Source organism: Vulpes vulpes, chromosome 1 (genome assembly GCF_048418805.1).
Source record: "Vulpes vulpes isolate BD-2025 chromosome 1, VulVul3, whole genome shotgun sequence".
NCBI classification, from domain to species: Eukaryota; Metazoa; Chordata; class Mammalia; order Carnivora; family Canidae; genus Vulpes; species Vulpes vulpes.
In genome coordinates this window covers 198,470,430-198,614,608 of record NC_132780.1, presented here as the reverse complement: position 1 = coordinate 198,614,608, position 144,179 = coordinate 198,470,430, and positions in this window count along the sequence as shown.

The window sequence follows — 144,179 nt, the reverse complement described above, 5'->3', positions numbered from 1 at the left end:
ATCACCGTGATGTCTAGTTGCCGTGTGTTACCAAACATAGTCATGAAATTTTGTGTGTGTGCTGAGGTCATTTAAGATTTAGTCTCTTAATGTATGATTAACTATTAACAAGCATGCTGGACATTGTATCCCCTGTTGTTTTTGCACGGGTTGCTTGCATATGTGCCTCAAGTAGGAGCAGGTGCCAGAAATAGTGGGTGATCTGCCTGAGTTTAACTGGCTGATATCAGAATAAAGATTAGAAACCGTATCTTCTGACTGATGCTGCTTCTGCAACAAGGCAGCTTCTTCGGATAGTCCCATCCTTGTCGCTGTCTCTCTTTTAGAGGTAATTTCATATTGAATATAAATCCCAGTGAAAGAAATATCACCTAATTCCCTGAGTCCCCGAGTCACAAGACGTTGGAAGAATAGGCTCTTGTAAGGTTAAAATCTCTCAAATTCGATTCATGTTCAAAATGAGTGATATGTTTGTCGATAGAGTTTGGGAGATTTATTGTGAAGCTCCTGTTTCTTCAAAGCGTTCACCTAAGTGAAATCTCAGCAAAACGTCTTAAATTTTAATCTCAAACTTCACCTACAAAATAAAGTTATGTCGTCCCATCCATAAAAACTGAAAAACGCTGTAAGTATAATTAAGCTTTAGTGTTTGTCTTTTATTTAGTAGAGTCACAAAGCAGAGTTGTTTGATCACTTGACAAGTTGACGGGAGTGTTAGCAGTTATCAGGACACAGTGACTCACCAAGTACGTTGATGTTAGGATAAATCTGCAAATTTCAGTAAGTCAATACGATAGCAGCATTATTTACCAAAACCCAAAGTAAGGGCCGTAAGCGGATGGGTTCTGGCTTGGTGATGCAGCCTAACGATTTCAGCAGGTGGCTAGTCAGGAGCAATGCCTGATGCATCGTGTCCTTTGATTTCGCAAAAATCTCTAGACACTTTCTTTAAAGTCAGCAGGTACGTATGCTGATCGTGTATTGCGAAGAGAACTCTGAAAGATTTGACTGCCTCTGTACCATTTTTCTCCCTTAAGCACCGTGCCTCGGGTACGATGCCAGTGATGCCTGTTAGATCAGATCAAATGTAAAAATAGAAAAAAAAAAAAAAATGAAATGTGTAGCGTAGTCAGCCCATTTAAATGTTGATCCAGTCGAAACTAGATTTAGTAGATGATAAAAACGTGGCTTGCTCTAAATACAAAAAAGGTAGGAAAGGCACAGACTGAAAGGATCAACGATGAGGGGAACTGGGTTGCACAGATGGAGGCCAACTGAAGAAGTAAAGGGCGCAAAATAAAATGAAGAAATGGTTGTCTTGACTCAGGAGGGGTCCGAATTTCTAATGCTTGTGGAGACAGTCATCAAATGCTTGAGACCGTCTGTCCGCCTTACGGAAGCAGCCTGCGAGGATGCGGATTCTGACATCCTGACTTTCCGGAGTGGTTCCCGCCTCAATAATGAGTCAGTCATGAACCCTCCGTGACACCTGTTGATGTTCAGAAGCCAGCTGACGTCTCCCACAAATAAATGATGGGACTTGGATAAGTCTTGTATTTTTTTTTTAAGATTGTATTTATTTATTTATTCATGAGACACACACACAGAGGCAGAGACACAGGCTGAGGGAGAAGCAGGGCCCTCGCAGGGAGCCCGATGTGGGACTGGATCCCGGGACCCCGGGGTCACGCCCTGGGCCAAAGGCAGACGCCCAACCGCTGAGCCACCCGGGTGCCCCAAATCTTGTATTTTAATGGAACCTTTGTGTCTAGTCATAGGAATCTCACAGAATTTTTTGGCTCCTACTATGGGTGTCTGTGGCTCTTCTCTGGTGAAACAGATCCTGAGAAGATGTGGTGCAGAAGGTGATTCAGTACATTAAATATGATTCTTGTTCATTGTTTGGTGGTCTTTCATCCAGTTCCTCTTGACAGAAAATGTATTATTTTAAAAAATGAAATGTTCCTATTTTAAACATGAAAGTTTAAAATAATCAAATGTAGACTTTAATATCTCTACTGCGTGGGCCCCTTGTCCCCATGGCTGCACACCCAGAACCCCTAAGCTCAATCCGGTAAGCTTCCACTCTTGCACGCGACAGCTATACCTGAAATGAGAGTAGTTGGGATGTGGGGCCCAGACAGGAGCTGGAAGTAGTTGTCTCAGGGTATCAGTGTACCAGCTCTTCGCTGCGGGATTGACGCTTCTTTGGCTGACCCATATCTTCTCTACTAAAGAACATTCGGGAGGGAGCTTTGCATCATGTAACTTGCCTGGTTGGCAATTTTGTCTTTTTTTCTGAGCCAAGAAGCAAGGGGCTCATCAAACCAAATTTGAACCTTGAGCTCCACTTGGAAAGTCATGGTGGTTGGTGTAAGAATCAGCAAAGTCTTTGAAGTTCTTTGTCATGCAAGGCAAATTGTAATTTGGTTTGTAAGGGAAATGCGAGTTTCTTTTTGAGTTGCTTGGCATCCTGGGCACAGTGTTCCCAGTCTTCCATAGCCAGCATCACGGGGTATTTTTGTGTCATAATTACATGTGAAGTTTCATCTTCCTCTCACATTTCATCTTTTATCTGGATAATGAAGCCAAGACAGTACCAGTCTAGTCTTGAGCCAGATAAATTCAGGTCACACAAAAATTAAGTGATTATTGAGAAAGAAATATTTTGTTACCCTCATATTGTTTTTATACCAACAGAACACCAGCGATGGAGATTCTTGTAATCAAATATGATAGAAGTTACTAAAAACCCGAGTCTTCTTTAAATATTGCCAATTGATGGAAATGGATATTCATTAGTCAATCAACATAGATTTATCGAGTGCCTCCCAATGTAAAGATTTTAAAGTCCTGCTTTTAGATTCTGTAGTGATGACAACAGCATTTCCTGGAAACTGGAAGAGGGTAGCATTCTTCCTGAAGCAGATTCAGGGGTGGTTACAGGGGATGGTTCCTTAGAGAGAGTCAGCTAACGCCTCCCACCCTGCTCTTGCTCATTGGCCTCACGTACCGAAACGCTGACTTCTGGTTACACTCATGGAAAGTGTATTCGTGAACTTTTAAGTTGAAGTACTTCTATTGAAGCTCATGCAGTGCGACCTAGCAGTGTGTGGTCAACGACTAAAATAAATAATTCGTGTTCTTAACATCAGTGAGAAGAATACTAAGAACTGTAAGTTAAGTATGAGCGTGTGCGGTAGGAACTGCCGTGTGATCTTTTAAGGCTTTTGTGCCCTTTCTAGACCCACCATAGCCCTAGGTGAAGTCGTCCTGGGGTAACTTATCCTGTGTTGAGGTGCCTTTCTTCTTCCTCCAGGACACAATCCTCTATATCAAGAGTCAGCAACGTTTTTATGGAAAGGGCCAGAAAGTTTAGGTTTTGCAGATATATTAGTTTCCTAGGCTGCCATAATAAAATGCCACGAAACAACTGAAATTTATCTCTTTTGCTGGTTCAAAACAACAGATATTTGTTCTCACAGGTTTGGAGGTTCCGAAGGAGAAACCATTCCATGCCCCTTTTTGAACTTCTGGTGGTTGCTGGCAATCCTTGGTAGTCCTGGGCTGGTCGATGGCTCATTCCAGTCCCAGCCTCTATCTCCATGTCAATTCTTTCCTTCTGCTTATCTGTGTCCTCTTTTTTTTTTTTTTCTTAATACGGACACAAGCCATTGGATTTAGGGCCTGCCCCAACCCAGTATGACTTCATCTAAACTTAATTTCATCTACAAAGATCCTATTTCCAAATAAGGTCACATTCTGAGCTTCTGGGTGAACATGAATTTTTGGGAGATACTGTTCCACCACTGCAGAGGGCCATGTGGTCACTGTGGAATTATTCAACTCCCTTGTAGCATAAAAGCAGCCATAGACAATATATAAATGAGTTGAATGGGCCGTGTTCCAATAAAATTTAATTTATGGACGTTGAAATTCGAATTATATGTGATTTTCTTTTTTTTATTTAAATATTTTATTTATTTATTCATGAGAGACACAGAGAGAGGCAGAGACACCTGCTAAAATTTAATTTATGGACACTGAATTATTTGTGGTTTTCTTTTTTTTATTTAATGATTTTGTTTACTTATTCATGAGAGACACAGAGAGAGGCAGAGACACAGGCAGAGGGAGAAGTAGGCTCCCTATGGGGGAGCCCCAGGTGGGACTCGATACTGGGACTCCAGGATCACGACCCGGGCCGAAGGCAGATGCTCAACCACTGAGCCACCCAGGCGTCCCTTATATGTGATTTTCACAGGTCATGAAATGTTGTTCTTCTTTTGATTTTTACCCAATAATTTAAAAGGCTATTCTTAGTTTGTGGGTCATGCAAAAACAGTTAAGGGATGGAGAGGCGAACAGCCAGATTTGACCCTAACATGTGATGTATAGTGTTGGTGGGCCGAAAGAGGAAAACTATAGGGCAATTTTTCTTCCTTGTGCTCATAAGCCAAAGAGCCAAATTTGCGAAAACCTGTTTGTGATTTGCATCGAGCAATTTTTGTTAGATAGCTCTATGTTTCAGCAGAGAGGAAACCAGACTGATCAGCAATGATGCGTGTTTGGCAGCATCATTCCTGGTGTGCTTGCCAAAATTTTGGTGAGGATTTTGTTGTCAAGATTAAGAGGTGATGCAGGCTTAAATGAGGAACATGACCTGGAGTCCTTATGTCGAAGCATTAGAACATTTCCCTCATGGACTCACGGTGTTCCCTGTGCCAAATGTTTGAGTATACTTTTGAGGTGATTTTAAATTAAAGGCATTTTGTGACTCAATACTACATGGCATTCTGATGAGATGTTGTCAATCCCTAGATACCCATTCAAGGCCAGATATTAGATAATACTCTGCACATCTGCATTATCTTCTAATGCTAAGAGTTGCTAAGTTATCTAGGGGCAAAATAAATCTAAACTTTCTGATTTATCATGCGTATTGTTTTTAATCAGATTTATATGCTATACTTTTTGGAAATCATTGCTGAAGATTGTGATTATATATATGCTTTTTCTAATTACAAAACCAATGTATGATGCTTATGGAAAATTTAAGTGATGCCAAAATGAGTAATATAAAGAAGGAAAGTCCTATAATCCCAATTCCCAGAGATAATTTCTGAGATACTGGTATTTATTTTTCCAAAAATTTCCACCCCATGTAATTGTGAAAGTGAATGAAAAAGTACACTGGACAGATATTTTCCTTCTTTTAAAGAGACATAGGAACAAAGCACACAAACATAAAGAGCAACATATGATTAGGTGTACGGAGAGTCCCCAAACTAACGATGGTTTGACTTCCGATTTTTTGCCTTTGTGATGGAGCAAAGGCAGTATGCATTTGGTAGAAACTGTACTTTGAATTTTGAATTTTGATCCTTTCCTAGGCTAATGATACATAGTGCAGTGCTCTTTCATTATACTGGGTAGTAGCCACAAGCCACAGCTCCCAGTCAGCTGTGCCATCATGAGGGCACACAACTGATACACTTATAATCACTGTATCAAGAGTCTTTTTTTTTTTCACTTTCAATATGGTATTCAATAGATTACATGAGATATTCAACAATTATTTTAAAGAAGGTTTGTGTTAGATGATTTTGTCCAATTCTAGGTTAATAGAAGTGCTCTGAGCATGCTTATGATCGCCCCGATGAACCCGTAACGTTTGGTAGGTTAAGTGTGTTAAATGCAGTTTCAACTGAAGATATTTTCAACTTGCGATGGGTTTATCAGGATTTAACCCCCGGTGAGTAAAGGAAGATATGTAAATACTTAATTATGCACTGAACTCATAGTATGCTGATAACAGGATATGAAAAAGTCGTATTTCCGGATCTGAAGGGAATCTTTTGTTTTGCTTTTGCTTTATTTCCAATAAGCAGAGGATGGCCCACTGTAAATAATAACTATAAATAAATAAATATAGTAAAATCTGTTATTTGGAAACTTACAATGCTTTGGGTTTGGCAGTGACTCTTTTCTCTCTTTACCAGAGACTCTAAACAGATATCCACCTTCTTCTAGGACATCGACATTTCAATGAGGTCTGACCATCAATAACACAAAACCGGTAGAGGTTTTATCCAATTGGGAATTGAGAAAATCCTGTGACCTTCAGTGTGACTTAAGGGAGAAGTTGATTGCCAGCATCTCAAGTGGATTTCAGTTATAACTGGTGTGGCATATGCACTTGGTAGCCCAGGAGACAACGGCCGATTTATCACCATTCTTTGATGACAGGGAAATCTTGTATACAAAAGTGCATAGATAATCCTCCACTTGTACGCAGAAGTGGATAATCTCAACATTCATGATATGCCTACAGGTTGGCAACGTACTCTATTACTAGTTTCTTAGGGAATAATCTGAACTTTGGAACCAGACAGAGCTGGGTATGAATCCTAACTTTACTCTCATGATCTGGGGGGCCATAAGTTACTTAACTGAGTTTGAATTTCCTTATCTGCGAAATGGGAATACGTAGTACCCACTTTGTAGGATTGTCATAAAGATTAGTGTTAATGTGAGTGTGAAGCACCGAGCCAGTGTCTCACATTTAGAAGGACTCAAGAAATGCATTTCTTTTTTATTGTTACTATTTGAGAGATCTTTAGCTGATCCAATCCAACTCTCTTATTTAACAGGAAGGAATTGGATTCAGAAGGCTCGTCGCTCTTAGGTTATTCAGGTAGTTGGTGGCAGGCCAGGAAGCATAATTTTGACACTTTGAGTCTTACCCCAGTCTTCATCATTCACTCACTCATTCGTTCATTTATTCATTCTTTATTCGTCATTCATCACGCAGCCATCAAATTCCAGATCTTGTGCTGAAACTTGAGACTATAAAGGAGAATAAAGTGCAGACTGTCTTGAGAAGCTTATAGTCTGATGGAAAACAAACGCATAAACTATAGATAAACTATTGTTCAGTTTGTTAGATGCTAGAATGGAATTATTTTATACATACTTATTAAAAATGGTTGAAATAGTGATCTGACTTAGCTTTGGGGAAGCACTAAGACTTCAAAGTCAGCACGATATTTGAATCTAGTCTGGAAGCACGTATTGAAGATTTGAAAGGCAGGTCAGTGTGTGTACGTGAGTGTGAACATGTGTTTGGGAAGTCGGCGATGGTTGGAGGTGGTGGAGAAAACAGCCTGAGCAGAAGTTATGATGGTGTTAAAGAGTGTGGCATATTCGTGGCAGCTTGGATAGTTTAATGTGGTTTGTGTAGTGGGAAGGGGTGAGACCAGAGGATGCCACACCAAAGTGCCTGTGATATGGCACCTCTTTTTCTGCTGAAATGCAGCCATGCATCTTGGCGGTAGCCAGAGTACTAATAAAAGTTAAATGTGCAGAAGGGCATAAATGAGTTTTTGTGATAAAACCCATTGGGATGTTTGGGGATAAAACATGGTCCAATTTCAAATTAACAGGACTAAAATAAACATTTGGAACCCAAACTGAACAAAGACATTCTGTGTAATGGCTGACTTACAGATAGTAGGCGCTGAATAAATACTGGTTACATGTTTTTTATGCAGTGGTCCAGTTCTTGAGTTGCTTTTGATATGAAACTTTAGGACTATCTAATGATTGCCCAATTCTGTAAAGTACAATAAAACTTTATTGGCTTGTATTACAGTCATTATCATTATGTATTGTATTACGGTTATTAATTGACCATTACAATCCAATTAATGTAGTTTGGCTCATTTTTGTGGGACTTAAGCCAGGTAAGTTTGCTTTTGATGGTTGCTAATTGGGCAAGGGGAATAGTCTGGACTGTCCTAACTATGTGTCCCTATTTAATTACATCACGTTTCCATGTTTGGTTGAAGTCATGTCTCTTGTGCTCAGCATTTTACTACATTTATGTATATTTTAGGTGAATAAATATTCCCTGTTTTTTATTTTGTTGAGGTGATTTATAGAAGCTTTTTGTATGTGTGTGATTAAGACATCCACCACGTGTCTCTTTTTAGTGCAATTCAAATGATATCATCTTTGGAAAAATGCTACCTGTTTTCAGTATATTATTCTAGGCCTGATATCCTAGCATAATCATGTTTCCACATTTCCTCATATTTTGTTGATTCAGTGATCTGTTACTTTTCTTCTCAGTTTCTCATGGAGTTATCACTGTGGCATATTTATTGCACTGAATTTACTCAGCAAATCTTACAATTTTGGGATAGAATTCTGAATATGATCTGATTATAGAAACTTCAGGCTTTGTCTTATTGAATAGGATTTCTTAGTTACACTCTCTAATGAGTAACAGTCAGGACCATCCACAATTCAGAAATAAGAAAATCTTGAGGGATCCCTGGGTGGCTCAGTGGTTTAGCGCCTGCCTTCTGCCCAGGGCGTGATCCTGGAGACCCGGGATCGAGTTCCATGTCGGGCTCCCTGTGTGGAGCCTGATTCTCTCTCTCTCTCTCTCTCTCTCTCTCTCTCTCTCTTTCTCTCTCTCTCATGAAGAAATAAATTTAAAAAAGTTAAAAAAGAAAAAGAAGGGATCCCTGGGTGGCGCAGTGGTTTAGCGCCTGCCTTTGGCCCAGGGCACGATCCTGGAGACCCGGAATCGAATCCCGCGTCCGGCTCCCGGTGCATGGGGCCTGCTTCTCCCTCTGCCTGTGTCTCTGCCTCTCTCTCTCTGTGACTATCATAAATAAATAAAAATAAATCTTTAAAAAAAAAAAAAGAAAAAGAAAATCTCGATAGGCTGGAGAGAGCTGCTCAGAACTTCACTAAGAGAGGGGTAGGGGTAGGTGAGTAGTGGGTGAGGACGGTGGAGTAAACAATGAACTTGAGGGTGTAGTTGAAGAGAAATGGTAGTTAAGGGGGCCTCTGACAAAATTTCTGCAACTGACATTTTAAAAACTTAACCAAACTGCTGCTTATTTCCTGGGTCATCTTCAAGGACCTTAAGTCTTACAGGGTTTGCTTGGTCTCTTGGTTCCATCAGTTGAGTAACTTTTTCAGATAAAATGATAACTGCATGCAGATATAGTGTTTTAAAATATTTTTTTAATTTTTATTTATTTATGATAGTCACAGAGAGATAGAGAGAGGCAGAGACACAGGCAGAGGGAGAAGCAGGCTCCATGCACCGGGAGCCCGATGTGGGATTCGATCCCGGGTCTCCAGGATCGCGCCCTGGGCCAAAGGCAGGCGCCAAACCGCTGCGCCACCCAGGGATCCCGATATAGTGTTTTAAAGTCTTCAAGGTCTTTAGTAGCTATTTCTTAAACAAGTCACTGAAGTGATGTTTCTGGAAATTTCTGTAGCTATAGCAACTACTTTAGGCCAAAGTATCAGTTAGGTTTTGCTGCATTAACAAAACACCCCAAAATTTAATGGCTTGAGAAAATACCATTTATTATTTCTCACATTTTGGTGGGCTGAGGTTGGACGGCCAAGGATGGTCACACCCACTCCCGTGTCTCGGGTGCCATCTGGGTGGCTTGGATGATTGAGACAGCTGGGGCCTTTCTCCATGTGGCGTCACCTAGCAGCTAGTGGGGACTTATTCAAAAGGCCCCAGCAGCAAAAGAGGACAAGTCCCAATGTGCTTTTTTCATGTCTGCTTGTGTCACATCTTCTAATATCTTGTTGGTCAAGGCAGATCATATTCATATAGCAAAGCCCAGATTCAAGGGTGAAAACCTAGTCTCCACCTCTTGATGGGAAGAACAGCAAAAGGGCTTGCATATAGTGCTTAGAGAAATTGTGATCATTTTGGAATTGATCCTAGTCAGTCATTGTAGAACTTAGGCTACATCCTCAATAAGAGGTTATAGCAGTGAGCATAACTGTGTCACCGCACTTACCTCCAGTGTCTTCCACAGGCTGAGTCTATAAAATTTAGGGGGGAAAAAAGCTTACCTACTTAGAAGGCTGAATTTAAGAAAGGAAATAAGAAAATCTACTAACATTTCTATGTTATTTTACAGTTTACAAAGCATGTTCACATATATTGCTTTTCAAAAAAATCTTTCAAGCCTTGTTAGAGGTAGGTATTAGATCACTATCCTCATCTCAAGATACGTAAACTGACGTACATATGTGTTAGGAATCTTGCAATCACTTATCCATTAAGAGAAGTGAGGTTTTTTTTTTTTTTTTTAGGATGTTATTTATTCATGACAGACAGAGAGAGAGAGAGAGAGAGAGAGGCAGAGACACAGGCAGAGGGAGAAGCAGGCTCCATGCAGGGAGTCCAAGTGGGACTTGATCCTGGGACCCTGGGGTCATGCCCTGGGCTGAAGGCAGGTGCTAAACCGCTGAGCCACCCGGGCTGCCCGAGAAGTGGGTTTTGAACTTAGTTTGTTTTGGTGGGAAAGCTGGTAGCCAAGCTTCCACGCCGTGCCCAGGAGTCTCTGGGCTGCCCCACTGGTCATGTAATTCAGCACGGAACAAAGAAAGGCAGTTTTTAGAGATTTCTGTAATTTTTAAGCCATTTGGCTTATATGTTGTGCTGTCCTTCAACGTAAAGTCTGAAGGTCTCGATTTCTTTTCTTTTTTTTTTTTTTGGAAAAATTCCCATATAAATAATATGCTCATTAAGAACTTGGTGTATTCTTTCTATCTTTCATTTCTGGAGTTTGTTAATACCTATATTCAGTTATTTCCACGTTACACTTATATGTTTACTGAATTTTACAAGAATTGTTGGATTTCACACTTTTTTTTTTCTGATTCTTAAATATTTATAATGCCTGCGTCCATTTTACTGTAAGAAAGTGATTTATCCTATATGTACACATACACGTGCACACGTACATACTAAAAGTCTATACGTGTCTGTGTGTGAACATAGGTGTATGTGTATTTATATACGTAAAACGTCTTATCTTTTATTTTACGCCACACAGTCATGGCTCTGCAGCAGAATCTGTAGACTTTTCGTGCTTCTGATATGTAGCACCAGAGAGAAGTAGGTTCCCAAGGACTTCTTTAGGGAGAGATCGGCCTTCTTTAGGTCTGCACTTACACACAGAAATTGGAGAATCCTTATCCTTTCTCATCTGCCTTTCATTGAGTTTATCTCATGCATAGACCCGTGACCCCAGCCGTGTTGTAGCGTGTAGCCAGCATCCAGCACCTTCCTGGGCACAGTAGGTCACCTTGTTGGAATGACCCAGAGAAGCTCTAACTGATGAGTCCCCCTGAGTCTTCTGGACCATTAGCTGACCTTGAGCTAGCTGCGTAAATTTTCTCAGCCTCTTACCCTACATACTTGGTGGGACTTCAAATGAAGTAGGAGAAAATCATTTGTAAACCTTTATAAGAAATAGAAACATGAATATTAATATAAACATGCAAAAAAAATAAAAAATAATAAACACGCGTCAACAAAGTACCTGTGGGAGAGGCCAGCGTAATTATTTTAAATTCTTGATTACTAAGTTCATAAAAATTCAAGGACTTCTGGAACCGCTCTCTGTACCGTTCCTATATCTTCAAGGAGAAACATCCCAAGTCTGGGAGGAATCACAACTGCCCTTGAACGAAGCCAGGAACTTAGTCTAGGTGAAACGAGTACCTTCTCATCCCCATCCCTGGGCCTTACCCGGAAAGAGGATGAAGAGGGCCTGCAGAATGTCCTCAGGGTCTATTCAAGAGGCAATTAACATTCCTCCCCAACCAGTCTCTGGTTGCTCCCTTTGCACCCCGGAGCACTTAGACCCCTCCTCACCCCTGGCCCGGATCCTCTTAGGGAGTCCTAATCATATTCAAGGCCTCGGCTTTTAGGCTGAGCTAACCTTTATGACCAATTTATGGGCTATTTTCAAAGAAATTTCCTAGTGTTTTACAGGGACTTTATTGACTTTCATAAGACCTCCTCAGTGTATTCATTATAAGGAACCACATTGGTCTGCTTTTCTCCTCCTCCCTGCGCGCCGCCTCCTCTGTAGGAAGTTGCTTCGCAGGCAGAGGCTTCCCGCAGGGGAAGGATGTCTCCTTGTTCAGAGCCAGCGATGTCTGTCTTCTGCGGCACCTCGGCCGTCATAACATTCTCAGGCGTGAACTTCAGTCTCTTGATTAATATTTATAGGCTGCTCTCCGGGTGCCTGGAAGGTTGGTGCCGTGGGGGTGGGCGGGAGGCTTGGTACCGGCTGTCAGCACAGGAAGACACCAGGGTGGCCGAAGGTCCCACTGTCAGAGGAAGCCCCGGGCCGCATCCTGGCTCCCTGGGGCGGCAGCACCCACTGCACAAGGCCCAGGAGACCCAAGTGGTATCTACTTGCCACTGGTTTGCTCTGCGACTTTGAGGCGCTCCCTGCCGTTTGAGACCTTTATTTCCCCAACAGTAACGGGACTGAATGACTGTGGCCATGGGACTCGAGATGAAGGGGACAGGGGGCACGCCCAGGAAGCTGCCTTCCAGACATTCTTCTGTTCTCAGAAAGGTTAAAACTAGAGTATTTTCCTCGCCCTGGGAAGAAGAGACTCCCAGGAGTGGCCTGGAGGTACAGGCCCTGGAAAGGAGGCGTGTACCCTTCACTCTGGTGGCTCTCAGGTCGCGCCCGTCGCTGGAACAGTAGGACGATACTGCAGATCTCCAGTGGATCCTGACACAAGATCGGGGCGGGCTTGGAGATCAAAGGAGAAAATAATGCTTGACTGTCCACTGGGATAGAGAACTGCTCATGAGCCATTTATTTAAGTTTCTTTTTTAAGATTTTATTTATTTATTCACGATAGACATAGAGAGAGGCAGAGACACAGTAGGAGGGAGAAGCAGGCCCCATGCAGGGAGCCTGACGCGGGACTCGATCCCAGGACCCCAGGATCATGCCCTGGGCCAACAGCAGGTGCCAAACCCCTGAGCCACCCAGGGATTCCCCCATTTATATAAGTTTCTAATCTTGGTCACTAAGTAGCAAGTGATCTTTCAAAAATTATCTTGTGTTTTGTATCAATTTTCATGAGTTATTAATTCATCATTATTTGCTCAGTCAACACATATGCTTGGAGAATCCAGTATGCCTAAGATATCACAGAATGCTGTCCAAATTCTAGGGTTCAGGTCAAATGCTGCCTTTTGCATGATGTTTTTTAAAAAATTGTATTTATTTATTCATGAGAGACACAGAAAAAAAAGGCAGAGACACAGGCGGAGGGAGAAGCAGGCTCCCTCTGGGGAGCCCGATGCGGGACTCGATCCCAGGACCCTGGGATCACGGCCTGACCCAAAGGCAGACGCTCAACCACTGAGCCGCCCAGGCGCCCTGCATGAATTCTTTATGGATTCCCTCAGTTGTAGGTAATTTTTCTTTGCTTTGGCTTCGTACTTTCTAACTTTCTCATCCTACTTACCATGTGACGATAAGTATTAATGTTATTTGTGTACATGTCGACTTCCTACACTGTAATTCTTATTTATCATCAAATCCCTAAAGTGCACATCCCCTGGTAATTTACAGATAACTCCGTGAATCTATAGCAGAAGGCTCGGGAAAACAGCAGCAGTGTAAGAGGTCCAGGGTGTCGTATGGGCCGATGAGTGGTACAGACAATCAGTGTTCAGGGATTTAAGAGAAAGTGGATTGATGAGGGGGGACAGCCGCTGGGGAAGTAGTCAGGGTGGTAGTGGGTGGAGGGGAGTGAAGGCATTTCAGGGAAGAGGAGAAGCATCAGCACGTGGCACAAGTGGAAAAGAATACATCTTTGGGGAGCCGGGGAGGTGAGGCGGCAAGTGACCCCTAGAGAGGACGGGACGTCGCAAATGTCAAGCTAAGGCAGAGTCTTCTGAAAGCAAAGGCTGGTTACTCAAAAGTGCCGGAGCAAGTGAGTGACAGGATCAAAGAGATATTTTGGGAAGATTTCTGCGGAGTGGTATGCAGGGCGGGGAGAGCCTGGAGGCAGGGAGAATGGGAAGAGGTAGTGCTGGGCAGGAGCGCTGCGCCCTTGGCACAGGTGCGAAGGCTGGGGGGACTCGGGGACCCGGGGACTCGGGGACTCGGGGACTGCTTCCAGAGGGCAAGGCCCGGCAGGAGCAGCCAAAGGGTGGAATGCAGATGGGCCCCATCTTTGTGTCTGGACGACGGGGAAACAGCCGTGTCGGTCAGGGTGATGGGCAAAGCCAGGTGGGGCAGCTAGTGCCTTGGCTTTACAGGGCCAGGCTGCGAAATGCCCGGGGTGGGGTGCGGGCGCAGCAGGTGTTCGGGGTCGGGGCGGCGGGGGCAGAGGCTGGAGCGCCGGGCAACCACCTGTCACTGCCGCCAGCTCCTTGAGGCGGGACCAAGCGCGGCCTGTCCTGCCCGGCTGCTTGGGCCTGGGGGGCGCTGGGCGGCGGGCACCTGGGGCACCCTGCTCCCGGCCGCCCGGCCCCACCGACCGAGCCGCACGCACGGTGGGACTCGCGGCCCTAAACCACGCAGCTACAGTCCCGGTCCTCTCGCCCTCCCGGGAAACGCTTTATTAGAACAAGTTGCCAAAGTAAGTTTTATGACTTATTTTAAATTCATAAAATGACTTGAAAGCCCTCAAGCCTGTTAGAGGCAGGGCGCCCAGCTAATTGGCGTCTGCTGTTGCTGAGTTCTCAAGGCCCTCACCATCCTAAGACATGGAAGTTTCTTGAAGCCAAGTTAAGAAGGATAATAGTGGGGGTGCCTGGGGGGCTCAGCGGCTGGGCGTCTGCCCTGGGCCCAGGCCGTGACCCTGGGGTCCCAGGATCGAGTCCCGCATCCGGCTCCCTGCAGGGAGCCTGCTTCTCCTTCTTCCTGGGTCTCTGCCTCTCTCTGTGATTCTCATGAATATAAATAAATAAAATATTTTGGGATCCCTGGGTGGCGCAGCGGTTTGGCGCCTGCCTTTGGCCCAGGGCGCGATCCTGGAGACCCGGGATCGAATCCCACGTCGGGCTCCCGGTGCATGGAGCCTGCTTCTCCCTCTGCCTGTGTCTCTGCCTCTCTCTCTCTCTCTCTCTGTGACTATCATAAATAAATAAAAATTTAAAAAAATAAATAAATAAAATATTTTTAAAAATAAAAGTAATAAAAGAAAAAGAAAACCAGAAGTTAGCTAGAGCTCTGGGTTGCTGCAGGGCTGAGGGTGTGCGTTGCCCCCGCACGTCTGGCCCGAGCCCAGGCTGCTTGGGAGAGGAGGGGCACCAAGCGGGAGGCCAGGCCTTGTGCAGGGGGCACGTCACTCCCTCCCATGGGCCAGGGGCAGAGGGGGGTGGTTGGAGGCAGGGGGCAGGCGGCCTCGGAGGTGCTGGACCCCCCGCCCGGATGCTCCCGGAGGCTAGTGCAGTGGCCATTGCAGCCGCACCCCTGGGTGCACACCACCCACCACGTCCTGCCTGGGGCCTGACTTCTCCGCCCGCAGACACGGCGGCTCCAGGACGGTGCAGGTGCCCGGCCCTGGCCTCGGGGTCACACCGCTGCAGGGACACCAGGTACCCCAGGCCCTGCCCCGCCGGGACCACGGGAAAGGGCCTGCTCCACCTCGGCAGCAGCTGCAGGGGGTGCAGAGGCCCAGGGGGCAGCGGGGGTGCAGGGGGTTGGGGGGAGGGACCCGGTGAGTAGTAGGTCACGGGGGTCACTCTCTGGAACCACTGAGCACTCCATCCCTTTTCTGTGCATGTGGTGACCCTACACATCGAGGGCTGCGAGCCAGAGCAGAAGCTTGCCCACCTGCCCACCTGCCCACCTGCAAGAATTCCTTCCCTGGTGACTTTTCCTGTTGGGTAAGGCTTAAAATAAAATAAAAAATAAAATAAAATAAAATAAAATAAAATAAAATAAAATAAACTGATTTGTAAGAAGGAACTGCTTTTCTGATGCCAGACTCTGAGGCGCCCACTGCCACAGGGTTCTCCTGGACGGGGCCCAAGTGCGGGCTCCCTGCAACCCAGGCCGCGCGGGGGTTGCTCTCCCAGGTCCCCTCCCGGCCGCCAGGCTCACACCTGCCACGACTCGTGCAGCGAGCGTCACCTGCCAGCCGAGAGGCCCTGGCTCAGTGCTGGGCATCGTGCATATGGGATCCTGCAGAGCAGAGCCGAGCTCAGATCCTAATGTTCAATCCCTGTGACCTGCGGCCAGGCCTGAGGAGAGGAGCGGATGCGCCCGGGAAGGGAAGCAGCAACGCTGAGTCAGTGGCCTCCGGGCTCCGGCTTCAGAAACCTCCCAGAAAGTTAAATACTGTCCTGCTTTCGTGTTGTGATTACTAGAACTGCAATCGCGGCTGTTTTCTTTAAAAAAAAAAAAAAAAAAAAAGTCAGTGTACCTAAGAATTCAATTTTTTTCTCATTGGAACATGGGCAGTTTCTGTAGTCTGAGATCACGGAAACTTCTGAAGGGTCGTATTTCAGGCGTTACGGAGGGTGTGTGAAAAATATGAAATAGTGATTTTTTTAAAAAACTCTTTAAAATCTTCCTTTTGATCTGGGTTGTTTTGTGATTGATTTTTCTTTACCCCCTCCTGTTTCCATTCCGGGAGACTCCCCACTGCTTGTCCCCCCCGGATCCATGCCTCCTCCTGTTGCTTCTCCATCACCTGGTGGCTTCATCCGGGCCTGGTGACCACCGCCCTGGTTCCCCGTCCGGCCCACTCGAGGCGTTGCCAGGCCCACGGCCCTTCCCACCCGGAGCTCTCTCCCCGCAGCTCGGCCCGGCAGGCCCAGAGGCCCGGCCCGCTTCCAGGCCCAGCGGTCCCCTGCCTGGAGGTAGCTGGGCCCCCACGCGTGGCTCCTCAAGTTGGATCACTCCGAAGTATTTCAGAACCAACATCTCTTCACCTCCTGGTGTCTTTGCGGCCCACCTGGCTTCAAACTCTTTCATCCGATTTTCCTCCTCTTTAGCCTCAGCTTTCATGGGTCTATTCGGAATTGGGGGGGCCAAGCTCCCAGACTCCCGTCACTCAAGTTTCTTCTTCGGGTGCTACATGGTGTACGTCCTCTGTAAAGCCTTGCCCACGGTCGGTCACATCCCTCCCACAGGCCTCCTGCCAAACGTGCTTGACGCCTCTCCCTCCTTTCTGGAATGCGCTCGCTCCTGTTTCTTGGCCAAATCTTCGTGTTTGCGGAGCCTGGTTTAGAGCTTGGGTGCTGGGGGCCGGGTAGCCTGGGTTCACATGCCCGCGTCACCATTTCCTAGCTGAGCGCTGCGGTGCAGGACACTTACACTGTCCCAGCCCCAGTATCTTCACCTTTCACATGGGGGTGAAACAGTAGACCTTCCTGGGAGAGGCCGTTGTGAGCCCTGAATGAGTCCCTACCCATGAAGCGCTTGGAATAGGTCCGCTCAGGAGGACCTCAGAGGACGACGACTTATTCACACGCACCCCCCGTTTCACTGGTCTTCACTGTCCCAGCCTCTGACTCTCCCCGTTTTTCTCTTCTTTTCATCTCCTGAGGATTGAACGCAGGGCTCTGCACATGAAAGTCGCTCAACAAATATCTGTTGAAAATCTATAGAGTGTGGGGAGCCGGCCGGCTTATGTGGATTTGGGACTTGCCTCTTAGTCGCCTGAGAACAGGACAGTGTGTATCTTGTACTGTGTCCTTGGTCCCCGGCCTAAGAGGGCCCGGCATACATATATGCGCAAAATCAGCTATAAATGTTTGGATAAATGAATGAGTGAAATGAATTGTCAAACTTTTCAAAGCTCAACTTAGGAACCACTTGAGTCATGATGAAATAATCTATTTTTTAAATAAAAAATAATTTCTATTGTCACTAATAACAGTATATATCAAGTATAGGGTACGTACGTATCCACCTCTGAAATATGCACACACACACTGTACGTAGTGTATCTGTTGAGTGTATGTTGTAAAACTATATGTATCTTATATATATATGCATGCATATTTTTTGAAAATTAAAAAAAAAAGATAAAACATACGCAAGCCTGTAACTAAAAATATCTATTTGGTATATACCCATCTTCTGGGGGGTACTTTCTTCAGATGCATGTGTAGATTTTTTAAAAGATGTGTAGATTTAAAAATAATGAAATTGGACCTCCCAGTACCTAATAATTTATAAATCCCACTATTTTGTTTACATATAACCGTAGAGTGAACTGGGTGTCCACTCTATAACAGACACCAAACGTGGGCTACAAAGGCCATCAAAGTTTTGTTCTTTTCCTTCTTTCTGCGCATCTATTCTCTCAGTCCTCTTTCTTAGGGACCTTGTTTACTTGGAAATGTTACAATTTAAAAAACACAGTTTCCAAAAGGGAGAGGCCTAACCTACCCTAGAACATGTCAGCGTTCCAGAAAATACGCTTCATAACTTTGCCTCATTCTACTACTTCGATTTTCCTTTTAGCTAAATTTTTTTTATAACAATCTTTCTTTTTTTAAAATATGTATTTATTTATTTATTCATGAGAGACACAGAAAGAGAGAGAGAGGCAGAGACGCAGGCAGAGGGAGACGCAGGCTCCATGCAGGGAGCCCGACATGGGACTGGATCCTGGGACTCCAGGATCATGCCCTGGGCTGAAGGCAGACGCTCCACCGCTGAGCCACCCGGGCATTCCATTTTTAGCAAGATTTTATAAATTTTATTTTACACGATGTACAGCTGAAATTCCCCATCGATTTTTAGAACAAACCCTGTAGTCAAGGATTCAGTCATGGAGCGTACAGGGGGCATACACTTTGGTAGATGTTTTCAGGGAGATCAAAGCATTTTCGTTTGCTATTTAGCAACTGCACCCGCGTGGGGCGGGGTGGGGGGCATCTCACAAGTAGCTCTCTCTCCCTCTGGGAGGTGTAAGAGTCAGTGAGGCACCGCTGCTCCTTCCACAGTCCATTTTTGTATACAAAGGACTCTCCATTTAAAGGTCACGATAATGTCAAAATAGAGGGACAAAAGGGCACGACAATGGACAGAAAAATGACAGCGATCTAACCAAGAAGCCATCCAACTGCATTGTAAATGGGGTAAAAATAACAGAGACTGTGTTGAATCAAATGAACAGGTTGGGCCGCGCCGATGATGACATCGTCGGGTGACAAGAGCATTCGTCTTTACGGAGCGTCGTGTGTGTCCAGGAGGAGGCTGGTGGCCTGGAACCAGCAGACCTCAGGCTGTCCGGAAGCCACCTTGGCTTTCACAAATATCTTGTTCCTCAGCTCCTCAGTATCATAGAAATGGGGAAAAAAAAAAAAACGGGAAAATTATTTAAGAAGCAACATGAATTTCAATTTCAGGTTTATGAGGTAGTATAGATAGGGAATCATATTTAAGGGACCTTTTTTTTGTTTTGTTTTGTTTTATTTATTTATTTTTTATTTATTTTTTAATAAATTTATTTTTTATTGGTGTTCAATTTGCCAACATATAGAATAACACCCAGTGCTCATCCTATCAAGTGCCCCCCTCAGTGCCCGTCACCCAGTCACCCCCACCCCCCTTTGTTTTGTTTTAAAACAGCAAAATTTTGTTCCCCTTGGTTCGCTGAAAGAGCGTGACGAGTCAGTGTTTGACAGGAGCTCAAGGTATTGGGGGATGGATTTCAGGTGGAACCTGCGAGTGGAGTTACGCATATGCCCGATTCACAGGGTTAGCTGAGCTTTGAGTCTGGGGACAAAGGGGTAAGAATGAGGAGAAAAGGCAATGTTGATAATACTGACATATCTCATAAAGGGTAAAAGGGGTAATTTCATTATGCTGGAGGATAAATAATGATATTTAATGAAAGGACAAAGCTAGTTCACGCTGCAGAAATGGACAATTTCCAGAAGGTCCCTACGCTAAGTCATGCCTATAACCAAAAGAAAATCACCACGTACATACCCAAGGGTCCTTGCAGGCGTTTTGAAGAAGTGTGGCAGGTGTTCTTGGTTTCTAAGGGTTAATAATCCTGGCCAAGTCAGAGACAGTTCATTATTCCAAAGGTCCTGTGAAAGGAGTTTTTTTTGTAAGTGTCTTGATAGCTACTAGTAGAAAAGTACGTTTTTGTGGCCCTAGATTTTAATTTGCTCGGAATTTGTCTTCCGAACGTGTCGTGTGTAAAGAGAGTGACAATCTGAAACCTCGGTGCAGCTCGAGCTGCCCAGGCCCATTCTCCCTGCCTTTCCCTCTGTGGTAGGTTTATGCAGCCCCAACGGGGTGGAATGATTCCTGACCTATTTGCTTTGTCAAGATACTAATTGTCCAACGGACTGTTCATGTATCAGAAGGTCCTTGGGAATCAAACCTTATCTGCCCCTCTCTTTCTCCCTGCCCTCCAGCCCCCTGCTTGGTACAACTTTTGTAAAGTAAATTGTTTCAATGACCTTGAACATTTTGTTCACATGCTTTGGGGAAAAAAAAAAAAAAGCAGGGGTGCAAAATGGTATCTTTCCTGGCATTGTGTTACCAAAGATAAAGGGTCCCTATTAGTTCAAGTTCTACATAATATTTCTCAGGCTTCCAACTTATGAATGCGCCGATAACTAGAATATTAAAGCTAGGTGGGAAGACCTTTAATGATAACATCAAACCCCCTTTGATTTACTGGAATCAGAAGATATTTAAGAGGTGGCTGGCCGGCTCAGCCAGTAGAGTGTGTGACCCTTGATCTCAGGGTTGGGGGTGAGCCCCAAGTTGGGTGTAGAGATTACTTAAAAAAAAAAAAAAGATATTTAAGAGATTGCTTAGTTCTGCTCTGACCCTAAAGAACACATGATCAATTTTTTTCTTAATATGAGTACTATATAGATGGTGAATGTGTGAATTTGTAAAAGTGACAAATACGTCTGTGTGCTCTGCCCAACTTAAATATAAAACATGATCAAAATCAGCGCACAGTTTAGTCTATGTTTTCTACTTGATCGTAAATGAGAATCCGAAGTGCTACCAATGGAATTTGAGTTCTGATTGTTCCACAGCCCTTGCCAACGTTTGATATCCATGAGCGTTTATTATTATTTTAACTAACGACCTTAGTTTCAGGCGTGCAACTTAGTGATTTGACAAGTTCATACGTTCTGCTGTGTTCGCCACAAGCATAGTTACTCTCCGTCCTTTCTCTCACCGATATGATGTCATTGGCTGTATTCCGCACGCGCTGCCTTTTATTCCCTGTGATTACTTATTCCCATAACTGGAAGCCTGTGTCTTTTTCCCTCCCTTTCACCTTTTTTTCCCCTTCCCCCACTCCCTGATATCAATAAATGTAAAAATGTTGCTTCTCTAGGGTTTGGAAATGGTATCTTGTGATTCTAATTTGCATTTCCAATGATAACTAACAAGATTGAACGTCTTTTAATATTTTTTCATACATTTTGGTTTTCTTTTCAATTGTGCCAATTTTTCTCTTGGGTTGTTATATCCTCCTCCTCCTCCTCCTTCTTCTTCTTCTTTTCTTTTTTAGAGAGAGATCAAGAGAGAGAGCGCGTGAGCAGGCGTGCGTGAGCCAGGGAGAAGGGCGAAGAAGATAGAGGGAGAGAGAAAATCTTAAGCAAGCTCCATGCTCAGCTGGAACTGATGCAGGGGTCGAGCCCACCACCCGGAGATCATCACCTGAACCGAAATCAAGAGTCAGATGCTTGACCATCTGAGCCACCCAGGTGCCCCTGCTTATATTCTTCTTAAAATATATAGGAAATTTTCAAACATTTGGATGCTAATCCTTTGTCAGTTATGTTTTGTAAATATATTTTCTCAGCTAAACTTACAATGAGAAAATATATTTTAAGAAGAATGTAACTATATTCTCAGTTTAAGACTTGCCCTTTGCTTCTCCTCATAGTGTCTTTTTTTTTTTTTTTAAGATTTTATTTATTCATGAGACACACAGAGAAAGGCAGAGACACAGGCAGAGGGAGAAGCAGGCTCCTTGCAGGGAGCCTGACGTGGGACTCGATCCCGGAACCCAGGGCATTCAACCGCTGAGCCACCCGGGCGTCCTTGTAGTGTCTTTTGATAAAATGTTCTTAATTTTAATGATATCCAACATATAATTTTTTATAATAATGTTTAACATTACATTAAAGATTCATGTTTATGAAATCTTGGTCTACGCCAAGGTTATATGTTCTCATTTAGAAGTTTGTTTCAGCCTTCATGTTTTGGCCTATGACACATTTTGGAATTTTTTGGTACTATGGTGTGAGGAAGTCGGGTTTCCTAATTTTTTCTATCTTGATACCTGAATGAGCCAGCACAATTGATTGAGAATATTTTCCACTGAATTGCAATGACAACTTTGTCATAAGTCAGGTTATTGTATGTGTGCGCCTCCTGGGCTGTTCTGTTCTATGAACATGTTCGCGTCCTCTCTACATACCTTTTGCGAGGTGGTGTTTCTAAAGCCTGGATCTATCAATCCTTTTCTTTACAGTTTGCACATTTTTACGTCTTCCCTAACTCAAAGCAATAAAGATGTATTTACTTACATATTGTCTCCTGAAAACTTTACAGTTCCATCTTTCAAAAGTTTTAAGAGCTTTTAGAATTTAAGTATTTAATCAATTTGCAACTGATTTTTGAAACTGGTTTGGAGTAGAAACCCAGTTCTGTTTTATTCCATATATATTCCAGTTTGTCCCTGCATCATTTTATGGAATAGCCCCGTGTTTCTTCCTTGAGCTACTATTACAGCTCTATCACAGATCACATTTCCATATACTCATAGGTTTGTTTCCAGGCTTTATGTTTTGTTCTATCAGTCTATTTGCCTATTCTTGTGTTAGGACCCCACCACCCTAATTACCATAATTCTAAGACTTCCAACATTTTATTTCTTTCAGGAGTATCCTGACAATTTTTGGCCATTTATAGTTTCATATGAATTCAGAATAAATTTGTCAATCCCACAAAAATCCGTGTTAGGATTTCATTTGGGTTATTTTGGATCTATAAGCTAATTTAGTGAGAACTGTCATGCCTATAATATTAAATTTTCCTCCAGGTGTATGCAGTGTATCTCTGAGTATTCTTTAAAGGATTTTCTTTAATGTCTTACATAATTTTATCCACGGGGGTATTATAATATATTTGTTAGATTACAGATAGATGACTTATATTTTTGTTATTTTTACAGATATATTATTTACTATCTTAATCACGAAGTCCAAATTATATAGATATGTACTTCTATAAAAGACACATGTAGGTACAGTTTAGCAAATCACTTTACAATGAATATCAGTCCTCAGGTCAAACCATATGATATTTCCAGCCCCATAGCAAATATTCCTAGTTGCAACCTCTCAGCCTGCCCCCAGAAGTCACCACGATGCTGACTCTTTAAGTAATTAGAAATGTACTTTGCTTTCAGTTTTAACACCTACATTTACCATCTTAAAGAATGTAGTTTAGTCCTGCTGTTTCTGAACCTCATATGAATGGGATCTTTATGCATTCTCTGTCGTGTTTCTTTTATTCAATATGTGTGTGTGTGATTCATCCGTGTCGTAATGGTATCTCTTTGAAAACCTAGATTTTTAGCATTTTGTCTCTCTGGAGCTAAGGAATTCAATTGATTTTGTAGAGATTTTGTATTTAGGACAATGATCGCTTCTCGGCCTTTTGGCTAAGATCAAGTGTTGTATATAGGACAATGATTTTCAGACTTCAGACAACAGGCGGTGCAGAAGTGCGACCCCAGAGAGAAGGAAACACCAGTGCAGAGGACCCTACAAAGGCCTGTTTGCTACAGAGAGAGTTTCAGGCCGAAGGCCGGTGGGGGAGAACTGAACAGCCTGGCGGGCTCCTCAAATTCAAGATACTGAGCCCAGAATCCAAAGGCGCCAAGGCTGCTGGAATGCTCGAGGCAGAGGGGCACAGGTGAAAGAGCTGAAGGCAAATCTGCGGCTGGGTAAGGAGCCGCCTCCTGTGCGGGCTCACTCTCTGGGGTCAGGGAAGGACCTTCAGGAAACTGTCGAGCACACAATCCCCACACTTCACGCAAGGTGAGAACAGCTTGTGTTCCTGCCACCCTGGGTGGAAAGATCTCCCAACACACAGGGTACCACGTAGAACCCTCAAGGGGTCCTGGGTGGCACCATTAGTCTCCACCAACAGGACGTTCATTCAGTCCTGCCCCTGAAAACAAGGCCCAAGGGGCTCTGGGGGACCTCACCTTGGCCCACGACGAAATCAAGAATATTCATGAGAATACGAAAACATCCAGGACCCAACGAAGTAAAATTCATAATATCTGACATCCAGTAAAAAATTAACAGGCATTTGGCACAGCCGGGTGGCTCAGTGGTGGAGCGTCTGCCTTCGGCTCAGGTCATGACCCCAGGGTCCTGGGATCGAGTCCCCGGGGAGCCTGCTTCTCCCTCTGCCTTTGTCTCTGCCTCTCTCTCTCTCTGTGTCTCTCATGAATAAGTAAATAAAATCTAAAAAAAAAAAAAAATTTAACAGGCATTCAAATAAGAAAATACAGCTCAAAATGAGGGGGAAAAATCAATTAATTGAAATGAATCCAGAAATGACACAGTTGAAAAGTTATTCCACAATGACAAATGTTTTCCAATCCTTAAGTCATTTCTAGTAATATTTGTTTTTATATTTTTAATACTATTCTTGTACTTCTCTTTTTATTTTCCCATTTATTTCCTATTAATTTTATGCTTCAAAAGATGAGGTTTTAGCTCCCTTGTCATCTTCACACATACTTCCTTTTTTTTTTTATCCCCACACATACTTCTTGATCCTCATTTACTCCTATTTGTTGTATTATGATTTTTTTTTGTTGATCTTGACATGGTTAAGAATTTTGTTCCAAACTAAGATAAAAGGGTATATGATTACATACCCTCTCTTGTATGACCTTATTTTTTCTCTTTTGCTGAAGGTTTGGTTTTTTTTTGCTTTTTTTTTGTTTTGTTTTTTTGTTTTGTTTTGTTTTGCTTTTTTGGTGTGTGTAACCGTCACAATAATTGAACTCTAAACATACCAACAGGACTACAAAATTTATGTCAATATGGACAATGAAAGTAATATGTATATTTCACTTTTTTGAAATCCTAGAGATGTCCTTCTTGTCCTTGCTATTGAGGTGGTGGTCATTTGTCATCAGCTTTAAGGAGACTACCCTTTGGGCCCAGTTCTTAAATGACTATAGTAAGCAAAGATGGTCTGCTAACCAAGCTAATCTCCAGTGGAAATGTAGAGTGAGAGAGAAATTAACCTCTGATGTTTTAATTCACTGAGTTTTTGGGAGTGGTTTATTATTGCAGCACAACTTAGCCTGTTCTGACTGATGTAGTTTCCCCTCATCTAAAAATAACTGCCGAACATTAGTCATCTTCACTTTTCCTCTGTCATCAATCTAGAAGTCCTTTGACTCCTTCCTTTCCTTTCTTTCTTTCTTTCTTTCTTTCTTTCTTTCTTTCTTTCTTTCTTTCTTTCTTTCTTTCTTTCTTTTCTTCTTCTTCTTCTTCTTCTTCTTCTTTCTTTCTTTCTTTCTTTCTTCTTTTTCTTTTTTCTTTCTTTCTTTCTTTCTTTCTTTCTTTCTTTCTTTCTTTCTTTCTTCTTTCTTTCTTTCTTTCTTTCTTCTTTCTTTCTTTCTCTTTCTTCTTTCTTTCTTTCTTTCTTTCTTTCTTTCTTTCTTTCTTTCTTTCTTCCTTTTCTTCTTCCTTTCTTAGAGTTTATTTATTTAATTGAGAGGGAGAGTAAGAGTGCAAGAGCAGGGGGAGGCAGAAGCAGGCTCCTCGCTGAGTAGGGAACCCCATGCAGGGCTCCATCCAAGGACCCGGGGATCATGACCTGAGCTGAAGGCAGATGCTTACTTAACCAACTGAGCCACCCTGGCACCCCTCTTCCTTTTCTTATATCCCTGTTTTTCAGTATCTCAAAGCTTCCTCTTATTTTACTCTCTTGTTTTGGTAGCAAATATTCTTCAGTAGCTTCTTTTTCTTTTTTTTTTTTAAATTCTCTCTATACCCAATGTGGGGCTTGAACTCACAATCCCAAGATCAAGAGTCACATGCTCCACTAAGTTAGCCAGGCACCCCTTTTTGGTAGCTTCTTATATTATTTCTTTAATAATATCCTCCCTGCCATTTTATCTGAGCTTTCTTTTCAGAATTTCTATTATTCAGGTATTGATCTCCTGGGTTGATTCTCTAAGTAACTTATCTTTTCTCCACTATTTTCAACCTCTTTCTCTTTTTGTTCTACTTTCTTGGAGATTTTTCTCAATATTATCTTCCAAACTTTCTCTTGTTTTTGCTTCGTTTTATTTTTCCATATACATTTTTTAATTCCCAGGGCTCTTTTTAAATGTATTTTTCTTTCTTTCCTCCTTTCTCTCTCTTTCTCTCCATCCTTCCATCCTTCTCTCCCTCCCTTCCTTCCTGTCTATAGTTTAGTTTCTTTTTTTTTTTTTTAAATCTTATTTGTGCTTCTGCTTACTGCATTTTCCCCCGTGTGCTGTTTTCCCTTCCCATACCTTGCTAAGGGTTTTAACCAAATATCTGAGGATCCTTGTCTATTTATTCATATTATGAGTGATGCACTGCGAAGCTAATTAGAATCTGGGGACATGAGTCTCACCATGATGACTTCTGCACTAGAATTCTAGTAGGTGCTCTACAACAAATTTACTTTGGAAAATTTCTTTCCATTACTAGCTTGCTAAAATGAAATTAAAGAAGAAAGACTGGGATAGATTTTGTATTTCAACAATGTTTTCTTGGCACCATTTGAAAGCATCATATACTCTTTAACCTTTAATCTGTCAGTGTAGTTTCCTAAGGGTTGGGTTTCTAGCAGCTATATTTCAGAGGGCTTTGCTGCCCTTCTCCAAGGAAAGGCTAAAATTTTCTACTTCTAAAGAAAAGGGTGGGAAGGTTCATAGTGCTGCTCATGCCGCCTGTGTTTAGGGCTGGCACTGCCCTCTCTTTGGTCTATGCCATGCAGAAGTTACGATTTTCCTTTCCAAAACAAGGATTTGGCCAAGAAAAACTGTGGCATACTTTACGGAGTCAACTTAGTTTGTTGTTATTCTTACGTGTTTTGCGTTTAATATAATTTCTGCTTCATAAAACAGCCCATATGGAGTGAAATCTCCTCATGATAGGTAAGGCATTCATGTGACACATTTTAAGGGTAAGAAAAGGTATTTACAAAATTTTTTTCCATGAGCCCCTCGTCTGTGGTTTAGCTACTTTCCTTTCCACAGCATAGCTGTCCTCCTCCTCTTCATCGTCACGTGGCAATCAAAAGACCAAGACTTTTTTTTCTTTCTGCAGTTCTATGCTCTTCCACATACTTCCCCAAAGAAGAAGGAAGAGTCAGAGGCCCGTTCTAATTGTTAATATTAGCTGTGAAAGTGTGTCTGAGTTGCGTGAAATGCCAAAGGACATTTAGCTAAGATTTTCCCTTAAGTGCTAAGCTAAGAAATTTTACACAGAAGTCTAAGACGTTATTGGTAGAGTGAAAACAATGAGAGACAGCCTTAAGATGTCACAGAAGAGGCTCACACCTGAGGCCTTTCCTGCCAGGAGGTTCTAAGCTCACTTCTATCAGTCACTGGCAAGCCCCTGGCCCCTCTGAGCCTCAGTTTCTGCATATATAAATTAAAGAGGGTTGACTTCACTCGATCACCCCCGAGGTCTTTTGAGGTCTGACATTCTTTTGTGCTCAAAACAGCATCAACTCTGGAAAATATTCAGTAAGACATCCGCACTTCCTTGTCTACCTGTGAACTTCTTTAATATTACTGTATTCCGTAATTGCGTATTTTTCCTCTTCGCTACAAACTCTTTTGTTTTTGAATATATGAAACAGAGGGCTTGCTGGGGGACCCTAAAATATCCCCCATTCTAGGCACAAAATGGCTTCTTTTGAGGAGCCCATTCTAGTCTAGTCTCCAAAACCTATTAATGCTTTATGTCACATAGCAAAGGGACTTTGCAGATGTAAGTTAGGGATCCCCAGATGGAGAGGTGATCCTGGGTTATCCAGGGGGGCTCAATCTAATCACTAGGGTCCTTATATGTGAAAGAGAGGAGCAGAAGAGGTCAGAGGGATGTGATGTGAGAAATGAACCTACTATTTATTGCTGGCTTTGAAAATGATGGAGGGAGCCATCAGCCAAGGAATGTGGGCAGCCCCCATCAGCTGGAAAGTCAAGGAAACTATTCCCCGACAGGACCTCCAGAAAAAAAATGCAGCCCTACTGAAACCTTGATTTTATTTATTTATTTATTTATTTATTTATTTATTTATTTATTTAAAGATTTTATTTATTCATTCATGAGAGACACAGAGAGAGGCACAGGCAGAGGGAGGAGAAGCAGGCTCAAGGCAGGGAGCCCGATGCAGGAATCAATCCCGGGACTCCAGGATCACGCCCTGGGCCAAAGGCAGGCACCAAACGGCTGAGCCACCCAGGGATCCCTGAAACCTTGATTTTAGCCCCGTGAAACACACTGTAGTTTTCTAACCTCCAGAGCTATGAGATAATAAATCTGTTTTGTTTTAAGCCACTATGTTAGTGATAATTTATTGCAGCAACAATAGGAAACCAACACCATTTGTCACCTCTACCCTTTTTTATATTCTATCTATCATCTATCTATCATCTATCTATCTATCTATCCATCTATTATTTATTTTTGAGGGAGAGAGAGCGTGTGTGAGTGGAGGGTGAGGGGGCAGAGGGAGAGGGAGAAGCAGGCTCCCAGCTGAGCAGGGAGCCCCATGCAGGGCTCCATCCCAGGATTCTGGGATCATGACCTGAGCAGAAGACAGACACACAAGCGACTGAGCCACCCAGGCACCCCTGTATCGAGCAAATGTACTCTAGGCTTTAGGTACTTCTGTGCATGCTGTGCACGCATGTAGCAGCAAACACGTCATTCTGCCTTAGTAATCAAGAACTATGCCGTATTACTTGTTTATATTATAGCTAAAGGAATAATTAGAAAATTGATTAATTATGCTTCTGTGTACCATTATATTCCCAAATTTAATTCGTCCTGGGACTATGTTTTATTCTTAGAATTCATAGACTATTGGATCTGGAGAGAACCATAAATATGATCTAATGAAATGTAATACTCTCTTTTTACAGGAAAGGATATTTTTACCTGTTGAGGTTAAACCCATGAGTTTCCCATAATCATTCAGCTAGTTGCCTAAAACAATAAGATTACAACTGAGGACTCCTGGCCTCCAGTCCAGGGTTTGTCCCACTATACCATATTCTTTCCAACTAAAAGTATTAGGACATGAAAATATTTAATAAATCTGGTCTCTTAATGTGAAATACGAAGGAGTGTGGAATTCAAATGTGCCTTGTGTAGCTGAATTCATTTGCACCAAGAAGCAAATGAATATATAACTCAGTGGTTCTGATCTGGGCCCCAAAGGGTATATATAGGACCCTGTGAGCAAATCCCATCTCCAGTACTTCTCAGCAATGAGACCCCAGACGAGCTGTTTAACCTCTCCACACCTCCGTTTCTTCATCTGTAAAATGGAGATGGTAATTGTACGGAACTCATAGGGTTGTGGCAGATTTAGTATATTAAAAACTGTCACACTCATGGAAAAAAGGCCTGGACCACATTTACTACCAAATAATTATGAGCAATTACATCATCAACAGTGGGCTATATAATAAAGACTATTTTAGTTGAACAAAAAACACTTCTTATTAACATTAATGCTATTAATATTTGTTCTTGCTGCGCTTATTAGCCACCTCTTGTGGTGAACCCTGAACCCTAAAACAAGGCCCATTGTTCAGGTAAGCTGCCTGTAGACGGGGATCTTGTACTCTTCTGTACCATCAGACGTTTTGTGGGCAATTAGCACATGACTATCATGAGTGCTCTTGCTAATTGCAGTCGCATTAATACCACAGAACTGTACAATGGCTGGTTTTATACCGTCATTTCTGCAAGCTGCATTGTTTCAAGGACAAAGCGGCTGATGTACTGTTTCGTTTCTTTCATAATGCTGAGCATGGGTATCCGAGAGACTTGCTTAGGCTGGCAAACTTTTGAGCAGAAGTGCTAGATTTGTATGCATCTTCGAGATGGGGGCAGTTCGGAGCTAAAGTGAGCTAGGAAAGAAATAGGAAGTGAAAAAGTAGAACGGAAAGACATAGGTAGATAGAGGAAGAAAAAAGAGGAAGGAGGAAAGAGGGAGCCATGAAGGGACATGAAAGATAAATGAAACTTAAATGGAGAAGAGTTGAAGAGGCAAACAGGAGACACTCCGGGCAGAAGGGTTTTCTATGAAGCGTTTCTGGTGCCAGATCGGGGCTGCTCAGGCTGTGATGTGCATCGGAATCAACTGGAAGGCTGGGCAAGACCATCTCCTGAGTCCCATCTACGGAGATCATGGCCAGTAGGTCTGAAGGCAGTGGAGCCCAGTGCCAATTCTAACGAGCTGGAGGGGGCACAGACACTGACCACTGGTCTGAGGACACTTTGAGAACTTCTGAGTTAAACTATATTCACACAAAATAAATGGAATCGTTCTTGGCTTTTTTTTTTTTTTTTTTTTTACTGAGCTATATCTTACATATAGTGAATTGTACAGCTCTTAATGGTCTTGGTCTTCTAGCATAAACAATTCCCTGTTCAGTCATATAGAGATTTCTCTGTTCCCGTATATGTCTCTGTCAAGGACAGCAAGAGACTTTATGGGATACAGCCCTAGTGTCCTACAATGATGAAATGAACTTCAGTAAGTAAGTTTTTTGGCTTTTTGAAGAAGAACATATACTCTATACCTTGGAACGGAATGCCAGAGACCTAGAAAGCACCTACATTACGTTGATTGCTCCAGGAATATTCCTGGGCTCCTCCAAGCCATAGCCCCTTGTCTATCTCTTATTTCTTATTCCATTTGACAGGAGGAAATTTGGGTGCGTTATATCGAATTTTCTCCCATTTTCCGAATTAGCAACTCACTGGATTTATGGCGTACGTAATTTGAGATGCTGGGCAAGGAAGCTATTGAGATTGAAATCTGTCAGCGGTGTCTCCCAGACTCCAATGTCCATCTGAACCTGTTAAAAAAAAAAAAAGTGCAGATTCTGATTGGGTGGGTCAGGTGTGGGGTTCAAAATTCTGAATTTGTACCAAGATCCCAAATGGTATTGATGTTGCCAGTCCACGGATCATTCTCAGTAGTAAGGCCCTGTCTGGTGTTGAGTGGGTGGTTCTCTGACTTTAGCAAGTGTCTGATAGCTGGCGGGCTGGTTAGAACATGGACTTTGTGGCCTCTACCCACCCCCCCAACTATCTGATTGATAGGAGTGGTGCCTGAGAATTTGCATTTCTAAATTCTCGGATGATGCTAAGGAAAGTGCAGGAAACACACTCTGACAGCTGCTGATCTATTGACCCCCCCGCCCCCCACTTTGCTGATGCTGACGGACTTTGCCAGCAATTGACACTGGTAGTTGATGACAAAGGAACATCTCTGACAAAGTCCCTAATGGTCTCTTCAGTGACAAACACAACGGACTCCTCTCAGTCTTCGCATTCCTGGGCTTCTCAGTGGCCTTCTCAGTTGGTCCTCTCCTCTTGAAGCTCTTTATCTTTCGGGGTTACAATAATAGAATTTTCTTTGTTTGCTTCCTACTTTTCTGACTGAGACTCTGTTCTTAGACTCTTGTGTAAATTTCTATTTTTATCTCTCCCTGTGCTTCAGCCTCAGAATTGTGCCTGAGTTCGCCTCTTATCATCTGCCACCTAGACCAAGTCAGCACTTGTCTAATAAATCCCTCCGCCTTGGTCGAGTCTCCAAGCCGCCCTTCCCACCTCTGCCAGAACGATCCTTATAAGATACAGGAGTGATGGTGTTCTCACCCTGCTTAGGACACTTGGTGGCTCCCTGTTTGCCATGCGATGCATTCCAAGCCCTTCAGCTTGGCTAGTGTGGCTCTCGATAATCTGGTTCTTATCTACCCCTTCTCTCACCACACCTACTTTGGAATTTTACTTAAAAACAACCAACTCCCATAGAGGCTACATGATTTCATATCTCTATACCTCTGTTTGTGCTGGTTTCCCTTGCAAGATTTCTTTCCTTCCCGATCTCCCCAACCTGCTCAACCAGCAAACACCTTAAATTTCGTGTGTCTCTCCTCTTGAACCCTATTATGACCAACCCAGGAAGCACTGACCTCTTTCTTCTTGTGCCAACACATTATAATGACATCAATCATAACAGATTTTAAGACTCTCGAGAACAACCAAAAAATTTACTTTTTTTCCTGAAGAAATGAACGAATAAGTGATTGATGGAGAAGCAACTGATAAAGACCTTTGGTGACAATGTTAGTTTCCTGAGTCTGCTTAACAAACAGACCCCAAACAACAGAAATGTATTCTTTCTGAGTCTTGGAGACCAGAAGCCTCAAGTCAAGGTGTTGGCAGGACCACACTCTCCCTAGAAGCTCTAAGGAGAGATGTGTTCCCTTCCTTTTCCAGATGCTGCAGTTTCCAGATGTTCCTTGGCTTGTGGCTGTATCACTCCAATATCTCCCTTTTCTCCTCTTCTATTTCTCTCTCTATCTCTCTTTTTAACTTTACGTAGGCTCCATATCCAAGGTGGGGCTTGAACTCATCACCCTGAGATCGCGACTTGCATGCTCTACTGAATGAGGCAGCCAGGTACCTCCTCTTCTGTCTCTTATAAGGACACTCATCATTGTTTTTAGGGCCCATCTGGATAGTCCAGGATAGTCTCGTCTGGAGATCCTTAACTTAATTTCATCTGCAAAGACCCTTTTCCCAAACAAGGTCTCATCACAGGTCCTGGTGGCTAGGACGGAGACGTATCTTGTCGAAGGCCACCATGCAACCCACTGCAGTGACTATAAGACAAGCAAGGATAGTATCCATAAGTAGAAATTGGAAAGAGACAGATAATCCTCATCTTCCCTCTGGATCCCATGTAATAACAATGGATAGAAGGTGGTAGACATATACTCTGATACTCTAGTTGTCTTCAAATCTGTTATCAACCAAAGAAAAACCCTTTCTTCTTCTTCAAAAAAAAATCAGTGTGTGTGTGTGTGTGTGTGTGTGTGTGTGTGTGTTGGGTTCCAGGGCTCAAGCACCAAGAGCATTCTCCTTTTGGCCTAAATCATACCAAATCCCTTTCCTTATGCTTACAAAATAAAACACAAAGGTCTCGTCTACTGGTCTTTGAAAAAGTAAGACTTTCTGAACTGATTTTGGTTTTCTTGTAACTTCACATTTGTCCTGGAGGGGAGGACACCGTTTCTCTTCCTGGTACGGTACCTTGCCTTTGTCACCGCTGGGCACTTAACAACCACTTCTGATGGAGCCGTTAATTGGTATTGGATGAGAACAGAGACGTGGGGTTGGGAGAGGCAGTTCTGGAAACTGTGAGGCCCGGAGACTGGGCAAAGGTGGGGGGAGGCCGATCCAGGTCCCAGCCCCGCCTCTTACCCTCCGGTCACACATGATACCCCAGCACCAAAGCCAGGGTTTCCGGAGTGGACAGACTTCATTTCCATCAGTGACTGGCTTACCGCCGCCAAGATCAGCCTTTCCTCTGACTTCCCCAGTTGAAGCCCGGAGGCTTTCTCGTCTAGTCCACGACTCTGGGCCAGTTCGGGAGGATGGGGGAAATGAAAGAATAGGTGACGGAGAATCCATAGGGTTACAGTTCCCCTTATTTTCCCACGAGACAAGAGCACAGCACAGGATCCTGGAATTTGTCAAACCCCCAAACCAAACAAAACAGGTCTGTTGTTAATACAGACAAGTGGTCACAGCTGCAGAAAAGTTTCCACATGAAATCTTTCAGTCCTAACTGGTCATTTTGCAGTTTTGTGATCGCTTTTGCAGGATCCTTTTTCCCACCCTGTTTATTCATCGTAATGATTTGTTCCATGCTGCAAGGTCTGTCCTGGGCGGCAGGTGCCCGGCGGGGCTGCTTTGGCGCGGGCGTCTGATGTTGCCCTGGGCCTCGCCCGCCCGGACATGGGGTTCGCCTGGCACCAGGGCTTCGGCCGGAAGAGTAAATGGTTTGGTTGTCTAGTCTGTTAGAAGAGCTGCTGTTAGACACCCCCCTGGACCCCCATTCTCAACCTGTGGGTTGAGATACAAGCCACCCCCAAAGGGTGCAGCTAACGGTTGTGCCACGAATGCACGCAGGGAAGCCTGCAAGCCGGGCTGTGAGTCCGCTCAGACGTAGGCCAGGTGCCGCGAGAGTTTTCCAAATGTTTTGCCTCTATTTTGGTTAAGCTGAGTTTTCTGAGCTGGCTGCAAAAGTGAGAAAGCCACACGGAGGGAACTGGTGTTTGATCATGTAAGGCTGAAATTTAAACCTCAAGCGAAACTCGGGGAATCCAAAGCCAATTCAAAACAGAAAGAGGAAAGTTTTATGTGACATTTCTGTGATCGAAACTGATGAGTTATAAATTTTCACTGTTGACACTTAGCCTGCCTTCCTCTTTTGCCGGTGTATATTTATCTCTTCGGGCATAATACCATGTTACAGTAAAACTGCTTTCATTTTGACTGCATTGGTGATACTCAGACACACAGAGGCTGATGTTTACTTTTGAACTTACAAGAGTTTCCAGAGGACAGTGTACCAGACTGTGATACAAATGTTGAAGCCACACAAGGAAAAAGGGATCTCCAAGCCTTTGAAAAACACTGTGCCAGCACAGAGATAATTAGAATAGAAATAATTCCAAAACTGAAATGACAAAGTATTCATATCTAAAAGTGGCATCCGGAGGTTTCTACTTGGCAAATTTTATGGACTTTCAGAATTATTTGATATAAATCAAGGTCATAAAACTCTAGCTTAAATGTAAAATGATTTTTACAATACTTATCACAATGTGTCCACTTATTCGGATGGACTATTTAAATTAAGAAGCCATAACACACACACTTCATAAGTTACATTTATTTATGTGCATTTTTGGCTATAATTTTTACAGATTTTATGTTACAGCTCTAGGGAAAGAGAAAAAATAAACATGAAAAATTAAATGTTTTATACATTTTTCATTATAAAGTATTACAGGTTCATTGTTAAAAATCAAGGAAATACAGAAAAATCTAAGGAAGACAAGAAAACCACTAACAGTTTTACCACTTACTAATAATCATCACTAACTTTTTCAGTATCACTTTTAGCCTTTTGTGTCTGTAAGTCATCTTTTTAAAAAATAAATCAACTAATGTGCCGAGTCAATCCAGAGGATTCAGCAATGCTGGAACAACTGAATATCCGTTTGGAAGAAAACAAATGGACTTTGACCCATATCTCACTCCATACATAAAAAATTAATTTGAGCTAGGTCATAGCTCTAAACCTAAGACCAGAAACATACAGCCACAAAAAGAATACAAGGAGAATATCTTATGATCCTGGAGTAGGCAAAGAATTCATGTAAAGAACACATAAAGCATTAACCACAAGAGGGGAAAAAAAGGCTATATTGGATGGTGCAATTTTTCCTGCTCATCAGAAGATGCCTTTCAGAAATGACTAGACACTTTATAAACTGGGGGCAAAAGCATTCTGAGCACATATACATGACAAAAGACTTGTCTTTTTTTTTTTTTTTTTTTTGGCAAACACATATTGCTTTATTTAGTGTTTCTCTGGATTGCAGAAGTGTCAGCAGTGGGCTGAGACCCCCAGGAGGGCAGAGGCAGTTGGGCAAGTTGCACAGCCCTCAGACCCTCTGGGGTGGTGGGGGGAAGCAGCAGAAAGAGGTGATGCCTCTGCAGCTCTTCCCAAGGCCAGCCTCCTACCTGGGCTCCCAGAACAGGGAGGGGGCCAGGGGCCAGGAAAGGCCCTGTATCTTTGAATTGGGGCCAAAGTATAGACAAGGTGTTTGTCATCCTAAGGCATAGACTCAGACAGGAATGCTTCTCCCACCTGTTGGCCCCCAGAGGTGATTACTGGTTAGGGAGCCATATGCACCCTTAAGACATGAGTCTGTCCCTGGGAGAGGCAGTGAGGTATGCTGAAGACAGGACTGTAGTCCTGGTTTTGCCCCAACCTGCTAAATGAAGTCCTTCCTCCTCTTGGGCCTCTGTCTCCTGTTCTGTCACACCAGGAAGCTGGACAGGATGATCTCTGTGTCTTCCAAATTTTGGGGTCTGAAACTCCTTCCCCTACTCTAGGATGCCCTTGGGCTGGGATGATGACTTTGAAAGAGTATATAAACAACTCCTAAAAATCATTAATAAAAGGACAACTCCATTTAAAAATGAGTATATTGGGATGCCTGGGGGGGCTCAGCGGTGGAGCGTCTGCCTCCGGCTCAGGGTGTGACCCCAGGTCCTGGGATCAAGTCCCACATCAGGCTCCCTGCATAGAGCCTGCTTCTTCCTCTGCCTGGGTCTCTGCCTCTCTCTGTGTCTCTCATGAATAAATAAATAAAATCTTAAAAAAATGAAAATGAGTATATTATTTATCGCTGCATACTGAATTACTCTCAAGCTGAGTGTAAAACAGCAAATATTTATGATCACGTACTTCCCAAGGATCAGGAATTTGGGGACAGGTTAGCTAGGTGGCTCTGGTTTGGTGTCACTCGTGAGGCTGCAGTAAAGGTAGCGGCTGGGGCTGCCATCAGCTGAAGGCCTGACAGGAGCTGCAGGATTCACTTCCAAGACGACTCATATGCCTTTGCTCCATGAGCTTCTTTATAGACGGCTGGAATGCCCCATGGGATGGCAGCTGTCTTGCCCTGGAGCCAAGGAGGAGGTCGTGATACCTTCAGGTTCTCCTTTAGACATCCACATGGCCACTTCCACCGTAGATTATTTATGAAAAGCAACTCACCGAGTACTAAGCCCACATTTAAGGGGAGGGAGATTCGACTCCACTTTGGAATAGAGGGATATCAAATAGTCTTTGCACATATTTTAAAACCACCACGAAAGATCACATATATAAATGGGCAATATGTATAGAAAGGAGAGTGGCCGTTCCATTAGTCAGCAAATTAATGCCAATGGTATCCACCACGAGGTACTATTTCAACCCATGAGGGTGGCTAAGATGAAAAAGATTGACAGCACCAAATGTTGGAGAGGATGTGGAGCAACTGGACCTCTCATCACTGTGAGAATGTAAAGTAGTGCGAGCATTTTGGTGGGTTGTTCATCAGTGTCTTATAAAAAGTTAACTTTACACTTATTCCACTTCTGGTATTTTCCCAAGAGAAAGAAAAACCTATGTTCACAAAACCTTAGACGTGGCAATATTTATATTTGGCTTTATTTATAAACACTTAAAACTAGAAACAGTCTGATGTTTATTGACAGGAAGAAGGGAAAACAAACTTACACAATGGAATCCTTACAAAATGATGCGGTTATACAATCCAATGTTACTGAGCGATACCAACGCATGAACTCCCAAAACAGTCAACAATAAGAACGAACCTCAAAACAAAATGATCCAATGATTAAGCAAAAGAAGCCAGGCCCAAAAGCGTAAATATTGTATAATTCCATTTATATGAAGTCCAAGAACCAGCAAAATTAATCTATAGAGATAGAAATAAGAAAACGGTTGCCTAGTGAGAATGGAGGAAGAGAATCAATTGGCAAGAGACATGAGGGGACTTTCTGGGGCTGATGAAAATGTTGTATTTCTTGTTTTGGGTGGTAGTTACGCTAGTTTACACAGTTTCCCAAACCCCTGAAACTGAACACCAAGTTCTGTGCATTTTATTGTATGCTATATGAGGAAATAAAAATGAAGACCACATAGAGTTTTATTTACCACTTCTTTGACTCAATATTACCTTGTATTTTCTGGAGCTCTTCAGTACCTTTTGAAAAAGCATCTTGACAGTTCCATATTGTTTCATGATATAAGTCTATTAAAATTGAATTTGTAAATATTAAGATGAATCCCAAATTTTATAAAAAGCACTGATGAATTTTCTTTTATCTCTAAGTATCTTGTCTTGCATGCATTTGTGGTTAGGGAACGTTATATTTAAGCCGTTGAATCAAGGAGATCTGGTGTAAGGAATGAAGATTGAAGGCCTTTCGTCCGTTGGATGTTTCCTGCTGGACCTCCTTTTCCTCTCCTTCCCCCTCTCCCTCCCTCCTTTTCTTCCATTTTTCTTTCCTCTCCTCTGCCCTTTCCCTCTTCCTTTCTTTTTTTTTTCTTTCTCCCTCCTCCCCACCTCCTGCCTACTGCATTATACCCAACTTTTTATTTTGAAAAAATTCAATTCTACAGAAAAATAAGATGAGAACACAGCATAATGAGTACTGTGTATATCCTTCGCCTCGATTCACTAGTTCTTGACATTTTGCCACATTTGTGGTCTCTCTCTGTATGTGTGTAGACATTTTCTTGAGTTGTGCATGTTACTTCAGTTTGCAGAAACAAGGGTAATAACTGACAAAATCACAATGAAAATGATTACTCTCAACAAACTTAACATTGCTACGAAAATATTGTAAAATATAGAGCACATATTCAAACATGCCAAATTGTCCCCAAACTGTCCTTTATACATTTTTTTTGATCTGGGATCCAAACAAAGATAATTCATTGCATTTGACTATTTCCTGAATCTCTAACATAGTCTAGAATAATCCCTCTAACTTTTTTCTGTCTGACATGCATTGATATTTTGAGGGATCCAAACAACTGTCCTGTAGAATGTTCCACAACCTGGATTTGTCCGATTATCTCCTCATGATTAAGTTCAGGCTAAATATTTTGGGCAGGGATGTTGCATGAACGATATGTATCATGTGTCACATTATAGAATGTCACTGTGTTATTTTACTGGTGAAGTTAAGTTTGATCCCTTGGTTGGGATATTTTTACCAGATCACTGTCTTTCTCTTCAGGAACTAAAAAAAAAAAAAAAAAAAAAATCATCCGTGGGGTGATCATATGACTATCCTGTCTTCCAGTACTCTTCACCCAATAATTTTAACATTTACGAATGATCCTTACCTGACTTGGTTATTACAGTGATGGTTACAAAACGATTTTCGAATTCAGTCCTGTTTTTCACATTTACTAGCTGGCATTCTTCTGTACAACAGTGTTTTTCCTTTTTCCCCTTCTCTATTTTAGTATCATGGATTCTTTTTTTTTTTTTTTTAATTTCTTTTCTAAAACAAAACCAGGTGCATCCTCTCACAAATGACTCGAGTTATTTACAATTATAAAGAATGAAACTTTATATATGGGCCTATGGAAATTCAGTCCTAAATGTAAGAATTTAAAGAACTTTATTTACTAGGTCTGTCAGCATAGATGGTGACATATATGCCCACATATACCAAGATATATGTGTCTGTACATAAATATACATATATGTGCATGGAGATGTGTGTTTGTGTGTGTTTAAAAATAGCATATGTCCATTGCAAAGATTTTAGAAAAGACAGAAAAGTACAAAGAGGAAAAGCACATACTTTATCCCGACCTCCAGAGACAACTAATATTAAAATCTTGCTCCGGATTTGTGGCTAGCTTCCAAGTTGGTATCCAATGATCCTCATGCCCTTGAGTAACCTCCTTCCATATGGAATCAAGTTGATGTATGTGAGCATTAAAATAATTTGGAAGTGACTACATGTGACTTCCAAAGCTAAGGCATTAAAGGACTTGCAGCTTCTGTTTGGTCTTTTGGGTTGTTCCCTGTGAGGGAATCCAGCTCCCCTCTTTGAAGATAGTCGGGTATCTCTGGAGAGGCCTAGGGGGAGAGGAACTGAACCTCCTCGCAACAGCCAGGATCAACCTCCCATCCATGTGAGTGAGCCACCTTGGAACTGGGTCCTCTAGCCCCCGTAGGACCGTCAGATGACCATAGCACCAGTTAACATCTGTTTGCAACCTCATGAGGGAACCTAGGCAGGAACTGCCAAGCTAAGCTACTCCCAAATTTCCAACCTATTAAAGCCAGGAGAGATAATAAATGATTATTGTTGTTTTTGACCACAAAGTGTTGGGGCGACACAACAATAGATAAGTAATAGTATAAGTAATAGTATATTCTTTCAGGGATCCCTGGGTGGCGCAACGGTTTGGCGCCTGCCTTTGGCCCAGGGCGCGATCCTGGAGACCCGGGATCGAATCCCACATCAGGCTCCCGGTGCATGGAGCCTGCTTCTTCCTCAGCCTGTGTCTCTGCCTCTCTCTCTCTCTCTCTCTGTGACTATCATAAATAAATAAAAAAAAAAGTATATTCTTTCAGTTTTTCTGACTATATTTATCTTTTCATTCAACAAATGTTCGTTGAACATTTGCTACATCGGTCAGGGTTGAGCCAGAGAAACAGAATCAGAAGGAATGTATATGTGGTGTGTGTAGGTGTGTGTATATTTGTGACAAGAAATTGACCTACATATGCCACCGTGGGGGTCACTTACCAAACCTGAAGTCCACGAGGCAGGCAGTTAGGAAGGAAAGAGCAGGTTGGAGCTCCAGGAGCTTGGGCTTGTCTATAGGTAGCAGTCATTCAGGAAGAAAGACCCAGAGAGAAGGAAGAACAGTAGCACATCCAGCTGCTGTTTTCGAAGTCTCGTGGCTCAGAAAAGTGCTCGGCTTCCTTTGAAAGGCCTTCCAACTGACCGAGCCAGGCCCACTAAGGGTAGTGTCTCCGGATTAATAGAAGGGGAATTCTGAAGTCTGTAGTTTAGCCAAGCCAGGTTGACATTTTACAAAGCCAACACACTTGGTCTGCACCAGGCTTAGGTCTAGGTCCTTGGATCCACTAATAAGTAAAACAGACAAGATGACTGCCCTAATGGAACTTCTATCTTAGTGGGAAAAGACACAAATAGTCAACGCATAAAAAAATAACCCCTCTCAATGAACCTTTCAGCAAATAATAAATACAGTATCTCCAAATGAGAAGTGTTAAGAAATGAAGATGAGATAGTGGGATGTGAGGTGCCTAGAGAGTGGGAGGGGAGTGGAGGGTGAGCTCAAAGAGGTAACAGAGAGCAGGGTCAGGACTTTTATTCTGAGTGCTGTGGGAAGCCACTGAGGGTTTGGAACAGAGGGATGACATGATCTGACCTACAGTTTCAAAGGGAGCAAGAGCTGAACAAGGAGACCAGTTGGCAGGTCATTGCTGGAACCTGGGTAAGAGATGATGGTGACTTGGACCGAGACTTCTGAAGCTCAGAAGTTTCGAACGGGTTCTGTAGTCAGATGGGTTTGAAATAGCGGGAGGTTAGAAAGCCAGACCCTTTCGGTCCCGACAGTTTCTTTCTTCTAATGCTAGTGAGGGTTCTTCAGACGAGGTTCTTCACAGGAGCCTCCACACTGTTTGTCATAGCAATTGATCCAGTTTACATCCTCACCAGTAGTGCGCAAGTTCCCTTTCTCCACGTTCTTGCCAACACTTACCTGTTCTCTTCTTGATGGTAGCCAACTAACAGGTGTGACGATATCCATATATCTACAGAGAGAGAGAGAGAGAGAGAGATCTACATATAGACCCATATATAGATTTCCATATATATGTATGTATTTCTATATGTGGAGGAGGCAGGATTTATAATGAGGAATTGGCTCACAGGATTATGAAGGCTGAGAAATCCCATGATCTGCTGTCTGCGAGCTGGAGACCTGGGAAAGTCAGTGGTGTAATTCAGCCTCAGTCTGAAGGCCTGAGAACCAGGGGAGCTGATGGTATAAATCCCAGGGATTGGAAAAGGCCCACCCACAAAGGGAAAGTAATTTACTGTATCCACTGGTGAAATGCTTTTCTCATCCAGAAACTACCCACACAGACGTACCCAGAAATAATGTTTAATCTGGGCACCCTGTGGCCAAACTGATCCATAAAATTAATCATCACAGCTGGTTTCTCCACATTATCACCTCTTATTGGGTAACATGCTATTTTTGACTAATTTTGCTTATTCAGATTCAGTTAGCCTAAGCCGTGCGTGCAATATTATACATCAATTCTGCGTCTTTCTTCCACACCATATATGATTTTTGGAAGGGCTTTTAGAAACATTCATGCCATTTTTCTATATCGATTAATATATTTAAGACATCAATACAGAGCTAGGATAATTGACTCAAGAAATCATCCATAAAAGTTAAACACTGTTCACAGAAAGCAGTTTTATTGTGTATTATCTATCATTTAGTGGCTGTGTCGTGCATTTGGACCAGGGTGTTCTCATTTTCAAACACTTTCATGTCATGCCTCTCACATGATCTCTGCGACATCCCCGAAGGTGAGCAAGGCACGATGCCACGTAACAAAACGGACCCAGGTTGAAGGAGGCTTTGTGGTTCATGGTGAAGGTACTAAGTATAAGACAGAGCAGAAGATTCAAGGATGAAAAAGATTGTTTTGATGTTGTCAGTCTTATGGGGGAAGAACAATAGGTAAACAGGTGGTCGTGAGAGAAGATTAGTTGTGATAAGTAACGTGACGAATAGCAGACAGGGAGGCGTTTGGGGGACATGAAGGCAGGAGAATCAGATTGAGCAGAGGGAGAGAATGTGCCTAAACTACCTCAGCAGACAGCCTATTACAGTGTTTCTGGAACATATTTGCAATGAAAATTGGGGCCAGTGGAAAGTCATGAATGTAAGTAACAAAAGTAATGGCTGAGGCGGCCTCAAATAATATTTCTCTGAAACTAAGCATAGAGGATATTATTTTACTCATGGAAAAAAAAAAGCTTTTTGGAAACCGTTAACCCTTCCAAGGTGTTGACTAAACTATGAATTTTCTGTGGCTGAAAATTTTCCTCAGGATTAGAAATGACATTGGATAAACTGGATTTTGGAGAGGATTGAAATCTTCTGATACTTGAAACACATTTTATTATTGACACGGAGAATCTGCGAGGCTGCGTGCAATGGAGCCTCCAAGGAGATAAAACAGTGACAGGAGTGTGGAAACCCTCCGACTCAGTGACCGAGCACAGGACAAGACCTGAGAACACATTTCTGGCCCTGACGTCGCATGGCATGTGGGCGTGGGACTGGGGGAGCCGCAGGGCCTGCCCTCCTCGGGGTCATCTTGGGTCATCTTGGGTCTTGCAGTCGCCGGACTGGTGTGTGCATTTCTCCAGGCAGGGTCCCCGCAGGGCCCAGGGCGGTGTTTCCTGCCATCAGAGGGAGAGAGAAGGGCTCACTCTGTCCTTCCTGTAGGGGGGCCAAGGAAACCAGTGGTCATTTACTTTACACAATAGAATTAAACCAGATGAGTCGAGAAAGAAATCTTTCTGTTTCCCGTGTGTATGATCTTGGTTCAGATTTAGAAGCCTTTACGTTTTCGGCAAAAGTGAATTACTTTCTTTGGATTTCTTTATAAGAAGATGACTCCCAGGAATTAGCAGGATGCAGGGTGGTCTGTTTGAGGAGAGAGTGGAACTGCACCATCCTTCGGCTAAGTGTCTACGACAGACTGTGACATACGCACAGAAAAGCAACTAAATTCAAAGGCTACAAAGCAGCAGACTAATCGTGGGCTACGCATATCTTGGGGTCAACTTAGACTCACACCAGTGGATCATGCTTTCCCAGTCAAGTCTGCACCACCATGTCTTTGTAATTGTCATCAGACAAGAACGCTAAGGCACTGCAATGTTTTAATCATAAAAAAAATATTAAAGCAATTTGTATATACCCTGTTTACTAAAGTAGAAGATCTGTTCCAAAGCTTTAGGAAAATTACCAACCACTAAGTTTGAAATAAAAAAGAGATTCCATTTGAATCCATCAGAAGTTTTCATTATTTAGGAGGGCTTGCTCCTCTAACTCCAGGCAATAATTAACCTAACCTTGCATCTTGTTTGGAGCTAGGTACTGGTACTTCCAAAATGAATTCCCATAGCTAAAACCATAAACTATTTAGGAATTACCAGAACCATTTCCTAAAATTCTGAGTACATATACAATTTTTAAATGAACATATCATGGAATTTAAACTCACCACCTTTCTTCTCCTAAATTAATTATACGTGTAGTCATGACCAACTCATCTTATGCTCTGAACAGTGTATATATATGTAGTTGTTATTGTAGTTGTTGCTTTTGACTATTATTAGTGCTAATTTACTCAACAAGGAAGGTCAAAATATTATTAGTCTGGTTTTGTAATATCCATCACCAAGGAAATTTAGCAGAGCATCCCATTCCAGATTTAGTTGGATGACAGTTCTGAAGGGAAGAAGAATATAATTTACACATTGGCAAACCGAATATCGAAGTAAGAAAAATTTTTAAATATTTATTTAAAATAGGCCTCTAGCTTTATAGAGAAAGATGATGCAAGTATTGTACTAAAAATACTTTAAGTTGATTTATATGGTCTGTTTTAAGATGTCAATATTGTATGTGCTATATGTCTGTTAGTAGTCTATTTTCATGGGTGAGCGAGCTCATTATATAAATATGCACTTATTGGAAGTAAGCTCTATCTTCCTCTTACTCCACACCTTATTTCTTCAAATGCGTTCTGGATTTTAGGTATATATACAATGTTTTTGGTTTCGTTTTTGTTTTTCTCCCCCCTAAATTCATTAGTTTTTTAAAGACTCTGTAAGGGTTCCTCTTTCTCTTCTTTTTTTTTTTTTAAAGATTCATTTGTTCATTTTAGAGAGAGAGAGAGCACCCAGGGAGGGGCAGAGGGAAAAAGAAAATCTCAGGCAAACTCCTTGCTGAGCTCAGAGCCCGACGCCAGGCTTAATCTCACAACTCTGAGATCACGCAACCTGAGTCAAAACCAAGAGTTGGATGCTCAACTGGCTGAGCCACCCAGGAGCCCCAGGGTTCCTTCTTACAAGCTAGATCAAAATTGCAAATATTAAGAAGGCATGTGTGGAGCCTAGAGGTCTTTTACCTAAGGAAGACCATTTTCTTCCATGATTAACTCAACATCACCAAGCAGTAGCCCTTTGGGTCTAGTTTCCTTATCCGTGAAAATGAAGGTTTGCAATGGTCAATTGCTAAAGGTCCTCTTTTTTACTTTATGATTCTATAAAAACAATTATCTTTGAAATTTCCTTTTAAAATAAGATACATAGGAAGTTTGGGATCTCTTAGCATAAGAAATTAAGAAAGTAGGTGTCAGGAAGATATAAATAAGTCAACCAGATAGATACTTTCATGGTAAAAATTCTCATTCAGGATTAGGTAAAATGAAAATCCCAGCGTTGGTAAGTGCATGTGCGGAATATTTTTTTTTGGTTTTAATACACTTTAATATGCTTTAATATGTGCCAGCCCTAACAAAATGAGTTTTCAAGCAATAGTGTTTTCCCTAAGGGAAAAATTAATCATCAGTTTTGGTCTGTGTAGGCAGTGTGTAGGCGAGGCTCTCAACTTCCAGGAAAATTTCTGTCTTTATAGAAGAGATTTTCCAGCTACTTTTTGAATTATTTCCTTAAAAACACGACTTGCCTGATGACAGAAGTGGCCTGCTGCTGCGTCTACCTTTCCCAGAGATGTGAGCAGAAGCTGATACGAAAGAGAAAGGAGGTGCGGAAGGTGGGACTGGGAGGCAGTGCACCCAAAGCTGTTGTAGAAAATGGTCCAACTGGCCAGATCTCCCTGAGGGCTAGGGATCACTGACACCTGGAATGGGTTGGACTGAGTCCATCTCAAACTCGTATGTTGAGGTCCTATCTCCTAGTACCTCAGGATACATCTTTATGTGGAGAAGTGATCTCGTTAAAATTAGTCCATTACATAAGTAGTGTTTTTTTAAAAAGGAGAAATATGGCAACAGATACGCTACAGGAAGAACGCCGTGTGAACATGAAGATGGCCATCTGTAGGCCGGAGAGGCCCACAACCGACCCTTTCTCAGGAGGAACCAATCCTGTCGACACCCTGAATTTGGATTTCCAGCCCCCTGAACTGTGAGACAATAAGTTTCTTGTGTTTAAGCAACCCATTTTGTGATACTTTGTTCAGCAACCCTAGCAAACTGATACAACGCAGAGCCCGAATACATTTAAGGAATAAGTAAGCAGCAAAAATGCTGATTGTATCTGAATCATCCCACAGAATAAAGTGAAATTTATCTCATTTGTTTGAAATGAAATTGGGTATCTTCTTTTTTTGTGGTCTTATGTGTAATCAGAAGATAATTTTTAACTAAAAAAAGTTATACACACACACCTACACACATACATATGTATTCCTATGCTCATGCGTATGTTGTTAAAAATTTTAAACTATACAGGAATATGGGATGTAAAATGAAAGCCATTTTTTTACTCCTCTCTCCCCAGCTTTATTTTTTTTTTTTTTATTTTTAAAAGATTTTATTTATTCATGAAAAACACAGAGAGAGAGAGGGGTGCAGAGACACAGGCAGAGGGAGAAGCAGGCTCCATGCAGGGAGCCCGACGTGGGACTCAATCCTGGGCCTACAGGATCAGGCCCTGGGCTGAAGGCAGAGGCTTAACTGCTGAGCCACCCAGGGATCCCCTCTTTCCCCAGTTTTAATTGTCTCCCGAGTGGTTGACTGTATGAATCTAGCATTGTGTTTTTGTAGTTCTGGATCCCTAATATTACACTGTACAAACTTGAATATGATTCCAAGCTGATCCTGGAGTTCCACTAAAGCAGTACATTCAGAGTCCATACTGTGGAGCCGCATGGTAAGTGGCCTCTTATACTTCTATTATCTCAACACTATCGGTAAGCTGTAAAACAGGCCTAGTATTTTATTTTATTTTATTTTATTTTATTTTATTTTATTTTATTTTATTTTATTTTATTTTTCTTTATTTATTTATGATAGTCACACAGAGAGAGAGAGAGAGAAGCAGAGACACAGGCAGAGGGAGAAGCAGGCTCCATGCACCAGGAGCCCGATGTGGGATTTGATCCCCGGTCTCCAGGATCGCGCCCTGGGCCAAAGGCAGGCGCCAAACCACTGCGCCACCCAGGGATCCCCCAGGCCTAGTATTTTAAATTACGTCCAATAATAGGTCACATGTTTAGAATTTAGTATAGCATCCACCAAGGAAGAATTTTTTAAAAATCAACTATCAGCTGTGTTTTTCTCCTGGTTTTGTTTTGTTTACTACTTAAAATATTTTTGTAGTTACGAAAAAAACTGACTCGATCTTATTAAACTTTTTTCTAGGAACCAATAACGAATTACCTGCGTTCTCTGACGTTTGAGTCAGTTGTAGCATCGCAATACAATCTTTTTTAAGAGAAGTCAAGAAACCGATAGCTCACCTACCTGGAATGATATTCAGGACTTCAGCTCTCAAGATCTCTGAATAGACTAAAGGAACATTGCCAAATCCCACAAGAAAGCTCATTCCTTTACCGACAGACATGTCCCTCTGGTCCTTAACCGGTGTCTGTGTACTCACGTTCATATATAGCTCCAACAACTTCTCTCTTGAGTCCAAAGTACAGTAAAAGTCATAAGAAGGAGGCAACATTATACTCTTTGTATTCACAATGACAAGATTAAGAAGGGAAGCTTATTTTTTAATTTTTATTATTTTTTTAAAGATTGTATTTCTTTATTCATGAGAGACACAGGCAGAGGCAGAGACACAGGCAGAGGGAGAAGCAGGCTCCATGCAGGGAACCTTATGTGGGACTCGATTCCAGGACCCCGGGATCACACCCTGAGCTGAAGGCAGACACTCAACCTCTGAGCCACCCAGGTGCCCCGAGAAGGGAAGTTTAAACTCTCAGTGGCTTGGAAGGAGCCCAAAACTATAAAATGCTACATCAGTTGAAAATAATTTCTTGGAGTCATTTAGTAACAGAGAAAATGGTGCTTTAGATCTTGAGATCATTCTTATATCCAATCACTAAACAATAGTTGATGCTCTCAAGTGCCCCGTGTCATTCTGAAAAAAAAATTCTTGCAATCAATATGTCCTTTTGAAGGTAGTAGAAAATTGTGTAATGACTTAATTTAAGAATACTCTCTGCCTAAAATTGTTCAGTCATTAAAAGGATTTGGTGCATAGGGAATAAAGATTTGGTTATCTGAAAAATTTTGCTGTGTCGATATTTGAGGTTTTATTAGTATCCCAATTCAAGGGTGGCATTTGCTAAGGTGTCTGCCTTGATGATTGTACCTTAATTTACTGGACCTCCCTAGGATAGAACATTTATTCTAGTGGTTGAAAGTAAAGACTTAAAGGTTTGTAGAACTCTTCCTTATTTAGGCAAGTTGAAAGCTAAGCAGCAGAGTGAAGGACGCCCCACCACCTCAGCACACTGGGGCAGTTCCTAAAGGTGAATGGGCCTGAAATGAAGAGACCTCATTAAAATGCATGCTTCTCATTCCTGGAGCTCTGCAAATACAGGCAAAGCAAGAGATGATCAACAAGATGGCATATTTTCAGCAACTTTACAGGTATCTTCTTTTCCTCATCTTCATATCAACTGGCACCTTGTTTTCCAAATTATATTCAAATAGTCCAATAATGCCAGTTTAGGGTTGAAAAACAAACGCTGGGAACCCATCAGGTGAAGTTTTCGGCATTATAAGTAAAGGAAGGCAATATTTGTAGTATTTCATTAAGGAACAGCGTAATAAAATTTACAGCAAGTTCTGAGCAACGACAGCAGGCGTGGGTGCTCTTTGGTGCTTCCTCCCTAAGGTGCCCGACTGCCAGCCCGGGTGCCCTCCGCCGACCTAGGAGAGCAGCGTATTTATAAGAGCGCGTAAGCAGAGGTCTTTCAAAGTGCAAAGATACCATCTTTCCTTCCCAAGGAGCAATTGCTCTGCACATATGTGCTACAAATACCAAGCACAGGGAACTGGGTTTTTAATTACAAAGTAAAATATCATTCCAAAATTGCATAATTGGTGGTTGCCTTTTGCAATGCAATGAACATAAGGGAACCTGACATTAAATATTTGATGCGGTGCCATGACATTTTCTGGGATTTTATTTTATGCTGCCTTTTCAGCTGCAAACTATGTTAAATTTGAATTCCTTGGGGGGTAATAGAGTGATACAGAATTAAAGAACCTAACTCTGATGTTGGAATGGCTGTGCTCACAGCTTGTACAGTTCAGATTTGAGGGGGGGAAAAAGTAATTATAGAAATAGAGACATACGGGGCTCTTTATTCTCTCCTTACAGTAGTTACATGTTTCTGTTTTGGTTTGGTTTTTTGTGGGTTGTTTTTTTGTGTGTGTGTGTGTGTGTGTTTGATATAGAGACCATTTAGTCAGGGAGGGATGTCTCTAGTTTTCCCTTTGAGTAAAGGGAAAGCCAGAGGAGAGGAGGAAGACGCGGAGGCAGTCGGTGCCCAAGGCCTCTGACTGTGCAGGCCACTGGGACTGCGAGACCCGTGTCACAGACCTGTGTGCTCCTGCGTGTCACGGTGTCGCTGGCAGGAACAGCAGTAGAACGGATGCTGCCCCGGTTCTCTCTGTTCCAGAAAGGGCCTTTTGGAGTTTATGCTCTTTGCTTAGCAGACTTCAGTGCTACTGCGCCTGATGGCACCACCCTGATAACCTGCAGGAAAATGATCACTAATTGACCCCTTCCCCACACCTGCATTTTCCACCCAGCACCTCCTTACGTGCCTTCCTCCGCAAAGATCTCTGACATTTGGAAGAATGCAGGGCCCAAACCTTCACGCTGAGAGCGACTTCAAGAGGTCATCTGTTCTGTCTCTGAAAGAGCAAAGGGCAAACCAAATAGGTGTTGAATTTTCTTCCTCATGATCATGCGACGGAGGAGAATGAATTCCTAGTGGTAAAAAAAAAAAAAAAAAATCTTGGGTTAACCCATTTATTTCTTCTCAGTGAGAAATACAGAAAAAAGCCTTCGTGGGTAGATAAAATACAGCTGGAATACTTCATTAATTCTGAATGCCTAATGTTCATATCCAGATAAATATTGTCAGGAATGCTGAGAACGAATCAGAGCCTAAGGAGGTGGTTCAGAGCCCTGTCGAGCCAGTTCTTCCCATTTTCCTAAACATTCGTGCTTTGCACTCAGTCACATTTTGGGGTTATTTCCTCTACCTCAAGCAGACTTTTTTTTTGGTTCCAGTGTTATTATTTTGATGATCCATATAACAGAGGCAGGACCTCTTAAACACACAGACAACCTGACTATTCCAGCGTTTTCCTTGATCTTAGAAATATTGCAAGTAGAGCATGGCTGAGACTCTCTCAGCCTGCTGAGAAATGTTCAAGACCAACACTTAAATTCTCCACTTTTTTCTTTAAAATGATGATTTAGTATTTACTCAAAATGTAAAGTTGTTGTTGTTACTTGACATTACCAACAATATGTATCGCATTTTTAAAGCAATAGATCTATAAGGTATTTATGAAGAAGTATTTCTATTTGTTTTTCATAAGAAGTTAAAACACTTTCTCTAGGACTAGAATACCAGAGCTACTTTCTATCCCAAGGTTCTTTTTGCCAATAGCCTTGGGTACCATGAAAAAAAAAATTAATCTGCCTCTTAACAAAAATTTCCCTTTTACATCTTTTCTTTAAATGTCATGCTTTGGAAACAAAAGGACAAAACCGAATTAAGTCTATGATGTCATCCATATAGGTTGGGTTAATTTGAAAGCTTTTAATTCAACCAAGTAGTTCTACTTTTAAAAATTATAAGTTCGGGGTGCCTGGTGACTCAGTCGGTTAAGCAACTGCCCTCTGCTCAGGTCATGATTCCAGGGTCCTGGGGTCAAGCCCTGCATCAGGCTCCCTGCTCAGCTGGAAGTCTGCTTCTCCCTCTCCCTCTGCCCGTGCTTGTGTTCTCACAAGCTCTGTTCTCTCTCTTTCAAAAAAAAATGTTGTTTTTTTTTTTAAATTTTGAGTACTCTTTTAATTGGATTAAACATCGAAATAATTGATTTGATTATTTTTATAAATGACTTGAAGCAATTCTGCAGATTGACAATTTAAAATCATGTAAAATTCTTTGGCCTACCTGAGTTTTCCAAGACTGGTTGCGGATTCAGTAAAACATCTATGAAAGATAAAACAGAGAGTCAGAACATCAGATTAGTTAGGGGTAAAGAATCTGAGGCTGAAAAGAGACTTTTAGGAGACATTACAATCCCAGTTATGTTTCTTTCTGGTGTCAAATGCAGAAATGAGATGTTTTACCAACGGAGAAAATACAATTATCAATAGAGAATAAATATATATATTCGTAATCAGGATCGAAAACATTTCTTTCAATAAAGGATCGGCTGCTTTAATTTGCATTAAAAAGCTAAATTTAGCCATTAGATAAGTGTGGCGAGTCCATTTTACTCAATGCACACTCACAAAGCTTTTTCAATAGTGATAATTTATAGTGCCTCAGCCCAAATGAAACATGTAAGCAGAGAAATCTCATTTTCTGAAATTCAACCACAACCACCATAACAAAATCTATCTAAAAAGACAAACCAATTTAGAAAAGACCACATTAGTTCAGATGGAGTGAAAACAGCAGACGTAATAGATTTTGGCATTCACAGTGTACGGCTGCGGGAATTGTGAATCCATTTTATTCCCTTCCGTGTACAGTAGGATAATGCTATAGAAAGTCTCATAATCTTAGTTTTTAGTTCCTTATTCACAGTTCTTGGCCCAGATTCCAAAATATCTGTTGAATTTCTAGTAAGGGAACGCATGCCACTGAGTTGGATAACAATTCAAACTAGTGTTTGTTGGCAGGATTTAGGGCCTGAGTTTCTCTCTACCACTCACATTATTAGGAAATGTATCAGCAATAAACTCTCGCAGTTATAATGTGGGCTTATATACATAAAATATATAAAAAGCTGAGTCATCCTGCCTGAAATGGTTTTCAAAGGTTCAGTGTGAGCCAAATGTCTTTGACCTCTGAAACACCCAATACAGCGAAATATGGTACAATGTAGTGAGTGAGCAGTAACCGGTTGTCCACTATGCTGAGCAGGGTTGACACAGGGATTTCAAGAACCTCTTGCCTTGTTTTTAAGTTTCACACCAAGAGCCCACGCACACACTCCAATTCCCACAGACAGCGAGATAGTTGGGAATAAATCTTTCCTTCTTTGCCCCGGTTCCTAGAACGTTCTTGCCCTCCCGTCCGCCGTCCACACCTCCAGAGCCAATCCAGAATGTCACCGTCCAAGAGCCTGTCTCTATGAGACCTTTACAATTTAACCTCGATATTACAATCTTCGTTGAACTTTGAAATTCTTGAACCTTTCCTCTTCCTTGTTCTGCGTTTGGCCTTATTTCCTGTGTGATTGGTTAGGGCTGCTATCGTGACAAGCTTCTTGTCAACTTACTTATTTTCTGATATTCCACTGTGCTGAGCACGGTGTTTTGCGTACAGCAATCACTTAATAAATATTTGTCAACCTGAGTCAATGGCTGCCTTCCTGTCAACCCTAAGGTACAATTTAGAGTTGTCTTAGGATCAGGAGCGAAGTCATCGGCCTATTAACCAACCTCCTACTCCACGGTACTAATACGTATTCTAAAATAGAAAGATTGAGCGTTCTTGCTTTGGTGCTTTGTGAAGAACTTTAAAATTATATGTAATAGGTAATATTTATTTAGATTTTACTATGTATCAAGCACAATAAGCTCACTGTGCCGGGACTTTTATAATCATGATCTCATTTATGTCTCCTTACAATTTTTTTGAAATAGGTGATAGTATTTCCCTCACGGAGACCTAAATTCATGAAATAATTTGCTTAATGCTATTCAGCTCATTAATGGCAAGACAGTGACTTTAACCAATGCACTTAACTACTACTCATTCTATTGTCCATATTGATGGGCCCAAGTAAGTCAAGAACTAGGAACTGCTAAGTTCTAAGAGTTCTTGGTGCATGGGTGAGCAAGCAGATGATTGTGATGACTTGATACCCTTTTTCTAACCAAATATTATAAATGCAGTAATACATATGTAATAGTAGTTACGTAGGAGGCTTGTGGCAGTATGGAGCCGGCTTCTAAATATGCCATTAATGGAAACCTGATACTTCCAATTCAAATTTTAGCCCAAGAATTATGTTTCATTTATACCAAGTGCTGTCATTTACAAATTACTATCATATATATTTTCACAGTGGATTCCTACAACCCACTGAGTTCGTAGGCTCTATAATATACGGCTTTACTGTCGAGGATTTGGATTTGAGAAAGGTTAGGTGACTTCCCTCAAGTCATGCAACAAGTGTATAAGAATTAGTTCTTTTTATTATACTATTCTGATTCTAGAATATTTCAACGTGTTAGTATCTCCACGTGTATGTCCATTCATAATCAGAATTCCACTAACCTACCAGAAGTACATGTGTATGATTTATTATTATTGTTAGTAATAACAATAGCAGCTTTACTACTTTCACATGACCTGGCACATGAATTATCAGCCAAAGCAGGACCCCTTAAGAGTGACAAATGCCAAACCAGTTGGAAAGCTGAGACAACAAGCATAAATTGGGACCCTCCCAGGCAACTGGGACGTGCAGTCCCCCAATTTAAAAGGCACCTATCCTGTGCTAGGTCCTGCTCTAAACGTTTTGCCCGAATTTACTCAATTCTCAAACTTTATGAGGTCGGAATTACACTCATTTTCCAGATGAGCATTTTATGAGTGTGCCCAAGGTCATACAGCATTTGTGGATTCCTTTCAGGGCACTGTGCTCTAGCGAATTTCTTTGCTTGCCTAATACAGGGGGAGGGAGGGAGGGAGAGCAAAGGCGAAGAAGATATAAATAAGAACCTGAGAACAGGCAGGCAATGGGGATTAGAATTTAGTGGCTGAAAAGAGAGAAGTAGTTATATTCTAACGCCAATGTCAGAGTTGAGGGGATAGAAATTTGCGGGAAGCAATGGCAATGAATTAGGGAAGTAGAGATAATATCCCCAAGAATCTTGCTGATTACTCTTTTTTTATTGCTCACATTAGGTCAGTCCGGTGGTTTTGATGTACTCCAGATACTTGGAAAATTGAAGATCTGTGAACAGTCAGCTGGCTGGAGCCTTTAGCAGCTGATTTTTATACGTGCTTAGGTGAAATGAGCCAACCCGTCAGGATTAATTTGTTAGCATTAGTTGGATCCAACCTGGGATAAATCCCAATTTCACATTGTGAAAAAAATCTCAGCCTCTGCTAAAACTAGTTTGTTTTTGTTTTTGGTTTTTTTCCTAAGCATGTGTCATCTGTGTGAAGTCCTGGACCATTTCTTTAAGTACGTTTCTTTTCTTCTCTGCTCTATCCCCTCTTAAATTTGTTTAGAGAAGGTCCTCGGCATTCCGCTTCGTTTGTCAGGCTGCATATAAAAGCAAAGATTGGAGATCTACAAGTGAAAAGAAGTATTTCAACAAACAATGCCTGGTACTTTCAATCTGATCACTTTACAAACAAGTGAATGCTTTCTCTATTGTACGACTGACCTCATCAAGGAAAGTAGATTAAGCTCTGGATCCCTCTACTCAGAGCTATCGTCCAGCACTCCTCCCAGTCACATGCCTATTCTTCTGGCCTTCTCTTCCCTTAGAAAAAACAAGGGGGACTGTAAATACCTTTCATTCCATTATTTATTTCTTTTAAAAAAGGTAAATATTTGTATCTTAAATAGTTAAATGTAAATAATGTTTTGTTGAGTGTGATAGATTGCATTCACACTGACTTTAAAGCATCCTCTAGTCTGGGCAGTCATTACACTAGAACCTCTCCTATAACTTATCCCATTCTCACAATATTCCAGGCAGTACTTTCCCATTTTATACATAAGATATTCGAGGGTCAGGGAGGTTGTATAACTTGCTCAAGGTCAACAGTAATCTCTTCAAGAGATAAATGTTACCTTGACTTCTACCAAAATATTTTTGAAAATTCAAAAAGAATGCACAAGAATAATTTGCACTTTTCTTGGTAATGTATCATATGATATCACTTTTACGGATTTACTGAATACTAATTATTTATGCTTAGTACTTTCCATACATGTTTGTATTTTAGTTTTATCATAACCTTGGGGAAAATTCACTATTCTCTTCATTTTACAGATGATAAAATGGTAGCTCAATGATGTATGCAGGGTGGTAATTAATGTAGCAGAGCTGGAATTCAAACCCAGGTTTGCATAACATCAGAGTGATCTTAGTTATACTTAATTGTTTTCCATAGTGCCAGGGGAGTCCTTTCATAAAGCAGGGGTTTTGCACTGCATTGACAGGCTTTTGCAATCTTAAGTTACAAACATTTTTTTCCCCCTCTTCCAACAAGATTAAATACAGGTCAATGACCTGACATTTTCTTTGTGGGATTCTTAAATATTTCTGCCATATGATAATTTTTCCATATTATGTAAATTCAAAAAGATTTTAAGTATCTGAAGTAGTAATTTTTTAAGAAGATTTTATTTATTTATTTAAGAGAGAGAGAGACCAGGAGTGAGCAAGTGTCAGGGCAGGGGCAGGGCCAGGGGCAGAGACTCTCAAGCGGGCTCCATGCCCCGCACGGAGCCCCCCACGGGACTCACAACCTGAGCCCAAACCAAGAGTCTGAGGCTTCATGGGCTGAGCCACCCGGGTGCTCCTGAAATAGTGATTTTAGAAATCAACTCGCTCAATCGGATGAAGAAGCCGACACGCAGAAGAGTGAGTCATGCAGGTTCTGAGTGGTTTCCATACTTAGCTGCTCCATGGGTCCAGCCGTAATAATACTGGTAATGACAATAGTATTATCAGAACCACTGGCACTTAGGGAGAGCTTAACTGGTCTTACGTGGTTCTTTACACGTTTCTTCATTTAGTACCTCATTTAAATCTCTTAGTGACATCATAAAGTTGGTAAGCAGAGGCCAGTCGAGGTCAGGAAGGAGCTCATACCCCCCACACCATGGAGTTTCTACGGGCCCCCCTCAGCTCATGGTTTCAGCTCTTCCCTCCTCCAGCAGGGCCGGTCTACCAGCAGGCTGACGCCTGGCTCAGCCACTAGGGCCACTTCTGGTCTGTGGCCGAATTGGTCAGAAGCCCCCTCTGCTGCTAGAATGGCTTTCACGGCATCTGCTTATGTCTGAGACCCTTTTCCCCATTTGCACCCCTTCTTAGTCCTGGGTTGCTTCGGTCCTCCTCTCCTAGTAGATGCAGGCCTCTGGGGATGGACTGTGAGCTCCTGCGTGCTTCTAGTAGAATCTGAGCACTGACTGGTTAACTTCTGTTGGAGCCGCTTTCACCCTTCACTGCTGGGCCAAGAGCCTGTCGTATAATGAACAACAAAAGTGCATTTACACATATGCATATACTGCATACGCATAGATTTATACATACACGTATGTGTGCATATTTACATGTACACATATATATGTAAGATCCAGGAGGCTAATTCGCAAACGACCAGTTCTAAATGAAGGGCTGATCCTCAGAGTAAATTTATATAAATTTAATGCTTTCATTGATATATTTTGTTTATGAACATTCACTATGTGTAATATATAAAATAGAAATCATTTTTATTTTCTTCTTTTTGGGGAAAAATGGCCTCTTGCCTCCAATGAGTCAGAATATGTTATAGGAGGGTATTGAATTAAAAGATGAATTCCTCTTCAGAATCGATCTTTTGAGGAAAAAAAAAAAAGAATTGATCTTTTGTAGGTGCGTAACTTCTGCAGAATGGATCTTCTGTTAACTAGAGCCACATCATTGATCTCCGCTGCCAAACTTGATTTAATGGGAACCCTACTGAGGAAGAAGCTTGGCCTTAAAATATATTAGCCATTTTTATTTATCTTTTTTAAAGATTTTATTTATTTATTCATGAAAGACAGAGAGAGGCAGAGCACAGGCAGAGGGAGAAGCAGGCTCCTGGTGGGGAGCCTGATGTGGACCCCAGGGATCACACCCTGAGCCAAAGGCAGACGCTCAACCACTGAGCCACCCAGGTGCCCTGTATTAGCCATCATTTTTAAAAATCAGTAAGGCTGACTATGATTTCCTAAAGTTATGTTTCCAGATGAAACCTTACCATGGGTAGAAACCCAAGAAAACAAATGTTCAACTATCCCAGGGAATTCAAGCCAAGCTTATCTATTAAAAAACATTTTAAAGGTAATTGCTGTTTTAAAATTGTTTAGTAAAGAAAGATCAGTGTTTGTCATTTTCTAAATCCCTCCAAAAATCAGTTAAGTGGAAAGTAACTGAAGGCACTGACTGCTGCATCAGAATCTCGTTTCGGAAATTCAAAGTGATCTCAAGCTGCCTGGGGCAAAGGTGAAGAGGGAAGAGATAGATAATAAAAATCTAGCATGCAATTTCTACAAGATTTTTGGTCAATAAATCTCAACTCTTGCATCTCAGCCCTGACCTGGAAGAAACATCCAATGAAGTGTGCCAACGTTGTGTATTGTTGAGAAGTGTCACCAGGTCACAGGCGGTTCAAGAGGAAATTGATGGAAACCCACTCGGTTCCTTTTAGTGAGGATTTCAGAGACATTTAATTAAAATGAATTCTCTTCTGTCTGGTCAACACTGATAACTTGTGAAAAGGAAAAGCCATCCATCCTGCTATTATTAAAAGTTGAGAATCTGGAGAGTGCACATAGCGATGAGGGCACAGATGTTTTTGGGGGACATAATGCAGTTGTACTTATCTAGAGAATTACACATGAAATGGCATTTTTAGTTGAGTATTTCATATTAACAGTGGACTTAAGGTTTTTTAAATTTAATTTTACTTATTCACGAGAGACACACAGAGAGAGGCAGAAACATGGGCAGAGGGAGAAGCAGGCTCCCCGCAGGGAGCCCAATGGGGGACTGGATCCCCAGACTCCGGGGTCACACCTTGGGCCTAAGGCAGATGCTCAACCACTGGCCACCCAGGTGCTTGAGTTAAATACTTAGTTAAATACAGGACTGCGGTAAGATAGTCCCCAAATATGAGAACCAGTCAAGACAAGTTTATATTCTCCATGGCTTAATATAGTAAAAATCAACACAGAATGACTGAGAACATTCATGTGAAGAGAAACGCATCTTGCGGTTAGTGTTTCCCAAATCTTCATTTAGAGAGCGGGCGTGTCCTCCAAGGATTTATGATTGGAATGTGATGATGTAGAGACACCGTGAAGTCACGTCACTGGTGTAACCTGTCCGAGATAGGGATGAATTAAGGGCAGGCGTTGTTTGGAGTCCAGACCCACCTCCCAGTTTCTCTTGCCGGTGACCAGGAGTAATTGCTCCAGAATGAAGTGTCCATTCTCTTGGACTAAGTTTATCCCGGAGTAATTGCCATGTTACCACCAGTGTAGTGGAAGTTTCCTCGGGAAACTTTCCAACTTCGTTTTCTCCAATTTGTTCCTCAGCAATAATTTATCTAAACCCCAAACTCCAACCCCGGAGGCAATCCCCGGATATATTACAAGCTCCTTTCGTTTGCATCAGTTCTAGTTCTCTTAAATAAATTAATCATATAAATCATCGGATTCATTAGTTTCTTAAGAGTTTGGTGAAGATGAGTCCAGGTAGAAACGAGAAATTCCAAAGGATTGCCAATGTTTCAAGACACCTGATAGAAATCATAGGTTTCTCATCAGTAAGATTACACAAGCCAATTATTCTAGCTAAAGGTTCTTTGTGAGAACTACGTCACGTCGCAGGGCAGCTACATTGGTTATCGTTCAGCGGTTCTAGCAATTGCATTTTTGATTAACAGACGGTTAATTGCAGTTTTTTAGACAAAGCATTTTAAAATATAAAGTGTATGGCTGGGTGTAAAAAGAAAACAATGACAGGAATCCTTCTTGTAAACAGGATGGGAATCGCTGCTATCTGAACAGATACACTGCGGCTGAATTAGTAAAACCAAGTCCCTTGACCTAAAAAGCTGAAAATTTGAAGGGCTTCCCATTTACTGTCCCCTCTCTTTAAACACATGAAAGAGTAAATAATTTAGAATTTGGAGGGAGGTGAGGAAAAGTCGAAGTATCATAGAATGATAAATCCCATTTTTGAGTTCAATGGAAAGTGAGGGTCAAAGATCAGGCCATCGTGCGGGACCCAAGAAGAAAAAGAGGGTGAAGTAACTAAGCATTTAGAAGGTGAGGCACGAATCGAGAACAGTCTAGTAGTGTAGCCTCCGCTTTTCTGCCAGAGAAGAATATGCCCCGTGGGGCAGGATTTCCCAGCCTTGGTGCTGGTGGTCCTCGGGGCTGGGCTGAGCGTGTTGGGGTGCCCTGTGCTACCCCCCCGGTCTACCTGATGTCAGGATCCTTCACCCAGAAAGCCCCGTCCCGTGTCCCCAATGCTGCCAGGTGTCATGAGGGAACAAGGTATGAAATTTCTCTGGTTGAAAACCAAGGACCTAAGGCTCTGGGAGGATGAGGGCCCACTTATCTAACAAGATAGTTTTTCTTGGTGTGTATTATTTTCTTTTGATGTATTATACCTGCAAGTGTTGGGGAAGCCGACTAATTAAATACACGATTCCTAAATATTGAGAGTCCGTTGACAGCCATAGGTTGACGGAGGCAAATGACACGGGTTCTTGTATCACAAAGGACCCGAAGACAGCAAATGACGCACAATAGTGTTTCATGATCAGTCATGAACTCTACCCTCTTCCTGATTATCTGGCAAAAGATGCCATTTAAAGGATTGGGGGCACATTCCTTTGCATTTTGTTCTTATTAATCACCTAACAAAATGAAAGAGAAAATGTATCTTATCTTACGACTTATTTTAAAGCCATATCTCATACTAGTGTTTTTTTAACTCAGGATATTGTTTTGATTGTTATGATTTTTTGCATAATTCTTACCTTAGGCAGTCTGTTAGAAAAAATCAACATATAAAATAGATAAAACCAGGATCTTTCTAATATGGTTGTTTAGAAGGTGAAATTTATAGTATTTGCTTATTATAAAGTCAAGCATGTTGACAGGCTGTCACTATGAATGGTGGTATTCAAAATCCAGAGCTAGAAAAGATATCGCTGAATCACTGCGTTGTACACCTAAAACTAATGTAACACTGTATATTAACTCTACTGGAATTAAAAAAAAAAAAAACTGGAAAAAAAGAATTTTTAAAAAAAAAAGTTAGGAAAGAGTTACAGGATTATAACAGTTTCACCATCCCATTAATTTCTGTATTTTTTATTTGAAAAATAAAATGTATTAAAGACAAGTTATAGTTCATAGCAATAGGGATTATCTGAATTTATAAATTTAGCTAGGCAGATAGAAACTATCCTGAATAAAAGGGGAAAAAAATCAGAGCTCTATCTAATCAATAAAGAATATATCTGCAGTAAATTCAAATGTCTATATAGAGATGGTAAACGAGTATACTGGTGGCTTCTTATTGGGTATAAAACATACTTCAGCATACCGTAGATTTTCTTTTTAAAATTTTTAATATATTGTTGTATGTATTTTTATTCTTTTATATGTCTTTGTTTACTTGAAAGCATATTTTTATGACAAAATTTGGACTAAATATTTATGGAACACCCGAGTCACCTCCTAGAAATTCTGGGAAAGACAGTTTAAAAATCATGAACTTCCTTTCTTCTTTCTTCTTTCTTTCTTTCTTTCTTTCTTTCTTTCTTTCTTTCTTTCTTTCTTTCTTTTTCTTTTTTCTTTCTTTCTTTCTTTTTTTCTTTCTTTTTTCTTTCTTTCTTTCTTTCTTTCTTTCTTTCTTTCTTTCTTTCTTTCTTTCTTTCTTCTTTCTTTCTTTCTTTCTTTCTTTCTTTCTTTCTTTCTTTCTCTTTCTTTCTTACTTTTTCTTTCTTCTTTCTTTCTTTCTTTCTTTCTTTCTTTCTTTCTTTCTTTCTTCTTTCTTTCTCTCTTCTTTCTTTCTCTTTCCCTTATTTAAGTGCCAATGATATCTGTGAGTCCAAACAACAAAGTATTTTATCATCTGTACCTGATGGTTTTCCTAGAGTCTGATACATATAAAATGGTCTCTAACTTAAGATTTTATTTTATTTTATTTTATTTTATTTTTTTTTAAGATTTTATTTTTAAGTAATCTCTACACTCAACACAGGGCTCGAACTTACAAAACTGGTCAGGCACAGCCAACTTTTTCTTTTTAATAATGAATTAAAATTGCATTTTAGCTCCTATTATGAGGAAAGCCTAGCATCTGTACTTTTTTTTTTTCCATATGTGTTACAAATTTCTTTTCTTTTTCTTTTTTTTTTTTTTACTTTTATTTAACTTAAAAAAAAAAATACTGAAGGGGTTCCTGAGTAGCTCTGTTGGTTAAATGATTTTGGCTCAGGTCATGATCTCAGGGTCATGGGATTGAGCCTCTTGTCAGCTCTGCACTCAGTGGGGAGCCTGCAGTCTCTCTGCCTCTCCTCCTGCTTGTATTCTCTCTTTATCTCTCAAATAAATAAATAAATAAATAAATAAATAAATAAATAAATAAAATCTTTAAAAAAATTACTTCGAACTTACAGAAAATTTGAAAGAATAGTTTAAAGTGCTTTCATATCTCATATACTTATGTAAATACAAGCCTGAAACTCCAGTGTACGGTTCCCCCAAAACGAAGACACTCTCCTCTTGATCTCAAATAATCTTCCAAATCAGGAAATTGATAGAATGTTACTTTGTAATCCACAACCCCCATTCAAATTTTGACAGTTACTCCAAAAGTGTCTTTTTTCCTTTCTGGTCCAGAATGATATATTGAACTTATTTTTTATTTATACATTTATATATATATTTATTTTATTTTTATACCACTTTTTAGTCTTCTTTAATCTGGGGTATTTCAGTAGTCTTTCCCTGTGATCCACGACCTTGACAGATTAAAGAATATAGATGTTTCATTTGATAGGATGCCACTCAACCTGGACCTTTATGAGGTTATCTTATGACCAGACCCAGATCATCCATTCTTGGCAGGAAGACCCTAGAAATGATGCTGTGCTCTTCCCAAATTGATTATATGATGGAAGCACAAGGCAGCCGCATATTCCCACAGCTGGGGATGCCAGTTTTGATGACCTGGTCGGTGGCCAGCTTTCCCTACCTTCAAATTACCATCTTCTTCTTTTGTGGTTGGTAAAGACTTCATGCTGAGATACTTCACAGTTACACCAATAGCCTCAAACTCATTAAGCCTGCATTCTTCCCTGACTCCTGCCTAAATTAACGACCACTTATATGCTGTCAAATGGTGATTTTCTATTTCTATCTCTTATTAGTTGGCTTTCTGTTATTGGATAGATCTTCTCTTCCTTAATTTATAGATTCATTCATTCATTCATTCATATCAGTATAGACTGATGGGCTCCTATTTTATTCAATGGATTGTCATCTATTACTCTCATTATTTCTGATTCTCAGAGTTTTCCATATTTGGTCAGTAGGAATCCTTGTAAACTCGCTCTCATGTCTCTTTGACATTGTTTACAGCATTCTTTGAGCACTTCCTTACTTTCTGGTACAACAAGATCATCCGAACTCATTTTGTATCTTCCCTACCCAAGTACTGAAATCAGTTGTTTATCTAAGGAGTTCCTTCTGGTAGAGAATGTTATTTGGAAACCAAAATGTGTTCTCAAAGTGTTCACTGCCACTGGAATGTCACTGCTTCTAGAGCTTCTTGGAAAACAGAGTTGAGATTCTATATGTATATACCTACATATAAGTAAAAAGTGATAGATACAGGTTTATATGTATTATAAATATATACATACATATATGTATTATCTCTCTATTTACCTAGTATCTATCTAAAATTATGAGTTCACACCAATACTTCCAGCTCCAGTTCATAATCTCAGGGCTATTTCTAGTTTTCCTCTTTCTTTCACTTTAATAGTGAGGACCCTGACTCTCTTGACTGACAACAGAGTTATATTTTCTCAAAATGACTGTTTATCACTAACTTTCCTGTCATGCTTTGTTCCTCTTTCACCGTCTCAAAGGAAAGGGAAGGGAAGGAAAGAGAAGGGAAGGGAAGGGCAAAAGAGAAGACAGAAAGGAGATAAAGGGAGGGAAGAGAAGGGGATGAGAGGTACACCTGCACTTTTCAATTTACTGGGCAAATGCGGCCGCAAGCATTCACCTCGCTGTATTCCCTGATCATTTCCTCTGTCTTCCGATTCCTCTCCGGCTCCAGGTTTGCTGGAGTGCTCAGTGGCGTTGAACACATGTTGTCTGTGTGGCTGCTGTTTCCTGCTGTTAGCCCCCTTCCTGCTCTTCTGCTCTGCCACTGCCATTGACTTAGTTCTCACTTGAATGGCTTTAATGGGCTCCTAAATGTTCTCCATCTTGTTCCCCTCAAGATCTTCCACATAAACGCTGGAGTGATCCCTTTAAAACACAAAGCTGAGGACAACATTCTGTGGCTTTAAAATGTTTCAATGGCTTCCTATTGCTCCGAACACCTTACTGTGATTTATGAGGACTTCTGTTACTTGATGGATTCTTGTTCTCTTTCCAGATCCATCCCTAATCACTTCACTGAACTTTCTATGTCAGTTACCAGAGGTGCTTGTATGTATACAAAAGAAGTCATGTTGCTTGGGAAGCAACAATTAAAGAGACTTGTTGAATCACTGTATTGTAAAACCAAAAAAGAAAGAAGAAAGAAAGAAAGAAAGAAAGAAAGAAGGAAAAGAAAAGGAAAAAGAAAAGAAAATAGAAAAGAAAGAAAAGAAAAAAAGAAAAGAAAATAAAAAAAGAAAAGAAAAGAAAAGAAAAGAAAAGAAGAGTGTGTTTATGTGTGTTTAATTCCAGACTTTCTGGATTTGAATTTTTTTGAATCCTCTTTCATTGCCTGCATAAGTATGTGTTCTTATGATCCAGTTCCTATTGCTAGACCAAAACTTAGTGATACAAAATAATCACCGTTTTAAGGCGACAAATTCTTTGGGTCTGGATTCAAGAAAGGGCCAGTGTGGACAGTTTTGCCATGCTGAGTTGGGAGGATGCACTCTTTTTTTTTTTTTTTTTTTTTTTAGATGTATTTATTTATTTGAGGTATGGAGCAGAGGGAGAGGGTGAGAGAGCATCTCAAGCAGACTCCGCAGTGAGCCTGATGTGGGGCTCGATCTCTGAGTTCTGAGATCACAACCTGAGCTGAAACCAAGAGTTGAACACTTAACCAACTAGGCCACCAAGGCCCCCCCGGAGGATCCATGTCGTCTAAGATGACTTCTTACATAGCTACGTGACGTCTGGACTGGGATGGTTGAAGGATATGCTCAGCTGGTCCTGTCTCAGGATGACTCCATGTGGCCACTTGCCCGGTCGGAGTGGGATATTTTATTATCAGCTCAGGGATCCAACACATGTGTAATAAACCAGGGGACAGTTGCTCGGCCTCTGAACACCTTGCCCAGAAGTCACATTCCACTGTAGTGTGTTGGTCAAAACAAGATTCATGGGAGGCGGGACATAGATCTTTTCAGTGTTTTAAAACTGTCACACCGTGAAAATTACTTACTATTTCTGTGCTCATTTTTTCTTATCTGTAAAATGGGAATACTAGAAATATGAGTTAAATGAGGTATTATACACAAAGTGGCTGATACACAGTAAATGGCTGATAAATAAAAAATACTTTTGGTTTTCAGTGACATTTCAGCCTGGAATTTGGTTAGTGTTACTCATTGTCTGTTGGAGGTGTAGGCAGGTCAACACCTCTCTCAGGAAGTCTTCTCTCACTCTTCAAGCTGACTTAGCTACTCCCCAGGTTCTCTGATGTCTACAGTGCTTTATCAGTGCCTACTTACGTGTTTGTCTTCCCTACTAGCCTGAGACCTGTAGGGCAAAGACAGTTAATAGATTATTTCTAGGTATAGGTATCATAGTGTCTGGTACATAGTATTTGCTTAATAAATGCATGACACGGGATCCCTGGGTGGCGCAGCGGTTTGGCGCCTGCCTTTGGCCCAGGGCGCGATCCTGGAGACCCGGGATCGAATCCCACGTCGGGCTCCCGGTGCATGGAGCCTGCTTCTCCCTCTGCCTGTGTCTCTGCCTGTGTCTCTGCCTCTCTCTCTCTCTCTCTGTGACTATCATTAAAAAAAAAAAAAATGCATGACACATGAATATCTTTACTCTTCGAAGCCAAGGCCCCAAAACCTTGAGACAGGATGATCATATATCCTGCATTGCCTGGAACATTCCTTGTTTATGTCTGCTTCTGCAGCACAATTATTAATATCACGTATTCTCAAAAGATTTCCAGTTTGGAGAATAAGTTATCCGAAAGAGCATTGTAGAGTTTCAATAATGTTGATAAAGAGAAGACTGCCCCAGACCTCTGATAGTCTCTTCTATCATAGCTCGGGTGCTTCTGGGTAACATGACAGCCTGGGAAACTCACCTCCACCATGGAGGTGGGGAAGCTGTTGAGGGAAATATCCTTTATGATGTCCCGGTGAGCCAGCCTGTATTCTGAATCACTGGCAACATTTCCCAAAAGTGAGTTAAGAAACTATTTCCCATTGACTCAAGGGGTGTGGGGCTGTCACTGGTCCATCCTGACTAGGAAGGAATCACCTGGTTAGCTTTGACTTAGGTTGGAAATATAGCTTAGGTCCACTCTGAAACCCCATTCCTGGTTGTTCCCCAAGGGTCTCGTGGTGTTACCCTATAGATATTTTTCAGTATTGGAAATTATTCGTATTGGCTGGCTGATGAGTGCTCTTGATTTGTGCTATGGAGGCGTTTGAAATCGGACCAAATTGGATTAGGACTGGATTGTAAATGAACCAGTACTCTGATGGTTGATGTTTGCACTTACCTGGCAAAACAGGTTTAAAAGATACGGGAAATCAGGCCATGGAATCAGTCAAGAAAAAAGTTTGAAATAATGTGTCATGAACTTGGACAGTCCTGCCAATTGCCATTTCGGGAAGTGAACAGGGACTTTTTTTTTTTTTTTTGCCTTTTGGCCAGTCTTCCTCATTTTTCAAGACCCAATGTAAGTCCCGCCTTGTCCAAGAAACTTTCCTGGGTTGCCACAGACTGCCTCCCCTTGACCCCTGCTTCTCCCCAACTTCTAAGCTCGCCTTTATTTTAAAAATTTACTTATCTGGCAACTCTTCTGTAATGATAATGACCTTTGCCAGGATACTTCTGTGTGTCAAGCACTAGGCCGAGTGCTTTGCAATCATCATTTTTCTATTTGTTACCACCAGGTAAGCACGGTAACCCGGGTTTCATAGGTAAGGAAAGACAGATGACACTGGATTGTTATCTATGTTATTAGCATTACATCACCCCTAACCGCCTAACTTGTAAGTGTCTCAAGAAACACAAACAGGTTTCTTACCCCTTGTATCTTAGTTTGCCCACAGAGAGTAGGACCTGGAAGGAGCCAAGTGTTGATGTCAAGGACCCATACGACTTTCTCCCTGCCCCATGAAGACAGGACTCGAAACAGAGATGCACGGAAATGCTCTACAGGCCAATCTTTAGAGTCCGGGAAACCTCCCATAAGGCCGGGCAAATTAAGTGTGAAGAGAAGGAATAATAACTACGTGGGACTTGCCATTTGGAGCGTCCGTGGACTTCGCTTTTGAAACACAGGAAGCTTTGCTCAGCATTTGTTTAAAAGAGGAAGAAAATGTTTAAAATGTTAAGCACATTGTGACTATTTGAATATTCTCTGGTTGATTTCCTGTATTACATCTTTGAAAGTGTTCTGATGTTCATATGTATTCCAGCGCCGAGCGGTATTTCCTGCCCCAGTCTAAAAAAAATGGGATTTGACTCCTAACGGGAAGCGTCCGTCTCAGGATCAGCTGCAGTGACAGAGATGTTCCAACAGGGAAACGCATTTGAATTCGATCCTAGGATAAGCCACACGCGCTGCCTAAGTAAGGATGTAAGTGTGTGTGGAAGAGCAGGAGCACCTATCACGACTTGGCGTCGGATGTTTATTGTCAAGACTGTTTCCTTTTAAAGTTCTTTAACTCTTGCCTTGAAGAGCTGGCCAGAGATCATTTTTGTGGTTTTCAGTCTGGCCTACCCAAATTGTCAGATATTATGTGTGAAGAGGCTATTCAAGGCAAAATCATGAAAAATTACAGATGGAAAATTAGGTCATTTTCTCTCTTCTTTTCCAATACAGGCTGTTTCCTTATAAAATACTCTCAAATATTTTTCTGTGCTCGTTTAGAATGACACGAGCGAGTGATGGGGCCATTACTGATTCCCCCGGGAGATCATTCTGCAGAATAATGGGGCTTGCTACAGGAATATCTTTCCCCTGATTTTCAACCGAAGATTTCTTTTGCTCAATTTCATTCATTACCCCTTGGACCACCCATACGGTTTCTCGCAGAAGGTTGCAAGGTGCTCTGATAGGAAATGCAATCCTCTGACAAAGTCCATTAAGGGAAAAAGAAAAAAAGAAAAGCCATGGAGCCTCCAAGTCAATCATAGCTGCAGAAGAACATTTTGAAGAGAATATCGTCAGGCCGTTAGTTGCTCAGCAGTAATCAGCCCTCCTGTATTTTAGATTCAGCTGAATGATTCTTTTTTCCAAAGAATTGAGAGAATTCTGGTTTCTATAAGGAGTGAGGAGTATATGTGAGTGTGTGTGTGTGTGTGTGTGTGTGTGTGTGAGAGAGAGAGAGAGAGAGAGAGAGAGAGTCGAATGGAAAAAAATATATATAGTGAAAGCTTCCTTTACCCTTTGGCCCTGTGTTCCCTCTAATTTTTAAAATTTTAGGCTTGTTCCCTGGCTCATCCTTTCTGATCACTGAGCTAGCAAGAACAGGAGGAAGCTCTTCCTCGATACCTTTCCACCTTTCAGCACAGAATACTGAAAAAAAAATTATGGAGAACTGGTTTCCTTTGCATTTGATTTGGATAAGTCTGCTTTATTTATTGCATGTTTATTGACATGGCATAAAGGGAGATTATGAGAATGGGCATGTCTCAAACATAACCACAGAACTCGATTAGAAAAGGTTCATAAGTATCTTTTTATGTAGGGGTAAAAAATATCAGGCCCCTTCCTTTGGGTACATACCAGGCGTCTCATTTATGGGAAGAAGAATAAAATAAGTGACCTGATCAACTTGGTCCTAGGGTGTCTAGAATTTGTTCTCCATTGAGTTAGGCTTGTTTCAGTATGTTCGGCTCAGCCTCACGTTCTAGCTACAAGCAGGACCTTTCCAATTCGCCACATCCCAGAGGCACTGACCTCAAGGCTTGGTCTGTGCTTTATTGGTCACTTTCTGTTCATAACTGAGCCTCATGCCTGCTGGCAGACAGCAGATGCTTTGTTGGGAAATTGAATAGTGAATCATGTACCAACTAGAAAAAAAGTAGTAAGGCCAGTCACTGGTCTAGTATTTTTGACATCCAACATTCATCACTTTTAATCCCCCCGGATAAAAAAATGTGTTTCAGAATAATGGTGATACAAAATGACTAACAGCAGTCAGGAAAGAAAGATAGATAACAAAATTTAATATATACCATCATGCAAACAAACAAATAAAAAATAAAAATAAAACAAATATTAAGCAAAAAAATGTTTTGGCTATATGTATGTAAGTTAAGATATAATGCACAAACGATTTCTTGAGAGGAGGCAAAATATTTAATTTTGTTCCATTAAATAAAAAAATAAAAAATAAAAAATAATAATTTTGTTCCATAACTTGTAGAGGCAGAATTGAAGTGACTCAGGTTTTCTTTCTCTTCATAATCACTGTTTGTTTTTTGAAAAAAAAACAAAAAACAAAAAACAAAACTTGTTTTCAACCTATGAAGCTCAAATACCCCAGCGGTTGGTGGCACTGACCGCCCTTCAGGCAAGCTCAAAGGACTCTAAACCATTTTGAACTTACTCTAAACAAAAACGTAGGCAGCTGAGTCCCTGGATGTACAAATGGGAGTGCTTTGATTTAATTTCTGCATAAAATATAATGTTTATTAAAGAAAAGCCTATTCTTCAAATATTTGAAGATTACGTATGTAGTCTTAAAACTCGAGGGTAACCACAGCAGTTGTTGAGAACCGGGACCCACACCATATTTTGAGTGGGAGGAGTATTTTATCACTGACATTGTTCAGGGTTGACCGAGCATGGGGAAAATAAAAAGCCACATGCCTTTGAGTCCATTATTTATTTTACTGCATTATTTAAAACTCTTCTTGTTATTTTTAATGTTTAAAATTCTCTAGACAATGATGAATTGCCTGTACTTGGGACAGACCGACCATGCCCACTGCCCTTTGGTTGATGCACCCCCGTGAAAGGGCTTAATTTTGCTTTGAACACAATTTTAGGGGGAAAAAAAAACCAACAAAAAGCTGTTCAAGGTCTTAAGCTATCCACTGTAGACTGACTTTGACCCCTCGCAGGTATCCAAGAAATATTTCTTGTATGCCTGAGTAAAAGAGAGGCTGGAGGATGGGTGCGATCTGGCAGAAGGGATCTGCGGCCGTCAGAGAGCAGCAGGCCAGGCGTTAGGCCCCCAGGGACAGAAGAGCGAGGACATCAGCAATTTAGAAAGGGAAGTGAGCAGTAGAACAAAGAACTGATGCTCGTACGTTCTGTTGGTGATCATCGTGGACTGGCGGTGGAAGAGCAGAAGGAAGTCAGTTTTTCTAGGCTTAACTTCCCATCTTATTCTTTTAATTTCTACCTTTGACCAGGGTTAGCCATACATGTTTTCCCCTTTCTGTTGCCCAGTTCCTGAGAAGACCCCTCCCCTTCTTCCTTCTGGGGCTTATCTGCATCTGTCAGGCGATTCCATAGCGAAAACTGTGCAAAACAGTCAGGCACGAAAGTGCATCTCAGGGTCACCAGGAGATCTGTCTGCCCAGTGTGTGGTGCAAGTGGGGAGGACTTTGCGTTCAATTCCCTCGGACTTTCTTCTCTTCTCGGGTTCTGTTTGTTCTCACTGCCTTACCAGTTGGCAGGGAAACCCCCACTGTCTCTCGTAGGTGTTTTATGCACTTCCTCTCCAGCCGGAGCAAGGGTAACCAAGAAGTACAGTTCTTTGGGGTGGCTCTTAGCCATTCTGGCTTTATGAAGAGAAGTCTCGTACAAATACATGAGAGTTCCCTGTGTCATGTTTAGCCTTAGCCCCTCTACCTCCTACCGTCTTATCAAAAATAGAATTTCAACATACCCATTGGGATGGCTACCCTAAAAAACAAAACAAAACAAAACAAAAACAAAACCAGAAAATAACAAGTGTTGGCAGGAATGTGGAGAAATTGGAGCACTTGGGCACCGTTGGTGAGAATGTAAAATGGTGCGGCCACTAAGGGAAAGCAGTATGGTGGGTCCTCAAAAGATTAAAAATAGAATAATACATGATCCAGCAGTGTCACTTCTGGGCAGATACCCAAAAGAACTGAAAGCAGGGTCATGAGGAGATATGCACACTCATGTATGCAGCTGTATTATTCTTAACAGCCAAGAGGTGGAAGCTGCCAAGTATCCATTCATGGACAAATGGATAAACAAAATATAGTATAAATGTGCAATGAAACCTTTTTAAGGTTGTCTAATATTTCATGCTATTTAATGGGTCTAACATTCCAGTTTGGGGGCAGCCCGGTGGCTCAGCGGTTTAGCGCTGCCTTCAGCCCAGGGCCTGATTCTGGGGTCCCGGTATCGAGTCCCGCATCGGGCTCCCTGCATGGAGCCTGCTTCTCCCTCTGCCTGTGTCTCTGCCTCTCTGTGTGTGTGTGTGTGTGTGTCTCTCATGAATAAATAAATAAAATCTTAAAAAAAAATTCCAGTTTGGGAAGACGAAATAGTTTTGGAGATGGATGGTGCTGATGATTGCATAACCGCATGAATGAACTTAATGCCACTGAGCTATACACATAAATAGGTTAACTTAAAATTTAGCTCTTGTACAACAATGTGATTTATACTTAGCACTCCTGGACTATACCCTTAAAAACGGTTAAGACAATAAATTTAATGTTATCTGTGTTTTGCCACAATCAAAATAAGAGAGAGAGAGAGAGAGAGAATCTGATAAAAGTCATGCTTAATCCCAGAAAACCACATGGGAAAAATAATTATGTGCATGTTATCACAATAAAAGATAATTCTCAAAGTAGAATTGCAAGTGTGATTATTATTGTCACTCTTAATATTAAATTAAAAAAAAAAAAGAACTATCTTGGAGGAGTTTGAATCTGATGGCACAGATGGCAAATTCGGATGCTTTGTAGTCGGCGTGGCTCGAGTAGGACCCGGAATTGAGCGGTGCCGTCTTAGTCTTTCCAGGTCAAAGAGACCAAAAGAAGAGCAACCCAGAGAAGAAAACGGGCACCACTGTCTCACGGGACAGTTATGCTCTGAGATTGAGGGTTTGCATCTCAAACTCATCTCCACCGTATTTAATGATCAAAACGTTGACCGAAGCTCTTGTATTTTAGTTGACGTGGCCCAAGCAAAATAATTTTTGGCGAACTGAAGTAATGACTCTAAGCAAAATGAGATGTTATGTGAATTAAGAGCCAAGTTTTAAAGGACAGAGGCCTTCGAAAGCTATAATGCGATACCCACCCTCTTGATATTTAGGTTACCAGGCCGCCAGCGGCATGGGTCATTAGTGAAGGAAAGCTATGATTACCGCGGAGACTGTTTGCCAAGAAGAAAGAGCAACAGCGATGCTTTGATTTAAGCCTTTCCTCCCCAGGGACTCACGTATGCCGTAATTCCTACTCACACTGAGGAAATAGAGAGGAATGAGTATTATTATCCCCACTTTACAGAAGATGAAACTGAGGCCCAGAGAAATCCTTTGAGTTTGAGGCAGGGACTCCTCGCCTTCCCAGGGACAAGGCCGGAGCTGCTTTAACTCCGGGTGACGCTGTTCCTCCGGGACCAGGCCCTTCTTGTGCGATTTCCTGCTAGTTTGGGTGACTCACAGCCTTCATGCCTTCCACCTGGGAGGACGCAGCCACATCCCCCTCTCAGATTCCACGGGGACTCAATATCGTTCCCACCCCCAACACTGCCCCCCTTGGAGCATCTTCCTCCAGAATTCCTCAGCCCTGGGGCTGGAGGAGCAATGGGAGGGGAATCCCCTGGGAGGGGAATCCAGCCCAGCTGGGAATGCACCCCCTGGGAGGAGCCCCAGAGGTAGGGAGCCGGGTGCTGCTGGTCAGGCTGGGCCCGGGGCTCCCAGTCCATGGGCGGCTGAGAGCCGTCCCCCCGCCCCCCCCGGGATGGAGGCCTGGGGAGACCTGCCCCTGCCCCTGCCCCACCCCTGCCCCTGCACCTGCCCCTGCCCCACCCCTGCACCTGCCCCTGCCCCAGCCCCTGCCCTCCCAGGGCCAAGTCCCACCACCGGGAATCCAAGAAGTCTCAGCGTGGAAGATGCTCCCTCAGCTGCTTCTCAGCACCGTCCTCCAGCTGGCACCTCCCGGCCCGCTGGCCTGGTGGCCCTCACCTTCGTGGGCCCTGCCCCACGGATCACTGCCTTGCAGAGGCCTGCGCGGGCCTCACCCGCCCTGAGGCTTTTGAGTTTGCTGGTTCTCTCCTTCTTTCTCCTGACTTTATCCCCTGTGCAAAGGCTTCGAATCACCTTCTCTGGATGGCTGCACACCCCAGGTGGGTGCGAGGTGTTTGAGAAATGGAGCCAAGCCAGGCCTCTGGGAACCAGCCAGGAGTCAGGCTAAGGAGGAGTTGCCATTTATTGACTCTATCCTCCTTGCCAGGCAAGGGGCAGAAGCTTTCCATATATTATCTTTTTTAAAAAAAAACATTTCAATTATTTATCCATGAGACCCAGAGAGAGAAGCAGAGACCCAGGCAGAGGGAGAAGCAGGCCTCATGCGGGGAGCCCGATGTGGGACTTGATCCCGGGACCCTGGGGTCATGGCCTGGGCTGAAGGCCCAGGCTCGACCGCTGAGCCACCCAGGTGCCCCTCCATATATTATCTAATTTAATCTACATAAGAATCCTGTGCGATCATTTCACAGATGACCAAACTAGGGACCTTAGGTAACGAGGCTGCAGATGGAGCCAAGATTCCTTCTCCAATCTTAACGCTGCCCTTAGGCACAGGAGCGCGGTGCTGCTGAGATTTTGAAAGTCAATTTTGGATCTTCCCCGATGTCGTTGTCTTTGTGCCTGTGATAGAACGAAATATTTTCTAGATTTTCCAGTCTCTTTCATTTTAAAAGAAAAGTCCCTGAAGTCAGTGAGGAACTCTGGTGAGTTGCCCTTTTCATTTGTTTCTAAGGGGAAATGCGAACTTTGTGATTGTTTCACACATACTCGCCACTTCCCTAAATTAAAGGGGGGGGGAACCCCCACAAAAGCCTGACTGTAATGCATGTTTTTATTTCAAAAGGTAAAAAACCGAGGATCCTTTAGCTTGCCACGAGGAAGTAGTAGGAAGAGCACATGGTCACAAAATGACCAGGAGCCGCAGAAATCAATCAATCATCAATCAATCAATGAATCAATGGGAGAGTTTGGAGGGGGATGGGGATAGAGAGATGGAACTGATATTTTGTTTCTGAATTCTGACCCAAATCTCATGTTTTCAGAGGTAGTAACCCCGCCAAGGACTGAGGCCTTTGGATTTGGTTGTATCAACACTCCACCCACAAAGTAAAAATAAGGACTGACTGGCCACCTGGTCCCCTTCTCCTCGGAGGTCAGGCAAGCAACAGAACCCACTGTTTCCTTCGCAAGGGGCTGCGTCAACAGCCAAGAGAAGGTGGAGAGGTAAGCCAATTCTCCAAAATTTCAAGCCGAAGAAAAAGTAATTTGGCATTAATTAGCTGGCAAAAGTGTTTGGAAACTTGAATTTTTTACACAAATTCTTCTCTTCGTTTGGTATAAGCAGAGTGCCTGTGTTCAGGCCACTACGGGTGATAATTCTTCAAGGTTTTTTAGTTGCTAGACCTCTCTGTTCGAATGTAGCGTCAAGGTTCCCAGGGAGAGAAGGGCTGAGGTCTGAAATTTGGTTTTTAGGTCACTGCCAACACTGGGGGAGGCTGTAAGCAGGGCTGCTCAGCCCCAACTGCGCAGGCCAATCACCTGAGGGGCTTCTAAAAGCATGTCGGTGGCCCTGGTCCCATCCAAAGCCAACCAACACAGGATCCCTAGGGATGGAGCTTAGGTCAGGATATTTTCTAAAAACTCCTCATGACTTCATTTTTTAAAAAAAATATATTTAATTTACATATTTGTTACAGGGAAAGAAGTAGAGCGAGAGCGCATGAGCATGGGGAGGGGCAGAGGGAGAAGCAGGCTTCCCGAGGAGCGGGGAGCCTGATGGGGGACTCGATCCCAGGACTCTGTGATCTTGACCTGAGCCAAAGGCAGATGCTTAACTGAGCCACCCAGGTGCCCCAACTCCCCACTGGCTTCAAAGTATCTGAGACTGAGAATCACTGGACTCATCCTGGCTATGACCGTGCTGATGGTGGAAAGTATCAAAAACACCGAGAATACCTTAGCTCTGTTGCCTACATGGTCCCCAGACATTTGACATTTTAAGAGTGCTGACAATTGATGAAGCCAAATGACAGCATAGGTTGACCTTCTAGCCTTCTTCCCTGGCGTTGTGGCCTCCTGTGTCAGTTGAAAATAAAATATGCTTTTCGGTTCTTAAAGGTAGTGATGGAAGCAAGTTCTAGAACATAAAATTTCCATCAGAAAAAAAATGAAAAAGAAAAATCTCCATATTCTGCATAGAGAAGAACAACACTGACCAAAAAGGTCAGTACTTTAATATTATTCAGGAATCAACATTCACAATGTCCTTTTGTTTTACACTGGGCTATTTGCACAGGCCCAATGACCTACATACCTATTCTCTGTCTTCGAGTAGTGGTTCTCGAACTTTAACGTCCAAATTACCCAGGGATCTTGGTGAAATCCAAACTGCTGGACCCCATTCTTGGGTTTCTGGGGTGAGACCCAATAGTCGCATTTCTAGCAAGTTTCTCAGTGATGCTGGTCCTGGTGTCTCCAGCTGGACTCCAAGGTCTGACCCTTTACTCTTCACCTGCTTGTACCCACTGACTTTTGTCCCACATTTTTTCCTTGAGTTCTTCTTTCCAGCTTATCTCTTAACTCCGGCAAAAGATTCTCCAGCCAAGGATGTGAGATTTTATTTTGGTCTTAGCCATGTACAGTAGATAATGAAACTAAAAAAATTATTTGGAAGCTTGAACTTTCTAGACTTATTATCTGCACGTAAACACCAAGTCAAGAGCAGTAGTTAGTGTGAGCAAATGAAAGCAGGTCAGGTGGGGACTGGGGTCTCCTGACATGGTACCCTGCCTAACAGAGGCATCCATGGCCCCGTGCTAGATAATTGATTTACTGAGAAAAAGCAGGACTTGGAATTTTATACAGAATATCATGAATTTTAAAGGTTGACAACAAGTTTAATTAAAAAAATAATAGTATGGGAGTCAAACAAAGCACCTATGGGCCAGCTTTGTCCTTGCTAATCTGTGACCTCCAGATTATTTTTACCTAGTTGATTAGCAACCTCTCCTCGCACTCAGGGCAGATGTCTACCCAAGGAGCTAATCAGAGTGGAGCCAAAATTTTGCTGACTCCTATTTGCATGTTTTTTTTCTTTAATCTACTGTTTCTCAACGTGTGGTCCTAAGTCACATCATCATCTGGAAACTTGTTAGAAATGCGCATTAGGTTTGCCCACCCCACGTGGGCATATTTCAGATGACCAACCCCAGCGTGACGGAATCACAAACTCTGGGAGTGGAGCCAGAAATCTGTTTTAACAAGCCCCTCCATGTGATTCTGATGCCCACTAAACCTTTGTGGGCCCCAATTTACTTGAAGAGAATTTAAGGCAGCCTCATTAAACCAAAACAGATCTACTGGGTTGGTAATAAGATGAATTCCTTACCAGCCTCCAGAGCCAGAACTCCCTGGTGATGTGACATTCCAAATGGTGCTGGGTATTATTATCCTGTTAACAGATACTCTGGCGTGTTTCTCGTGTAAGGATATAATTCCCAAGTAGCACAGAGAGACTCGCTTAAGAAGTTTGCTAACCAACAGCTGTCAGTTTAGGGATTGGGGTCAGTGGTCATTTACTCACTCTTGCCAGCTTCCGCACTTATGGTTGGTGTCCACTGAAGATATTCTCATTTCCTCTCCCACCCGCATTTACCTATTTTGCAGAGCAGCCCTTGAATATTTTTTGGGGGGGGGGGTTCAATAGAACACGATACAGATACCGTTTATAGAAGCTTGCAACTACTCTTCCAGTGGGAAATAGCTTCAAATATACAAATAAGGGTCAAGATGTGTTCACAGGAGGACACTTAACTCTGAATGAAAAAGACCGAATCTTAAATCAGTGTATTTACCAATATCCAGACGTGTGACAACAAATATTAACATTTCAACGTACTATGGAAATTTGAGTATTTGAATATGCTATTTTCTTCCATTTATCTGACGTCTGGTAGGTAGCACGGAGTGGGACAAGAAGCACTGCTGGGCACTTTGGAAGACTTGATTGCTTGTCCCATGCCTGTCCTCATCCATGCCCGTGCCTTGGACTGGTCATCTGTGACTCCTCTTTTCTCCGTCTGTAAAATAAAGGACTTTGTACTAAATGATCTCTGAGAGCTTTTCGGCTCTGAAAAGGCTCTGTGATGTTAAAGGCTTAGTGTCATGTGGGTTGTGAGTCTTAGCTGAAGCTCCTTTAGTTGTTTGGTTATCTGTGGATTGTGTATTCACATGCATTCCATTCAAATCACATGCTATGAGCTCATTTACTTGAACTTTTATAGTAATGCTCAAGCATTTATATATTGCTTTTCATCTTCAAAGCACTTAGCATACTTGTGAATCCTTCCAGCAACACTTGGAGGTAGCTAAGTGTTATTAAAACAGGGAGAAAAAGAGGAGGGGAGAAGGAGGGAGGAGGACACACACACAAACACACCCCGGGCGGGGGTTGGGAGAGCCAGTGGGAGGAGAGAGTGAGTTTAAGTCACTTAGTGACTTGCCTCTGGCTAAAGGAAGAGACTACATCAGGGTGGCACGATTAAAATTAAAAAAAAAAAAAAAAAAATACTAGGGCCAGAATGAAAATGGATTCCCTGTTTCATATTAGACCTTGGTATCAAAGCTTTCTTCCTCTAAACATTCTTAAGGATTTAGAATCCTCCCAGCTCGACTCTAGGACTTTCTCTGATCTTTGTAGGATGAAGGCATGTGGATGTTGTCGGCCTCCTTGGAGGGCAGAGACCACATCTTGCCTAAGTACAGTGCTCAGGTTATAGCTGAAATTTGCTTTTGGTGATAGTGTCATGGGGCCTTTCCTATTTGAAGCTGATCTAACCCAAAGGAGGAGGAAATACACCTGTTGTAAGAAAGTGAGGTTTCTCTTGCGAGAGAGCAGCAAGTCCACGGAGTCCATGCTTCGGGTTGCTAGCTTCCAGGTTTGTAGTCTTAGGTTTTCTCCGTAGATTTCCAGAGAGTAATACCTTTAAGAATAATGTCAAACACATGTTGAACTTTGGTGACCTTCGCTCTTTAATGGAAGTGTAACTCTGAGCGGGGTGTATAATGAGAGAGCAAATAATAAAAACTTTTGCTAAAACGTTTTAAGTGTAGTTCGAGGATTCATAACTCTGCAGGATCGGTGTGAATGGAGTGAGAACAGAAGGATGGCAGGGAGACAGGGTGTGGGGAGGAGGGGACAGGGGGTCTATGGAGAAGATGGGAGTTCCCACAGAAGAATTAGCCATCGCCCTGGGGTCCTCCAGACACCTTCAGAGGTAAGGAGGCAAGTCCTGGGAGATAAATGAAAAAGTGCCCACAAGGATGATGCTCTGCTTAGAAAGTAAATTACACTGGACACAGTGCTATGCATTTCACTTTAAAAATTAATTCAGACTTTTTGGGTTGCATTCTACTTTAATCCAAGGGTCAATTTCTTTGTTAATTCTTAACTCACCCTATTACAATTTAAGAAGCGTTTGCAATCATAGAAATTTGTGAAATTTCTGTTTAAGCCACACTTACATCTGAGGCTATACGATCTGATAAAAACAAAAAACAAAAACCCAACCAACCAAAAAAACAAAAAACAAAAAACAACCCTCAAACAACCTGCAGCCAGTTACCCATATCTAATGATGGGCTATAAAAATGAAGCTTTGCCGAATCGTGTTTTTAGGTTGGACAGTCTTCTGGCAAATATTTTCGACTCTCTGCCCTGGGACTTGTTATAACGGCCTTGCTCGCATTGTTGGAAAAGCACGCATTTGCTTCTGAAAATACGCTCCTCCTTTCATATTTTTTGGCTCCCCAAGTTTGGGTTTGCAGCAGCATGAAACTGGCTATTAGAGAAAGAGACGTGGTTGAGTGGGCCGCTGAGGGCGGCAGCCTGGGGTTCCCTGGCTGAGCTGAGGCCCTGCAGGCCTGGCCCAGCCTCTGAGAGGTGACCCCTCGACCCACAGCTGGGCCGCGGGGCTTCAGGGGGCTCTCCATGCAAATTCACCCGGGACAGGCTTGTTCCAAGGGAGCAACTGGTGTCACAAAATAGAGAGAGAGAGCACTGCTGAAATCGGGCTGTTACAAAGACTTCCTGAGCCCCAAGACATCCTAGGTGGCTAAGGAGAGGGCTTCCCAGGGAGCAAAGAATCCCCATGTGGGTGCAGGGGGAGCTGGTGGGAGGCTGTCGCAGCCTCCTGAGTCCTCACTAGCTCTCTCTTCCCTACACCAGGGCGAGGCAATGCTTGGAAATGTTTAGTTTTCATTTCCTGTTTTTTCTTGACATTGCCACTGCCCAGGTGGAGGTGATTCCTCTGTGCTCCATAAATCTGCTTCTTCATGACTTACTACATTCCAGTTGGTTTTTCCTTTTCTTAAGATTTTATTTATTAATCCTGAGAGACCCAGAGAGAGAGAGAGAGAGAGGCAAAGACACAGGCAGAGGGAGAAGTAGGCTCCATGCGGGCAGCCAACGTAGGACTCGATCCCAGGACCCCGGGGTCATGCCCTGGACAGAAGGCAGACGCTCAACCACTGAGCCACCCGGTGCCCCTCCAATTGGTATTTTGATAAACTGTATCTAATATCTTATTTACTGTATTAAATTTAAGCTCTTTTAAGAAGGAGTCATTCTATTTCCCCATTTCTCTTTAGGCCTGTAATTCTGCCTTGAGCATCGTAGAGAATCAAGGCATGTAGCTTATCTATTTATCCATTTAGCCAATGAACATTTATTGCCAGGCCCTCTTTTTGTTTGTTTCCCCTTTTTCACTAAATAGTTCCTCCTAGGAGGTGCCTGGGTAGTGAACTGATTAGAAAAAAAAGCCATACTCCTAGTGGTTAAAATATTTTGTGCCATGAATCTGCAATAATTTTCAAAGAAACACGGCACTACCCTCCTTCTATACAGCCAACAAGTGTGAAACCATAGAGTTGGAAACAGATTAACCAGTATGGCTTTTGCCAAAACAAAAGAATGCAGCATACCATATTTCTTCAGACGCCATAGGAAATGTATCAGAATACGAAAATATAAATTGCTGTATCACTAAATTCTTCTCACGTATTTACTCCTAAGAAGGTGCCAGGAAATAGTGCTTGGGTTGCCTATAGAGTTCACGTGTGTTAAAACACGCTTCATTGGGATTTTGCTTAGCAAACCTGTTAGATGCAGTATCAACGTAGCCCACATCATCTCTCTAGAGTTTTAAAAAGAAAAAATAGAATAAAAATACCTAACACTCTACTTATACTAATCCCAAATAGACTTTGACAACTAACTTAACTAACTTGATTTCCTATTCTGTGTAACTCCACTGACCCTTTAAATCGTCTCTTTTTCTCTACTCAAATTTTTTGACTAGGTAATATTATTTCATGGTTCTAGAACTGAAAGGCGCAAACATTATTCAGAGATAATTCTCCTATCCTTATTACTTACCTACCTGCCCCCTGCATTGCTATCTTTTTTTCACTAAACAATATTCCTTTTCGTTGTACATTATTTTCTCACTCTCTTTTCTAGCTCAGAGTATTTGGTTGTAAGGGTATACCATAATTCATATAACCAGTCTTATATTGGTATACATTTAGGTCATTTCCAATAGTATTTCGTTATTTTAAATAATGATTCAATGGCCATATTTATAGAAATGTCATTTTGCAAATAAGTAAGAATATTGGTCAAATCCTCAAAAATAGAATTATTAGAACAATTTCTGTGTACAGTTATTAATTTGTTAATATTGGCCAATTGTTACAGGAACTGTCCAAATTTACATTCTTAATGCAGAGAATGGCTGTTTCCCCATAGGTGTATTTTTAAACCTTTTAAATTTTGCCAGTCTTCTTAGATGAAAAATAATATCCAAGTGTAATTTTAATTTTTGTTGCTCTTATCATGAGTGAAGTCAGGGTCTCTTTATATGTATGACCCATAAGTAATTAATTTTCCACTTTTTGAATACTCTCATCATATTATTTTCCCACTTTTGTTTGTCATTCTATTTATTATTGATTTTTAGTATACTATGAAAATTAGCATTTTGCAGTCTAAGTTGAAAAAATTACTTTTGCTAGTTTGTTACGTCCTGCTTGTTGTATGTATGTATGTGTGTGTGCGTGTAAGTAAATGTTTCAAAGTTCTTTTAAATAGTTTTGGACTTATCAACTTTTTCTTTTATGGCCTCTAAATTTTGACTTATATTTAGAAAAGACTTCACTACTTGAAAGTTAAAAATGATTCTCTTCTTCTTCTAAATATTCTATATTTTGAGTTTTTATATTTAAATCTCTGATCCGTTTGGAATTTATGTTGGTGTACAGTGTCAGATGTAGATGAGTGAATTATCTTTCAACATAATCAGGAAAACTAAACTAAAACCTTTCTATAGTTTGGAATAAAAACTGCATCTAGGGGCACCTGGCTGCTCAGTCAGTGGAGCATGCGACTCTTCATCTTGGAGTCATGAGTCCGAGCCCCACGCTGGGTGCAGAGATTACTTAAAAGAATAAAATAAAATCTTAAAAAAAAATAAACAAGATAAAAAACTGAATCTTTTCATGAAATGAATGGCTCAGATAGGTAGTCTACAATGATTACTCAACCAAAAATACCTTTAACTTTATATTATCTGAATATCTTACAACTTTCCCAAACTCAAGATTCCAACCTTAAATTAACAAAGAGGAATAACCCCTTGAAAGGCAAACCCAATTAATCATCATTAGTATAATTCAGCATATACTGAACGCTTTTAAAGGTCCATAGCACTAGATAATAAATTTCTTGGTTTGATTTCCACATTCAAGTTTTAATAATGGTGGCAAGACCAAGAATCACCTAAACGTGAATACGGAACTGACACTGAATTGGATATAGACGATCTATGTCATATATTTTAAATGGGATGTAAGGGTCCAAAGGATAGCATAATCCATAAGGATAGCATAATCCATAGATGGAAGGTTCTCGTTTTAGCTGGAAGGGCCTATTGAAGACGTAAGTGTTGGCAGTACTTCTGGCAGGAGGTGCTTACAGGTGTAAGTGAAATAGTGACATGAAGTAGCCCCACGGTAGAAGGAGCTTCTTGAAACTCCTGGACAGAGGACACAAAACAGGTGTAAAGTGCTGACACAACTCACCATCACTTTTAAAGGCAAATAACATCAAGTGTGGAAACCAAGTGTGAAAGAGCCCATATGTTCCTAAGATAAGACTACACAACGGAGCTGTTGCTGGAATCCTCTATCTCAGTCCAGATAACAGGCCCTTGAAGATGACCAGGCCAACAAGAACAGATGGAAAAGGGCAGGTCTTACTCAATCCCCAGCTCCACGCCAGCCAGTTCACACCAGGAGGGAGGGCCCCGGGTCAGTGCGGTCAGTGATGGCCACAACGGGTGAGAGTTTCATGGATTATTAGTAGCCTGTCCGTTTTGCCCTCAGCTTATAAGAAAAAATTAACTGGACAAAGCTGTTACCAGGCCGTAAATTGCTTTTGGGGATGTTGTAAATATCGTAGCAAATGTTCTGTGTAGATATTTACATTTTTCAGTGAAGAAATATTCAGAGAATACTGGACTGAGACAATACTGCTGTGGGTTTGGACCGGATGTCAAAAGCACGGAGATGTGAATCTGGTTCTGCCATTTTGCTACCTGATTGTACAAACCTGAGCAGATCACTTATCCTTTTTGGTTTTGTGTTCTTTGTTAGAACAAAGCTGGATAGTTTGTAAAACCAAGTTCGATTTTTGTGTTCTTGACATGTGAGAAGATGGATCAGATGCATGTCTAACTCAAGTATCCTTTTTTCCACGCTGTCCCCTCCAGGAGCTGTCCCCTCCAGGACATTGTGGCAGAGGGAAAAGAAGAGGGAGTTGGGAAAACCACGTGATAACTGTTAAAGCTTCTGCTTGCCCCTGGCATGTGCGACGTCCCCTCACATGCCAATGGCCAAACAAAGCACATGGTCCAGAACAGTGTCAATAGGGTAGACATACACACCTCTTCTGTACGAAGCATGTTATATGGCGGTGGGTGGAATTCATTAATCCTTTCATAGGAAAAGGAAGTGGTTTGGGAACAGTGATTTAATCTATTCTAAAATCCTAACTTTGTCACTGCTTCGTGAGTACGCAACACAGTCACCATCTGATAGTCAGCTACCTAATGGGCAACTTTAAGTCCCCTCCTATAAGATCTCCATCATCCTTCCTGATCTGGAGTTCTATGATTCTGGAAAACAATTGTTTCAGTTTGTTGTCAGAAGAAAGGAATGCTGCTCTGGACTGCAACTGCCTAATGGCAGGACTCTGCCTTCTATCCCTGTTCCTGTGAGTGCCTAGGCTACGACGAATGACAAGGGTTATAGTTCATTAGATTATCTCGTTTGACCAGGTGGTGAGTGATGGAGTTTGGGATTAGAACCCAGACTTGCTGCGTTCTCTGAGCACAAATGTTCTCGCATGTTTGGGTCTTAGTTTCCCAAATTCATTTGGCAAATGCAATATTTAAACCTAGAATATAGTGATAGGACAGCAACTGGAGCTCGTGAGAAATAGACTTGGATGAACAGGCGTCATAAAAGGGTCTCAAGAAAAAGTTAATTGCAATTAGAAACTATCAACATTTGATTTGTGGGGCAAATATCCAATTGATAGTGAAAAACATTCAAATACAGGCTGAAATTATAAAGTGAGCTACCCCCAGAGACGAGGGATAGTAGTAGACAGAGTGTGGCACCAGCTGCTGGGGCCTGTGTGGCAATGGGGGACCTCGCATCGCACGTCTATCATCCTGCAACTGACTTCTTGACATTCTTGCCATCCCACTTTCGAAGGAAAATCAACCCACACATTCACACAAAAACAGCTATATCCGGGTTTGCGATTCCTCTCATACGTGTCCCAGGGTGCTCTGAGAGGAGATATTGCTAACGCTGAGAACATTTGATTTGTTTAGTTCTGTGGAACACCTGTTAAGATCTCACAGAGCACTAGCAGAGTTTTACTATGTTAAAATATAAGCTTGAGGCACATTTTTAGAACTTACTTGAGCACACGTGGATTTAAATTGGGCAGCTCTGGACCAGAAGTGGTCGGGAGTACTCTGAACTCACAGGAGCCAGGAGTATGAGTTTCATAGGGAAGACAGGGAAGCAAAGCAAGGAAATTTATTTGGGTAAGTTGTTGCCTTATTTGGGAAAGCCTACTTCACTGTTTGTCTTTGGTTTTCCTGAGGTTTTGATTTCTTGACCCTGAAGCAGTTACACGCTACAGTTTGGTTTGCTTACCTCGGCTGCTAAGGCATAAGCACCACCTCAGTCTAATTGCCTCCTTATTTGATTAATTTAACAACTTTAAGGGGCACCTGGGTGGCTCAGTGGTTGAGCGTCTGCCTTCGGCTCAGGGTGTGACCCCAGAGTCCTGGGATCGAGTCCTGCATGGGGCTCCCTGCAGGGAGCCTGCATCTCTCCCTGCCTGTGTCTCTGCCTGTCTCTGTGTGTCTCTCATAAATAAATAAAATCTCAAAACAATTAACAACTTTAAGTTTTTATTTGAAGAACAAACCAACAACCAACTCTGAAAATCCTTGAGTTTTAATCAACAACAGGTTGATTAAAACCTTCGACTAGTGATTTTTGAAACCTATGCGCCGGCTACTGTGCGCAGGCCTGAAGGAATGACAGAGACCGCCTGGGATCCGGTGCAGCCTTGCATTCTTGTACTTGGCACCTTCTGCTGAATATATTTATTTACATCTATATGACTCCCACTTTGGACTCTAAAATTGTCGAGGGGACTGTGATTCCTCGCACATAGCTGGTGCGTGACAGATGTTGCTGTGAACTCAACTGAATTCTATCTACCTTGAAAGGAAATGCAGTCTGGTTGGTTAAAAAAGAGTTGAACACCCAAGACATTCAGAGAGATGCTTTTAATTAAATAAGGGTACAAGGGTAGGATAACAGGCATTTTTTTTTTTTTTTTTTTAGTTACTACATGATCCTTCAGGGAACTTCAACCCGAATGGAGCCTACAGGGACTGAGAGTCACAGGAAAGGAGGAAAGTCAATCTCAGGCAGGCAAAACGGTAGTGCCAACATTTTATGAAATTTATTCTAGTTCACTTGATTCTGTATCTTTAATTCTACAGAACCGTACTTTCACGCTCAGATGAAAGACACTCATCCTTGACCAACTACTGGACTTTTCTGGCTGGTCTTGTTTGTCTACCGTACTAAGTCGGCCCCCCCAGTAAGTCTCCTCTCCTGGCGTTCTTACCCTAGCATTCTCTTCGCATCTGGAATAGAGCTGTATCAACAATGACATATAGTGTAAGCAATAGAGTGTTGAAGAAGTGATGGTTTCTGAGGCCAAGTCACAAAAGATATCATGGCTTCACCTTATTCCCTTGGATCCCCCACTCTGGGGGAAGGCAGCTCCTATATCCTATGGACACTCAAGCCATCCTACGGAGAGGTCTGCATGGTGAGTAAAAAGGGCTACCTGCCGACAGCTAGGCACGTGAATGGGCGACTTCGGAAGTGAACTCGGAGCCCACAAAGCCTTCAGATGACTGCAGGCTCATCGACATCTTAACTGCAACGGTTGAGAGATTTGGAGCCCAAAGCAGCCAGATTTCTGACCCTCACAAACTGTATAAGATAATAAATATTTACTATAGTTTAATCTACTAAGTTTGGGGCAATTTGTTATTTAGCAACAGATAATTAATACACCTACTGATATAGAACACCAGGATCCCTCAGGATCTTGTACTAAAATACACGTTTTAGAAAATAAAGCAAATCTTTCTTAGTCTTGATCTCATGCCATTTTTTTATTTTTTATTTTTTTAAAGATTTTATTTATTCATGAGAGATAGAGAGAGAGAGAGAGAGAGAGAGTCAGAGGGAGAAGCAGGCCTTGTGCAGGGAGCCTGACATGGGACTCCATCCCAGGTCTCCAGGATCTGGCCCTGGACCAAAGGCAATGCTAAACCTCTGAGCCACCCAGGCTACCCCAATCTCTTGCCATTTTTTTGCCAAGCAAGTGCTTTGCCCCTTTAAATCTTCTTCCTGGTCCCATTTATGACTATATATACCTGGACCCCCTTGTCCACAATCTTTATCTAGCACATGCTTTATTGATAAGACTTCGAGACCCAGTTTACAGAAGCCTCTTTACCACTTAGGATTGATCGTATGGGACTAAAGAACCCCAATTAGCAATGATGTAAACAGAAGCCATTGTTGTAGTTGTTGTCCTTTGTGTAAAATCCTGGAGGTAGTCCGTTCATTCTGTTATAATGAATATATTACACAGTTTCTTCTAGCTTACTGCTCTGACTGTGGGTCCCTTGTTCAGAATCTAGGGTGTCAGTCAGAGCACCGGCCTTCACAACTGATTCCGGGTAGCAAAATGGAAGTTGGAGGATACGAGGGGTGAAATATGTGCATTCACTTGCTGTAAAATAAATTTTGTTGAAGTTGCCACTCAACATTTCTCTTACATGTCACTGGCTATGAACTAGTCACACGGTCATAGCTCATCTACAAGGAAGGCTGGGAAGTGACTGGTCTATTCTGACTGGCCATAGGCTCAGCTAAAATTTGGAAATTCTGTTGTAATTGGAGAGGTGGGTGGATTCAATCTAGTACGAATATGACAGTGGAGTCAACAGCAGCAGCCTCGGTCATGTCTTCCCTGTGTCCCCTGTGGTTCTTTGCATCCTCCACCGGGTTCCCACTAGCTTTTAAATGCCTCGATGGGGAGACTTATTTGCCTTTAACAATCAAAGGAAAGTTCTCACTAAATGTACCTTGAATGATTGCACAAATAAGTAAACGCTGTGTCGGCCTAGGGTTCTGAGTCTTGCCTTCTCATTTCCTTGAACTTCTTAGCAGAAGTCTTTATTTTTTTTTAATTAATTATTTTTAAGTAATCTCTACACCCAATATGGGACTCAAACTCACAACCCTGAGAACAAGAGTCGCATACTCTTCTAACTGAGCCAGCCAAGTGTCCAACCACTAGTCTTTACTTGTGTCAAATTTCCCAAGAATAGTCTAATAAAATGTCTGGCTCTCGACTGGTCGATTATTAATCTAAGATCTTGTTTATGGTGAACTTCCCAGGACACTTGCTTTTGACTGGAGAGAACTCCTTAATCTTGCTCTAAGACAAAATATTATAGCAAAGGTCCATTAAATTCAGTCATATTTCTTTGGTCATATTTGATCACAAAAATATAATTCAGAATGGGAACTTCATCTGAGAGAAGGTGGTGCAAAACGATAAGATTTTCATAAGCTGTTAGAGGCATGTTGAGTAGGTATAACCATTTAGGATAACAACGGTAGTACACAGGAATCACTATAAATATGTTTTTTCCCTTTGATCCAGTCATTCCAATCCTAGAAATTTATTTTAAAACAAATAATTCAATAGGAAAAAAAAAAAAAGAATCCATGCACTAGGATGTGCCCTGCTGTATTATTTATAGTGCAGTAGCCATCAATTGAAAGCAAATAACCTGGGATCCCTGGGTGGCGCAGTGGTTTGGCGCCTGCCTTTGGCCCAGGGCGCGATCCTGGAGACCCGGGATCGAATCCCACGTCGAGCTCCCAGTGCATGGAGCCTGCTTCTCCCTCTGCCTGTGTCTCTGCCTCTCTCTCTCTCTCTGTGTGACTATCATAAATAAATAAAAATTAAAAAAAAAAGAAAGCAAATAACCTAAATATTCAACATTGGGGAATTGGCTTAGTGTGTTCATGATGCTTTGATACAATAAAAAAAATTGAGGTAATTGTGGAATCATGGAAAAAGAATCATGATATTTTGCTAAGCAAAAGGAAAAAAAAAGAAATAGGAAAGGACATGTTCATTGTGGTTACAACCATGCAAAATATGTGTATTGAGAAAAACCACAATAGAACAAAAAATGAAAAAAAAAAGAACAAAAAATGAGAATAATTTTGTGGTGAAATTTTAGGTGATTTTTCTTTTGAAAACATTTCCTTTGATCTTCTTCTTTTTTCTTTTTTTTAAAGATTTATTTATTTATTCCAGAGAGAGATGAGGGGGAGTGGTGGAGAGGAAGAGAGAGGGAGAGAGAATCCCAAGCAGACTCCCTGCTGAGTCTGCTCCCCTGTGGAGCCCAACCTGGGGCTCTAGCCCATAACCCTGAGATCATGATCTGAGCTGAAACCGAGTCAGATGTTCAACTGACTGAGCCACCAAAAAGCCTTTCATTTGATACTCTGTTATTGTTTTTAACATAAACATATAATAAGAAATTCTTTGCAAGTGATGGCTGACTCCTGTAACAAGCTAGTGGGTGACATACTACCCACCAAAGGGTAACATGACTAAGGGCCTGTGATGTGTTTCTGGTGGCTGGAATAGGGTCACACTGAGAAGCTATTTGAGCAGTTCCCTGGACATGATGCTTTTAAATTTTCCAGCAATCCCAGGTCTGTACTTCTAGCTGATGAGGAACAGATGGGGGGGGGGGGTGTTACAAAATGAGCATTAGTTATTAGTTACCCTCTCTTCTTTGGAGATAAAATTTTTAGGTTGACTTCAGAGCCCTACGTGTAGGTTGAATCAAAGGCTCGGCATATTTATTCTTGTTCATTAGCATTGCTTGGCTTAAAGCATATATATATGTGTATGCTTTCAATCTAGAGAGATTTTTTTGGGGGGGGGAATTAACTTGACAGGAATTATTTTCTTCCTTTTACTCAAATTATGTGGTTCATACTTGTGACCATTTCACTAAAGAGTGACTAAGATAAAAGAGATATTTTGTTTGACATTATTGTAGAAGTTGATGGGATTGTAAAATTCCCCCAGAAATTGAGCAGCTGACTGCCCGAAGGCAGGTAGATGACCTCTCAATATGTTCTCCTTTCTCCGACATGACTTAAAATTCACACAGATCGGGAACGTTATTTATACAACATATGGTTGCATGGTATGATTCTTTAAAATAATAATTTATTCAGATATAATTTAGATACATGAAGCTCACATCTTTTAAAGTATATAATTCAGTGGATCTTAGTCTATTAACAGAACTGCACAACCATCATCATTATTAATTTAAAACATATTCATCACCTGCCAGAGAAACCCCATGCCTATTAGTAGTCACTCCTCATTCTTCCTCACGTCCATCCCTGGCAACCACTTATTTGTTTTCTATTTCCCTGGAGTGGTTATGGATTGCGTGAACACTAGTATAGACCCTGATTATATATATATACAAAATATAAAATATAATAAATATTTTTATTTATTATAAAATAAATAAATATATAATAAAATATATAAAATCTAGTATACACACACACACACACACACACACACCCCTACATGCATACACACCCATTTAGGCACCTACACATGGGCACATACGTACATAGTGATACTCTTTCAGATTGCAAAAATAGAGACACACTCAAGCAAGTCTGAGCCTTCAGGTATTGGAGAGAGCTTCAGAACCCACAGGGTAAGGGCTCAGTCCTAGAAGGCTCACCCTCCTCCCACCCCCGAGCCTCAAACAACAGTTGAAAGTCCAGATTGTCACCCGGGCTTCTGACCAACTTGAATAGAATAGAACGTCTGCTTAGAGCACAATGTCAGCCCTGGTTCTGAATCAGCCGATGGTGGCAGGGCCACATGTCACAGCCTGGCTACCCTTCCTCACTCACACACACACACACATACACACATACACACACGTGGGTACACAAAGAGGAATGAACTTGGTGAAAACTCTGTGGCTTCCAAAAAGGGGGAGGCATAATTTTCAGGCATCTTGCACGGAATGTCCAATAAACCAAATAAACCGTCGTGACATGGAGGGATAGTTGGTCTATTGAGAAAAGCTGAATACAAATTTTTACAACACGAAACAGTAGTGAAAATAAGGAGAAAATACACAGTTAAAAAAAAAAAACATTTTGACTTAGGCAGGGAACCAGTGATATTTTTCCTTTCTGATCTTTAGAATAATCAAATTCTTCCATGTGCAGATACTTTATACAATATACTGTACAGTTTATGAAGTCTACATAAAAGTATTCTTTAAAATGCAGCCGTTTGTCTATCTGCAGAGGGGCAAACTATGAATCTATGGTAAGAATCACTTAGATAATTTAGGATGGAGATTTTACAATTGAGGACGAAAAAATATTTTAGATGGGATTGATTGTGTTGTTCAGTCTTCTCCTCCTCTCTGCTTCCTAACACAATTATAGGGTCTCCCCTATATTTATTTTCATGAGCATGGAGACCATGTATAGTCCTTGGTTCACCCTGTTTGTTCTGAACATGCTGACTCTTCAAATAGAGGTTTTTTTTTTTGTTTTTTTTTAAACCTATGTACTTAGAGAAATCCATGACATATGGCTCTCTGGTTTATTTTCCAGCTGTTTTCTGTTAACCTTGACTCTGAGAATTTTTTTCTCCAAATAATTTATATATCAAGACAGGATGCAGGTCAGTGAGAAGCTGTACTTTGGATGTGAGGACGTTGAGGCACAGAGCACGAAAAGAGAACAGGATTATTTCAGCAAATTATAGATGGGTGACTGTCCCCAGTTTTCAATTCTTTCTTCCTCTCCCTTACTTTTCCTTCTCTCTTTCCTCACTTGCTTTTATCAAACTTTCACATCCTCTCTGTTGTGCTCGCGTCTGAATGATTTGTGTTTCTGGAGTAATTCTAACCCTCTATGAGTGGCACCCCTATTAAAGTCGAGGCATCACGGAAGCAATTAATTAAAAACAGCAGGCTCTTACCTGATGTCTTCGGGATGATTTTTGCTTATGCTAAATGCCCTACTTTTCCTAATGAGGATGTTCCGTAAACCTGAACATGGTTTTCCCACACTGAGCTTGCAGACAAACCCTGTGTCCAGCAGGACTGCTTGCTGCCTGCCAGACCAAATCCTTTCTCTGTGACAAAGGCTGCCATTGTGTCCCCCATGCAGCCCCACTGATCTTTTCCAAAAGGCCTTTTAGAACATGTGCACATTTATTTCCATTCCCTGATGTGCTGGACGTAATAATAGCCAAAGAACCATGGTAACTTGCCTGGACTCAACGCTGTCTAGTGTTCTCTGAAAGCCATATCTGGCAGCTGGACTTTGTGTGTGTGTGTGTGTGTGTGTCTGGTTGGGGGAGGGTAATCTCTGGTCCTTTTGTTGGAGGGTGAGGGAGGAATAAAGAGCTTGAAGAAGTGACAAGGTGTCAGTGTCCTCCTGACTCAGCTGTTCGGGGGCTTAATCCCAGCCCACAACTGGATGTCCAAGGGATTGAAGGAGAACGTTCCTCCTGGCTGGTTTCCAACTGTTTCCTAATGCACTTGAGAAAGTTCCATGTGATTTTTTTTTTTTTAATGTAGCACCTGCTCTAACAATCCCAAAGCAACTTTTTTCTTCTCTATTATACTGTACATCTGTTATTTTGCTGACATGGAAGCCGGCATAACAATTAGATTCATTACTTGCCCAATAAATTGATTCCAGCTAAGCTGAAAGACCTCGGTGTACTCTTCCAGCATTTGTCCAATGAGAGGACAAATTTTAATAATCCTGTCTGTAAAGGTTTTTTTCCTGTTAGACCAGTGACATGTCATTCAAATGAGCTTGTTTCATTTCAAGGTGGTGATGAGATGAAATTAGAAAGCCTGAATGATGGGTAAGACAATGAGAGGTGGCTGGGAATCATTTTTTACTTCCTCTTAAGCAAAAGCAATTCTGGGAAAGTGCTTTAAAAAAAAAATCCTTAAATTTTCTATCTGCAGAACAATTTTAACAAATGAAGACCTTGATGGGATGACAGTTGCTCCCCCCCCCCACCACTTCTTTCCAGTAACAAAAATAAAGAAGTAGTTTCTTCTCTAGAGCCTTTTTTTTTTTTTTTTTTTGTTCTTACAATGAAAAAGTTCCACTTTGTTGTCCTGGGTAGAGTGGGGATGGATAAGGAAGGAAGATAATTCGAAAATACTCTTCCATGTTGAAGTACACATCGTGGTTCAGGCGTAGACGTTGTGTGAGTGGGGTGGTGTACAGCGAAGTCTCACTAAATATACCTTCTGAGAGAAAGAAAACAAAGAAACTGGTTAAAAGGGCCCTAAAGGTGCTAGGCCCTCAAAAGAGATGTTGATAGTAGAGATGAAGAAAGTACTTACCCCCGGTGGGAACTTTCAATTGACAGGATCAACTTAAACACCAAACACAGGCAGCTTATATGGTGTAGACTCTAACTTAGAAATGATTTCTGCTTTAAAAGTTTGCTTTGAAATATTTAAAAAAAACTGATGAGGCTTTTTTTTCCCTCTAAAATATTTTTATACTTAAATTCTATACAACAAATATAACTGAGAGCCTACTATGTTAAAAAAATTTTTCTGGTAAATGCAGGGAATAAAGATGAGTAAGAGATAGTCTTCTTGAGGTATTTATAAACTAACTGCAAAGATAGAGGGACACCTGGGTGGCTCAGGGGTTGAGCGTCTGCCTTCAGCTCAGGTCATGATCTTGGGTTCCGGGATCGAGTTCCGCATCAGGCTCCCTGCATGGAGCCTGCTTCTCCCTCGGCCTGTGTCTCTGCCTCTCTCTCTGTCTGTGTTTTTCATTAACAAATAAATTTCAAAAATCTCAAAAAAAAAAAAAAAAAAAAAGAAAAAAAGAGCTAGAAAAGAATACGCCCATGCCCTCTACCTCTATTGCAGGGCAAAGTAAGGTTAAGTCCCACAGTTAACATGTATTTTAAAAAGTATCTTGGGGGATCCCTGCATGGCTCAGTGGTTTGACGCCTGCCTTCGGCCCAGGGCCTGATCCTGGAGTCCTGGGATCGAGTTCCGAGTCGGGCTCCCGGCATGGAGCCTGCTTCTCCCTCTGCCTGTGTCTCTGCCTCTTCCTCTCTCTCTCTCTCTCTCTCTCTATTTCTCTCTCTGTGTCTATCATGAATAAATAAATAAATAAATCTTAAAAAAATAAAAATAAAAAGTATCTTGGACTTTGTAACATAGAAAATGTACCCTTTGATGGAGGGTCAGAGAGGATTTTATGGAGAATGTGGTACTTTACATGTTTCCTTGAAGAATGGATAGGATTCCAACCCATGGAACATGTACTCCAGGTCCAGTTAACACGATGAGTGAAGGCTGGAAAGTCCAAGCTGTGTTCTATTTTCTAACTAATCCAGGGTGATCTAACATATAAATATAACATTAACAGTACAATTAACATATATATATATATATATTTATCCACACACATATATGTATATATGAACTGTAACCTGAAACATCATCATAAATACTGTTCCTCGGTGAAGTAATTTATCAGCTCATCAGCGGAGGGGGAAGATGTTAAAAGGGATGAGTTGTTCTCCAGACTTCTGGGAGAACTTCTGGTGTACTTTGCTAATTGTAAGTATGAATATTTGGAAGTTTGAAGTTGGGGGATTATTTACAAAGCTTTGAAATATTCATCTTTCATGAGTTCTTTCGACAAATATCTATAGAACCCCAGAGATCTAAGCCCTGTCTAGGCAATGGAGATTCAATGATGAACAAAGCAGCACCCTCACTTGGTCCTGGAGCTAAAGTTCTATGGGTAAGACGTGATCAACAGATGGTCAGGGAGATGTACGACGTGTCAGATGCTGTTAAGATCGATGGAGAAAAATTAATTAGATAAGGGGAGAAGGGTAGTATTTTATACAGGTGGCCAAAGAAGATGGGGGGAGGCGGGGTGGGTGGAGGAAAGAAGAAGAAGGCAGGGCATTCACACAGACACTGGAAGGAAGTGAAGAAACAAGCCATGCAAAGATTTGGAGGGAGAACACACCAAGCAACAGGAACAGGAAGTGCAAAGGCCTTGAGGCAAGAGTGTGCCAGTGTGAGAACAACTTGGAGATCTGTAAGGCTTGATTCCAGTGAGCCAGGGGAGAGGGTTAGGGATTAAGGTTTGAGAATTTGGGGGGTGGGAGTAGGATAAACCTTTAAAGTCACTGTAAGAACTTTGGCTTTTACCTTCACTGCCACGGAGACGTTGGGTGGTTTAAATAAACAGACCTGAGCTCTGCCTACGCAGGTGCAGATGACTTGGGCCAAGGTGGCAGTGGCAGAGGGGGGGGTGGTGGGGAGGAAGTGGGCAGAGGTTGGAATATTTTGAAGGAAGATCCAACAGTATTTGGCAATGGATTAGAAATGGAGAGTGGGAGACAAAGAGTCAAGAACAACTTGGTGGTTTTCGGTTTGAGCTCCAGGAAGGAAGAAGGAAAGGAAGGGAACGCTAGGGAAGCCATAAATCAGGGCCGCATCCCAATCTCCAAAGCAGGTTCCCAAATTCCCCAGACACTGTGAGAGGTGGCAGTTTTTCTCAAAAGCGTCAGCAGTCAGACCCCCACCTGGCCCCCTTCACACCACTGCCGCACGGCCCACATCCACATGCCCCGGACCTGGAGTTCTCAAGGAGCCGAAGCAGAGAACACCTGCCCACCTGCCTGCAGAGCTTAGCTCATCAGAGAGGAGGGCGGACGCATTTCAACTTTTCAGTTATTTCACACACTGCGGGTTAACAGGCCATAAATTTTTATTTATATGAACTTTATTTTCCAGTGGCAGAAGAGAGAGAGAGAATAAACAAACGAGCAAGTAAATATATGATGTGTCAGGGGTTACGTGGCCGCTGGAGATCTCTGCTCAGCTCGTCCCATATACTCCAGAATAAGAAAACATTCCTTTTCCACAACTGAATTAACATCTACACCGGTGCTGTCCAATAGATATATAATGTGACCTACACGTATAAGCCACACGTGCATTAAGAAGGAAAAAGAAACAGGTGGAAGTCAATTTAATAATATATTTTATTTTACCAGACATATCCTAAATATTACCACTTGGACATGTAGTTAAAATAAAATTATGACTTTACATATTATTTTTCATGCCACGTGTTCAAAATCCACTGTGTATTTAATACTTCGAGCGCATGTGGGCGCCCGGGTGGCTCAGGGGGTTAAGCATCTGCCTTTGGCTCAGGTCATGATCCCAGGGTCCTGGGATCGAGCCCCTCAGAGGGCTCCTTGCTCAGTGGGGAGTCTGCTCCTCCCTCTGCCCTCCCCCCATGATCTCTCTCTCTCTCTGTCTCAAATGAATAAATAAATAACATCTTTAAAAAAAATGTTTAGAGTGTGTGTTTTATACTGTATGTTAACTCCGATAGAGGGTCGATCGTGGCCTATGGCAAGTGGCTGCCATCTGGGACGGCATTTAGATTTAAACAGCACATTGATTTGGGGCCAATTCTTCCACATTTAGAGACTTTAAAGAATGATTCAACCCGTCTTGGATCTGCATGCGCTCTCCTACCCAGGTCTCGTGTATGAAGGAATCTACACGAATGAAGTTTAAGGACCGTATTGCGAGTCAAAGGCAGGCTTCGACCCACCGCCCCTGAGAAAAACAACGCAATGGAAACAACACTTTCCCTTCTCCAACTTTTCTACTTCTGGGAATCTGTGTTTCAAACTAGAGAAAGGAGGAGGTCTTACTTTGGGGTGAATGTGTGCGCGTGCACACTTACACGCGTGTGCGTTGGCGTGTGCATCTCACTATGCGTCTCTGCCTTTTGTGAAAGGTACGCGGCCTTGGTGTTAGTGGAACTCACAATGCCACGGAAGAATCAGCGAATTCCTGGCCGGGGACATCACAGAGCGTAGCCCCCTGAGTGCCACCCTGGGGCGGGGGAGACCCCCATGCTCACCCGTGATACATGAAAGCTGTCTGTACGTTCCTGGGGTGCACGGGGATGTAGCCTTCCCAAGGACGTCGAGCCTTGAAGCTCTGCCCCTATAACCATTAGCTGTAAGAAAGTATTCGTGGGCAAGAATCATTTATTTTTTGGCACGTGGGATAGTTGAATACAATGGAATTGTTAGCCTTGAAAAACAAACCAAAACACAAAACCAAGCTTGTAACCCTTGGCTTGAGAGGGGAATGCTCCAGTGCAGGATCTAGGAAGCGGATGGAGGGAGAGGGGAGGAAAAACCCGAACGTGAGAAGGAATCCGGAGAGGGTGGCCCCAGGCCTCGGGCCAGCGGGTGGGCAGTGCCCGGTGAGAGGGCCGCAGACAGGGATGCCCTGGGCCTGTCCTCGCCGTGCCACCCGCCCGCGGGTCCCGGGGCCTGGCCGACCCTCTACACCGACCTCGGGAAGTGTCTGGGCCTCTGATTAGGCGGCCACACAGCTCAGGCCGGGGCGCAGATGTCAGCGGCCTGCGTCCACCTGCGGCCTGGGACGAGCCGTGTCCCCGACCTGTCGCTTCCGAACGTTTGTTTCAAAAGGTTTTAATTGCACAGATGAAAACCAGATGCATGCTCGGGGGACAAACCCAGCTGGCACCCGGGACCACCGAGAGGCACGGAGGCCGGCGAGCTGAGGCGGGTGGGCAGCTGGGCTGGGGGCTGAGCTGCAGCTCCTCAAGGTGGAGGCCTCCTGGTGACTTAGGGGGGCTGCGGCATTCCGCGGGGAGAGGGCTGTGGGGGAGAGCTGCTGTGTAAAGGGGGTGACGGGACAACGTGAGGCCCGGCGAAGGGCCTTGAGGGCCTTGGGGGAGCGGGAATGCCACCTAAGGCCTGTGGGAGCGCAGCCTCCTCCCGCCCCCTGTGTATGTCTCGGTGGCCCTCTGTCTTGTGGATTCACAAGGATAACAGAAAGGACCGACTTTCTTTCTTTCTTTCTTTCTTTCTTTCTTTCTTTCTTTCTTTCTTTCTTTCTTTTTTTCTTTCTTTCTTTCTTTCTTTTTTTAAGATTTTATTTATTTATTCATGAGAGACACAGAGACAGAGAGGCAGAGACACAAGCAGAGGGAGAAGCAGGCTCCATGCAGGGAGCTCCATGCAGGACTCGATCCCAGGACCCCGGGGTCACGACCTGAGCCCAAGGCTGACGCTCAACCGCTGAGCCCCCCAGGGGCCCCCAGAAAGGACCTTCTAAGCCTGCGAGGCGGTGAATGTCAATGATGCTAAGAACAACGTAGAGTGCTTGACTTTTGTAAGAGTGAGAACAAAAGCGGAGGCTTCGCACAGGTACCGGGCCGCGTGCACTCGACATCTCGGGGAAGGAAGGGGAGAAAGAACAAAAACCTGCGTCACCCTGACCACTTATGCTTCAGTTTGTTCACCAGACTTTGGCTGCGGGCGCCCCAGCCAGATACTGTGCAGGCATCAGCCGCCGGGGCCGGAAGGGCCTCAGGGGGCTCCCCTGGGAAGCAGGGGCCGAGCTGGGGAGGCGGGAACCCTGAAATCTAAGTCCCTGGCCACACCACTGAAGTGATGACGTGCAAACCACTCACATCAGGAAAATCCAGGGCGCTTTGAAAAAGAAACAGGGGATCCCTTTTCAAAGAAAACAATGCAGTCCAAAATACGTAAACAGAGCTGCTAAGGGAGCAAGGACGAGGGCAGTCGTTGTTTATCTTTGCTTTACTGCAAAATCTCGACACAAGAGTCTTTTGAATCTGGAAGGGTCTCGATGCTCTCATGTGTGTGTTCAGAGAGGGTGAGCCACGTGATGGAGAGCCCGGCGGAAGCGGGCCACAGTGCGGGGTCAGGATTCCCCGCTCCGGGATCCTCGGGCGGCCAGGAAGAGAAAGGGCTTCTGGAAAGACAGGTGAGCCTGGCAAGGTGCAAAAGTAAAACTTCTATCAAGTGTCAGTCATTTGTTCTTCACTGAAACGTCATTGTCAGATTGGTTACCTGTAGGCAGGAGGATACGTTTAGGTCAAGCTGGAGGAATTTTGGGGAAAAAAAAAATTATGATGCACACAATTAAAGTTTCCTGTACTTTCAAATATACAGCCTCTGTCTCGAATTATTCGTGTATTTAATAACCTCTCACGTACGGCAGCTGATATTTTTCAGCTGGAATTTGAATCAGTTTCTCCGATTTTAAGCTCCTCCTGTCTTCTGCCCTGTGTCACTCCCTCATTTGTGAAGACACACGGTCTATCAGATCTCAGGACGCTGCACCGAGCTGGGACGGTCCATGTGGTCAAGTAGGAAAAGGCTCACAATGAAAGGAGGAAACATCCTGGTCTCATCCCTGCTTTACCACTTAAAAAAAAAAAAAGTTATACTTCTTTTTTAACTAAAATAGAGCCTGGGATTTGATGATTTCTAATGATCTGAAACAGTTTCAAGATCCCGGGAGGTGACCGTTTCAGATGCTATTTTGAGGCGACCGTGAATTACTCAGTATTTATACCTGAGCGTAGGGTTCGTTCTCTCCCCATAAGGTTCCCGAGGAAAAATCCAAATCATAATGGACAAATAGTAACAGAGGTGGAGTTTTCGTTTCCTTTTTTTAAAACTTTGTCTTTCTTGGCATTCTGCGTGATTTCTCGAGTCCATTCTGATTTCTTTGAAGCTGTGTTTATTGTTCTTGCTGCCACGGAACTCTTACCATGAACCCTATTATTATTTCGCTGGGGGAAAAAAAAAAAGAAGTTTATTGCACACCTGTAGGCCTTCTACAACCTCTCTGCGGAGGCTCTAGCAAATGTTAGCACATTTTCCAAGGCTCTTGAAGGCTCCAAGCCTTGATCCGTGCTGTTCCCTTTCCTGGTTCTTCTCTACGACCTTTTTCCAGCCTTTAAAAACTGGGCTCAAATATCACTTCCTCTGCAAAGCCTGCCAGAGAACTTCCATTTTTGCATTCATCACATTGCACTGTAATTGTTTGTTTACACATCTGTTTCCTCAACTGGACTCAGGGCTCCCTGAGGTCGGAAATCTTCTCTTGTTCAACTTTGCAGCTTCCTGTCGGCGGCAGGGAAGTCCAGAGGCAGAAAGGTGGCCCACCCTAAGCAAGTATGTGACCCTTCAGCAAAAGAGTTTTCCTGCCTTCACATTTGCCCCTCTTCTCCCTCCCCTGCTGTTATTTATCTTATCTACTTGTAATTCCTGTTATCTGACAGCATTATTTACTTTGTAGCCCCAGCTGAAAAAAAAAGTTAAACGAGGTAGAGGCTTTAATGAGAAAAGAATTCATCTCTGTATTCCTAGGGCTTGACTTAGCAGTGTCCTTGGAGGATCATACTCAGATACTAAATAAATGTATACTTAAGAAGTGATGTGACACTCGCAGCATTTGACCGTTACCACGGCCTCAGCCCCTGTCCTACGCAGTTTCGATGTATTTACTCATTTCATTTTCCCAGCCCGGGAGTAGAAACTGTTATTTTTTCCCAGGATATACGTAAGAAAACTGAGGCTCAGGACGTTTAAGTCACTGGCACAGATCACACAGTTGGCGAGAAGCAAAGTCGGTATTCAAACAGGAAAAAGCTAATTTATTTCGCACTTGGGTCAGCCTCGGGACTTCGTGAATCAAAGTGATACGTGCTGATTTAACACTGAAGGAGCATGGGTCACATATACCAGTTGATGTGCGGTGTTTTCCTCCTTTACAATCTACATTTTAAGGGAGTTTGTTTGGATGAACATCAGCCAGGGGCTGCTATGCTCTGCACATCTCTGGGAATATTGATTGCCGGAGGCTCAGAACTGAGCAGCTTGTGGGTCTGTCTCCTACGATACCTGTGCCCAAAGCAGCATCTCAAAGCCCTGGAGGATGCAAAAAAAAGTATGGATTTAGCAATTTGCGTAATCCTCATTTTGACGTGGGTCGTGCCATAAAGAAGAGATTTTCTCTGTGATTCTAAACTGACCGACTGAAGCTTTTCAAGGACCCTGAGTTCCAGATCTTTGGGCAGAGTGGGCCCTGTTGTGGAGAAAAGGCAAGAAGAAGAAGGTTTCCTTCCCCTTCCTCGTCCCCCGGGTCAGCTTCCTTAAGGAGTTCTTACTGTTCACAGTCTCATAATTCTTGCCTCCACGTCTAAATCTCCACACCTATTTCAAGTCATTATCACCAGATTGGCTCGGTGCCTCCGTTTCTTCCTCCGTAAAACGAGGATAATGGTAGTAACCGCCCCCCCCCCCACCCCAAGGGAGAACCGGGGCGGGGGGGGGCACAGGCTGAAACGGGAGATGTGCAGGGGCTGGAGGGGAGCCTAAGGAAGACAGGATGAGTTGGAGACACCAGTGGAAAAGCTCAAGAGATAAATATGAGTAAACGAGGTGATGGATGGGGGAAAGCTGGGCCTTTTCGAGTAGGGTTCCTGACCTAAAGAACAAGGTTGGGCTGATTCCAAAGCCCTACACTTGCTCAAGCCAAAAACAGAGAATGTAGATCCTGTTCTGATGCAAGTGGAGGACGCCCAGGGGCCTGCTGGGGTAGGCTGGGGGAAGGAAGAGCTGGCCATAATCCCCGTTCTTGGCCAACCACCAGACTGTGTCACTGCTACTGCAGACATTCTGAATGTGCCCTAGTACAATGACATGATTGTACTACACGTTTGAATCATTCGTTGGATATTTTCCTATGATGATCATAAATTCTAACCTGTGCATTTGTGCATCGAATATTGTACCCAGGAGAGTGATGGTTGGCCACACTATCCCAGATAAAAGAGCAGAATGAGCCTGAGTCACTCTTAGGAGGGGCAGTGTTGGCTAATTTGTCACCATCCTGATGAGATTTTCCCTGCAGTAAAATTGCAGCTTACTAGGAGGGACCTCGAGAGGGTTAGATAATCCCTTTCTTGGCTTCTCAACCAACCCTAGGCAGATAAGGAGATTAAAGCTCAGGTAGTGATTTGAGGCCCTGAGTAATGGAGATGTTTCCATCTCCAGCGTCTCGTTTGCCATTAGTTGACCCGTTGACTGTAGACAAATCTCTGTTCAAATACTGGAATGCTTTTTTTGGACTGCAATGAATTTTAAAGACCTATAATCTCCTATCCCTGCTTTGTAAACAGTGAAGGGCATGAACGGATGGCTTGGTTGTTTCTTCAGTGAAAGGGATTTTCTAAGTGACCGTCTTCAGGCTAAGCTGGCTGAGTTTGAAGACAAAACCAACTGCACCATTCACCTCATTGGCATCTACTCAGAACGGAGGATCGTCACTGCACGTGACAGATAGACGGGGACAGCCTCAGGGCAGACACGGTGTATTGTGGCTGCATTTGAGATGGATGGGAAAGCCCAGTGGACCAAAATGACCTTGGGTATACACAGCCCCCAGAAATTCGTCCTTCTTATTGAGCCAAGCTTTTCAAATAGAACCGTCTCTAGGGGGATCCCTGGGTGGCGCAGCGGTTTGGCGCCTGCCTTTGGCCCAGGGCGTGATCCTGGAGACCTGGGATCGAATCCCACATCAGGCTCCCGGTGCATGGAGCCTGCTTCTCCCTCCGCCTGTGTCTCTGCCTCTCTCTCTCTCTCTCTCTCTCTGTGACTATCATAAATAAATAAAAATTAAAAAAAAAAGAAAAAAAAAAAGAACCGTCTCTAGGAGTGCTGACACGCGGTAGCTCTATCAACCCCTCACACCTTCGTGTGACTGTGTTGAAAGTAGACAACAAGAACCAACTGTTTTGAGGAAAGGACAGCCACAGTGGGGAGATGATGCAAACGCTCTGTTCTCCCCAAGGGCATCTCAAAGAAGGACCTTATTATTTCAGGGACGAGAAAGCAAGATGGAGAGGAAAAGGATACTGGAGGACAATAATGGCAAAATCGGGTTATTTAGATAGTTCCTAAAGATAAAATAGGACTGCTGAGCTGGACAGAAGAGAAACACCTTGTCAATATATATTTATGTTTAGTTTCTCTTTTTTCTTTTGTCTTATTCTTCTTCTTGGGGGATCGAAGTCAGTATTTTCTAAGGAAAATCCCAGAATCCCAAGTGACCAAAAGCTCTGCTTTGGCTGAAAACATGCATAAAGATACTTATGAGCTCTATCTACTAAGAACACAAACGTTTTTTGGGGCTCCTTTCTACAAAAAAGACGGGTAAATTTTCCTGATTTTGAATAGAGATCCTTAAAAACAGCTTTATGGAAATATAAGTCCATACACTGTACCCATTTAAAGTATATTTGGGTTTTGGTATGCCCTATTATTAATTTTTAAAAATTTTGGCCATTTGCACATGACATAATATTTGCCATTTTAACCACTTTGAAATATACACTGAGCAGAGAGTTTTAAAATTATTATTATTTTTTTACAGAAGAATTTTGTGACTTAACTCGTGCTCATAACATGAATCTGAAAATAAAATAAAGCTGTGGAATATATATGTATTAAAAAATCAGTTGAAAAGACTCACTGAAATGGACTCGTGTAAATGAGCAGCAAATCATTAACTGGTCTTTAGAGACTCCCATCAGCAGCCAGGAGCCCCAGTGAGATCCTCTGGTTGCTCCTCCCAAGTACCTGCTCTAGAAAAGTCTATAACATCAACAGGTATATCGGGAAAGGTCGGAACCAAAGTGGCCCTGCAATGTTGTTGGTCCTGCCCTCCAGGGGCTTTCGGTCCAGGGAGAAAGAGTGGTTCACTGACTGGAGCACGAGGTAGGCGCCAACAAATCCTAGGACCCAGCTACCAATAAAGTACAATTTACTTATTTACAATTTAAATTTCTTTTCTTTTCTTTTTTTCTTTTTTTTTTTTTTTACAATTTAAATTTCTTAACAACTGTCTGAACTTTTGTCCCAGACAGACTGATAATACAGTTAAAAACAGGCTAAGTAAGGTAAAAAGACAGGCAGCAGGAAAATCTTTTTTTAAAGCTTATTTTGTCACCTGTGACACTTCGCACGGTAGTAGCTGCCGAAGTAGGAGGCCTTCAGGGTTCCTCGGTAGGTTTGAGAAAACCGCGCTTGCTCCACCCCCAGAGCAAACACACGGCCCTCCAGTCACTATTGTAATGAGTCTGTTTGCTCTGGACTCTTGAGGCAGAGTCTACAGGGTTGCTAACAGGGGCCGGCTTCACTTGAGGGCTGTGCGGCTCTCTAGGAGAGATGTCAATTGTTGCTTTGCAAACCACGTCAACGTCTGGACACAATGGCAGTGGGCCGTCAGTATGGACACAGGGTGAATCGTGTAACTCAGGGGAGGGAAAGGTATTTGCAAAAGCAAACCTTCCAGGATTTGAACAAAGCTGCAAGTACAGCTTCTGTTTCCTTCGCCCTTCACATCAGCAAAGTACATGATGACCAAGGAACGTATACATCCTTTGTAGTCACCCGAACCTGTAGACAATGTTCTAAACTGTCCTTTTTTATTTTTAAAGTTTTTATTTACTATTTGACAGAGAGAAAGAGAGGGAGAGAGAACAGCAGGAGCAGTGAAGAGGGGGGCCCGCTGAGCAGGAAACCCAGCGTGGGCCCCCCACCAAGATCATGACCTGAGCTGAAGGCAGACGCTTACCCGACTGAGCCACCCGGGGGCCCCTAAATTGCCCTTTTTTAGAAAGACATTGTTTGCCTCTATCTTTAAAATACATAGAGCATAGATGCCGGAGCATAAATGCTATTCTAAACTGTGTTACTTGTACAAATACTTTCAAAATGATTTTTGTTGCCAAAAGTAAAGTAAAACAGTGATTTCTGTGTGTGGGGAGGTAGTGGGGAGGTGGGCAAGTGGGGGTGATGTTGTGCAATCATGGATTTAGAAGCCAGGGATGGAAAAGAAATAATCAACGCAGGAGGGATATTAGGTGTTAAACTTAGGCCAGCAGGACGTAAGCACCAGGGTTTTCTGCAATGTGGTCTTCAGACCACGGGCTTCAAAATCTCTTCACAAAACAAGCAGAGAAACAAACAAAGAAACAAATAAACGAATCCCACCCAAGACCACCGGAAGTCAGCCTGGTGGGAAGAGACCGCACTTACCTGCATTTTTAAAATCAGCTTTCTATCATTCAGCCCTGGATGGAAATCGTTCTGGTCTTTTCTGATTGTAAAGGATGTGTTGGAGCGACCACAGCTCTTGCAGCCAAGGTTCCCCGGGGACTGTGCAGGCCCAGCTGGCACAGTGGGGACTCCCAACCTTCTTGTGTTCCGTGCACCCCACTGGGAACCTGGTAGGTCGAAGGATTCTTTTTTTAGGACACTTATAAAGGAATAAATAAAACCCATAGGATTACTGAGAAAATAAATGACACTGCCCTGCAGTCATCAAAGAAAAAATGTCCTATCTGTCCTCTTAAATGAACACACGAAATAACACTACTTAGTGGTAGCCGCAGTAATGATCAAACTTCCAAAGCGGTGATGAGCGTAAATGAAATTTTGATGTCTTCAGCAATCAATATGCCTAAGATTCTGTCCATGATTTCTGTTTCTAGTACTGGTATTGCTACTATGACTGGTTCATTTCCACGCAAAATAGAAGGAAATGCTAAATGTCAGTTAAAAGTCAGCAAAAATAAGGGGTGACTTTTCTCCTTATCTGATTCCAGGAGCTCCCTGAATTCTAACCCTCAATTTGTATACAGCTGAATTCAAATCCCAGCTAAGAAAAGATATTTCTTTTCTAGAAAAGAGGTAGAAGTAGTCACAGGAAAACTTCTCTTGCTTCCCGGTTAAAATGTGTCACTCCTAAGAAATGTCTTTGTAATGAATTATTTTTTAGTTAATTAATTAATTAATTGATTTTTTTTTTTTTTTTTTTTATAAACCCTTGTGTTGAGGGCTGCCTTTCAATAGATCGCAGCGAGGGAGCTGCTCTGCTGCGTACGAAACCCCAACCCAGAAGCAGGTCGTCTACGAATGCTTTAGCACCAGGTTCCCCATGAACGTGCGTTGCATGACGGGCTTCCTAATGAATTAGAGGGAAAAATCTACCACCAGCACATGGTAGGGCAGCAGACACACAAAGGTGCTGTTTTTTATTTGCCTTGGAATTGTGTTGGGTGCTCAGCTTCTTACAGACCTCTCACCTGCTGCCCACTGTACAGACAGGTGTTACATGGGAAATTTGTACACCCTGGACCACTTTTCCTCTTGACGTTCATTGTCAAGATCCCTGGAACAAGCTGAAGCCTCTACAGCTTCCCACACAGAGTTGGGGAGGATGAAACAAGATTGCTCACGTTACGCTAGTAGAAGCTTTGTCCTCGGCCCTGCTGCTGAGGCGTCCGAAATAGGAGTGTGAGCATCAGCCATACATGTGTAGACTTTGAAGGCCTCCCCGCTGGCTCCATCATATCAGGATTCACACCAAAGGGGCTCAGCTGTTGGTGCCTCACCACGTGATGGCGAGCGGGGCGCTGAGAGCCCAGAGGATCCATCTTGTAGAAGAGACCTCAGTCTGCCTCACTCAACCCCCATCATGGTGCAGTGTTGCCGAGTAAATGTGGCCCCTCAGTGTGTCCTCTGCTGCCCCAGTAGAAGGGACCGTCGACGGCCTCCTGATGATGGAGTTGTTCACGTGGGGAGGTGAAGGCACACGCACGGAATTGAGCACCAGGGATGCTGAGACTCTGTGGCAGCGCTTTCTCCATCTGACTGCCCCAGTTCCTCAGCTGGAGTCAGGAGAGCCCCGTCAGGCTGTCCTTTATGTCGTGGCTGTATTAGTTTGCTAGGGCTGCCGCCACAACGGGCCACACACCGGCCCCTTAAGCCACGGAAACCTATTTCCTGGCAGTTTTGGGAGTTGGAAGTGTGCAGTCAAGGTGTCAGCAGGCAAGGGAGCATTCCAGGCCTCTCTCCGTGGCTTGCAGACGGCTGTCTCCTCCCTGTGTGTCTTCTGCCTCTGCCCTCTATGCATGACTCTGTGCTCAAGCTTTCCCTCTTTCTGAGGACCCCAGTCATGCCGGCGTAGGGCTCACCCCAGGGACCTCACTCTCACTCAATTACCTCTATAAAGACCTGATCTCCCGATAAGGCCACATTCCAAGGTACTGAGTGTTAGGACTTCAACAGATGGATATTGGGAGAGGGCTGAGGGGCCGCAGTTCAGCCCCATAGCAGCCATCTTTCAGATCTCAGCTCCCAGAGAAGCGGTCAGCTCTCCTGGACGGGTAGCGGTAGAGTCGGAGACTCTTCCAGAGGGCAGAGCCTGGGCACTGGTGACTGAGGCACCCGGAGGACAGCCGCTCTCTCTGTCCTTGGCAGCTGTCTGTGGTGGCCTCGGGGGACTCAGGCCTCACTCCCAGGAAAGAGGCTAAGGAACGGTGGCCTTCCCCTTTGGGAAATCAGAGCAGCCAGGACTACAGCAGCGAGCAATGCCAAGGGCAAACGCAGAGACGTTCTTCCCTGTGAACCACAGCTGGGTTCAGACTCTTAGTGCTGGGGGAGAGGCAGATGGCTAATGATCAGGGTCCCAGCCCAGGAGAGGACCAGAATCCCACCTGACCCACGGCCCTTCAGCCCCGCCTTGAGCCCACACAGCTAAGAGCCTCTTCAGGGGAGCGTCATCATGGGGCCCACACCGGCCTTCACATGCTAACCCCGGATTTTAGCAGTAAATTGCTGGGTGTTCTCATGGTGTGTTATTTACTCTACGACACTTTATCTGGGTTTATAAACCATGGACTTGGTTTTCCTGCCAACTTCAGTGTGGGGCAATTGAAATTAAAAAGAAAGAAGCCAAGTGCCAAGGTCGACAAGTCTCATCGATAGAACAAAAGGAGAAAAAGCAGCTGAATTTCTAAAATTAAAATAGATTCTATCTAATGTAAAACAATTTTAAAAGAGTTTTTAAGAGGATCCTGGTGAGGAAATGGCTTTCAATTACCAAAGAATTTTGTACCATTGATAGGATATAATCATGAAATTTTATGGTGATTTCGATTTCATTAACGTTTCCTTGTTTACCACATCTGAGATAAGCCACACCTATGAAATCTGGACAATTAAAAATTATCTGAAATTTTATTATGCTACCATGAGATAAAAGCAGTTCTAAATTGATTCCGGCTGTGAATTTTCAACTTCAAAACTGTTACATCGAAATCTGTCTGAAACTGAGTCAAGTTGCCATTATTTTCCTCTGCAAGTAAAGTCCTGTTACTGTTCCCATGACATGCTTCCTTAACTCACTTCTTTTTCTAAACGGAGTTCAGTGATTTTGTTCCCACTCAGCCTCTATGCAATCTGAACTTTGGCTTATTTATTTCATTTATAAGTTTCTGCCCTTGTGTTGGCTTTGGAGAGTGTTTTTCATTTATTCTCCAAGCTTTGCTTTTTTTTTCATTACTCAAGGGATGGGTAGTTATAATTTACACGTCCCGTAGACTCTTTTTCACAGCTTTCTAATATTAATCTCTCAAATCTTCTGTAACCCTGCTTTGCTTGTGAGCCACTCTAGTTCTTGTCCAACCTAGATGCGAAATCGTAAGCTCCTCAGGGTAGTGATCTTGTGTCTTGGTGTTTTGTAATGTGTTCTAGACACTTCTTACCAGACTCTGAATAACCATAATACACAAATTGGTGTAATTAGATTACAGATCTGTTAATGACGGTATATCTTGCAGATAACATTCTACAGCTAGGTTAGGGTGTGATCCAGCAGCACAGAGAGCCAGACGTGGGTAAAATGATTAAGCAAAGGAAAAGTCGGAAATAAATTTTTTACAAGTGTAAAAGAAAGCAAACCTCTTGCAGTGTGGCTATTTGTCCCCAAAAGAAGTCAAAGGTGGACTATCAGGCTCAGGAGAAGACTTGTACTTTAAAAAGTGTGCCAAATAGGCTAAATAGGAAAATACAAAAGTCTGTGACTACTCATTCTGGGCTTGCTGGAAATCTGAAAAGAAAAACTCTTCCTCAGGTACAGAAAATCAATGAATATTTGAAAAGCATGCTGGTAACGTACTGTCTCCCTTGGCAACTGATCTGATTAGTCTGTGACCCAACTGAACTTTTCTCTTTTTTCTATATTTGTTACAGCTCTAATCACCACGTCTCCTAGATGCTTGGACAGTGACACGATAGAAATGGAAAATTGGAGACACTCCCTCTCTAGCACCAGATCACTTCTGGTCACTTCCTCATGGGCATTATTAAATCAACTGAACAGCTATCTTTAAAATCCCCATTAGGTTTCTGGGGAAACAATATTTATAGATACTGAGAGCCACCTTCTCCGTTCTTTTTCAAAAACAAAATAAGATAAATCAATAGAAAATTTTCCAAAATTGGGAAGAATAATACAGAGTTAAGGATTTTCTTTTTTTTTTAATTGTGTTTATAAGACTAAGAAAGCCCTTCCCATGGAACCTTGGTTACTGCCTCGGGGCTGTTGCCACTGTCACCCTCTGGGAATGTAGCGTGGAGGGGAGGGTCTTTGTCACATCCCATTGTCCCTAGAGAGTGAGTATAAGGGGCTGTCCAGACACGGGGCTGGGATGCTATGTCAAAGACAGCGAGGGGCACCCCACTTCGCTGTGTCAGGGTCCTGAGTCTTAGTGTCTTCTGGAGCTGTCGTGCCCAGGAGGAATTAAAGGGGTGCCTCACGGGTCCGGTGAGGATGAGGCTGTTATCTGTGTTGACTCAGGCAGCAGAAGAGTTAGCGACTCCTCACGCTACACCGTGACCTCCGGCATAGGAAAGCTTGCAGTCCCTGCCAAAGTCTCAGAATCATCCCTCTGGAGGAGCCAACAGGCACAAGAGGACATAAAGGTGACAAAATGAAGAATGCTCACTTTTCAGCCTTCCTGGCAAGCTTTCTGAGGTGACAGGGTTGGATGGGGTTCACCAAGCGAGTCTGGCAAACCTACGTGCTACTGGAACCATAGCAGCTTTAGGCCACTTTTTGAAGTCATTTAAAAGAAAGTAAAATTAATGTAGGGTGTTATGAATGGAGGGTTTGTATTCCCCCAAATTGACATGTTGAAATCCTCATCTCTAACAGAATAGCGTTAGGAGGTGGGGGCCTTTCGGAGGTGGTTAGGTCACGAGAGCAGAACCCCCTGCATGGAATTAGCACCCCGTGTAAGAAGAGAGCTTGCTTCCTTCCTCTGCTAGCTGTCACGGTAGGCTACATCCGTGGACATAGCCATCTGTGAGTCGCGGCGGGCTCTCCCCAGATATCCCATCTTCTGGTGCCTTGACCTTGGACGTCCAGCCTGAAGAACTGTTAAGAAATAAACACATGTTGTTTAAACCACCAGGTCTCTGGTATTTTTTGTTACAGCAGCCGCAGTGGACTAAGACACAGGTAATACCCAGAACCCTGTGGGAAAGTATTCAGTTGTATTTTTTAGTTTGTTCAAGAAAGGATAAGAAACTAGTTCTGGTTGAAGTAATAAATGAAAAAAAAAAAAAAAAGACACACAAAAAACTAGCTCAATATCTTTGAGGACAAAATGAACATGATTTAGTATTAAAATTGGAATAAAGACTAAAATGAGGAAAATCCTTATTTAATATCTTTCCTGTTTATTGTCTGTGTATGAAACTTACTTATCATCTAAAAAGGTTTTTCATGAATTAATTGGAAAATCTATCTTCTGAAAACATTACATGGTATTGATTGTTCTGTCTTTGTTTCTGACTCTGTGTGTATGTGTGTATATGGTATAATATATATAAATATAAATATACACCACACACACATAATATATATATTATGTCAGAGCTCACAGTATGCATATATTTAACAATTTAATGTCAGGAATACCAGGCAAATGGAATTGTTCTTCCTAACTATAATCAGGCTTTGTCCACTTAACATCAAATATTACCAACTTAAAATTTTTTCTTGCCAGCTTTATGGTTGTTTGCCACGTAATTCATTTCTTACAAATCAAGCTGCAAAACTCTGTGTTACTCTTTGTTCTTAAAGTGAAATCTAAGGAAATGTAGTTTAAAATTCTCAGTCATAACTGTTAAAATTGAGATTAAAGCCACTGATCTCAGGCGACCAAATAGAAATGATTAAAATTAGAGATATTTCAAGATGTGTTACCAACAACAGTTTTAAGACAAAGCTGTCGGGCAGCCCCGGGGGGGGCTCAGCGGTTTAGCGCTGCCTTCAGCCCAGGGTGTGATCCTGGAGTTCTGGGTTCGAGTCCCACATCGGGCTCCCTGCATGGAGTCTGCTTCTCCCTCTGCCTGTGTCTCTGCCTCTCTCTCTTTCTCTGTGTCTCTCACGAATAAATAAATAAAAATCTTTAAAAAAAAAAAAAGACAAAGCTGTCACAATTTCTAGAGTTCGATTTTTGAACAAGATATTTTCAAGTATTTGAATGTTATTTTATCCTCCATAATTTAAGGAGACCTTAGTAGATAAGACTGTTATCCTTTTTTGTAAACCGATTAGAAATTTTTGTGTTTAAAAGGTAAGCCTTTTTGCATTTTGTTATAAAGCAGTCCCTTCGTAGATGTTTATAAAGGAACCAAAGCGATACTATTTGTCACGCAACTTTATTTTCTTTGTATGTGCCTAGTGTTAGGTTGGGCTGAGTTTAGGAAACTCAAAGCTTCAGAGATCCGAATAGCACAGAAGGTGAAGTATTAAAGTAATACTTATTTGCAGGATCGTCACCTGTGAACTAAGGGAAAAGGTAGTTGTTTATGTACATAAATGTAGACGTACATACACATGTAATTGTGTATATTTTCTTTTTTCTATAACCAGCATTTCTTTTTCATTCTCTACACACATGTTGTGGACTTGATCACACATTTCTTCCCTGGGATTCCATGGAGTATAAAGCATAGAAGAGTTGGGGAGGAAGAATTTGGGGCTGATATTTGGTAATGGGTTCTTGGGATAAATTCATTAGGTCTGACATACTTAGAGCTCCTTAGTTGTGTAGAACCAGCGACTCATTACTCATTACTCTTAAGATTAATAGCAAGACCTTATTGAGGGGTCAAGATGCCGAACATCTATGCTTCCCGGGAGAGTTCAGCAGGCAGCCTTCCCTGACTAGGCTCGCCCCCTGGAAATAATTCCTTCTTTTTCACCCCCTCAGCACTTATGGTTTTAAGTTGGATTTCACTTTTTTTTCCCTACATAACCATTTTCCCACCATCGCATATGGGTTTGTTCCTGTTACTTCCATCCAAACTATAATTTTCAAGGTTATAAGCCACCAACATTCTTGTCAAGGTTATAAGCCACCAACATTCTTGTCGCCAAATCCAACGAACACTGTCCATCAGTATCTTGTCTGTCCCCAAGTTGTCAATGCTGTTGATCACTCACCCAATCCCCGGACTCCCGAGTTACCCTTCAGTGTTTGTTTACTTCGTCACCTCACATTTGTCTTTCCTCGATCCTTCCATGTTGGGTTGCGTCTCAAACCTGCTCTTCATTCAGAATTTGCTGTCTTGGTGCCAGGACCCATCCACCCATGGTGGTAAGGAGGGTACAATATTGTCTGATGGGTAAGGCAATTGGACGCACCTACCTCTAAAACTTCTTTGCCACTTTGTGTGTCTTGTGAAAATCACATCTATTTTTCATCTGAGGCTGAGGTAATAATATATCTATGTCACAGTGTTACTATGAGGATTCAGTAAGGTCATGGACATGTCCAACTAGCACAATGTCTGGCATATAGAAAATATTTAATAAGTATAAGGCTTTTCTACGTTTTTTCCTAATTGCCTTAGCTAGAAGCTTGGAGTCATCTTAGACCCTTTTCTATATAATTCTATTCACGAAGTGCTATTGATTCAACCTTCTAAAATTTTCTAAAAAGCATTACCTCCATCTATGCTCATGGCTCCATCATGTACTGCCTGGATCCCAATTTCCCCGATCCACTCACAGCTAAATAGAGTTCTCAAAATGTAAAACTAATCTTGACGGAACCCAATTTAAATCCTTCAGTGGCTCCCTGCCAAGTTCACAGTCAGGTCTGCCTCCATAATGTGGTGGGGAGAGTGCTTCCTGGTCAGGCTCTCCACTATCTCTTCGCAGTTAACTCCCACTACTCCCCACTACAAATCACGCTTGGATTTTCTGGAAAGTTTCTTACTTTCTATATCTTCCCACGTATGGTTCTCACTCCTTAGTCTCTTCTCATTCTCCTCCTCTGATTCATCTGATTAACCCTTAGACTTCCTTCAAAGTCCGCTGGGGCATTACTTCCTCCAGGAAGGTGTCCTGAGGAGCCAGCCTGGATTAACTGCCTTTTTCTCCTCTGCGCTTCCCATCACCATTTGCATATCATGGCCATAGCATGGGTTACACCATTTTTTCTCATTTATTTAACTGCCCAGCTTCCCTACCAGACTGAAAGCTTCTGGGAACATGTTATATCTCCTGGATATAATATATGCCTATACATACTATGTCTTAACAGGCATATGTTGAATAAATTGAATGTTGAGTAATTCGTTAACATGTAACGAATGTTGAGTAAATGAATGAATGGATGAATAGATGGATTAATGAATGACCTGAAGTTTTCAGAATTGGGCACACTGGAATGCATTCAGTTCTTTTCACAGGTTGTTTCCATATCTATATCTACCTTTCTCTACTAACTTTTGCCTTCTTTCCTCAGGTAAGTGCCCAGACTAAGTTCCTTTAGCAACCCCATAGACGTATTTACATTAACGATTGCCAGCATGTTCCTCACAAAGGATTTAAAGATATTAATGTCAGTGTCACTTCTCATTAAAGTTCAGAGACTAGACTCATCAGTGAGCTCTAGGGTCACGGCCTTGTCTGATTTAACTGTGTGTTGAATATTGTTATTAAGCCTGTTTACGGTTGACGAAATCTGCTTAGAGAGGTGAAGCGACTTGCTCAAGCTTATGGACGTGCACAGTGGCAAAACTAAGATTTAATTTCCAAAAGCCATACTATTCTACACTCCATCTGAGAGCCGAAAATAAAGTCGAAAAAGAATCACAATGTATTCATTTCAATTTTTATTCATGTAACTGCTGAACCTAAATTAATGATATTCTAATTTTCTGGTATTTGGCTGATATATGCAATTGTCATTAGATATTTTAGGCTAACGTTATTATTTCCTTTAACAATGGCACACCAATATGAACCACTTGCTTCCTTCTTGTGTACGATCAGTGAGGAGAAAGAAAAGAAGTGGATCACAAAGATTTACTCATTTTGTTGGTTTATAGCCCATTTCATATTAATATCCACAATAATAAATGAAGTATATAATATTATTTCTGAGACAGTTGTGCTTGAGAATTGTGATTGACAACAGAAGACCTGAATATATTGAGAGAAAATTTTCACCAGAGTTGATGGCAGTTCTTCACTGACAAATCATTTCCTTTCTTTCTTTCTTCTTTCCTTTTTTCTTCTTTCCTCTTTTCTTCTTTCTTTCTTTCTTTCTTTCTTTCTTTCTTTCTTTCTTTTGTCTTTCTTTCTTTCTTTCTTTCTTTCTTTCTTTCTTTCTTTCTTTCTTCTTTTCCTTTCTTTCTTTCTTTCTTTCTTTCTTTCTTTCTTTCTTTCTTTCTTTCTTTCTTCTTTCTTTCTTTCTTCTTTTTCTTCTACTTTTTTTCCAAATCCTTTTTTCTACCATATTGAAGGGAGGCTTCTAGACAAAGGCCTTGTTTGAGTAGTTAATGGCTTCACCCGGACAAGTTCCCACCTTATCTTTCATGTCCTTTGTGTACTCTAGACAAATAAAACAGATGGAGATCGGTGCTTTGAGCCAAAGAACACAGTGCAGTTGGAAATACTTGCCTCATGTAGCCACTGCCATGTTTATTGTTGTTCTAGATAATGGATGCTAACACACTACACAGTGGAAGATTTGTAGTCCCTAAACACACAGTCCTCTTTCTCCCATCCACACCTTTGGTCCTGCTGAGATCTCTACATGCTTACCCTTCTCTCTTCCTCATGAACTCCTTTCCATTTTTAAAACCTTAGCTCCTCTAGGAAACACCCTCTGTTTGGCCCGTGCTCCTTTTCTGAGCAGCACACCTTGGGTATACTCCAGAGGTACCCACCACCTTGAATTATAGCTATGTCTTTGCACAGCTGTCTTCTTTGCTAGGTGTGAGCTTCTTGGGTATGACAAACAGTGACTCACAACAGAAAGTTCAGAGCAAAGTTCAAGGTAAGTCCCGCACACAATAGTCACTCAAATGTTTGTTCAGTAAATATTGAATAAATATGAAGATCTGTCCTTAGTCTGAGATGATGCAATATTTGTAACCATTGAATCAGATGATAATATCCTAAGCTGATCTGTTATATAATGTTAACAAAAATGATCAGGGTTCTTTGCATTTATCCAATGTATATTGAATGCAATTATTTTAAAGCCCTGATGAATATTTTTATTGAAATATATTAACTCTGCAGAGTAGGTTGGAGGTATAGGACGGCATAACGGCTAAGTTGAGCAAGATCTTCATTTCCAGAGCCTCCAGTTACCTCTTCTGATCCTGGCAGAGAATAGAAAATCACAGGAAGCTTCATTTATACTTAAGTGTGACAGTGAGTTTAGAGTTTGTATTTGTTATGGACTGCTACTCAGAGGATTGGTTCTGATTGGGTGCTGCTGATGTCAGTCTCAGACTCAATTCTTGCCTCTAATTTGGGGTAGAAGAATGACAGCTATGGAGATCTAGGGAAAACATTATCCTAGTAGATAGCCTCTCTCTCCTTAGAGAGCAGTGCCCGCGTTCCTGGTGGGACAAGTGACCCTAGTTTACCTAAACTATTTTGGAGAAAACAAACAGTTTGGTATACTCTAATTTCCTCTCTGTTCAGGAATGACCATGATATTTAAGTCATGAATATTTAATCAAAGTGTATTGACCACACATTGTTTGAAAATATAGTTGAGTACTTTGAACAAATGAACATAATTACATAGACTAGCACTATATAGATGATAATGTGAAATTCACTGCTACTGATTTTACTTAATAGTATTTAACTCCTTTCTTGGGAATAAATTTAGTTTGTTTCAATCTAACTGAGGGCTTGTCTTAGCTAACTTAGTGCTCAGCAGGGTGCATACTGAAAATGGTAAGAGAAAACTGATAGTAAACCATAAGTGTGTATTGGCCATGTACGTACCTAAAGCAGCATTAGAAAAATGTCCTACTGCTTTTTCATTAGTCATTCGTTTTTTTTAAGCTGTTATAAATATCAGTCGCTGAATATAGAAAGAGGAAACGGATATTGATAAGTAAGAAATGCTCTTGATTCTTGAGAAACAAATGTTTGCTTGTTTCTCTCATATTTCTAGAGCCACCTGCTCATTGAGGTCTTTATAGGAAGGGTCTCATGTGAGAGAACAATAAAATGAGAACATTTTATGATCGAAATTCAGCGTGGTTCTTTTAATTCACTGTTTCCCATTGAGTCCTATAGAGGACACGGTAGTGAATTAAGCGGACAGTATTTTAAAAATGTGTTCCACTCACCTTTTATTTAAGCAAACAGGTTTTGGCTACTTTTGTGCTCTGACTCGCTTCCTATCCTCTTCCAAATTTTTACCTGAGTACTGATAATCTCTCTGCTTTTTGTTGTCTTTCTAGCATAAGATAACTTTGAAAAAATCAACAATCTATTTTCATCTGAAAGGATTTGCTTAAGGCATTTGAAGACACAATTATTAGAATAAACCTCCTTAACACAGTTATGGAGAGAATTATGGAGAGATTCTGGGTCTAAAGATCATGTTTGAGTCTTGACTTGACCACTCTTTTGTGATCACTTCTGTGATCTTGGGAAAGTGACTTTCTTCTCTGGACCTCAGGTTTCTCATCCATGAAATTGGATGATAATACCTCACAGTGATTATAAGGACTAAATGAGATAATGTCACAAAATCAGAACTACTTGTAAATTTTAATTATAAAGTTTTTAGATTATTTTCTACTAAAGTGTAGGACAGTGTCTCATTTTTTTTATCCTCAGTACTTACCAATAAGCAAGTATACAGTAGGCCCACAGAAATGTTTGTTGAAGGTGTCACAGGTGCTTGGTCCATGTCAAGACTTCCTTACCCACCTGGGAACTCTCCTGGGACCAACACTGAACTTATTTGGATGTTTCTCACCAATTCTGACACTGTGTCTGGTGTACAGCAGTTAGTTGTCTCTCAAGGAAGGAAGGAAGTTGTCTCTAGAAGAAAGGAGTGGTGGCCATGCTGGTAGTGTCCTCTGCTTCTGAAGAAAGCAAAGTAATCTACTGCATCATACATATTTGGCCATTTTTTTTGTAACTACTGGAAGAGAAGGTCTTTAAACTCTAGTGACACAGGAATCTAGACAAATAATTGTAGTGAAAGAATCATGTGTAAAGCTGGGAATAATAAATAATCCCAGTGAGATCACAGATGTCCTGGCATACGTACTTCAATAAAATTATAAAATGGTTTCCAGAATAAAAGCATATCATCTAATGACAGTAATTAGAATCTATAATAAAACCAAACAAAGAACTGGGAGAGATCACTTATGGTGGCTAAACGTACTGGGTACATTTGCCCACCTATGTCTTCCACAGCTTCGTAGAAGACCTATGAGCCAGGGTCATAGCACATGAGAACACCATGCTGTTGACCCTGTGCAGCTCATCTAATCACTTTTGTTTCTATGTTGGCATAAAGTCCAGGCTGATGGCCTAGAGATGTGGATTCTAATTCTGATTCTGCCACTAATTTATAAAATGAAGAAAAGCAAGTCAATTGACTCCTGTGTGCCTAAATTTCCTAAACTCTATAACAAGTATCACAGGTATGTTTGCTCTAGGTATAGAGCCGTGAGGGGGGCTGTGAGGACTAAATGAGGGAATGTAAAAGAGTACTGGAAAATAAACATTAAAAACTCTTTATCTAGACATTTTGCAATCGCTCTGGATATAGCAGTTGGCACTTATAAGCCCATATAATGTCTTTCATCATCTTCAATGAAGACACTCCAACTGCCATGACTTCAACTTCTGTTGAAGCTATGTTTTCTCTCCTGATAACGATGTTGTTTCAGTGTTAATATACTAATGAAAATCACCTCCTTAGCTGATGGTTCACCTTTGTGAAAATTGGAGCTTTGGCTATTAAAAACTATGGTAATAATCTTTAATTTTGTTTTTAGTGACCTTTATTTAAAGCTTTTATCTCCTGGCAAAAGGGTCTGTCTTGGAGTGCCGGGTGGCTCAGTTGATTGAGCGTCAGTGGCTCAGGTCATGATTCCTGGGTCCTAGGATCTAGACCCACGTCGGGCTCCCTGCTCAGCAGACAGTCTGCCTCTCCCCCTCCTCATGCTCTCTCTCTCTCTCTCAATCTCTCAAATAAATAAATAAAATCTTAAAAAAAAAAAAAGAGTGTCTGTCTTGTTCATTATTTTATTTCCTAGCATAGGGCATGGCATATGACCTGTGTCTAGTCAATATTTATAAAATAAATGGATGAAGAAACTCTCTATTTTTGAGAGATTTTTCCAAATGAAAATTTTAAGCACCCTACCAGTTTCTTTGAAAAATTAATGGCTAACTGAAGAAGAAGAAATACTTGAATGCCTCTGATCTGTCATCAGATAAATACTCAAATCATCAGGTTAAGAACATATGGATGAACTGCTAATTTGATGGATGCTGTCTGAGTTCAGGCACATGTTGGAAAAGCCAAGAAGATCTGCAGCTGAAACTCGGTGAGGTCAAAAGGTACAATGGCTTATAGGTGGAATTGTTTGGGGGCCATATGAGCTCAGAAAAGTTACTATTTCCCTCTCTCTTTCTCTTTCTCTCTCATTTTCTTACTAGTGAATGACATCTTCACAAAGATTTAAGAAATGTAGTTGTACATTAAATGGAGATTTTTGAAGTATAGGTCTTCATTTATTGAACAAACATTCAAGAGGTCCTCTAATTTATCAGAAATTGACCTATATATTCAAAGTCCAAGATGTTGAAGAAAGACTTTGTGGATCTTATTGTAAACTGCCAATGCAGATAAATGAATAGGCAAGTGTAACATTTGTGATAAAGACCATTGGAACACATACTAGGGTTACTTTATAAAGATTTAGGCTGGAAGACAGGGTCAAAATAGGCTTTCAAAAAAAAAAAAAAAAGGCTTTCTAGAGGAAATACTGTCTAAACAGAAAATAGAAAAAAACTGCCATGTGGCATGAAAGGTGCATGAACAGTAAGGCTGGTCCGTGAAGGAGGGAGAGATGACTGGGGCAAGAAATATCCCTGGAGGTCATCTGGGATAGGCCACACGGACCTTGACTGCAATGTTAGAGTTTGGACGTCATGATAAGACCAATGGTGAGCTCTTGTGGGAATGTAAGTGGGGCGGGGGGGGGGTGGTGGTGGTGATGAGATAGAGTTAGTTCTTTAAAGGTTCTTCTGGCCCACAGTATGGATAATGGATCAGAAGGGAAGACTAAAGAGAAGCTGTTGTAGTCACCCAGGAAGAGAAGATGGTGGTTGGAATTGGGGTGCTGGGAGCTTTGAGGGAGAGAAGCCGAGGAATCTGAGAAATTTCAGGGAGTAGAATGTAAGAGTCATCACACATCCAGCCAAGGATCATAGCTGTGGATCTGCAAGTAGCACGTGAGGGCCCCTGGGACTAGGGCTTATGAGACCATGCACACTTGTGACAAGCAAGCTGTATGATGTTGGAGGAGAGAGCCAATGGAGGTCAACTTCATGGGCATGCGGCCTGTGTAGTCACATAGAGCCCTGCACTTAGGTCACTCTGCTTGGTTTAATGCTCTATTGTTGTCATTTTGAAATTCTTAAAGGTTATTGGACAAAAGGCCCTCCCCCACCCCTCCGCATTTTCATTTTGCGTTGGGTCCCACAGTTTATATAGCAGGTCTGGATACTACCACTAGTTGACGTGGGAGGTGCTCATAAACGTCAGCTGGATGAAGGAATTCTTCTATCTGTGGTAAACATCCTCAGTCAGCTTTGGAGTCACGAGGCAAGCAGGAAGCAGTGGGCTCTGCAAGGCAGGCAGCTCCAAGCAGCAGCAAGGTCTCTCATGTTCTGCTGCATGAGGGTCGAGAAGGACTGGGAAGGGTGTCCTTGCCCCTCCGGCTGAGCCAGTGCTCCCCAGGGGTTTGTAGGTGGGGCCTGCCTATCCAGTGAGCTGATTCAGCTTTTATAGGTTGTCTTTTCCGTAACCTCTAGACACCAGTCTTTATTTACTTACTTATTAATTTTTTTTCTTTTTTTTAAGTAATCCCTATATCCAACATGGGGCTTGAACTCACAACTGTGAGATCGAGAGTTGCACGTCCCATGGACTGAGCCAGCCAGGTGCCCCTACACCAGTCTTTATTTAATACTTGTGTAGATTATCTAGCAATGGTATCTTTTCCCTATTCTATTGACTTCTGGTTACTCGGACAGTCTCTGAATCGTTGATTTTTTTGTCTTCTTTTCCACTCCAAATATCATTTCGCTGCGTTCACTCGTCATGCTGGATATTTTTAGCCCGAGTGTACTTACTGCTTCAGTTACTGACAGCAAATTTTATACCGTACATCCTGTAAGTCTGCTGTCACGTTTAGGTATTAAAAGATTATTTTAAAGCAAAACTTAATAGCCCTTTCTTCATGGTAACTCTCAAAGTTGTCTCTTCTGTGTGCCTTCTTGCAAACGCCTCAGTTATAATCTTCACTAACATCGGTCCTTCAGAAGAATCTTACTCCTTCCAGGCACTTTCTACTTCAAGCTTTGCTGAAAGAGTAGTCATTGGTTGAACAGGGTGTCTTGGTCTGTTTGATGTGCTATCACAGAAATATCGTAGATTGGATGGCTTATAAGCCAGAGACATTTCTTTCTCACATTTCTGGATGCTGAGAAGCCAAGATCAAGGCTCTGGCCGATACCGTGTGTGGTGAGGACTCACTTTCCGGTTCCAATTCTCACTGTGTCCTCACATGATGGAAGGGGACGAGGAAGCTCTCTGAAGCCTCTCTTATAAGGGCAATCAAGGGGCACCTGGGTGGTTTGGTCAGTTAAGTGTCTGACTCTTGATTCAGCTCAGGTCATGATCTCAGGGGTCTTCAGATCAAGCCCTGTATAGGGATCCGAGCTCAGTGGGGTGTCTGCTTGAGATTCTCTCCCCCTCTCTCACTCTTTCTCAAAGAAATGGACAAATCTTTAAAAAATATATATGTAAGGGCACCAATCCCATTGACAAGGCTTTGCCCTCAGCACCAAATCAGCCCTCAAAAGGCCCCTCTTCTCATACCATCACAGTAGGAGTTAGGATTTCAACATATGAATTTGGAGGGGACACAGACATTCATCCATTGCACATGGCAACCTAAAAAGCCAAATAATGCCTTTGCTACGTTCTTAGGACCTGTGAGACGGGGCACAGAGTGGAACCAACAAACAGGAATTTAGGATTCCTAAGTCCTAAACCAGCAGTGGACTTAGGAATCACTGAAACTTGGTTTGAATTCTAGTTCTGCCAGAGTGAGCTGTGTGATTCTGGGCAAGTTATTTAACCTCTTTGATCCTCTGTGTCTTCATCTGCAGAAGGGGGGTAATGATAGTATCTTGAAGGGTCACTGAGAAGAGAAATTAGGTTAAGGGCCAGAAAATGCCCAATATACAGTATATAAGAATTCAATAATGGCAGCTACTCTGTAAATATATTCTGCATTTTCTTCTCAAAATTTCTAGAACTCAAGGAAGGTGTAAAATATTCTCATTGCGTAAAGCGTAAGAGAAATGTATTAACTTTTATCTGTCTACCTATTTATCCTTTGCATTCAGTTTAATTTCCAAAATTTACTTGCAGTATTTCCTCTCCTTTCATAAGGTAGAAGGACTAAACTTCACCTTTTTAATTTGAGAATTTTCAAATCTACATTAAAGTCAAGATAGTACAATAAACACTGATGCACTCTTTTCCTAGGTTCACCAGCTGTTCGTATTCATCAATTGTTAATAATTATTGACATTATCAATTGTATACATCCACTTTTTTGCTGAACCATCTGAGAATAAATTAAAGACATCATAACCCTTCACCCTTAAAGTACTCCAGCATGCACCTTTCAGGCATAGGAACATTTTCCTACACAATCATGCTACATCACATTTAAGAAATTTGATCGTAAAAAACCTTCCTGGGGGCACCTGGGTGGCTCAGTTGGTTGAGCTTCTGACTCTTGGTTTTGACTCAGGTCATGATCCCAAGGTTGTGAAACTGATCCCTGGGTGGAGCTCTGTGCTCAGCAGGGAGACAGCCTGGGATTCTCCCCCACCCCCACCCCACCCCACCCCCGGCCACCCCCCTCCCTGCCTCCTCTCCTCCTTGTGCAAGCTCTCTCTCTCTCTCTCAAATAAATAAATAAATCTTTTTTTTTTTTTTAAACATCTTTCCTCTAGGACAAATCTTCCATTGCATTTATTCATTCCCATCCCTCCAGCCAAGGCAAATCATAAGGATTTTTGTTGGTCCCGGGGTTGTTTTGAATTCAAGCCAGAGGTTCTCTGGGAGTCAGGGCAACTTGGTTTCTGGAAGCGTGACTACTTCACAGTCATTGTAACAGAACAAACTAGCAGAAGAGAAAGACAATTCTGAACATGTTCAAGCTCACCTCTCTAGCTCCTCTACAAGAAGGCCGCACTTCATTCAGACTGATTTGCTCCTTCTTCGGCATCTCTTTACGTACCTGGCATGCTCACCTGTACCCCTCTTTTCCATTTCCACTCTAAAGCCTTTCTCTCCCCACCTGTGGGAAATCTGCCACAGCCTCAGGTTTCACCGTGTCTGTGGACTTCCCTGAAGACGTCAGGTCACCGCTCCGTCAGCCTTCTCTGAATTGCTGTGTCCCCCTTGTATGAGTCTGTTTACTGAGCATTTTCTTACGTTGTCGTTCAAATTATTTTAGATGATTTGTAGGAAACAGGACTTAGACTCTGTATGGACAAGGTTTTGAGAGCTTAATAAGTGCTTGACAGATATTTATTGGTTGATGATTTTATGTATGGTTGTGTCTTTTTTATTTATTTTTTGAAGATTTTTATCTATTTATCTGAGAGAGAATGAGTGGGCAAGGGGCAGAGGGAGATGCAGGCTCTGAGAGTGCAGAGCCTGACATGCGGCTCCATCTCAGGACTCCAGGATTATGCCCTGAGCTGAAGCAGACAAATAACTGACCCAGCCACCCAGGCAGCCCTGTAGTTGTGTGTCTTTGATTAGCAACGACATTGTGCTGACTCAGTGCCTTTTACTCAATGACATCCAGCATTTGTCAACAACAAAAAAATAAGTTTTTACAACTAACGCACTTACTGTCAATTGCGTTCAGGTGCTTCTCTTTGTCAAAGGTACAGATCCAGCGTTTGAGTCCATCAGTAGCGGCATCTTCACTGGGGCACAGGTTTCAAAGCCAGCTGGATGCCAGGTGCCATGACATCATTCAGTCTGCTATGTGGCCAGAATGATTCAGATGGTTAAGTAATTGAAATAACTGGATTGTCTCATGGTCTGCTTTGTTATTTCAACTGTATTATTGTTTGATTTGAGAAACAATACACTCCTCAACGGCTTTACTTCTGGAATCTATATTGTTTAAATTATGAATTGATCTTTTAATTGGTTCAACTGGACTATATTGTGTCAACAGACACGGAAAGTTTCCTAAAATTGTGAATCTTCCACTCAGAGATGGCTGTTTAACTCGGGTACATTTCTTACAATTTCTAGTAAGGCTTGTTTCCCGTTTTAGGATCATTTTCTATTTTTTTGCATTTTTTTTTCTAAAATGCCAACTAAACTTTCAATCTCCCCAAACAGCACTATTTGTTTAGTCATAAAATGACTCCATTTTGATGACATGATTTTGGTTAGAATTACAGCCGGAGGGGTTCTCTTTAACTCATTTTCAAAGGTGCTCTTGAAGGGACTTTGCTATTATCCTCCAAGTTCGGATGTGCTTTTGATTGTTGTATTTCCGGAAATCACAAATAAATTATTCCCTGGGGTCAAGTGTGCTTTTCTTAGCAGTTTTCAGGGAATCACGTCCTGCTCTCCATATCCCTGTGCTGCGGCAGGTGGACGTTTGAGTCACCAGGGTGACCACCTTGAAGCAAGCGTCTCCGAGCTGTAGACCTTACCCTGCTCTTGCTTTCTGTAGTGAGGAAGTGGGCTATGTTTTGAACACATGGACTTGATGGTTAAACATATCAATCACATCTCGGCTTTTTCGACACACCCACCTAAATTTACATTCCACTGAATTTAATAGAAATGAAGCAAAACAAATACTATGGGTTTCAAGCCGTCAGGTTAGTTACCTTGACCTAAGTGACAGTCACAGTAAGTAGTTTGAAATGTTCATGGTCCAGCCAGTTTGAGGACCCCTCTCTATAGCACTTCATTCATTTTAAGTTCAGAAAGGTCAATTAATGTGACTCAATCTATTCTAATGCGATGCTTCCTCATCATTTGCCATTGTTTACATTTATCTCTTTTAAACTATGCTTCCATGCTATCTCCACAGTTTATTTTAATATTTGATAATGTATAGAACAGTGTTTTAGAAGTGACACAATTCTTAGGTAAATGTCAAGCTTGTTTCCTCCTGAATCCCTGTCCCGTGCGAATTCATTTTCACAGTGATGTTGATGCCAGGGAGTGATAAGGATCTACTTACAGACCTCTTTGGGGACTTTAGCTTTCAGGAAACAGGAAAGCTGTTCCCGTAACACTTACCTTAAATACATAAATTGTGGTGAGCAGTTTAAATTATGTGAGTGGGTTAGCTTTTAAAAATTCCTTGAAATGCTTTGATATTGAACTTGGAGTCAAATAGGACATATTGGGTGGAGAGAAAATGGGATACAGTGAGGTTGTAAATCATCAAGATCTGCTGAATTAATATATTTTAATACAAGTCATAATAACAGAAGAATGGTGATATTTTATATTCTTTGACGATTATTTGAAAATTATCTGTTTCTTCTTTGCCTGCCTTCCTTTACCTTTTCTGGTCTTTTCCAAGTCACTTATGTGAAAAGTCACTAATTTCTTAGAATAACCTCCCGTATAAGTTTTTAGCTAAGGATTGAAACATGGGCATTTTTATCATACCAGAATTATTTCCTTTCTTCTCTCTTTTTGCCTGCCTATGTCAAATGTCTGGGAAGACAGTTTCTTCCTTGACTAGATCCTGAAGAATGTTTGCTTGTTTGTTATTAAAACATAAACATTTCCCGTAGCACGATTCTTTGTATTTGTCTTAAATTTTTTTTTGCTATAGTTTCATCGAAAAACAAATTTAAGGGAACTAAAATCTTTCTTGACTCTTATCAAGCGGAATCATCTTAAATTCTAATTTCAGTTTTTACAACGCATTCCTGTTTTCCAAGTGACCTGTGGATTGCTCTTCTTTCCATACATTTTCACATCCATGTCAATAAGTTTAGGTTTTTCTTGCCCATTTGACCAAAGTCTATCCTTATTGTCTTCTTCATCTCTTTCTCCTCATAATCTTAACCACTTTTTATCAAGATCTCCTTCTAGACAGGGTTTTAGGACCTATCTATATGGCTTATACTAGATTTACAACAACTTACAAGCTTTCCAGATAGGAAACTGAAGCTAAGATAGAGTGGTAGACCAAATAACGACCCCCCCCCCCAAACATCCACACTAATCTCCAGAACACAAAACATGTTTTCCCTTATATGGTAAAAGGGATTTTGCAGCTGTAACTAAGGTTTGGACCTTGAGAGGGGGGAAATTTTTGAAGGGTTATCTGGGTGAGTCCAATCTAGTCACATGAAATCCTTAGATACCAAAAACCTTTCTTGGTGAGGTTAGAGAGAAATGTGATGAAGAGGAAAGTTGCTGGCTTTGGAATCAAAGAAGAGACTACAAGGAGGAAAAAAATCAGGCAATCCTAGAAGCTAGAAAATAAAAGGGAAACAGATTCTTATTTAGAGCTTCTAGAAAGAACACAGCCCTGTCAACAATTTAATTTTAGCCTGAGTCTCACCAGCGACCAGAGCTGTTAGATAATAGATTTGTACCTTTTAAGCTAGTAAGTTTGTGGTAACTTGTTACAGCGGCAATGGAAAACTGGTACAGAGAGAGAGGTTAAGTGACTGTTTATGGTCACACAACATTTTAAGAGTTGGAGCCAAGATGTCATGGCTGATTGATCTACTTTGCCTTCCTCCATGCCATGCAGCTTTCTTAGTAGCCAAGAGAGAGAACTAATATTTCTTTCAGCATGCAGAGCTAAGGACATTTTCTTTATTTATTTTTCTGTCCAGCCTCTGGGCTGTTAATTCATCATTGGTCTTGAATATCTAGCACGGCGTGCACTTCTTAATAGATCCCAGTTTAGGAAAGATAGAAGAGAAATACCCATAATCGGTGTGACTGTGCTATAGCACTCCACCAACAACGGGGTTGAGAAAGCAAGAGGTGAACATTGAAAAACATACATAGAACCAATATCCGTCAAGTGATATTTGCCAAGAATAAAAAAAATAAAGGCCTCGAGTTCAACATTGTTACAGGAAAAGGCACGTTGCATTCCAGAATGCACTGGAGGTTAAATTACAAGTTAAGTGAGTATCTAGTTTGTGTGACAAAGGCTGTTGCTGAATCTCCTACCCACACACCCAGCTCATTATTTCACTGTCTCCCTATTGTTCTATTTACTCAGGAAAAACAAAGAAGGTGATTTGTAAATATTGACTAAACAAAGGACACTTTAGAAAAGATTCCAAGAACTCCCTGTGCTTTCATTACCATGACACTGGAGTTACCTTCTAAAGAGGGGAGGGTCCTAGCTGACAGCGGTCCAGCTGCTCCCACAGCTTGAGAGACTGCCTTGCTGCAGGGACACATCAGGCCACAAAGCAGGTAACAGTGCAGCAGGAGTGGGCTGGGGCACGTGGTTAGAGGGTTGAAATCATTGCAAAACCTCTTGTTTTGCACAAATACTTATGGAATACAGTCTCCTCTTTTCCACAGTGGGAATTCCTGAGTATTAGGTCTGAAGTCTGAATAAGTAAAGGATGAGTAAATACATAAACATCTAACAGCTTTTCCTTTGTAAGAAACAAGGTTATTAACTACTATAACAGAACACTAATGGTAACCATGAATTACCTCTTCATTTAAGAGGTGTTTTTTTTTGTTTGTTTGTGTGGGTTTTTTGTTTTGTTTTGTTTTGTTTTTTAAGTAGACTCCACGCTCAATGCAGGGCTTGAATTCATGATCTGAGCTGAGATGAAGAGTCAGACATTCAACAGACTTGAGCTATCAGGGGAGGGGCCTTAGCAGTATTTTAAAAACAATGTCTGTTCTCTATTTGTGATTCTTAAACAAAGGCTGATTCTGAATTTGGGGGAGTGGCCTATTGACTCTTCAAGATTCAGTTTTTCTGAAATTATTTCATGGTCACTTTGGGTGGGCATTGCCATCTTCCTCGGCCCTGCCCATGAGAACCGAGGTGGTTTCCTCCAGACCCAAAGGCATCCTCCTACCAACACAAAGCTAAAAGCACAACAGTATTAGAAAAAGTCAACTATCTTTAAAAAAAATTTCTCATCCCAATATTCATTAGATGAAGCCTGTCCTTGGCCCTCTTTGCTAGCTGCTCACTTTTCTGATGTACTGGTGCAAGAAAGGCGACGCCACCTAAGACATTGGCTCTGCCGTTCTAATTTTACCCCCGTGTTCCAAGTGAGAGTGGAGATTACAGTGTCCTCTTGGTTGTGAAAACTTCTGTAGACTCTGTAGAAGAAGTTTCTATCTGAGACTGATCCAAGGACTCTTTAAGATGGGAAGTCTTGGGCCATTTGGAATTTGACATTTTATAACTGGAGTAGAGAGAAAATGAGGCAACAGAGAAGTAAATATCTGGTCTCATCCAAAGCTATCTTCACTGGATAGATCTGAATAAATGTATTCACCTTGAATAATTGCCTATTGCCCTTAAGTATTTTAACTTGACAACAATTATTTATTTTAAAATCAATTTCTACAGATCTTCTTACTCCATGGAAGATTGACATTTGTGTGTCTTTGCTTCTCTCTTTCAATTTATAATAAGCTTTAACAAATACAGTGCAGTGTATACCCAGAGATAGCTGTGTTCTATTTCTGGACATTTGAATGGCAGCAACTTCCTCTTTTAAAACAAAGAATTTGACTTCTTTCCAAATACCCTTTCATGCCAGGGCTACTCAGTTCACATTGCCCTGACTTTTTGCTCCCTAGGCTGGGTCAGCCCATCCCATGAAGCACCTATACGAACTGGGGCTGACCCGCATGTCCTGCTACTGCTCTCTTCTTACCACAAGGACGTAGGAGAGTGTATTTATTTGCTGCCAATATCCACTCTTCTGTCTTCTGTTAGCCATATCCATCTTACCATCACAGGGGTGACCTCACTGTGAAATAAAGTCCAGAGTTAACCACAACTGAGGATGGAGACATATTCCTAATGAAACTGTCTGAGAATGTAGATCCAAGCATGACTTTGCCCTGGAATTCTGAGTTATAGGAACCAAAGCTGTGTTTTTTTTCTCTTAGGTTTCTTTGCAATGCATTTTTTCTCACTTGCAACTGAGTCAAGTCTTATTTTATGAGTAGAAGGATAATACATCACAGAGGCTTTCTAATTGTATCCCAAGGATCCCAGAGTGAATGAAATGACTTCATTATTCATTTCAGAAAATAGGGTCTGGAGAGGTATCTGCACTATCATTTTTTCTTGTGCACACAACAGACATTACTAATCAATTGATATGGTGAGCTCTGAGTATTGCAAGAGGCCACATCATGCACCCCAAGAAGGTGGGGTGGTATATAAAATGAACCTATCCTGATTCTAGTATCCTTCTGGTCAGAAAGCAAAAAGAAAAAAAAAAAAAAAGGAAGTCTGCCTAGGGGATCAACTTGCCACTTCCTTGTACCCAGTAGTTAACACTGTCTGACCTCAGGGGCCATGGAAAACCCTATAGTATTTGCCCAAATCCTACTCTGTATTCTCTGACTCCTCAGATTTTCCATCAGAGCTTCAATATTTGTCTTTACATCTCAATGGTTGTTTATAATCTATGCATAAAGCATTTATAGGAAACTTACTATCACAGTATCCTTTGGGGCAAAGGTCTAGAAAAAAAAATGGAATGGATGGTTAGATCTTATTTTTTATTTTGTTGGTTCTGCAGATTGGACTTTCAAAATAAACTTAGGTAAAACTGAAGCATAATAAGTTGAACTTTCTAACTTTATGCATGAGTTGATTTTGTTTTTAAAAAGCAAGAAGATAATCTGTTTGCTTATTTGTCTATCTTTGTATTTAAAAGCCAAATAACTGTCACAGAATCTACAGGCATAGCCTTGTGCCCATTCATTCATTCAACGAGTATTTGAGGCTCTGCTTTATACTGGGTTTTGTACCAGGTCATAGGCACAGCTGTGACCCAGCAGACACTCTCTGCCTTCAGAAAGCTTCCATTCCAGTGTCCAGAGTTTCTCTAAGCAACTCACCCAGATTTTCTCTTATTTTTATCACAGTGCTGGGAAGATGGTTTTATTTTATAGATGAGGAGGTTACAAAGCTAGAGATGGTAATTTCTTTGCCTCATGTCTCAGAGTATTAAGTGGAGGAAGTGGAATCAGTTGAGGCAGTCTGACTCCTCGGGCTGCAGGTAACACCGGGACACCTACATGGCTCCCAATGTCTGAGAGAGAGTGTGCAAGTAATACCTATTATTGTTAAGTGTCTTTAGGGAAAATGTACTTAAAATTGTCTTTCGATCACTTGAGTTTGGCCAAAGGATGTGAGAACAAATTTTTCTGGAATAAGAAGGAAAGAGCAAGAAGCTAGAACTAAGGTGGCAGTGAGTAGAGGAAGAAGAAGAGGAGGAGAAGGGGGTGAGGGGGAAAGAGGAGGAGGTGAGGAAGAGGAGGAGGTAGGTCACCTCTATGAAGCGAATGGTGACAGAACCAACACTGGCTTGGGTGCTTGGTCCTTGGTGGTTGGCACCTAACACACTACATCATTTAATTCTCACCACAGCTGTGGGTCACTCCAGGGCTCACATTCTTGCAGCTCAACCAGACCTTGGACAGTTTCATCTGGATTCATTCATTCATTTCTGGGTGGACCAACCTAGTGGGCCCCAAAGTGAGGATATGAAGATTCAGAGGGGCGACGTCTAGAGAGGGGTGCAGCAGGACTGGCCCTCTCTGGGAAGAGCATCAATACAAAGAATATTCACTTTGGAAACTTTAGTATTATTTGGTAGTGACATTTCTGGATGTAAAGTTGTGGTGAGCCCCAGGACTGGGTTCAGTCTTTTCTCAATGACTATAACAAAGAATTTAGTCTGCTGCCACAGAAGGTAGCGTCTAACCAGGGAAACTAATGTTGAGCAGACAAGGACTTCCATGGACCAAGGCTTCCTGGATACGCCCAGCCCCTAGAAGCTGAGAGCACAGCTTTTTGTTTGTGGATTCCTGGTTTAATGGTGGGTGTGAGTGTATTTCTCTGGGCCTGAGATTATGTGAGACAGTGTGTGTGTGTGTGTGTGTGTGTGTGTGTGTGTGTGTGAGACCAGCGTGGAGTTTTAGAAAAATTATTCCCCACGGAGGTATTAGTTCCCTCCAGAGTTGAGCGCTCTGTTGCTAGCTATTTTTTAGACAGCAGCATGAGGAGCCAGACAACCTTTATTTAAACAGTTGTTGTTTCTCCTGACCCCAGGTTAGCCTTAGAAAAGTTCTTCCTCCACAATTATTTTAGAGTTACCAAGAGAAAATTCCAGGCATATCTAGGCCATCCTTAAAAAAAAAACAAAAACAAAAAAAAAAAAACCAGCCCTCCTTTGTGATATTACATTCAGATAGGAGACTAAATGTGACCTCATTTAACTATTTGGTCTGTCAAAAAGGAGTGTCATGCCCACCACTGTTATTTTGAGTGGGTTCCTGCAAAAATTAAGTTTTTATGTGTTCTAGTAGGCAATGTACAATCTTTAGTCTGAAGCACAAATTGTAGCCCTGTATTAGTTATCTAGTACTATATAACTAATTGCTCTCAAAAACTTAAGAGGCTTAAGAGAGTAAACACTTATTATCTCAAAATTTCTGTCCAGAAGTGGCTTAGCTGGGGATTCTGTTCAGCAGCTCTCACAGGCTGCAGTTCAAAGCTTGGCCAGAGCTCAGTCCTCCCAAGGCTCGGCTGGGGGAGGATCTCTGACCAAGCTTACTGCTGTGGCTGTTGGAGGCCTGAGAAGATCCACTTCCCAGCTCACTTGCGTGGGCCTCTCATCAGGACTGCCTGACAAAGGCAGTTGGCTTCTCGGAGCAAGCAATCCAAGGGAGAAGGGAAAGCCTCTAAGACAGAAGGGCAAACATCTTATGACCTGATCTCAGGAATGACACCCATTGCTTCTGCTGTACTCTGCTCATGAGACGTGAGTTATTAGGTCCTGGCAAAGTGGCTAAAATGAGCAACACAAGAAACAACAAGTGTTGGCAAGGTTGTGGAGAACTAGGAACCCTTGTGCACTGTGGTGGGAATGCAAACCGGTGCAGCCACTGAGGAAAACAGTATGGAACTTCCTCAAAGGTTAAAAATAGAACTTCTCTACCATCCAGTAATCTTGTTACTGGGTATTTACCCCCAAATTACAGAAACACTAATTCAAAGGGATCCGTGTACCCCTATATTATTGTAGCATGATTTAAAATAGCCAAATTATGGAAGCAGCTCAAGTGTCTGCTGATTGATGAATGGAAAAGGAAGGTGTGGTCTATATACACAACGGACTATTACTGAGCCATAAAAAAAAGAATGAAATCTTGCCATTTGCAACAACACGGATGGAGCTAAGTCAGTCAGAGAAAGACAAATACCATATGATCTCACTCATGAAGCAAAACAAATGAGCAAAGGAAAAAGAGACAGAGAGAGAGAGTGCATGAAAGATAAACCAAGAAACAGATTCTTAACTATAGAGAACTGATGGTTACCAAAGAGAGGGTAGATGGAGGCATGCGTTAAATAGGTGATGGGGATTAAGGAGGGCACTCGTGATCAGCACGGGAAACATATGGACTGTTGAATCCCTACGTTGTACACCTGAAACTAATACAACACTATATGTTACCTATACTGGAATTAAAAAAAAAAAAAAAAGAAAAAAATATGGGCTACTAGGTTCAGTCTACATTCAAGGAGAGGAATTGCACAAGGGCTGACTACAGGAAGGATCATTGGGAGCTGTCTTAGAGGCCATCCACCACCGGCCCAACGCAGAAACCTTCCTGTCTGTGGATATTCTTGATCACTAAATACAAATAGACATTTAGGTTCCCTCCATTCAATAGTTGGTGAGGTCAAAATAATGCTGTTGGCAATTCCAAAGCAGAGCTAAGCAGAGCTTGTCTTTTCCTAAGCAGAACAAAAGTAAACAATGGGAGGTACATGTGAGAAGAAATCTGCTTCAGAGAACACTAAAGACAACTGAGCCAGTTCCTTTATGTCAGCATTTATCAAGGCCTATGTGTAGGGGACGCTCTGCTGTCCTCTGGTCTCCACGCACACAAAAAGTGCATTGTCTATTAGGAAGGTAAGACAGAAAAAAAAAAAAAAGAAGACTAAGAAAATGGAATAATAGTATGAGTTTACATTAATATGAAGCACATAAGTTGGTATAAAGACATCACATGGGAACAGGGTCAGGAAACTTTCTATAAAAGTAAAAGCCACATTGGATATACCTTAGGCTTGCAGGTCACATGTGGTCTCTGTTTCTCCTCTTCCTTCTCCTCCTCTTCTTTCTCTTCACCTTCTTCTTTTTGTATAACCTTTTAAAAACGTGAAAAGTGTTCTTACCTTGTTGGTCAAACAAGCACAGCCCAGCTTTGGCTTATAGACTGTAGGGTGCCAATACTTTTCCATATCTCTCTTCTTTAATCACTTGTGAACGATTTTTATCTCCCAATCCATCTTCAACAGATATTTTTAAAGTAGCCAATAAAAACTAATTACTAGGAAAAACCCCCCAAAGGAATCGTGATGCTTGATTTTATATAGTTGGAGGTTATTTTTGTATATTAACGTTCAATTTGGTGAATTTTCCACAAAGCAGATTGCTCTCCATAATGTGGGTGGGCCTTGTGCCATCAGTTGAAGGCCTGGCAGGAACAAAGGTTGGTCCCTCCGAACAAGAGGGAATTCTCCAGCAGACTACCATGAACTAAGTGGCACCATCAGCTCTCCTGGGTGTGGAGCCTGCCGGCCTATGCTACAGGTTTAGACTTGCCAAACTCCATAATCGCCTGAGCCAGCTCCTTATAATAAATCTCTTTCTATATGTATGTACATGTCCTGTTGGCTCTGTTTCATTGGAGAGCTGTGACTCATACAGGCACATAAAACTCAAATCCCCATTTTTTATTATTAGATTCAAAGGCATACGTTTTCTTGGTCACTTTGTTATAAAAGTTTCTAAGTGCTTCCTCTTAATTTCTATACTTATCTCACTGTAGACCAGTTGTAGGTTATGTTGTGCTACTTTCCTGCAGACCACTCTCTAGCTGGAATTGCTCCAGGAAGTTGGATAGGCAGGAAAATCCCCATGTGTTGTTTGGCCAGAGAAGCTGAGCTTGAGCTATGCCCTGCAGCAAAGGGTGCAGGCACTCCTACAGGAGCACCCTGTCACTCCAGGTTCATCCTAGGAAGAGCATATGTGCATCTTTGTGTGTGGGGATGGGGTGGGAGAGGTTAGGGCACAACTGAGATGGGGGAATCAGGTCAAGCAGTAAGCTTCCTTTTCATTAGAAAAAGAGGGATTACAGCTTAGCCCCATAGGCAATGAGGGATCACTATAGATTTTTCAGTAAGGTCATTATTGACATGACAAAAAAAAAAAAAAAAGTGTTGTTTTAGGACTATTAATCTGGGGCAATGGAAGGAGAGAGTTACCGTGTTGTTGGGATGAGCATTCTTGGGGCAGTGGATGAGTGGGTAGTGAGAGGTGATATTGGAAATACAGAGAGAGGCCAAATTATGAAATTAAGGAGTCATGGAAAGATTTTTAAATAGGGGCAATCTTTACCAATTACGATTAATGAAGAGAATTTTGGATTAATCCAGGCATAATGAGATAACGAGGGCCTGGATTGCAATGGCAGCCAGGGCTCTATTCATGTTGCTTAGCCCAAGATTGGCTTAATACACGATTCAATGGCTCCGGATGGTGGCAAATGAATACATCCTCAGACCTGGAAAACAGAGTGTCTGGTCTCGGATCAGACTGTGTGTGAATAACAAGGTGCACTTACACGTATGAACTATACGCGTAATAGTGTCGGGGGCTGATGCTGTTTTTTTCTAGTATTGGAAAAGGCACCTTGGATAATCCTCTTCTGGGGTTTACATCTATTTTGCAAATGCCATTGATAACCAACCAGACTTCGTTTCTTTGATTAGCAGACTGTCTCCTAAATTAGTTAGAACATATAGGCTTTAAGATACGAGCAAGATGGTACTGTTTTGTTCTAATCTAGAAATTTGAATTCACGTGCAGACGTTTGAAATACAAGATGATGATTGACTTACAGTAATATAATTTAGAAAATTTGTCCCATTACTTGTGCTTGGAAAACCAGCCCCTTACTTTTCATAAAATCATTAAAAAGGGTTTTCTAAGGCTCTCTTTTCCATACGGTTGGGAGTAATCAGACCTATACTCCAGCCTGTGTGGTACGTGTCGCTCGAGAGCAGAATCGCTCAGACTAGGCCAACCCAATTCCTCCGTCTCGGTTGGACTGGTGGGAGATGTCATTCTCTACATTCTCCGAGATGTCTCCCGGAGGGGAAATAGTCTGACCTCTTTCTCCCCCTATGAGTCGAAGGATGGCTGAGTTGGTGGATTAAGGCCACCTTTATCTGTGCACACGCTAGGTGAGTTCCTGTTCTCAGCAGAACAGCCAATTTATTTGGAACAGTCGTTCTCCAAACGTGGTCTCCAGATCAGAATCATCAGCCCCACTGGGGAACTTGGTAGAAATGCAGATTCCCTCACCCCCCACCTGACCAACTCTGTCAGAAACTCTGGGGGTGCAAGGCCGCAATCTGTGTTGTAACAAGCCTTCCTGGTTATTTTCACGCATGCTCAAGTTTGTGAATCAGTGGGTTAGAAGGAAAACCTCATTCCGAGTTTAATTGTTGAACCCAGGGCTTCAGTCTCAAACCAGATCAACAGATCTCTGAGTTTGTTTTGGCAAGAAATTGAACAATCGAATCATCAGCAAGGAGTCAATCACGGTGTCGAAGAGAGACTCTGAAGGGGTGACTGGGTACGGAAATGAGGGAGTCAGCTCCCTGGGAATTCCTGCTCAAAGCTGGGGGTGTTTCTGCGCGCCATACAGGGACACTCTGCACCTTGAAAAAGGATGCAGGTTTGCTAAGTGGTAATGCATTAACTTACCAGCCGCACCACCTGTGGCTCCCCAGGCTCCCAGCCCTCGGCCTGAGCCGTCAGCTCTGCCCAGCGAAGGAAGCCAAGCCGAGCGCTGCCCGGAAGGGGAGGCACACGGGACACCCCACATCCCTCGTTTCAGCTTGCTAGGGACGCTCCTGTGCCTTCGTTCCTTTGGGAGCAAGCTATTAAAAATGAGATATTCGCTAAATTCAAGGGCAGGGCTAAAAAATACCTTTTTCTCCAGCAAATGGTATTGAGACAGATTTTCCCAGGATCTAAGCTATTCTTTGGCCGCAAATGTACCTTTGGAAGGGTTTCCCTGCACAGGAAGCAAACCAGCTGGGTGCGCTTCACACAACAGACAGATCTGACCACGTTTGAAAATCATACTTTTGTAAACCAAATAACATTTTAAATTCAGCAGGGAAATTGCCACTTAAAAGGAATTTCCTGGCAGCTCTTTTGCCAAGAATATAATCATCTCATTATTTATTTCTTATGAAAAAGAAATCTCTGTATTGCAATAAAAGCTCAGAATTTTCAAGGAGGTGGAAAACTCTTGTTATTAGTTCTTTCTTTCTTTCTTTCTTTCTTTTCTTTCTTTCTCTCTCTTTCTTCTTTCTTTCTTCTTTCTTTCTTTCTTCTTTCTTTTCTTTCTTCTTTTTCTTCTTTTTGGGTTGACAAAGCCTTAAGCAAAAGAAAAATTCCTGTTTCCAATTTTTGTTGAAAATCTTTCTAAAATGCTTAAAATTGACTTTTTAAAATTAGTGGGCAGTGGCCATAAATAAAAACATCCCTGCTGGTTAAAGACTGTGTAGCCCATTTCTATCAGCTAGACAGTGAGAGACGTGGCTTCTGTGCTGACCATGAAAGGATACACTGAGAGTTATTTATCAGAATAAAACTTCTAGGTTTATTTCTTTTTACTTAAATGTTTGGTAGAGAAGAGCATCGGTTTACTCAGACACTTTTGGGGGTTGGGCCCTGGCTGACGTTTGTACCAGGCACACCTACTGAGAGTGTGTCTATGTTTGGAAAAACTAATATTAGGAAATGATCTGAGTTAAGATCTCTCTGGGCTTGACATGCAATCACATTCTCACTGAAAAAAAAAATCGTTGTTTAAGCCTGTGGTCTCTGTTTTAACATTTTGTTGTTGTTGAGATTAAAATCAAATTAACCAATTTGAGATTAAATGAGAAACGGCTCACAAACAGGCCTGCTGAACCCGGTGACTTGGGGCAGCCCCCTCTGCAGGTGAGCAGGACAGGACGGAAAGCCACGATGAGACCTCGCTCACTAACCTACACTGGGATTAATTTAAATTCAGCCAAGTTCATGCAGTTACTATGATTATTATTAATCCCTGACTCTTGGTGCCACTGGCGATACAAAGATAAATAAGAGATGGTCCCAGCCCTCAGAGAGCTCACAGCCGAGGGTGGAAAAGCTGCTGTATCTGGGGGGACAGGGTGTGATTTGAGAGGGGTGGGTCCAGCTAAGAGAAGAATAATCTGGAATCTTTAAACCTGCTTAGGTGGTGGAGCATGTGGGTGCCCCTGGGGACCACTATGGAATGCTGATCCCTTTTACTTTATCACAGAAACTAGAATCTCAAGCACAAAGTATGACTATTTAAATCTATAGATGAGCTGAAAAACCACAACTGTGAACTCCCAAGCCCCCCAAAATAACACCAAGTTGTGGAGCTAAGCAGGATGGACCGTCCCTCCATTTTCCCGTTATTATTAATATGCTGCTCGCTAACTCATTTTGTCATCTGCTAGCACTTGTCACCAGACAAGCAGTAGCAGGTGCCACAAGTTGAAGGAAAATGAAGACTTGAGAAAATTCCTTCCATTAGCTTAGCCTAAAGCTGCTCTTTGGGAAATGATGGGCTCTCGATTTCTAGAGCAACCGGAGAGCCCGGAGCTTCTGTTGAGAGGGTATAGGAGCGGCTGAGGTAGAGGAGGGATGGGCCTCGTGTCCAGAAGGATTTATTGTCATCCCAGTCCCAGTCAGGAAGGCCCTCCGGAAAGTCCTCCGCTGCTCCTTGGGGCGGGGAAAGGACAGATGTTCCTAAATGGTAAGGACGTGCCTCGCTCAACGTTGCACCTTCCTTAGTACTAATATTGTCCCAGAAAGTCGCTGCTTAATAAGGTAACTGTTGAATGGCACCACGAGCTGGAATTTGGAACACGCGTCCCTATTAAAACAATGTTGTCCTGGTTGTCAGGTTTTAAGGAGATAGTGTTAGATCAATAATAAAAAGATGTTTTTTTTTTTTTTTTCAAGTATCACAATGTTTATTGATAGATACAAGTATATAAAATCAGGGCATGAACATGACTTGATAAATTAAGTAGACTTAATTTCAACACTATAATAAGAGGGACCGATTCAAATTCTCACCATTTGTTTCACACCCACAAAACCACGTCAAGGGCATTAACGATCTCTCAAAACTGATCAGTTTTGTGCAAGTAAACCACGTTTCTTTTAAAAAGACTTGTGCACTTGCCCAGGCTCAAAGATATTAAAATCTAGCACATAAAGCCCATTACTAGAGGTAGAAATACAGGCAATATACTATTACGGCAACAACCATCAATTACAGTTAAGAATTTTTCTGTAACAACCAAACGGATAATCAAATATTGCAACAACTCAAGTATTACTGAGCAAAGTGCATTTCTACAGTATTCAGTGTTGGGCCTCAGTTTCCCCTTGAGTTAAATGGAGATAAAACAACACTTGGGGTGCTTGGGTGGCTCAGTTGGTCAAGTGTCCGGCCCTTGATCTCAGCTCTGGTCTTGATTTCAGGGTCTTGATCTCAGGGGCGTGAGATGGAGCCCTGCGTTGGGCTCTACTCTGGGCACAGAGCCTACGTGAAACAAACCAAAACAATTCTTACTTAACCTCATAGGTCTGTTATGGAGATGAAATGAATTATAATTTGTAAAAGTGCTTTGCAGAGTGCCTGCCTTATAAAAAACGCTTAAGAAATATTAGCTAGCTCTTAGTACGAGAGGTTTGCCCCACTGAGTAGAGTATTCCTACAAAACCTTCCATAGGCTGTCATGGTGTAAAGCAAAGAAGCAATTACTATTAATTTACTATTGATTTTGAAATTAATACATTAATTTCAAATTGATTTAAGATTAATTTGTTAATTAATTCGAAAAATTTGGGGGTGTTCCCAGGCTCCAAAAATTCTTTCTCCCAGGCTTTTCTGATACCTTACGCCACATCTGGCTAATGGATGCACGAAATAAATAGAGATAAAGCCTAGATGCTCACAACAGACACGGGTCGAAGCTCTGGCAGCTGATGCGGAGATGCTGAGTGTGGCTTCTGGGGAAGAGCGTGGGGGGCCGCTCTCGCTGCCGGGGCGCCCTGCCCCTGTAACAGCCACCGCAAAACAAACCCCGGATGCTGTTTCTGCTTTTCGTCTCTTTCTCCTAAAAGGGAAAATCGTCTTTGAATTTCTCCTGGTGAGCAAACACAGGTACTCAGGTAGGCCTTTCCTAACAGCCGAGCGACGTGGCATAAAGTTTTGAGACGCAGGTGATCCCTGGATTGTACACAGACACGGTCCCTTCCCCGGGTGGAAACTGGAACACATTTCTCCGTGTGTGACGGAGCATCTTGGTAGCCGAGGGCAGGCTGTATAATTAGAGTTTCTTGGTATTCTGGTCTTGAAGGGACCAGCTGTTCTCCGCAGTCGGGGCTACACTGCCTGTGAGCAGTTGGTGTTTGTCTGTGTGGGTGGACTGCTGAGCAGACCCCTCTAGGTCTTCCCCCTGGGCTGGGGGAGAGCAGAGCAGAGAAGGGGTAAAGGCCCGCTGGCCTCTCTGGAGACTCTACCCAGTGGCCGTGCCTCCTGGGAACTTGCAGCTCTCCCCTGTGCCCGTGGACGTACGGCCAGGAAGGCCTGAGGCCCACACGTGGGACGAGCCTACTGTCGGAAGCTCTTAGCTTTGTCCATGCGAGGGACTCGCACGGCCTGCAGAAATCCCACTAAAGGCCAAGTTTGATAGTTTGAGATAAAGACTTTTTGCCCTGACCTGGAAGAGGCAGGCACAAGGGAAAGTTTCACTTCTTGGATTTTCAAAATACGTCAAAGCCTTACGGCGAGCTTCTCCAGTTATGAGGTTCCAGGATGGTTTTGGACGTCCCAAAGCAAACACGCCAGTTTCTGAAGCTTGTCAGAGATCTGGGATGGAATTTTTACATGCTTCCTGCCACTGAGCCTTGCGTTGCTCAAATTAGTCCCAAGTGGGTTGGAGGGTGAAAACACTACACTTTCATGCTGTCTTAAATCTTGGTAAAAGGCAGCGAATTGATGCCCGGTGACGCCCAGGTGTGCAGATCGGACAAGCTCAGGGGAAGCTGTGACCGGGTGGAGAGGAGCGTCGGTCACAGAGCAGGAGGAGGGCTGCTCTCCACGCGGATGTCCGTTTCCCCATTTGGATGCTCCTTTTGTCTTTCCGGATTTGCTCCTCATCGTTAACTCCTCCGGCTCCAGGGCCCTGCGGTTGATTTTGGTCGGAGTCTGTCTAGGGCACATTCTTTGCCTTCACCCACGGTACAATGACGTCCATCCGTTCATCAACGTCTGCACGTTTTCATTCTCAACTAATTGACCATGTTACCCACGAAGACTTGGCCTTAAGAGGTGGAGGTAAAACACGTATAAAACCGTTTAACCCAGGGTGTAGAGATTCAGTTTTCAACGTCGGTAGGATTTGCAGGGCTTCATTTTGTGAACTTTTCAGCTTTACAAGTTGGACAAAGATTTGCTAACAGGGAATGCGTTTGTCTTGTCCTCAAAGGTTTTGAAAAAGTACCCGTCAAAGGGAGAGCTCACGGAAGTGTCTCTGTCAGGGCTCGCTAGGGGGACTGCTGGGCATCTTGAGGGACCGCTGTTTTACGCTGTCGCCACCTTAGGTACCAAGCTTCGGTTTAACTGGTGCTGCAAACTAGACGTGGGACGTGAAGCTGGTTTTCATCAGCACAGAGAAGCCGGAGAAGCGGCGGCCCAAGACCTGGAAACGACCTGTGTCTTTTGCGTGATGGGTCTGTGTGTGTTGGGGGGGGGGGGTGCACCCAGGGCTTGGGGCAGGTGAACCTCAATAAGTTCTTTCTATTATTAGATCTTCACAAACTGACAATTGATACAGTGACCCTTCAGATTAAATATAGGACTGGTGCTTGGATTTGCAAACAGGATACACAGAAAAAGGAAGCGCATCTAACCGCTGAGCTAGCGCCTTCTGTAGTAGTTCCGGGAGAGCATCAAACCTCTCAAAAGGCTTTGGCTCCATAGTAGAACCTTGACACCTGTTATGGGCTCCAGGGCGAGGGTCTCAGGAGAAAGAGAAGTAGAAGCATGGGGTACACGCCCGGGGAGTCTCACTGCTGGGGCTGGGCCCACTGTTGGACAGGGACGGAGCAGCTGTGATGGTAAAAGTGACTTTCGGGCATGTGTGGGAAGTGTGTGGACCCTGTGACCCCCTCACCCAAGCTGATGACGGAAGGAGTACAACTACTTGTCATCAAGATTGATGACCTTTCCTGAGTAAAGAGAGCTTTACCTGCCGTGACATGGGAAGATTGAGAAAGAGGCTGCGGGTCCACCACGATGCCCCGGGTTCACTGCGCGCTTGGGGTCCGCACCGTTCTGCTTCTGGCTGCGGGACGCCCGGCTCGTCGCTTAACCTCTCTGGCCTCGTTCTTCTCACTCACTGCACCATGGGACACATACATGAGGTTACTGGGAGATAAAGGATAAGAGGACTCAGCCCAGGGCCTGGCACATGGCAAACACTTAGGAACTGTCAACAGCATCCTTTATAATTTTATCGGGGCTTCAAGAATAACACCGAGCATGAAAAAGCAACTTTGAGAACAGAAAAGAAAAAAGAGGTACATGGACTCTATTCGGAGGTGCGCCTGGGATGCCCAACCTCACACACGGAATTCACTCACGATTTTGATTAGCGCCTTTGAAGAACAATGCCTGTGTTTAGTGTTACTTTCTTAAAAGATAGCTGCATACACGAAGTCATTTTATTTTCAAGATTCTAAGGAAATGTGGAAATTAGAAAGGAAATAGCGTACGAGTGTGACTGTATTATAAAATACGTAGCAATCATGAATATGAGAAAGCATTTCCCTTTTTAACTTCTCCGAGTAGATGAAGATTTTATGAGTACTAAGTGGAGAACTCAATATCCTTACTACTTAATTCTTTTTTTTTTTTTTACTACTTAATTCTTTGGGGTAAACTAAGATATTATTATAATTAAGCTACATTTTTTTTTTTTTACTGATACTACCCTCATTTTTTTTTTTTTAATTTTAAAGCTAAATAGCTAATTGCCTTATATTTTATTTTAACTCTAGCACTTGCAAAATGCTCTAAAAGTTTTTGGACGGACTTTTACTGTCTTTTAATAATTTGATCCTCAGAACAACATTGTAAGGTGATCAGAAAAAGTGTGGGGCCATGTTTTATGTTCTTCAAACCAGAAACAGGAAAAAAGGTTGGAGGACTCAGCTAGCAAGGGCTGGGGTTGGCATTCAATAATTCTTACTTTTAGAACTTAAATTTGTCTGGATATTTATAGTTTGAAAGAGTTTGAAGATTTTATTCATTTATTTATTTCAGGGAGAGCTAGAGAGACCACATGCACCCATGGGGAGGGCAAGGAGGGGCGGAGGGACAGGGCAGGGACAATCATGCGCAGGCTCCACGCCCAGCACAGAGCCCCACGGGGGGGAGGGGGGGCTCCATCTCCCCAGCTGAGATCATGACCTGAGCTGAAATCAAGAATCGGAGGTTCAATTGACTGAGCCACCCAGGAGTCCCTGAAACAACTACTTTAAACTGATCTGCTCAACAATCCCAGACGGAAGGCACAGCATCTGTAAAATCCATTTTACTCCTTAACCTCAACAAATGGATCTTCCCACTTAATCATACAAGCTGTTATAGTTCTGGATAAATTATATTGTTTTTTGTTTCGTTTTTTGAAAAATGGTATCTTAGTCTTCAATCTGATTTTGTAGCCCCTGAGTCCTTTTTTTTTTTTTTTTTTTAATTATCTATTTATTTGACTGAGGAAAAGGCAGAGAGCAAGCAGGGGGAGCAGCAGGCAGAGGGAGGGAGGAAGCAGACTCCCCGCTGAGCAGGGAGCCCGACGCGGGGCTCGATCCCAGGACCCTGGGATCATGACCTGAGCCAGAGACAGATGCTTAGCCGGCTGAGCCACCCAGATGCCCCGCCTGGATACTCTTTCTAATGGATAGTTTTTACCATTAAATTGAAGACAGACCCCCAAAGTGTCAAAATTTACTAGTTGGGTAGATAATATAAACTCCAACCTCACATTTGAGTGAAAACTGAAAACTTTAGTCATCTAGGAATCTATAAACCCCAAATGATTGAAATATGTGCTTAAAATTGTTCACACAGACAAACGGCTTCGTGCAGACAGGACTCTGGTGAGGAAAGTTCGGGGAATGCTTCTCAGTACCACATCAAGCGCCTGGTGGTTTGGGATGTTTCCACAGGCTTCTTTTTGAGGAAACTTTCACTTTTCAGAGTCTCGCCATGGCTGGGGACCTGCTGGGGACAGATCCTCATCTGCTGGCTCCTCGTGGGGTCCCAGTGCTGCGGGGTTGCCAGGTCCTTGTCTTGCGGAGTCGGAGAATGAATCTTGCAAAAGGGTGAAGACACAAAAGGGTGAAGTGAAAGCTTATTAAGTGAAGGTGAGAACAGAAAGGAAAGAAGAACATCTGCGTAGGGTCAGAGGAGCCCCAAATGGGCTGCCTCTGAGGGTTTTGATGGCTCCTCTTTCATAGAAAACTGACCAGGGAACTTGTCCTATGTCTTGCCTATGACATTAGAGACAAACAAGGTGGATCTGTAAATAGCATGAAACGATCCCACAGATATTTAGAACAAACAAGGTGGATTTGCAAGTATCAGGCGACTCTCTCATCTCTATCTAGAAAAAGACAAGGCGGATGTGCTGTGCTCCCTTCTCTCTTGCTAATATCTCACCTATGGTGCTTCTTGGCATCTGGGATTTCTGTGAGCCTGGTCACACAGCCCCCGACCTGCCTCTCCCTGCCGAGCGTCACCTGCCCCTTACTCACCAGCTGTGTGACTTTTACTCGTTCCTAGAGAGGACCCGTCTATAGGATCCGCTGAAAGCTACCCTGGGGAAAAAGAAGCAACATCAAGGCGGCTGCTTTCTTACCCAAGGCCAACCGATCCTTTAAAAAAAAAAAAATCATGTACGTTTGAGATGATATTCAGAAACCAAGAGTAATTTTTTTTCTATCTTTATGCCTTCTCCCTCTCCCCCCGCCCCCCCGGACCCCTACGTGGCCTGGATCAATTGAGTCACTTACGTGATGGGAATCGAATGTTGTGGGAGCTGGAACAAATGTTTGGAAGAGATCTGGGAAACCTTACGTAGGGTTCCCTTGATGAAGGCAAATAAAAACCAGTCACCTCTTCAGCCCTTGGTAACTTCTGACTCATTGCCTTGTGGACATCTGTAACTTTTATGGTCCGTAGCACTTTCCTTGAGGTCTGTTACCTTGCACTGTGTTATTACTGTTCTTATCTTTTTTATGGACATGCCTTGCTCTCCCAATTAAATTGAGGGAGAGAACGTATTTTATAGCTGCATATCTCTCTGGGTTCTTATGTATGTACCCAGCTGACCTCCACCAAGGAGATCCTCAACACACCGGTTACCGCCAGGAATACGCACAGATTCCCCACTGGAGGTTCTGATACTTTCCATCCCCCATGAAGGGACTGGAGAGAGCATCACTTTCCTAGAGACGCACGTACGACCTCACTGAGCTGACTCGTTGATGCGTATGAATACAGCTGAGCCAGAAATCCAGAGTTTAAATATCAAAGAGGTAGCCCATTCCCCCGCTTCATACCCCGAGTTAGATTAATTAATAATGTAACAGCCCAAACTGAGTTCAGGCACGTGGGGATCGTTGAGTGTTCCCCTCCTTGTGGTTAGTTCACCATATTTTAGGAAGATATCACAGGAATTAGATTCAGAGGCTTTGCTGGGAGACAAGACATGATAAATTGTTTAGTGGCAATAGAGTTTTGTTGGGAAGAAAACACAAACTTCTTTTTACTCAAGGGACCAAGAGAGCCACACAAGCTTCAGTGGCCTACGTAAATAGCATCTTAATTACGTCTCAAAACAAACCATCTTGAGCTGATCATCACACGTGGGAAAGCGGCTTCAGCTCACAGCACTAATCACGGTACCTTCGACAGCATCCTGACTCTACCTCCCCACCTCTCGCTCCTGGCTCCCTCTTCATACTTCGGGTTGACTTTCATCTTAGTGGGAGGGGCAGCTTGACTTGTGCCAGCGAATGGTAGACTGGAAGCCCGGCGCTCTGGGAAGCAGCAACAGGAAGATCTTGATGGAAATGGAGATACTCCATTTCGATGCCTCGAACAGGGCTCCCTGTTGGAAGAATTTTAAAATAATATATGGCAATGGGCCCCTGGGGTGGCTCAGAGGTTGAGGTCTGCCTTTGGCTCAGTCGTGACCCCTGGGGTCCTGGGATTGACTCCTGCATCGGACTCCCTGCAGGGAGCCTGCTTCTCCCTCTGCCTCTCTCTGGGTCTCTCTTGAATAAATGAATAAAATCTTAAAAAAAAAAAAAAAGAATATATGGCAATAAAATGGAAAATAGAGGCAATTACTGTATTAGGATAGTTTGGGTCAACCTTTTTTTGAACTGTACAGACAATTTATGTATTTGTCAGACAATTGCCTTATTTTGGCCAAGGCAGCGTGTCCCCGAAACATGAATAACCTTAGCAAACGTAAGGAGTGCTGTGAATGGGAGCATCATCTCTCCCCGTGTCATGCGCAGGGGGGCTTGGGGATCTTAAGATAGAGTTGCATACCGCGTGAATCTCTAAAAACAACCCCACGCGTGCAGAAACACGGCGTGCGACCAGGGACCCTGGGAGCTCTGCTTGCCCAAAATACCTCTGCTGGACCTCCCGTCACCTCGGTTGGAACTTCCTTTCCTTTGTGACCCGTCTAATCCCAGATGCTAACTTGCTTAGCGAATTTCTCTGTTTTAGCCCCGATTTCCTCAGTTGTAAATTGAGGGGTGGGAGACACTCAGCTTCCTGTGGTCTGTTTCTCCAGGTTCCTCTCCTTCCGTCCCCCAAGGACCTACTTTTGTGTTTGGTGTTGAGGGTTTTCCTGTACTCAACTCGCAGGCTATCCCAGATCATTTTAATTATACCAGAATCCAAATGTCAGACTCTAATCTTAGAAAAACAGCCCAATTGACTACGATTGCCCTTGAGCACTTTCTTATCAAGGAATTGTTCCCTGTGCGAATCTCTGATAACCTTTCTCTAGAAGGACCCAGAGACCTTCTGAGCCTCCACTTGACCTCCCCTCTCTGTTTCCGACTCCGCATCCTCGCCACCGTCTCTGCCTCCACCAGCGGGCTGAAGGCAGCCAATAGTTGAGACGAGCTAACCCCAGTTTGATCAAGTCTTACT